This window comes from Rhinolophus ferrumequinum, chromosome 6 (genome assembly GCF_004115265.2).
Source record: "Rhinolophus ferrumequinum isolate MPI-CBG mRhiFer1 chromosome 6, mRhiFer1_v1.p, whole genome shotgun sequence".
Lineage (NCBI taxonomy): Eukaryota > Metazoa > Chordata > Mammalia > Chiroptera > Rhinolophidae > Rhinolophus > Rhinolophus ferrumequinum.
Genome location: NC_046289.1, coordinates 37,060,705 through 37,204,883, shown reverse-complemented (window position 1 = coordinate 37,204,883; position 144,179 = coordinate 37,060,705). Strand labels below are relative to the sequence as shown.

At 39.3% G+C, this 144,179-nt stretch overlaps 1 protein-coding gene across 1 annotated transcript; it reads left to right on the top strand.

Moving 5' to 3' along the window:
• Positions 1-56,757: 56,757 nt before the first annotated feature.
• TMEM260 (transmembrane protein 260) lies at positions 56,758-114,481 on the top strand. Its single transcript, XM_033108667.1, has 16 exons — positions 56,758-57,027; positions 61,827-61,858; positions 62,583-62,734; positions 79,898-80,075; positions 81,252-81,365; positions 87,740-87,919; positions 89,892-89,932; positions 93,218-93,301; positions 94,613-94,727; positions 95,965-96,134; positions 98,051-98,222; positions 101,764-101,912; positions 104,952-105,128; positions 107,101-107,154; positions 108,882-108,972; positions 113,471-114,481. The coding sequence occupies exons 1-16, from the start codon at positions 56,868-56,870 to the stop codon at positions 113,723-113,725; spliced, it is 2,124 nt and encodes a 707-aa protein (XP_032964558.1). The 5' UTR covers positions 56,758-56,867; the 3' UTR covers positions 113,726-114,481.
• The last annotated feature ends 29,698 nt before the right edge of the window (positions 114,482-144,179 follow it).

The window sequence follows — 144,179 nt, the reverse complement described above, 5'->3', positions numbered from 1 at the left end:
AAATTAGGTTTTGGAAACATTTGTCATTTACATTTGAATAATTCATAAAACTTCAAGTCACATTGTGAGCTTCTGTGCAGCAAAAACCCCAGCATCTGGAAGATGCCATTAGAAGTTTGAAATGAAGAAACCCAATAGCATTTGGACTTTGACTTTCTGAAAAAACACCTGTGTAATTAGAATGATCTTGAAAGTTGTGACCAAAATAGTTCAAATAAAGCCATGAGAAATCTCCACAGTTGAATTGGGTATTATTTTATATCCAAAAAAAAAAATGTTGTATGTTCAAAAGAGATAAAAAGCATATGGAAAGAATGCACATTTCTGGTAAGTTCAGTCTTTAGAATTAGGGAGAAAAGAAAGTTACATCCCATAAAGAGCCCAAAATAGGTCAAATATAACCTATTGATTTTCTTGGGCAAGAGTGGGAGTGTTTAGACTCTGATTACAGAAGAATTGATAATATATAACTTGAACTCCCGGCAATGGCCTATCTGGAACCACCCGTTTGGTAGGGGCATAAATATAATAACTATAAAGTAAGAGTGGCATATTCCACCAGGATAGTGAACAAGAATCCAGTCTCCATCGTATCTGGAACCTCTTGTCATTAAGTAGTTTCAGTCCTTGACATGGTTTGAGATAACTCAAGTCTTTCAATTTTGGGAAGGCAGAATGAAATCTGTAAGTGTTAAGAGACTCAGACTTGTAGTTTCAATGTGCTTGCATGGAAATGAATTTGCATATTTGCTATATACTACTACTTGTAATATTTAAGAGAATCTGTCCTGTAAGAGTAATTTATCAGCTTTATAATTCCAGCATTAATATGTGTGATTCAATAATTGATTTAAACTTGTGATTTTAAGTTGAAATCTAAGGCTATAAGTAGCATTGGACTATCCAAGAGAGGTTAAGAATCACGTTTCATTTTTTTCATTTATAAGAATATTTGAGTACTTGGGAAGGTTGGTCAATCAGACAATTAAAGGACTTTAAGAGGAAATCAAGCAGATATGAATGAATAAATGTAATTGAAGGTATTCTAAGATATTTAGCTTTATTAATTAAACAATTGTATTTAAAGGCCAACTTAAAAAGTGATTGTTCAAATTTGCTAGGCTAATACGGAGAATAAAACTTGTAAGCTGAACCTAAAAGCTTATGGAAGAGCTAGGTTTTTGAATTGGTAATGTGAACATGTCCAATATTGTTTTAAAACTAAAGTTATCGTCTGCACATAAAAGTCTTCAAAAACAAGAGTCTCATGCTTAATGCAAATGAAAATATATGAACAATTGTTATCTGAATCATCTCTGCAATTATATAAACTATGTCTCATTTTTCTGAGGTACTTGTCAAATAACGATGTTTGGGGTCTTTATGGAAATGTAAAGACACTTGCCTATAGAGGTAAGGTGAGGGGGGGCCGCCACCATCATACCACGAGTATGGTCTCCCTGGGGTCATCAGGGAAATGTAGTGTTCGTTTTGCCAAATCCTCGACAATCACCTAGAGATGAGAACTCCCTGCGGGATGGGTGCTGCATCAGGGAGAAGGTAATGTGAAGTCTGAAGCCCAGCTCACAGGGATAAGTTCTCACAAGTGATGCACCCCAACTCTCCTTCCTACATTATTCACAATCCCTTCCCAATTCCCCCCTCACCCCAGTTTCATTACAGTCCACATCTCACTTTTAGCAGTAGGCACACCCCTCTCATGGAGCTCCTTCACATACTGAGGACTCCATTTGGGTAGTAACTATTGCTGTACACTGAATTGTGTCACCCCAACATTCTTATATTGAAGCCCTAACCCCCGATGTGAGAATGTTTGGATACGGGACCTTCGGGAGGTGATTAGGGTTTGATGAGGTCATAAGGGTGGGGCCCTCTGGAAGAGACACGAGAGAGCCAGCCTGAGCAGACCAGGCAGTTATAGCCAAGGCATGATGCTTCCGATTAACAAAGACAGCAAAGTAAGATAATCAATTGCATCCAAGATTGGTCTAATTGGCAATTTCAATAATGACTAAAGGACTCAGAGATAATGAAGACACTACATACTTTTTTCTACAATATCCCATTTAATAGCTCATTTCTAAACCTACTTCAGGATTAAGTGTCATCTAATCGACAGTTTAATAATAAAGCAGGGATCTTTTCCAGATGAAGCAAGAGAGAAATCTCATAGTTGCTGATGGAACTATGTTGTAAATAGCAATGATGGCCCCAATGTTTCATCCCTCCCAGTGTCCATGCCCTCTGTCATGTACATTTGCCCTCCACCATGGGCAGGATAGCCTGTGTGTTAATACCTTGTACCTTGACACTGAGCTCAGCCATGTGACTTGCTTTGGTCATTGTAATGTTAGTAGAGGGGATGCCAGCGGAGGCTTGAAACGGGCTCGTGCATTGGTTTGCTCTCCCTTGCACTTCTGCCGTCACCATGAGGGCATGCCGAGGCTAGCCTGCTACAGGACAAGGGCTGACACACCCAAGTCACACCGGCCTAGATCAACCTGCAGCCAGCCGAACCTCAGACATGTGAGCAAGGTCAGCAGAGCTACTTAGCTGACCTCCAGATGGCCAGAGATGCATGACCTATGAACACAAACTGCCCCAGACTGCAAACATGGAAAATTTAGACTCTACCTGATCATTCCCGCCAGTAGAGGCCATGGATGGTGTTTCTTTGTACACCTGACTAAAAACCTTTCTTCAGAGAGTTGAAAAGTGTAGAAGTTTAAACAACTATGAAAACATTTGGGCTCTGACCTGCAAAAGTGGTTTCAAGGTCTGTTTATCAAACCCAACAATGATGGCCTTCAAATCCTACACAGAGTTATTTTTCAAGTTATTTGAAGAACCCTTCACTTGAAGATATTCCTGTTTTAGTTCTACCTAAAATTGTTTTCGATATGAGATAATTATCATTCTGTCAGGAGCACAGCCATGTTACCACCCTGTGCCTTGGCAAACAAGTGTGTCCTCAGATCATTATAGGATCTGTGAGCAACAGCAATGATATGTCTTTCAGGGACTGGTCGAGGGACTCATTCCAACAGTGTATTCCACCCAAAAATGGTTCTTTGTTATCTAAATTGAACCTAACCAACCCCGAGGAACAATGTCTAGTGAACACTCTTCTCCTGCCCCCTGGATGAGAGAGAAGAAAGCCTAATAGATCTACCATTTCCAATTTCTCTAATTTGGATCCTAGCAATGAAATGAGAAAGAAGCTCCCTGAATCATTTTTAATCTGAGCCTTTTCTCCGAGGAGAGGTCCCTGAGGAGTTAATGTCATGTCACTAAATAATTAGATCTCCATTGCTTAGCAAGAATTCTACACCAAAGGCAGGGTAATTCTATTTGAAAATGAAACCACAATATTGTACAGTTCTGAGGCTACTAAATTTGTATTTAATTATCCAGGTAATGTAATTATACAATCAGTTCTAATCTGATATCAAGAGGAAAAGTTCTTGGTGCTTTTTTTTTTTCCCAAGGTTTTGTGAAAGGGCCATGCAATTAATGACACACTTAATTACTGAAATGTAAAGATATCTTTGCAAGACTATATCCCCATCCAAGCATGTACGCTATATTAGCCGCTTAGATCTTTGCCATTACTAATGTATTTGTGGCTTATCTTATAATGACCTATGGTAATAATTAGCCCCCATGATAGAACAAAGACCTTAGCACTGTACTGCAAAGCTCAATTCTGCACACATTGTTCCATAGAATAGAGAAACAATAAGGATTCAGAAAAGAATTTAGATTCCCTTAGATGTTCATAAGAAATGTTTTAAAAATCTATGCAAATCATGAAACTCTAAGCACACATTCTCAAATATGTGTCTTACTAGAAAAAGAAAAAAAACATATGATAAATTAAATGAATTTATATCTGCCACCAAAATAAGATTCTTTTCTTATAGCTTATAACCCCATATAAATACAGACTTTTAAAAAGTTCCTTAAAGAGTAGACTTGATTCGTAAGGCTAATTATCTGCTCTGCTTTACCAAGACAGTTATTTAAAGAACTTTTTGTTTTCAGGCACACTTCTACCACACAAACAAAGTTCCCTGTGCTATATTTGACGTGATTGTTTCTTTTAGATTTTTAAGTGTTCATACTACGGCCCCGAGAAAGAGAGCATAGAAGCTCAAAGAAATAAGTTGCACAGACAAGAACTTATGTGCCAATATGTTCACCTTTTGGGAAGCCTTCCTTGTTCTATCTTGAACTTTGAAACTTTCCAAAGCCTTCCATGATCACTTTTGAAATTAAATGAGCCCACTAAAAATGTCACTTCAAATTAGACATTCTTCTTTCACATTCTTCTCAACGCTGCCTATGCATCAGACTCTGCTATGAAACTTTAAAACATAAACAGAGACTTGGGTTCTGTCCCTGGAGATTCTGGTAGAGTAAGTCTGGAGTTTCTCCATGTGTTTATCCCTTTGGCCAAAACTGTGCAAACGATTTTTTTTCCCAGCACAGGTAGAAGCTTGATGTGTGGTTGTTATTATTTAACATTGTTTGAAATCTTGTTCCTGGAGGATGAGCACTTAAGATAAGTGAGCTGGAAGTGTAGGGACAGCATGTGACATTTGCTGATGGGAAAGTCAAGAAATGGAGCAATTCAGTGACAGGGTTGGAACCAGAATGCATCTTTTTCATAGTCAGGAGAGGAACTTGCTAGTATAGTGGTTGGGAATGAATTCGTTTTCTACTGCTGTGAAACAATTACCACAAACTTGGGTTTAAAGCAACACAAATTTATTGTCTCACAGTTCCTGTAGGTCAGGGTCCACCAGACTGAAATCAAAGTGTCAGCTGAGGTCACAGTTCTCATCTCGGACCCAATGTCCATTTGTGGACAGAATCTATTTCCTTATGGTTGTAGGACTAAGGTTCTCTCTCTCTCTCTCTCTCTCTCTCTCTCTCTCTCTCTCTCTCTCTCTCTCTCTCTCTCTCTCCCTCTTCCTGCTAGCTGGTGGTTAGGGACCACTCTGAGCATCTAGAGGCTACCTGCAGTTCTTTGCCATGTGGCCCTCACAGTGAGTGCATAACCTGGATGCTTTTTTTCTTCCAGGCCAACTGCAGTACATCTTTCTGCCTTCCCATTCTGTAACCAGCTATCTACTTTTAAAGGGCGCATGTGATTAGATGAGGTCCACTTGAATAATCTCTGTCTTCAAGTCAACTGACGTGGAACCTTCATTACATCTGCAAAATCCTTTCAAAATACCTATATTAGTGTTTTATTGAATATAACTTGGAGAAGAGGTGTGTATACCATGGGCTTGGAAATTTGCAATGACTATCTTTGAGCCCAGGGGACTCGTCAGGGCCTCAATCTTCTCTTTGAAATTGCTATGGCACCCAAAAATTTCTCATGAGAAATTCATTCTTTTAGGGTTAAGCTTTGTATTTCCAAGAATATCTTGTAAAATAAAACCAACTACTGCCTCTACTTCTGTATTGTTGAGCACCTGCTATTTGCCAGGCGCTATGTATTATCTTATTTAATCCTCTCAGCATCCCTGTGAGAAAAGTGTTATTATCCCCACTTTATAAAGGGGAAACTGAGGATCAGCAAAATAAAGAAACTTGCAGAGTCACACAACTGTTTATGGATGGTTGATGCCCAAATTCATGGCTGTCTGACACCAAATTGTTTTTTCTCACCATACTACTCTACCTCTCTATCAGAGTTCTGATGGAAAACAAAGAGGTATAATTGAAAAGAGCTTAATTCAGAGATTCTTTATAGAGGTGTGAGTACAGTTAAGGGAATTGACAAGAGAAGGAGCGCCTGGGGACTAGGAGCAGTAGGGAGCCATGACCTCCTCTAGGCCTGAAGGGACAAGGAGAGGGAATGGAGATAACAGAACCTAGAGGAAGCTCGAGCCATGGAGGAACCTGGGCATTGACAAAACCTGGCCCTTCATGGACAGGAGTTGAAATAAATAACACACCTCTCTTTTCCACATCCAATTTCCTGCTGTTAATTTCTACTGGCCAAACCCAACCGGAAGTCAGAGGGTAAGAGCCCAGGTGATAAAATTCACTGGATAATTTCAGCATAAAATCCACCCAGGACACAGAGCAAGGCAGTGTGGGATGGAAGGTGGGTCTATAGTGGGAAATGGATAATAACCAGAATAACCCCTAAAAATGCCGGTACCTCTGCATGGGCAACACACAGCAAACTTCTTAAGGCCAAGTCTCTGACTTATGTTCCATCTTAATATAATTTACAGAGACAAATACTTGAGTAATATTTGTTTTATCAGTAGTTAAACACCTTGACATGTGCATGCACCCCCCCTCATGTCTCTTTGTGTCCAATTTCCTCTTCTTATACAGGACACCAGTCAGATTGGATTAGGGTCTACCCTAAGGGCTTCAATTTAACTTAATCACTCCTTTAAAGGCTTGTCTCTAAATATAATCACATTCTGAATTACTAGGGTTAGGTGTCCAACCTATGAATTTTGGAGGGACACAATTCCTCTCAGAATAGTGTTGGCTTATGACACTAATTTCTAACTAGTTAAAAGGAAATGGAAAAAGTAAGTAGGAATTAGAAGAGAAGGGGAAGGAAATGTTCCAATTTTTGCCGAAGAGGATACTTCTGAAATACACGTTGCTCTAGTGAACTCTCCCCTCCCATTGACAGTCTTTAAGAACTGGTGGGATAGGGGTTGGGAAGAACATTATGGAGAAGGACCCTGGAAGGACGCTGAAAGGAAGGGGATGCTTATTTTATAATTTTGTCCGGTGATGTACTACCTGGACCCCACAGTAATGCAGAGCAAGAATTTAAACTAGGTTTCCTGAAAGAATGCCTTTGGACATAGGACGAGCTCAGAAATCGTTCAAGTCAGATGATGTGAAACCCACTGGTGATCATGCAAAACCAGATCGAGTACCCCAGCACTGGTTCTCAACCCTGGCTGTGCATCAGACTCTGCTATGAAACTTTTAAAAATCAACAGGTAGAGACTTGGGTTCTGTCCCTGGAGATTCTCATAGAGTAAGTCTGGAGTTGGGTCTTGAATATCTTTAAAGGTTTAGAGATGATTCTGTTGTCTAGCCAGCGTTGAGAAACACTGGCAAGTCTTCCTATAGTGGAAATGTCTGTAAGGTGCAATTTAGCACAGGTGAATTCAACTCTAAGAACTCAGAGAGAAATAATTTAAAAAGCACTGGTATTTTCTCTTTCCATGCCACTCAATGTGCATAAGCCCTGGAGCATGTGTGACCAGGAGAGAAGCCACAAATCCATGTGGCTGTGACTGCCATCTGCCCTGCAGTGTGCGTAGCTTCCTACCCCAATGTGAGAGGCTTATGTTTAAAATGTACAAAAATGCAGATCATCGTTCCTATACCAAACCAACACCTTCATCTGGTGCTCAACCAAAGAAAGAGCAATTCCTGTTCCAAACCTAATAGAGAGACCAGTGGGATTGGGATTATTCAGAAATAAGTATGTTGGAATCCAACCTGGCCCCTCTCAAGAGATTTTTAAGGGTAGATTTTTGGCTGTCTGAGATTTTCTCCTCACATGCTGACTTCAGAGCCTAATCCTTATGTAAGATATGATTCTACTGTAGCAATTTCACATACCCTGCAAAAAAGGGCATCCCTAAATTGATTTAATTGGAGTATTCTAAATCGTTTTATTCCTTCAACATTACATCAATATTTAATAAATGCCTACCAGGTATCAAGACTTGAACAAGATGCAAGTTCCTGCCCTCACAGAGATTATAGTCTAGTTGTGGAAAAAGATGAGAAGCAAATAAATAGAATATATTGTATATGAGGTGGTACTAAGTACCATTTAGGATGGGAGACGAACCATGAAAAGTAGACTGAGCGGTGGTCAGGGAATAGAAGGAAAATAAGAAGTGTGGCCTCCTGGTAGCCAAGGACTAAAAGTGTTTCAAGGAAGAAAGAAAGATCAAATGGATTAGATGTTCTTGCTAGTCAAATAACATGAGGACCGGGAGCTGACCACTGGATTTGGCAATGTGAAGGTCATGGTGACCTTGACAAAGGTGGTTCTGATGGAGCAGCAGGGATGAGGGTGACTGAAATGGGTTCAAGGAAAATGAGGAGAGTTGGAGACACTGAGTATAGATAACTGCTTAGGGGAAATTTATGTTTCTTAAATGTCCTGTTTTTAATTTAAGATTGGGGCAATCACCATATGTAAAATGATGCGTGAAGGTAAAGCGCAGGTCAGTCTGCCCCTTATAAATGGCAGGAGCCAATTAAGGCCCAGGAAACCTGACTTTGTATCCCATGTCTCTCTTCTCCCTTTCCAGCACCTTCCCTAGTGACACTTCCCCTTCACGATGTCGTGATCCATGCTTTCAAGTCCTGCTTGATCGCCATCGGTAGTGGAAGTACAAATCAATTTCATTGCCTTTCTTGCAGGTATTTGCCTCCCATCTGCCAGCAGGGAGGATAGGCTTCCCTAGGTCAAGGAACCTTCCCCATGACTCCTCAAACCCAATGGTAGCTGCAGCTGCCCACCCAGCCTATAGATACGACGTGGTCTTCTACAGCAAGTCTTTGAGTGTTTCTAAAAAAGGAAACCCAACATAAACTCAAATAGAGAGAGGAACAACCTCAAAAGTGTCTTGCATGAGCAATAGGGAGGAGGGAGTGGGCCTCAACTCTCCTCCTCCGAGAGGCCATAATGCTTTCGAGCCTCAAAGAATGCCTGAATTTATACAATCCACTACTACAACATTAAGCCTGAATGGCATTTGGTGGCAGATAAAGTCTCTCTATGTCGCACAACGGAGGGCTGTGCAGCCAGATCTTGTTTAGAATTACATTTAAAACCTGGAAATCAAATGATATGTCCAGATAACTTCTGTGGTAAACCCCAAACTAGTTATGCTTCAGGTTAAGCCTCTGCATTTCTAAACAACCTGCCTTTATTCTCTCCAGGCCAATGCTCGGACCTTCCTGCCAGCAATATCAAATAGCAAAAGGCTGAATGTACCCCTCTGTGTGAGTATTAAAGGATAAACGGCCGAAAGGCAGTGCCTCTCTGAGAAAAATCTCCATCTTTGCTAGTCTCCTCAACACACACATCAAATTGGCTCATTCCTCTTAGTTTCTTATTTTCTAGTCTCTAAATTTTCAAAAACAAACAAAAACTAAACAAATCTAAAAACATCCCATCACTCCATAAAAGAACTTAGTTTTCTGAATGTTTTTCTCTACCCCTCTCACTTGAACAAATGTCTGCTGGTCACTGAATGGCGTCCCCTTGCAGTGTCTTGTTTCACAGGATCTCAAAGTTTGAATGCACTAGGAAAACTGACGGGCCCTCTCGGTGGCTCTTTGGGGCAAGAAAAGAATCCAATCCTAACAGAGAGAAAACGGACAAAATTTGTTATTTAATCCTCATTTTATCACTGAGCAAATCAAGGCCTACAAAGAAATGCAATGTCTTGAGCAAACTTGGAGTATATGCCCGTGATGTTGACCGGGCCTGTGCTAATGCATGTCCCTTGTGAATGAATGAACCCCATTTCCTCCAGAAATCATTCTGGCCTTCCCTTCTGCCTCCCATCAAGGAACCTATTCTGTAGGCACACGGGTCCATGGTCACACCAGGCACCAGAGAAGCCTGTACGCATCTCTACTGGTTTCCTCTGGGCTGTGGGATCAGCGTCCACTGAGATCAGAGCTCGTAAGTGAGTGGCTAAGATTTTCTGCTGCATATGCTCCCCAGAAACAATATGTGATGCCGAGCGGGGAGAAGTAGGAGCTCGGACTATTAGTAGGAGCTGCAGTCTGTTAGGGCAAGGACATACATACAACCTGTAGCAGTCCACTAGTCATCATTTTATTACTTTGAAAGATTTTTTTTTTCCTTCAGGCAAAAAATGTTTCAATAGAGTCTCTTGCAGAAAGAGTCATTTAGAGCATTTGAGAAGTTGCTCCCTGGCATATGTTGTCAGTTTGGCTCAAACTCTTACAAAAATTCTCAAAAAAAAAAAAAAGTCATTTAAATATTACTGGTCACGTCACATTGTAGTTGTTTGGAAATAATTATATCCATATCACAGACAGTAAATAATAGATGTGTGTTCACTAACGTTTTATTCATGTTCTGTTTTAATATGGCAAACTTAGAAGTAATTTAATCTCCCAGTAAATTGAAGTGGTGGGGGGTTCTTCACACAGAAGACTGCAAGTTATTAATTCCGGGCAGTCTTCATCTTGTACAATTAGTCACTGTTTGCAGCTGGAAATGTTTTATTAATTTTCCATAGCAGTTGATTTTCCACAGTTTTCTCAGTTTAAATTAAGCAGTAAGCGCTGCTGTTTCTTCTTAAATAAATTTTCTTTCCACAAAAATACATGCCTCTGGCTATGTCAATTTTCCCATTTGATTAAAGTGCCAGCAGGCAATTAATAACTTAATGCATTTTAAAGTACTTTTGGAAAAAGTAATTTGAATAGCCAAACCTGTGTATTTGAATTGATTGTTGCAGAAGATTTGATAGGCAATTGAAAATCCTAGAACTTTGGAAAGGACAAATGCAGCCCAGTAACCGTATCTGGGGGACTATGGGGTGGTCGCCATAAAAGACCCACAGTTGATAGTCACACTTTGTGGGGGGCAGACGATTACCACTTTCCAGGAGGCTGAAGGAAGTAAGGCATCCTCAAGACGCTCTTCATGGGATTGTATGAAAGACTCTGGGCTATGATGTTGTGGGCTGAGTAGGAAAGCCATTTAAAAGGCAATAAAAACATGGGTAAACCTTGAAGATATTATGCTAAGTGAAAGAAGCCACACACAAAAGGAAAATATTGTATGATTCCACTTATATTGGGTACCTAGAGTAGTCCAAGACGTAGAGACAGAGTAGAAGAGTGGTCTAGGTTCAGGGGCTAGGGGGACAGGACTGGGGAGTTAGTGTTCAATGGGCAGAGTTTGTTAGGGGTGATGACAAAGTTCTGAAGCAGATAGTGGTGATGGTTGCACGACATGAGACTGTACTTAATGCCACTGAATTATACACCCAAGACGGGTTTAAAAGGGTATTATTTGACCATTATGTGGGGGCACAGTAAACAACAGAGGCGAGATGAAAGGTTCTGCAATCATAGGACCAGTTGCATTGGTATGTGCAGAATCTTGGTCCAGGATTATGTCCAATGCTGGCAGCATTGCACAATTCTCCAGTGTATTTGTTAAAAAAAAAAAAAAAAAAATACACGAAAAAAACAACAAAACACCCGTTAAGAATTATTTGCTCTCCTACACCCCTGCAAAAAAAATAAATAAATAACTGCACTGTACACCTGAAGCTGAACAATAATGAATGCCAACTATAATATTATATATATATATATATGTATATATATGTATGTATACACTTACAAGAGGCAGAGTACAGCATTGGGAGTGGAGACAGTGGAAATGGGATGGCTCTGTGCGATGTCAGAGAGATAGTGGATGGGGGCGGGGGGTCCACAGTGTGAGGGACATAAAGGATAAACGTCTAAGAAAAAAACCTCATAGACAAGACAGACAATAGTTTAGTGGTTACCAGAGGGTAAGGGGGGTGGGGGGTGGGGGGTGGGAGATGAGGATAAGGGGGATCAAATATATGGTGATGGAAGGAGAACTGACTCTGGGTGGTGAACACACAATGGGATTTATAGATGATGTGATACAGAATTGTACACCTGAAATCTATGTAATTTTACTAACAATTCTCACCCCAATAAATTTAAAACCAAAAACATGTTAAGTAAAAGAAGTCAGACACACACACACAAAACAAAAACAAAAACAAAAAAAATAATAATGAGGATATTCAGAGCTAATTGGTTTCCTTTTTTAAAGAAAACATGTTATCTGTAGTGAGAGTTAGGGGCTTCTATTTGGCAGTGGTGTCTCTAACTGACCTCCATTTAACCGACAGAGGGTTAACCCACACTGTCCACTGCATCTGCAGAACATATGGATGGAAGCTCAGGAAAAGCTGGAAGCTCAGCACCAGTAGCTATGCTTGTGGACTCCACTCCCACCGTGCACCGTATGCCTCCTGAGATTTGGTTAGGATTGTTCCCAAACCTGTTTATACCAGGTTATTTAATTATGCAATTTAATTAAATATTATGTAAGCTGATGAAATGTGAGCTCACAAAGGGTTGTTTCTATGAAAACCAAGTTGAATGCCTTAGTAAAACTCAATAAAGGTGAGCCCTAAAAAATATTGCAGAGGTACTAGATGTGGACAAAGTAAAGTGAAAGCCAGAGGGGGAATTATAAAAATAAAAAAGCATTCTGAACTTAGGTTGCTTTACAGGTGTCTTTCCATTTTTACTTCACCTGAAAGAAGCTGCAACTGGAGACCATGGATGAGGCACGTGGGCATCTTCTAAGCCTAGATGACTAGGAACTGCAGCGGACCCAGACACAACAATAGAGCCTTGACTCCCATCCAACTGCGTCGGATACAACACCGTTCACCAAACTTTCAAGCATCCAGAGCAGGGAACCATTAATTTTTATGGCAAATCCAATGCATTGGTCGTAGCTGCCTAGCTGCTGTGTTGAGAAGTATCCTGAAGTTACATCTGGACTCAGCAAGCAGGAGTGCCAAGAATCAATATTTTCCAGCAGTGCGAAAGGGAAACAGTGAAGAAAGTGGCACACATTCACCACGACTGATTGAGAAAAAGATAAGCAAATTAAAAACCAAATATTCTAACTGCTGGTTATTGTTTTAATCTTTGACAGATCTAAACTCAAGTCTACTTTTATTCTCACAAAATGGCATGAATTATCGAGAGCGCCCTTTTTGTTTCAACCCTACCACCACATACTCATGATCACAATGAGACACCCCTTGCCTTACAGAGGAATCAACGAGGTCCCACGGATCCTGTGATCTACCCCAGGCCTCTCCACTGGAGAATATCCTAGTCATTAATCATTGTTCTAAAGAAACGTAAACAACATTGACAATTGTGTTGGACATCTTTTGAAAAGCCCATTCTTAGGAGCTAGACAACTTATTATAGTTCAATCATCCACGTCCTTGCACAAAGTGTCAAGTCCTTTTTAAAAATGCTTGGAAGAATGACATCTTATGTCTAGGAGATGGTGTTGGATTATTTTCCTGATACTCAACTGGCATGTGCCTGACAGTGCTAATATAGATATTGAATCAGGTAAGTGGTCTCAGGAGAGAAAGGGATGGTGATTTATGTTGTATCAGTTTTTCACACATCTGAAAGTGTGATGTGCACCAGCTGAGAGCTTCAATTCACTTAGTGCAAGAGAAAATGGCAGCTGGGTTACATCGATAAAATAAAAAGAAATACTGAAATAGGATTAATGCTGGCACCAGCTACTGCTAAGAAGCAGAAAGTCAGTTTGATGTTTGCCATGCTTACTATTAAGCATCAAGATATCAGAATGAGTTCGTCTTCTGGAGATCTTCTGATAGGAGGAAGGAGAATTTAAAACTGGCAAATTATTTACCCCTTCAGAAAACATCTTTTATTTTGTTTTGTTTTTTTAATGTTTATGCCTTTTTTATTTTTAGCCAAATTAGTTGCATTTTGTTATTTTAAAGATCCTTGCACAAAAGGGGGACTATTAGATATATCTCAGTGTATCAACAGGTTTCTAAGTTCTAGGTCTCTGAGAAAAATCTACCTCAGCTTTCCCCGTCTAAAAAGAAAAGATTTGTGTAACTTAATAGGTAACAACTGTAAGGAGCTATAAAAAGCAGATGTATCTATTATGATTTGCTTTGGCTGCATATAAATAGGGTGACAAAAAAATAAACAAAAAACAGAGGCTTAAACAAGATAGAGGTGTCTTTCTTTTTCACCTAAAAGAAGGTAACCCAGGATTAGCATGGCAATGCCATGATCATCAAGGACTATGCATTCTCTAGCTTGACACTCTGCCATCATTTGTATTCCATCTCATGCTCCAATATGATTACTTGAGTTTCAGCCATCATGTCCACCTTCCAAACAGAAGGAAGATTCAAAGAGTATACCTCCTCCCATGCAAAAAAAAAAAAAAAATCTATATAGACTTTACACCCTTCAAAAAAATTAACTCAAAATGGATAACAGACCTAAACTAAAACAGAAAACTATAAAACTTCTAGACGATAACATAGGAGAAAACCTGGATAACTTTGGTCATAGTAATGCTTTTCATGATCTATGAAAGAAATAAGCTGGAGTTTATTACAATTAACTCTGCTCTGTGAACGACAATAGGAAGAGAATGAAAAGACAAGCCACAGACTGGGAGAAAACATTTGTAAAAGACAAATCTGATAAAGGACTGTTATCCAAAAATAGACAGAGCACTCTTAAAACTCAACAATAAGAAAACCAACCTGATTTACATATGGGCCAAAGACCTTAACAGACACCTCATCAAACAGGATATACAGATGACAAATAAGCATATAAAAGATGCTCCACATCATACGTCATCACGGAAACACAAATCAACACAATGAGATACCACTACACATATATTAGAATAACTAAAATCCAGAACAATGATGGGAATGCAAAAAGGTACAGTTACTTTGGAAGAGTTCAGTGGTTTTTTACAAAACTAAACCTACTCTTAGCATACGACCCAGCAGATTCTTTGCTAGAATTATTTCTAGAGCACTAAATGCTGCTTTCACCACTATCACCTCCCCAGCAGATATGAAATGTTTTGTCTATTTCAAGGAGGCAAGTTTTATTTCAAGGAGGAAAGTTGTGAACCCTTTCACAAGTTTTGTTTTATTGTGCTTCCTAGGGAAGTCCCAAACCATCCTACATCCTGCTACCTTATCCCCAGAAAATTTCTAGACCAAGAATCAATGACCTCTTATCTTTCAACACTAAAGAAGGAAAGAATGCAAATTTCTAAGTAAATTTCCAAATAAAGTCATGATAGATAATATGCAGAATTTAGGAGGTTTGCCATTTCTTTCTGTCATCTTGGAGTGTTTTTGTTTTCTTTTTCTGTTTTGGATATTCCTTCTCCTTTCTTTCCCTTCCTTCAATCACCACAAGAGAGATTCATCAGTGTTAGTGCATAATTGCTGACAAATGCAAAAGCTCTAACTCTCTGGTTCTTTGGTTGCTGTTGCAGCCGAGTGTCCCCACGCTTTGGGCATCGGGGGACAGCTGCCTGTCACAGGCTCTGGCACCAGGCCTCCCATCCAGGCCTCCTCCAATGCCAGCCGTTGTTCCTATCCCACTGCCAGCCAAGGACGCCTCAGGAGAGCACCTTTCTGCTTTTCTTAAGGGAGTTTTCCCCGTGTTGATCTCCTGCCGGTTCCCCAAGTTCACTAGCATTGATTTCTGACAATCATCGATTTGAACTTTTCTTTATTCCACTGCCTGTGAATGTTAAGTATGGGGTAACTTTTCTGAAAAGTTAGAACAGATGAGTTAAAAGGCTATTATTGGATGAATAATGCCCTTTACTCTTGGTTGAAGAAAAGAGCATTCTAAGCAATGATTTTACGTCCTTTTCAATGAGTGCCTTGAAGCAATGGAAGGAATTTTTAAAAAGCAAGCTAGGTGGAGAGCATTAGGCAATTATCACTGAAAATTATTTAAGCTTAAGTAATGAAAATAATTTATTCTATAAAATCATACAAAGTACTGGAAAGGATTCTGCATGGTTAATTTGTTTTCTCAGGTAGCCCCAGAAGAGGTAAGCAAAAATGTTGAATTTTAAGGCTCAACTTAGTGAATTAATGTAGATTTGGGGACGGCATTAACTATCTGGATTGGCAAATGGGATGAAATGATTTTTAGTGATACGAGATGTAATAAAATGAAAACATTGAGTCCTGCACAAATGATGAGCTTCTCCTCCATTTCTTCTTCCAAAAAAATGAACGCTTTCCAGTGTTTATAGAGATGACTCGAGTTTGGTGGTTAAAACATAGACCATCTGAGTGTCTTCTCTTCTCACTCCCACTGCTCAGGATACGCCCGTCTGTGTGAAGGAATCCAGTGGTCACCTCTTCCTGTCCTCAGAACTTCACTTGACAAAGATGTACTGACACCTGCCATGTGCCAGCCCCTGGTGAGGTGCTGGTAATACTGAGCTTGACAGTACTGCCTGCTCAGGAGGCCACGTGAGACACAGTGAGAGGCAAACAGACAGCAGCGGGCAGACAGACGTGGCAGAAAACTCCATGAGTGCCCACAGAGTGCCAAGCACCAACTGGGCTTTGGAGGGATCAGACAGGACTTTATCTAGAAGGTGACATATTTACTTGAATGTTGAAGACTTGGTGGGATTGTCCTGATAAACAAGAATGGAAAAGGCAAAAGAAACCAAGCAAGTGCCCAGACTGTGACTAGTTTAGTGAATAGCAAGACGTGTTCTGTGGATTTGACCCTGGTGTTGGGTGAACCCTCGGGCAAGACTGTAACTAATCCAGAAGGCCTCTTTCTAACTAAGGACAATTGTCTCAGTGAATAGAGCGCAGGCTGGACCAACCCCTACTGCTCCTGGGCCTGGCGCCCTGCTTTGGTCCTCTGCTCTGGCTCCCACAGCTCTTTGGTACAACACACCGTTGTCTTCTCCTCAAACATCAAGAATTACATGGGACTCCTCTCTATCCTTTAGAAATAGCATCTCAAATTGGGGTTCTCAGACTTCACTAGAATCAGACGGGATCACCTTTAAAAATGCAGATCTCTGCTCACCCCCAGTTCTGCTGAAATCAAATGTACTGGGGTGAGTGCTGGAAATCTTCATTTTTAATACGATAGGGCTGAGGCAGAAATACACTTTAAAAACACTATTCCCTAGCTGTGATGCACGTTATAGTAGAGAAACCACTGCCACGGGGCCTAGTAGAAAGCCTGGCATATTATACTCAAAAGTTTAGTAAGTGAAAGACATTAAACTTTCATCTTTAACGTTTTTATAAGTGGATTTCAGGAGGGGCTGTGGTGTCAACAGAGCAAAGCAGAGGAATGGAAAGAGACTCTGCAGCACGACAGTGGGCAGCTATTTCCATCCAAAGGAGGGCGGAGGTGCTGGGGTCGGGGAGGAGCTGGGTATGGTGATACGGATCTTCTGCTCAGCAACGCGGCCTCCTGGTGAACCCTCGACTCGGAGCCCTCTCCTGCCCCCGTCCCCATCTCTTTTCCCTGTCCTTGCTCTCCTCAGGGCAATTTTTCCCTCATTGCTTCTCCGGGGCAGGGTTAGCCACACATTTACGTTTGCAGCCACAGTGAGCCCAGAGCTGGCCTTGCTACAAGCTCAAAGTTTGTTGTGGTTAGCGACACACACCCTGATTTCTCATGCTCCTCCTTCCCACTCCTCTTTTTAACAGGGAAAATTTTATTTCTTCAGACCTCTGCAGACCAACAGATGAAGCAGCCAAAATTTTCAACAGGTGATAACAGATGACTAGATGGCCAATTCCAGGGAAATATATCCAGACGAATATAGTGAAAATTGCAGGGAAGAGCCTTATAAGTACAGTCCTCCCTAAGCCCTAGTTTTCACCTTGGCTGCACAGTGGAATCAGCTGGGGAGCTTTGAAAAGTACTCCTGCCTCGTCCCGTGCCCAGAGATTCTGAGACATTGGTCTGGGGTGCAGGCCGGGCATTAAAGATTTTTTTCCCCACTTATTGTTGACATTCAATATTACTTTATATTCATTTCAGGAAGGGATTCTGATGTGCCTTTGGGGTTGAGAATGACTGCTCTAGAGACACCATCATCTGAGAAATTCTAATGGTAGAGTCTTCAAGCATCCTGACAAATGAGTCTGTGGAAGGGTAATTGGGGGCAGGAGGACATCAAACTATATCCCTGGGGACCTGAGCTGGATTAAAGGATGTCTCAGCAAAACGGGGGCTCAAAACCCCACTGCAGCACCTCTAGAAATGAAAGGAGATGGAGGAAACTATGCTTACTAGAACTCTTCCGGGAGAGAACTATAATAGGTTCAAGGAATTCGTGATAAATCGCTTGAAGATTAAAATGATCAAAACCCCAAAAGTCATGCTATGGGGGGCAATCGATGACTGCCAAGCTGTCTTCTAAGAAAAATAAGCTCAGTTAATCACTCGAGTTTCGTTTCGCTGGGTGAGAATTAGAAATTTGGGGCCAGAGCAGAATGGTTGACACCAGCAGTTGGTGTTCTCCAACCTTCCCACCTTAAGCTTTCAGCTATTTCTATGTATTGAACATAAATGTAAAGAATTTCAGTCTGAAAGGGATGCAAGTTTTTAAATCCTCTTGTCTCAGTCTAGACCTGCTCATCAGCTCCTCCTCCTCCATGAATAGTTTGATACCTGAGAAGACACCACTCCTCCTCCTCCTACAAGTACAGAGCTGTCCAGCCCAGACTGCCATTGATAATGAAGAGGGAAGTTCAGAAGCATCCTTCCTTCTCAGACAGCATTTTTATTATTACAACTATGTAAAACCTCTAGCCAATTTAGATTAGATGTTTTAATGATGCAGTTATAAAATATTTTTGCCAACATGTTTCATATTTTTAAAAATCCTGACGAATGCTGACACTTAAAAAATATAAATAAAAAAACATTAGTTAATTCTTAACTTTTCTTAACACATACATAAGGATAGGATATCTCATAAAGCGATCTTGAGCAGAAAGGAGCATCTTTCTGGCAATTAGATAACAAGGCAATAAACAACTAGAATCCCCAGTGGAGGGCCATCAGACGTTTCCTACCTGCCATCTGAAGTAGGCCGGGTACCTGGATGCAACCACGGTACCTGGTACCCTAATGCAACCACCTGGATGCAACCACGGTACCTGGTACCCTAACGTCCTGGTACCTGGGTGCATTTTCAGTGTCATGACCCATTTTCTTGGGGTGCTGCCAAAGTGGTGTTTTCTCAGGTATCAAACTACTAAATAACCTAATTTAACAGGCACTTATTTAAAACCAAGGCCTGGAGTAGGTGTTTGACAAATGTGGTCTCTCCCTTCTAGGAGCTTATCATACTAACGGAGAAAGTAGGTACATTTTCCCCAAAGTACTAAGCAATTACATAGCGCATTATATCTCAGCATAGATAGATGATAGAACATGTACCTACGTTTTAACTCAATTATTATCCCATTTTGTAGATTAAACATTTTATTTCACCACCTGAGCATATAACAGCTCGAGAAATGTTATTTTCTTTCCATCTATTAATCAAGAGGAGGGAGAACTGAAAGATCATCAGGTCTAGTATCTTCATTTTAAAGATAAGGAAAGTGAGACCCAGAGAGGTCAAATGAATTGCCCAACGTCACACAGCTAGAAAGAGGCAGAGCTAATAACTAAAGGAAGAACTGTATACTTTGGATTTCTCATAAAGTGATTGCCAGGGCTCTCTAAGATTCCATATCGCCCTCCAAAAAGAGCCCCTGAACAATGACCTGAGGTCATTTAAATGACAAAATGCAAGTCCCTCACCTAGGTTTAAAGCCACATTCATCTGTTTTCAGTTGAGAAAGCTGCTAATGGCTCTTACCAGGTCTTTCCCAGTTGAAGCATAGAACCAAAACATTTGCAGCCTGAGGGTTCCCTCCCACTGGTTGTAGATCAAACACAAACAGAAACAGCGGGAGGCCAGGCCATCTCTAACTGAGAGAATCAATATCAATGAAACAGACAAAATCCCAAAATCTCAAAATAATGAAAACAAAGATATCCAAGTAATAAAATCTGCTAGAATCACAAAGACAACACAACTCCGATCTCAGCTGCTCAAAGAAAGTGTCCATTAACAAGAGATTAACACAAGGGAAGTGTACAACCAGTCAATAGGAAATGAAAACATTTCACACAGTCTAGTTGCATTGCAGCCCACGCTAGGACTATGAATGAGGGTGAGTTGAGATGGTGTGGTTCTGACTAGACAAAGTGAGTCTCCAGAAACCATCAGCCAGATGCCATCTTAAAGAAACACTCCAAACTGCTATTTTTTGGGACTGAAAATTTGGGACTGACAAGCCAGAAGATGAGGCAAAGCGCTGATTAACTGCCCTTTATTAGTCGTGTCTATTGTGATGTTCAAATCAAACTTTGAAGGATAGCCTTGGAAAGAAAGTCTCGACCACTGTAATATCTTTTTAAATATGCACTTTAGTCAAAGTTCCCAAATGTCAGAGCTTTTGGGGAGGGGAGAAAAGCAAAACACCAAAAAAAAAAAAAAAAAAAAAAAATTAAAGCTGTAATAAAATGTTATTAGCTTACCATAGAATAAGTAAAATGGCATTTCCATGCCCTATGTGAAGACAATGTGGGCATATTTCAACATAAAATATCCTAATTTGGATGAAATGAGAAGCAAATATCAAAAATGAATACGGTGGGCATGAATTAGTAAAAGTTGTATTCTTATAATGGTTGTGAGATTCCTAGTTAATAGCCAAGCAGCCCATAAAGTTGAATTAAAAGGATGCTATTTATATGATTAGATCTAAACATTTCTACAAAGATTAACACTTAAAAGGTAAATTTTTTTTTTGCTTATTTTGAGGGAAAAGTTATTAACTACACCTATTTAATTAACATATATGTAACCAGTGCCATGATTTCAGATAAAATGGATCTAGTGTTTGTTTGTGACTCATCAGCAACTCTAAGATTCCCAATTTAAGAAAGAGCCTGGCCCTGGGAGCACGCCAAGCTCCATGGTTTGAACACAAAAGTGCCTTGGTCTGACAATGTGAGTTGCACTCCTAGAAACTTATTAAAAAGAAAAGCAGCAGAAAATAATAGAAGGAATAGCCAAACCTGGAATCCCTCATAGATGCTGAACCTAAAGAGGTTTAGACTGTTCTAATAGAAAATTTTCCCAGTGATCACCAGTAGCTCATAATTCACACATGACAGATCAAGACACATCAAACATTTGATCTGCCGAGGAGCAGACTATTTAAAAGTGGAGCTGCCCCAGAAGGTCTGACTACTCCATAAGGGTTTCCCTATGATGGATTCGTCACTGTCCTTAGAGAGAGTCAGATTTATGATGACTTCTCCCATTCCTGCCAGAGCTCTGCAATCCAGAGTCCATCTCATCAGCTGCTGTCTCTGAAAAATCTTTTCTTCACAGCTTTTACATCTACATGTAGGTATACATAGGCTTACACAAATCACTTGTTTTCCAATTACTAAAATATTCCTCATTTCATCTAGCATCCTATGCCTCCTAAGGAGAAAACATTTTAGCAAAAGGTGAAGCTTTCTTTCAATAATTTGTTACTTAAATGCAAAGGATTTAAGGCAGGTCTTTGGGGGCTAAAAAGATATTAGCAAAGGCTTAGATAGAGAAAGAAACAGTACTTTTGGAATTATTTTCTGTATCTAGCTATTGGGAAAATCTTTTTATGTAGATCGTCTCCAAGCCTTTTTAAAAACATTACTTAGCAAAGTGGCAAGGCTTAGCATCCTGCCTTTATTTTATTTTATTTTATTTTTAATTTCCCTGAGCAGAGACTATTTTAATATTGCTGAGCTGAACAGCAACCAATTGGGCTGCATTCACCACCATCCACAGGGAATTACGTGGAAGGTGCTTAGACGGGGATGCCAGAACTTCTCTGCTTGGGGGGATTTCAACTCCATGCCTAAGTCAACAAACCTCGGTACCTACTACATGCCAGTTGCTGAGAATATGACAAATAAGAGGGTCATCAGGAGGCTGTGAAGTATTTATGATATGAGCATGGATTCTGAAATGAGATCACCCTAGAATCCAATCCCAAAGTGATAAGACACTGTAGTTACTTGCCTAATCGTTTTCCCCTGCTCTTTGCCGAAAGAATCCTGCTTTGGGTTCATTGTTTAGATTAAAAATATATATATACTGTTTCCTGGACTTCCCTGCAGATGGAGGTAGCCATGAGACATGTCCTGAAAAATGAGATTGTGGGTACGATTCTGGAGAAACTTAATTAAGAAGGGCAGCCTCAGCTGGCAGGGTCCTTTGCCTCTCCTCCTCCTTTCTTCCTGTTAGAGATCTAGCAGCCACATGGCAATGAGGAATCCAAGAAAAAGCCAATGCACTCTACGTGGCAGAATGGGAAGATAAGTAGCCTCGGTCTCTGGGATCTTTGAGCCAGTAAAGCAACCCTAGACTCATGATGTCTTATTGCATGCTTTAAATAAACTCCAACTTGCTTAATGTCTTGCTTAGCCACCCGTTGTTAGTTATTCTGTTATTTGCGGCCAGTCACTTCTGAATGATAAACCAATGTCTTTGAGCTTCTTTTCCCTCATCTGCAAAACGGATCTAATCTTGACCAACTTTGAAGATTTGCTGTAATTGGAGGCTATTATTTGTTAATTAGATTGAACTGAGTTTTTCTTCATCTTTGGAAAAACTTAAAGGTGCAGAGCCAAGCTTTCCCCGAGATGGGGACTGTCATACGGGCAAGGTGTTGAGGTCATACTGGGGTGCAACCAGCTTGACTGAACTCAGCTATACAAGGACCCTTAAAACCTGTAAGACCTATAAATAGTCAATATCCAAAAACTGTGTCCTTCTGTTCTTACTTTAAGAAATTTCTCTGGCTTATTGCTAATGCATACTAGCTGTTTCTAACACTGTTTCTAACACTTGGGAGAACAAGCTGATGCTTTGTTTATAGTGAAACTAAATCTGTCGGCTGCATTTCATTCCTGACCAGCAAATTGCAAAATTAGCATCTAATAGAATATTTCCGTGAAAGACCTGAGAAACATTCTTTGGATACCACAGGCTTGTGCCTCCAAAGATAGCATTTTTTTTCTGAATGTGAAATTGCCCTAATTCTGATTTATTTAGTATGATATGTGTCTAGCCTCTTGACTTCAATTTTATGGACAAAATGATCAACTGTTATTTTCACTTGTCAGTTAGTGTAGTTACAGCTTGTTGCTATTTTGGTCCAGCGCACTCAATATTAGAGGCTTAAAAATACATCCTGTGTGATGATTTATAGGATCCTGGCCATGTCCGTTACAACAATAAGACACAGGCATTACTGCCCTCTCCTTTTCATTGCTTTGCTATAATTTAGCTCAAAAACAGTGCAACTTCTTTTTCTGAACTATCTTAGCTATCTGCTAAGCAAGTTTGGAATGCTAGTCAATGAAGGTTGAGATTTGGTCAGGGCCGATAAAAACCACTTGTTTGCTAGGAGAGGCCTGTTTGAGGAGTGATAACTAGAATACATAGCCAAAACTCATCTCTTGGTCAGTGAAGCAAGAGTTTTCCATACTACAAAGATTTTAGGCAAGTACTCCCAGACATTTTCAGTTTCTCGATTTTCTAGAGAAAAGTCTATCACAGCTCTGTCCCACAGAAACATAATGTGAACCACAAATGTGAGCCAGATAGATAATTTTTAAGTTTTTAGTAGTCACATTAAAAGAAAAAGGTAAAAATGCAGATAAAATTAATTTCAAATATATTTTACTTAACCCAAAAATATATCCAAAGTATGATCATTTCCAACACAATCAAAAAATTGACCTTTTTACTTTTTTGTATTAAACCCTTAAAACATGGTATGTATGTTATACTTACAGCACATCTCAGTGCAGATGAGCCACATTTCAGGTGTTCAATAGCCACATACGGCCAGTGGCTAATATATTAGATGGCTGTCTTGAAAGGCCTAAAACTTAATGTGCTACCTTGACATCTTTGAGCCTCATGGTACCCCCAATTTTTAATTCTGAGTTCCCCTGTTCTTGGCAGATATGCCCCCAACTTTTTTCAGTTGGAAAAGCTCCCTACGTACCTAGTTTTCTTAGCAGGCAGACCAGCTGCTCCCTACCTGGTCTACAACCCCATGAGATTCACCTCTCTGTTAGTGGAATTATTCAAACAAACGTGGTCACATCCTCCTCTGGGAAACAGATGTCATCCCTCCCTCTTGTTACTACAAAGCCAGCTTCTCACAGCCCCCGTTGCTTCACTTTGCTCTCACGTGCACCCTCCACGTGGCTCTGCATGGCATGTGGTGACTTCATGGGACTAATAAACGGCAGTTAATCTCCTCTGTTCTGTCCAGTGTCATGTATTCAGCTCTCCCCGGACCCCTAGGGCAAGCCTCTCTCACCCAGGAGGTGAGCAAAACAGCATGGGTCTATACTCGAAGAGTTTTACAGTCAATTTTTCAAAAATATCTAGAAACATTTGGACTGATCTCTAAGCTTTCTTACCTTTACATCGTCTGAAAGTTTAGTTGTACTTTTGTCTGTAACACGTTTTTCTTATTTTGTTATTAACACTTTTGGTACCCCCTGGTGCTGATCTTTCAGCTCAGCTTTGCAGCTGGTTAGGTGTTGGTTCTGTATCATCTTATGGTATCTTTTGATCTTTAGCATTCATGCTGAAGGTGACTAATCGAGTCATTATTAGGGAATAACACCAACTTACTTTCAAGATAAAGGCCTACTACAGGGCAAGCCACGCATTGGGTCTGGAAAGCATGACAAATACCTGCCAAGTATGCTGCCATTGCTCTTCCTGTGTCTGTAGTTAGATCACTAAGCCAGCTGGTCCACCTCAGAACCCTCCCTGCATTCGAGATGAAATGCAGTAGTCATGCTATCCTTGCGCCTACTTCATGATCCCCAGTCTATACACGGTGATCAGTGGGCTGCCTCCCCTTCTCCCAGGGACTACTTCCAAAACATCTTTTGAACATATATCCTTTCTTCTTTATGTGTGTTGTATAAGCTCTCGTCCAGGTCTTCAGGAGGGTCTAAGGGGGTCTATGTTCTAATTCCAGACTCATGTTCTAGTGGGGCTCCCTGTCTCGGGGCACCCTAGCCTCCCCCATCCTCCACTCGCTGCCAAGATGGTCCAAAACTCAGCTCATTCATGACTGTCTTAAACACCTCCAACCGCTCCCCACTGCTACTAGGTAACGTCCAAATCCCTTAGCCTGAGAGTCAAGATCCTCAATGAGGCCTCAATCTGTCTTTTCATTTTAACCTTCAGCCACTTTTTCTCCTTTATCCCCATTCCAAACTATTTCCCATAATAGCACTCTACATTATCCTAGCAACTTCATGCCATGGTACCTTTATGGAAGCTGCTCTCAACTTGGCGTGCTTCTAATTCCCACCTAAAAGAAAAGACTGAGATTGAATTGAACCTATTAATGGAACACCACACACCACAATGCAGGACACTGTCCACGAGAAACGCCCGAGTTCTCCCTCGCAGGCCATACACAGTCAGTCTCTTTGTCAGCTATGCTAGACGTGCTGGCTTTCACGCTCCATAAAAGGTGGCTCCGAGTCATCAGCTGCTCCCAACAGATTTATTTGTGTGATTTGCTTTATTGGTAAAAGTAGCTGTAAAGAAAAAGTTCATTGATAAACACATGATGAAATAATTGTGTTTCACTTCATCTAGCTTGAGGCTCAATTTTGTGAGAACGGCTCCTAGAGCAACATAAAGAACACCATATCTGTTCATTCAGAAGAAGCTGGGAATCTTGGCTTTATCAGTTAGTTGAGGTGTTTAGTTTCCCAGGCCTAGGTTTTCTCATCTGTAAAATGCAGGTAAGTTGCCTGTCTCCTAGAATTTTTACAGGATGTAATGAGGAAATTCATGTTAGGTACTTACACAGCACATTTAAATGATGCTCTTAGAAATATCACATGCTTATTTTTAATTCTAACAGCTATCACAGGAATTTGTCTTCGAGAGAAAACTGATTAGAAAAATACTTTAATAAATGCTCACCATAGGAAACCCCAAAAGTCTCTTGCTTTTTCACTTGTTTGGCAATATCACAAGAATATACTATTTATGACAACCCCGCCAGTTGTAAGAATCAGAGGGTAGAGGTACCTTGCTATCTGCAATGCCTGGCATCTAATAAAAGCAGAAGCCTCCTCTATCTACAGGCTGGTGACTAAACTTCTACTGTTAGTTTAATTCCCTTATCAGTTATTTACCCACATTTTTCAGCCTGGAGAAATTTCAGATTTTCTTCCCCGAAAACAGGTGCTTTAACCAGAAGACACAGGAACGTAGGGAGAGGAGCCTCACACAAAGGAAGGGCGGGGCACAGAGGAGGGAATGTGCCCAAAACAAATTTCTCCCACTTCACTACTCCCTAAGGCCAGTGGTAGAAAAATCCTCAATTTAACAAGGAAGAAGGGAGTGAATATTTGAGTGTCTACCTTACACAGGTGCGTTGCTGAGTACCTTACATAAACACAATATTAGCTGTCATCTTTAAAGCAACCATTTGCTAGGCATTGTACTAGTTGTCTGACACTTTTTTTTTCAGTTCATTCTCACGACAATGTTATAAGCATTTAGGTAGTCATCTCCATTTTACAGAGGAGGAAATAGAAGCTCAGAGAGGCTGAGTAATTTGTCCAAAGTCACACAGCTTGTTAATTCTAATGCCAGCTGGAAGTAGACGCTGGAACTGGCTGACTCCAGAATGTCTGTGTGCTTTTTCCATGTACACATGGCTGAGTAGGCAAAGATCTCCATGGGAAAGATTGCCCTTTCCAGTTAGTCTTCATACGCCCAGCTCTAGCAGAGTCCTTCCCTCATAGAAGGCACTCAGTAAGTGAATAAAAGTAGAGAAGCGACTGGCGAAAAGTATGGGGTGTTAATACAGTGCAAAGGAGCAAGAGAGGGGAATGAGGAGGGACAGTGGGTGTCCTTCACAATTCAGACTGACGCCATGTAACATGTTGCACCATTCCTGGTTGGCTACATCTAATGATGCCCATACCTGATTTACATGGTCAGAAATAAAGTCAACTGCAGCGACCATCATTTTGTGAGCCTGGTTGGATTCTTCATACCTGCTGATTTCCATTAAATGCTGTTTAGAAAAATAATTATATGGCTCTGCCCTGTTGGCATTAAATATAAGTCATTGGCTTGGCTGCTAAACAGAATATTCAAGGAGTGTGGAGAGACAAGCAATCTATTTTTTTTTTTAAAGATGCTTTAACTGAAGCCAGGAGACACTAAATGGTTTCCCGTTGCAACCTGCCACATATGCACTGCTCACTCTGCTGAAGGCGCTGTGCTGCCCATGTCACAGAGCCAGCAGTCATGGATTACGACTGCAAGGGGTGCCCGGTTTAATCTCATTTTTGAATGAATTAATATTATTAGTTTTGACAAATTAATGGTATTAAATGTGCAAGGTTAGTATGAATAATGTCCACATCCACCTAATACTAAATGTGCCTCATTCTTGTGAAAGAAAAGTTATTGAATTAATTCGGCGAAATCCTCTGTTTTCTATAGTCTAAAATACCTTTTTAGAAACCTTACAAAGATGGGTTGCTACACCTATGAACAAGTGTTTAATGGCGTAAATCTGTACTTCAGTCCATGCTGAAAGGGGCTACAAAACTGAGTCAGTCACCAGAAAAAGATAGGACTGTGGTGGTGTATTATCTGTCCTTACACAGAAGTAACCATAAGTATGCTGCATCCAAGAAAGTCTATTTTCTAGAAAGCTTTGAGCATGCTTTTTCCCCCTTCTAATTAAAAGAGTCAGTGCTAAGGTGTACTCATTTCCTTGGCATTAAAAATAAAGAAAAAGGGGGCCATATGCTTCTGTGTATCTTTTTCAATTTGAAACCAATATTTTCCTAACCTAACTCTAAATGAAATACATGTTGTTAGAGTCCTATGTCAGCAGAACTAAAATTCATGTCTGTGATTGAAGTTTTAGGGGAGATGATCAAATGTGAATGAGCCTGAATTTTTTTTTTCCCCTTCAATGATATTTTTAGTAACTAATTTAAGGGATCTGTCAGGTCAAATGCTGTGAACCTGCTCATTTTTTAACCTGGACATTCTGGCACTCATTGTTTGTGGCATGCAGCCATTATTACCTGGATTCCCTGATTTATAAAAAATCCAGATATTTAAAGAATAATAAAACTACTTTCTAAAAAACAACAACAACAAAAGCACAAGATATTGTTCAGGTAGTAGGCAGAGATTTCTTGATTTCAAGAAAGGTTGACTCTTTCCCCCAGATCCATGGCGATCTCATTATCCTCTGGGGGGATTAGTGACCCAGCTCTGGCCAATGAGATGTAAGGAGAAGGATACATTTTCTGAGCCCCAGTGTCAAATACGATGCTTAGTGCATGATAACTACTTATTGCATTAATGAGATATATTCAATGTATATGTTCTTAATGGGTATTTAACACCTATACTTTTAAATAACAGACTCTTCCCCAAAATGTACATATACATACTCAGGTGACCACATCATTCCCCTCCTGGAGTCTTCCTTATATTCTTGTTTAAAATTTCTACCATTTTCCACTTCTGAAAAGCCTTTTGCCAGCATCCTATAGAAGTGCTATTCAATAGAAATATAATGCAAGCCACATACATCCTTTTAACTTTACTGGTAGTCACATTTAAAAAGTAAAAAGGAACAAATGAAATTAATGCTAATGTTATGTTTCATCCAATATGTCCATAGATCCTTATACGCTTTTCCACTATATTCAGGAAACATGACTAATTTTTGAGTAAAGAATCTTCTGAGGGGGTAGGTCTTATCCATTGAACGATATTTTAACATCATGCTCCTAATATTTTCAAATGGGATCAGTAAAGAAAAAGAATTACAGAAAGAATTTTTCTGAGACAAGGCTGAGCAATGCATTCAACTAAATTTTTTATACATATGTGGAAATGTCACGAATGGGGCAATACATCATGTTTTGATTAACAGAGTTGCTTGTTGTAGTAATTTGCATTAGTCCTTGTCCAGTGAAAATGGCAGGATCTAGGCAAATGTGAGACAGGAATGCTAGCTCCTGCTCTGGCACCAACTAGACCTGTCATCTTGGGCAAGTCCCCTCGCCTTCTAGTTCTCAGCATTTGAAAGGACCTGTTCCATCCAACTAATTTCCTTACCAGTTTACTGGTGAAGGCATGGGTAGGGCCTCCCAAAAGGGCTTGGTTCTGGGGCCACTCTTCCAGTGTGGACCACCCAAGGCACATGAAAGGAGGCCTCACTCTTAGCATCTTGCACAGGCTTTGTGTGATATATTGTTAAAGGTGGAAATTTCAAAGTTGTATGGATATAACGTTGAGAAAATGGCAGGAGGATATATATGGTGCCCCCTACCCTCTCTCCAATTCCAAGCACAGGACCCAGGAGAAGCTGTCCCAAGTGTCATACCCAGTAGATATGCTGAAGGATCATGCTTCAGAAGCTGTTTCCCTTAGAAGCAGGGCTTTCAGAAATGTCCCAACATCCCCAAGTCCTCACAGAGCCACCGTTACCTGACTATTTTGATTCATTTGGCCCTTTAGTGGGAAGGCCACCTTAAATTCCATCCAGACCTTTCCCAGAAATACTAGTTAATTCAGTTCTGTTCAGTTCAATATAATTTGCCTCTGAGTGAACCTTCTGAGGAGATGAGAGTCCCAGCCCCAGCTCTCCCATTCTCTAGACTCGTGATCTTGAGCAAATTTCATACCCCCTGATGTGTTCTAGCACTTCCTAATAATGATCTCAGAATTTCTGAGTTAATCTCTTCATTTTCTCTGGTTAGAGAACTAATCAATTAACTACTCTATAAAACGGTGATTCCACAAGTAAATCAAGACAACTGTTCTTCTCCATGGCTGTGTGTGTGTGTGTGTATGTGTGTGTCCCAAAGCTTCTTTTAAACTTCAGTTTTACAATTCTTAAACACCTTTTTGGTTTCTCTGAAGATCTGAGTGTTCTTTTTGTACCAGAATATTTTGTACCACACCTCTCAACCCCCAGATAGGCAATAATCCCCCTAACCCACCTGTGTTTAGCCCTAACCAGTATTTAAGGGCTTAATTTTTTCAAGTTATTTGTTTTGCTAATGACACTAATTTATGGTTAGGTTATAATGATGGGTACCACAATCATTTAAGTTGCTGGAAACTTTATTTTGAGGGGAAAAACCCCAAAATGTTGTTTATTTTTATGATTATTTTGTTTAAAAGTTCTCCCAGGATTTCCTCTCCACACCTTACCTCATTCTACGTATTTCAGGAATAACAGTGAACTTGTCTGTAAAACTGCCCTGAGCTATTCTTTGAGTTAATTATCACTTCTTTTGGTTCTGTGAATGGCTGTTCAATGACACTGTCAGCAAGTGGAATGAACCAAATTACTTTAATTATGGAGTAATTGCACAGAGTGACGGTAATTAAATCTTGATCAGTTTAAGTGAGTGAATTAATTGCTCCAACTTGGAATGCACACCACAGTAAGAGTTGTTTTGTAGTTTAATTACACCATCCACTAAAGTCTTATCATATCTAAAATGTAAACAATTAATGAGTTTGATATTATTCTCACCTTCACGAAAACTAGGACAGAAAACATGCTGAGATAGGTAGTGTACCAGGGCAATGACAGAAAACTTAATATTCTTGTCACTTGTATAGATATACTGGTTGCAATTCTTACTTTGCCTTCTGGAGAAATGTGCAAATAGAAGTATTTCCATGTAATTAGCTTCTGGCCCCATTTCCTTTCCAAATTCCCTGATCTGTGCAACAGTATACATCTGCAAATTTGTTAATGTTTTGATTTCTACGGCATGAATTTTATTGTGAATCTATCCATCATTTACTTCCTTTTAGTTTGGAGGAGTGCTGCCCTGGTGAAGAGATGCTTGGTGTCTTCATAAAATTTGATCATTTATCAATCACTTATTAGATATAAATGTCCATACTTGCTCTATAATCCATTCCCCAGTACTGGGAAATACTTTGTGTTTAGAGGAACTTTCCTGCCAAGATCTAGATCAGTGATGCTCTCCCTTAATTATGAATTAGAATCACCCACAAAACTTTACAAAGTTACCGATGCCCAGGCCCCACTCCAGAATCTAGATGGGGTGGGACCCAGGCATATGTTTTAGAAGCTCTTTAGCTGATTCTAATATGCATCCCAGGCTGAGAACCACTGACTTAGCCAGTCTATACATCCCATTCCATTAACTCTCAGAGGAAGAAGATAGTATTACCACAAATTTCCAGATAGAGACCTTCTAGATGGTTTAAATGGTCAGGATAGAGTGAGGATTAAGACCTGCACCTAATCCTCAGACCCTCTGCTGCTTCTGTCCTTTAAGAGCCAATGCTTCATAAATGTTTCACAACCGTGCTCTAGAATAAAGCAAGTTGATAAGTCCCAGTTTACCAACTAGAGAAGCAAAAAAAGCAAAGGAAACAAACATGATTTATTTAGCCATCTTGGGCATTGTCTTATTAAGCTCCAAATAAGAAAAAGATGTATTGTTCTAAGCCCCAGAACTGTTAATGTGTGCAGTTGATATCAGGGTCGTTTGTTAAGTGTCAATCGGTAGTAACGATTAAATAAAACAGTTGGAGGAATGACATTTGCTAGTTCAGCCCTGATGTGTGTAATAAGATTCTCAAGGTCATGCATTGCCAAAGCCAGAACTTGAATCTGGTCTCCTTGGATTTCAATGTCCACAGATGTTGAGCCTCTACACCCTGGGCTCAGAGTTACCACACGACAATAGGTACTTGACCCAAAAACGTATGTAGGTTCTTGGAAGTGTGCACACGTGAGTTGACATGTGAGTTGAATTTTGAAAAATAAGATTGAGTTTTTCTATGTGAAGAAAGGAAGGGGAAAGATCCTGCAAGCCAAGGGAACCGCGTATGACAAGACACACAGGAAACTGCACGTGGTCTTGCTACCACTAGAGCATACATTGTGGAGGGGAGAGATGTTACAGCCAATGGAACAAAATTATCGATAACCTTCTCCTAGGCAAGAGACGTAAACCTATTTAGCAAGAGAATGAACAGCAGAAGTTTCATGCAGCGGTGCAGTAAGAGGCAGTTGGAAGGAGCTCCTTAGGATTGGGGTTTAGCTGGATGGTTCTAAGAAGGGTTTAAAATAGTGCAGACCCATTCTGGACTGAGTGCCATCAAAAAAAGGGCGATTTAATAATTGGATATTTAATTTTATCTAGAAGATGGAAGGATTCAAGTGGGGCTAGCCTTGTCAATGGTAAAGTCTTCCATGTCAGCTGAGAAAGGAGTATTTAGTCATTTTTGTGATTGCAGAATATCCTTGTCTGTTTGTTCCGGACGTGATCATGGAGGGAAGCTGTCTGATCTATTCTGCGAGCACAGTTTATGTTCAGTTGGGATCACCATAGGCTAGCTGCCAGGGATGCTTTTTACTTCCTCAATGGATAAGGCCCTTGATTGTCATTTTAAAGAGCTAGGCCTTAAATGTTGACGAGTTTTAAAGAGAGAAATAACATAATACAATTTCTGTTTTGGAAAGACCCCCTTATGTCGCTATGTGGAGGATGGTTTTGAATGTGACAAGACTGGATACAGATGAACCAGTAGCTGCCAAGAAAATGCCCCAGGAATGGGGATGGAGAGAAAAAGAACTGCCAAGAGATGCCTTATGGGCAAAAAGAAAAAACTTGTGCTACATAACAATTCAAAAAGAAATAATACAAAGTTACTTGGACAGATCAAGGGTATCTCTTAATCGCCATTGTTTCATTGGGAAAAAATACTTTGAAACTTTTGAAATTTTAAAGTTTCCCTTTTCCTTGAAAACTAAACCCCAGTATTTAGTAAGTTTCTGTTGGGCAAATATGATTTCTTAGGCACCTGAACTTGTTTTAGCTCTAGTAATGTCCCTACAAGTAGGCTTTTCTTACTTAGGATACCAGAAGTTTGCAATATATTCATCCTGATATGACTCAGAGCAAATATACCAAGCAAAGAAACAGGTGGTCCCAGGTTTCCTTGGGAGATGAACTCCATCTGTTGGCCCAAGGCCTTGAGTCCTAAATCAGCTGCTAGGAGCCTGAGCAGCAGGCAGAAGGAGAGGTAGGTGAAATAGGGTCAGGTCACCTGACTCAGGCCTAATCTCCAGCACTCTTCTTCCCGTTCTGCCCCAGTGTAGAGAGTACATGGACCATTCTGGAGAAACAAGAAATTAGTAGAATACAAATTTACTGGAAATTAGGAGGAAAAGGAGGAGAGAGATAACTTTCATTAGTGTGAGGCAGGAGATTGTCAGTAATTGAGCATAAAGGAGAGGGGACCATTTTTTTTTTAATTTATTGGGGTGACAATTGTTAGTAAAATTACATAGATTTCAGGTGTGCAATTCTGTATCACATCATCCATAAATCACACTGTGTGTTCACCACCCAGAGTCAGCTCCCCTTCCATCACCATACATTTGATCCCCCTCACCCTCATCCCCCACCCCCCAACCCCCTTACCCTCTGGTAACCACCAAATTACGTTCCCCAGATTAATTTTCAAACCCGTGGCCATCCTGTGGTCACCAACTGCCCTCCAATCCCCTCATCCTCCCCCCCACCCCCCACCCCTCCCGCCCATCTAGCAACCCTCAGTTTTTCCTCTTTGTCTCCAAAACTGTTTCTGATTGGGACCATTTTTTTTAATTTTTTTTATTTATTTATTTATTTATTTTTTAGAAACAGTGCTAGGTATATTGTCCTTTTTTTTTAATCCACCAAGGTGTCATTTACTGATGTAAAAACAGATGCATCGGAAGATTCTTGTGACTAGAGGAGAAAATTAACCAAGCAATGGATCCACAACAATAAATCATATATTATTATAACTATTAAAGGCCATAAGACAGGAATTTTAGCCATTTAGCCAAACTGGGGGAAAATGGATATGAAGAAATACAAGTCTTTCCTTTTAGTCTTTTGTTTGTTCTTTGGGAGATTGCCTCAAGTCACTTAATTTTAATCTGTGACAGCACATTTATATAAGTAGCTTTGAACAGAGAGCTTCTTAACATTTACTTCTACTCCATTTAACAAATGTTTTGAGGAGCAGACATTGGTTTGAGAGCAACATTTCATAAACTCAGATATCTTATTTACCCAGTACTTTTTACAAACCTATCCTGCAGATTAATCTTTTCTAAAATTTTTTTTTTAAGTCAAATGAAGCCCTCAGAAAGTGAGGATTTTATTAGTTCATGACCCTATGTTTTAGTGGAGAAAAATCCATAAAAAGTTTTAATGTAGGGATATAGCTTTATCCTTCTACTTATACTAGGTCCAATGAACAGAATGGATTAGGCCCTAAATAATCTGACATTAGTATTAAAACAAATGTTTCTAAACATGTGTATCCATTACTGGTACATTATGTATGGAGCTTTATTGCTCGGTATTAAGACATATTCTGACCCCAAACACATTTAGCAAAAATCGTGACTCCACGTGAAGTTGGGTAGGGAACACAGACAACGACTTACATCCCTTTTTCAGTTAGCAGCAGAGGAAAGATTGATGGCCACTTAAGAACTGATTAGTGAGACGGATTGGAAAGAAGGTACCTGGTGACCTAGTTTGCTTCCCTGCCTTTGAATGTCTGACTGCAGGGCTGAAGGACATCTGCCATGAGCAGACAGGGCCATCAATGTTCAGATTTCACCACTAAACGAGCACAAAAGTCATGTCCAAGTCTCCAAAACCCATAAACCGTTCAATTATCAACAAATTGGAAGTCGCATGATGTTACAGCTCTATATGGTTAAATTATTTTCTGAATATACCATTTTACATGTTTCATTATGTATTTCACTTTCCTTCCAGTTGCCTAGGTTTTTCCAGCATCTAAATATTATTCAGTGATTCATTTCTTTTAACATTTTATTTTGAGCTGCTGTCACGTTTTCATTCTGACAAACCCCATGGGGTATATCATTCCTGCGCTCGTGAAACTGACAATCTACCTGGAGGATCATTAAAGGTTAAATGGTAGCATGTTAAAATAATGCAAAGTCAACAATCTGAGCCTCAACATATTGCTTAAGTGTCAGATAAGTGGAGTAGATCGTGCATGCACCCTCAGCTGTGGCCAGCAGGAAGTCATGGTTGGGTTGTAGTAGTCAGCTGAAGCTTTATGAAGAAGTGAGTATTAAGCAGGTTCATGAAAGACGGATGGGGCAGTGTGTGCTGGCAAAACTAGCTCTTGGGCTGGGGTGTCCTGATTTGTGGCTTTTGCAAGTTTCATAAATACTCCCACCCTTGGCTGATTTCAAGCTGCCACGCTAACATCATTGACTGGAGTGGGAAACAGATGTTCAGAACTGGCTCTTGTGAACAAGCCCGTGCAAGCTGAGTCCCACCTCATTGACTACAAGACTTACAGGTGATGAAGACTCATCCGTTCCAACAAGTGTTTTGAAACAAGAAAGCATAGTGTAGTTTTGGGTCCTCCTAAGAAATGAAATAGCCTTTTGCCTTTTCTCTTTCCCCTCCTGAACCCCAAATTCAAGCACAGACCTAATTAGAAATTGAAGACCTTTGAAACTACATTAAGGACCCTTCCTACTAGAGGTGACAATGCCAACCTAACACCAGCAATGACTTTAAGGCTCTTTTCCCAGGGGTGGTGATAGTTTCACCTGAATTCCCTTTTATCGGGGTCTCTTATGAGCAGGGTGCCCATTTCCAAGATAATGGGACCACATTGGAAGGGCAGGCTATGTCCCCAGAACAAAGTGACATATAAGCACACAATTAGGCTGGATTTCAAACTTGGTAGAACTGGGCTGACTTGCTCTCTTAGCCATACTGTCATGCAGGGTGTCATGTGGGGTCTCTGGTCCCGCTCCCCACATAAGAAAGCAGGACATGGTGAGGCCAAAAAGGAACACCCACGGAGCCATAGATAGGGGAGTCATACCACTATATTCTTGCTGGCTGCTGGGTTGGAGACACAGGAAGCAGGACCCAACTATCTGCAACCTGCCACCCAATTCTCTGCCAACCAACCTCATTTGCTAACTGCAATCCACCTCTTGCTAGCTCAGTCACCATCTTCTTGCTAGCCCCCATTTGCTGCTAGCATAGCCACGGCCATTATATTAGTAGCCAATGGCTCACTGGTTACAGCTGATGGCCACCCAATCAGTTGTTGGCCATTTACAACTGAGCCAGCACCTTTCCATGTGAGGCTAAGAGCCTAGAAACTGCTCTCCTGGCTCTGTCCACCCCTATAGGGTCTCACCTCACAATCTATGCGACAAGCGTCTTCTGCGAGGGGCCCTGTGCAAAGAGCCTGGAGGTGAATGCAACATCCTGGACACAGCCAGTTTCTCTGGGCACAGCCAGGGTTTCTCAGGGCACCACCAGTCCTTCTGGGCACAGCCAGACTTCCTGGGCTCAGCCAGCGTTCTCAGGGCACTGCCACCCTCTCTGCTCACAGCCAGACTTCCTGGACACAGCCAGGGCCTCTCAGGGCACTGCCACTCTCTCTGGGCCTTTCAGGGCACCATGCTAGACCAACAGTGGCTCACAGTCAAGGTGCTTACATCTTCTCGATGGCAGCCGGTTGGGACACAAAAGCAAACATCCACCAGTTCCACTCCGTGGTGGTACATTCCCAAGCAAACAGTCAAGCGGTCCATTAAGTTAGGGATGGAAGGCAATTCCCCATAATCCAGTCATTCGCCAGGGCTGTGTGTTAGCCTCACAATGTGTGAGGCCAAGGGCTCCCAAGTCCTCCCCAACCTGGGGGTGAGGGCCTCAGCAAGAACTTCCCAGACCACAGGGCCGCAATGACCTTCGCTTTCTCTGGCCTATGCTGGTTGGGGAACCGCCCATGTCTTCCCACCCCTCCACAGGTGTCCAGCTCTCCAGCATCGGCTGCTCCTGGTCTTCCTGAGACTCAGTGTTTATACGCACAAACTATTTTACCGCCCTTCGGGGAGCTTTGACCAGCACCGTACCCTGCTCGCTGCGCCATGTGTCATGCAGGGTGTCATTCAGGGTCTCTGGTCCCACTCCCCACATAGGAATGCAGGACATGGTGAGGCCAAAAAGGAACACCCAAGGAGCCATAGATAGGGGAGTTATACCACTATATTCTTGCTGGTGGCTGGGTTGGAGACACAGAAAGCAGGAGCCCCACTATCCGAAACCTGCCATCCACTTCTCTGTCAACCAACCTCATTTGCTAACTGCAATCCGCACTTGCTAGCTCAGCCACCATCTTCTTGCTAGCTCCCATTTGCTGCTAGCATAGCCACAGCAGTTATATTAGTGGCCAATGGCTCACTGGTTACAGCTGACGGCCAACTAGCCACAGCTGATAGCCATCCAATCAGTTGATGGCCATTTACTACCTGAGCCAGTACCTTTCCACGTGAAGCCAAGAGCCTGGAAACTGCTCTGCTGGCTCTATCCCCACACATACGTTTGAAGTGTTCAGCTAGGGACCCCAGGTCCAGATCTCATTGCTTAATAAATAGTAAAATGCCTCTGATGCATCTGACTTTAATTCACCATGACTGCTAAAACAAAGGCTTTGGAAACTAAGCACTAACAAATCTGTGCGAGATCAGAACTTATGGGGACATTCTGCTTTGGATATATTTGTGTATCAAAAAAAATGTAACATGACAAATATTTCTAGCAATTTTAGAAGTGCAGATGCATAACTGAGGGGGAAGAAAAGGCAATTTGCCCATTTCATTCAATTTTAAAAAGGTTAAAATACACCTCGTTTTCCTTGCTTCAATCCTTACTCCTTTTAGTTTCTTTTTCCCCTTTATTTTCTTTTTTTTTCTGCTACCTCCCCTCTCCCATGAAACTTGATTAACAGACAATCCTCAAGTTTGCAAAAACAACTCTTGAAAGAACTATCCTGAGTTTCTGGGATGCGATTACTCCAATGATCTCCAGCAAAAGTCATGATAAACCCAGAGCAACCTCCAACTGTTCACTGCAAGGCATATTTTGCAGCAGGTAGAAAGGAAACTGCAACCTGGGCCAGACCACAAGGTCCCATACCCTTGCCTTCTCAATCTGGAAGATCCCAATTCTGTGTCAGCTTGGAGAGTTTCTGAGTCTTCAGATCCAGATTTGCATCAGCTGAATAAAGCCTTTCACCTCACCTCTATTAAAAACCCCTGAACTATTTTTTCCCCCTGATAACAATTTATCTGCTCTGGCTCAGCACTAACCTCGGCGCTTTGGGTTCCACAGTGAACAGTACAAAGAAAAAACCCTGCCCTCATAAGGTTTATATTCCAGTGATTCATGAAACCATAGGCTGACTGATTTGGGGTAGGACAGGTTTATATAGGGGAGTCAAATGTAAAGACTGAAGATAGAATTCTGGGATTCTGGACCCAATGCCCATTCCCCAGTATTATTTATGTCCATAATCTCCTCTCTGATGTTCCATTTTCATTCTAAACTGGAATAACCTGACTTTTACCAAACACTATACTTTCCAGAAAGGAGCCCAGAAGTACCAGACCATTTGAAATGATATGAAGTTGGAGATTAAAGATACAAATCTTAACTTGTTTGACAGAAAAGAGCACGTCACACACACAAGACAAAAGACTACTGATTTCTGAGAGTAAACATGAAGCATCCAGCTGATCATGCTTTGTAAGAATTACTAAGGCTACGAAGGACTCCTATGAGGATACCCTTTTCTCGTCTAGAATTGCTGGTGCATGGTGATAATAAAAAGTGGACTTTCAGTTGACCTTGGACTTTCAGATTCTCTCCAAGCAATCCACCTCCAGTCTGTCTACACTCCAGGCTGACCACGCCCATGAAACCCCTCCCTTGTACAGCACTGCCCTTCTTTCAAATATTTTCTTAGATTCATCTCATCTGGAATCTTTTTGACCAGCCCACATCAAGCTGACTGCTAGTATCTGTTTCTTCCAAGATTTTTTTAGAGCCATTAAACGTAGTTCCCACTAATTAGCCCTTATTTAAATTAAACTTTGAATGTGCCAAAAAGCACTGGAGAGAAAAGGAGAAAGAGAGAGACAGAGAGAGAGACTTTCTTCAGGTGAACAGACTGGAGAGAAAGATTTGTCTTCAGGAAAACACAGCCTCAACCTCCAACGGGAACTGAAAGTGTGTTCTCCCAAGACAGCGGTGAAGCTGCCTTTTATAGGGAAAATTCCCACCCAGGTTCCCAATTGGTCCAATTTTCTACGAATGAGGTTTCCGAATTCATACAGTTTTGATTGGTCAGAATCATGCAGTTCTGATTGGTCATTATATAGCGGTTCTGATTGGTTGGTACAGATGCAAATGAGGCTATGTAATTGTGCAGTTCTGATTGGATGGGGCAGGTCTCAGTCCATTGGTTGAAAGACAAAACCACCCTTTCCCTGCAGTGATTGACTCAGCTGGTGTAAACAAGTGGGGCATAGAGAATACTGTCTTAGGTTTTTCCCAACATGCGGAGTATGTGAGTAGCCCCTGTAAGCAAATAGCTGCTAGACTCTTATTCATAACATTTTGGCCCTTGGTTAACCATGGGGAGTCCATCTCAGGAGAAAAACTCCTTTTCAGGGTTCACATCCTATATCTCCTCACAAAGAACATAATGATGGCAGGACTGGGTCTGGCCTCCATCACCTACCAAAAGACCTAATAGGTTCACAGGAATTGTTCATCTGTTGGTACCGGAAGAGGGTGTGGATGGCTACGTGCTAGCCAGGACTTGCAAAGGCCCTGCTCCTTTCATGGTAGGTAAACGCATCAATGTCCCCGCTTGGGCCCAAGTTATGTTCCCTTCAGAGTCTCAGCTCTGTCTAATAACCCAATGCAACTGACCCAGCAGGAGGGGAGAGGGGGAATCAGCCCCAGAAGCCTGACCTGGTAGCAACATTTCAGGAATAAAGGGCGAATGCTGCTGAAGTACAAGGTGGGGACTTATACCTGGGTCAGAGGGAGAAAAGAAAGGAAGTAAAAGCTTATTGAGACTTTGGGGCCCAAGCAGTACTGCCCAGGTCCTGCATAAAAGAATGTGTCTCCCCAAGGGGTGCAACTCTGCCAAACTTTGCCATAAATCCCTATGCAGTCTCCAGACCATGGTATAAGCACCATGAGAGAGAGAGAGAGGGGGGAAAAAAATCAGTGTTGGAAAGGGGCAACGGTGCCTAGCAGCGGTGGCCAAGCCCAGCATGTGCCATCTATTAATTGTAAAAACCCTAATGTTATTGAAAACACCTTGTTCCAAGCACTAGGCTAATGGACTTTATGTATGTTATTTATTTATCAAGCTGTGAGGTAGCTTGATCTCACAGACACAATGTGACAGAACCAGGACGGCAGCTGACTAGATTTGTTCAAGCACAACTGTGAGGCATGGCCCGCCCCCCTTCCCCAGAAAACTTCAGACACTCTGTGGGGTGAATTCTCCAGGGGCTGAATATCAAGGCGAGTTTTTCTTCATGTGACCCCATTTGATTTCACTGTTGGTGAAATCACAGCAAATGCAGGTGACAATAATAAAATACTTCTATCAATTAAGGAGAAGGTAAATAACCATGAACCACAAATAAAGTAGTCCAAGCTCAAATAGCTGAAGGGATGGCACTTGTTCTGATGTCCCCGGGGCAGATCGGTACCTAGGAAGAAACTGATTAGCAGAGAGCTGGCAGATTGCTGTCCCTGCAGGGGTGAAAAAAGGGAAGACTAGCCTTGGGGTGTGCATGGGGGGTGGGAAGCCTGCAACCCTCCTCCTTGCCTCCCCATCACCCCTAGGGGAGGCTAATTAGCTGGTACCTATTAGGCCCCGAAGAAGTAACTGCTCCTTAGCTACACTGAAATCAGTGGTTCTCAGCCTAGGCTGAACTTGGAACCACCTGGGGGCTTTAAAAATGGCCCCTTCACCTCCTCAGAGATTATCATTTAATTGATCTGGGTTGTGACCTGGGAGAGGTCGAATCAGGATTTTTAAAAGCTCCCCCAGGTAATTCTAATGCGCAGCTGCCAAGGTGAAAAACCCCTGCGTTAGAGCAAGCCCTGAAAGAGAGTTGATTGCACCTAATATTTATTGAGCAACTGCTATCCCCAGGCACTGTGTTGGGTACTTTATATGAGTCCTTTCAGCTCCTTAAAATCAACTCGCAGATAGTTATGCTCATCCCATTTTGAGAAGTGAGTAAACTAAGCCTTGACACTAAATCCAGGTCACAGTCTACCCGGTCTGCCTGCCCCCAAACCCAGTCCTTTCCTGCCGTAACTCCTGCCTCTCTGGAGGATGGCACCATCGTTTCACACACTGAACAGAGATAGAAGGAGACCACAGATCATCTTCTCAAATATTCTTAATGAAAGCCTATAAAGGCGCTCTGACAGCTTTTCCGCCAGTACTGTATAACTGTCCTTGAACCTAAGTCTTCTTCCTCACAGGTGTGCTGCCATTACCTCTGAAAAGGGTTTGCCTCTGTTGCTGTTAGTATAATACGTCGTCTTTCTCGTTCTTACAATCGTGCCGTGCTAGGTACTAAGGGATAAATCAGAGAAATAGAACAAGGAAATCTCTTGTTGAGTAGCAAATATTAAATGAAACCACTTTGGAATAGTAATATAAGGTGGGGGGCCAATTATTTGAAAGGCAGTGAATTGTCCTTGCCCCTAATTGTTTAAAATGTGGTCCTCAGACCAGCTGCTCCAACGTCCTGTGGGAGCTTGTTAGAAATGCAGAATCTTAGGCAACACCCCTGACCGACTGATTCAGAAGGTGCGTCTTAAAAGATCCCAAGGGACACATTTATTTATAAAGTTTGGAAGCAGTGGTCATGGGCATTATTACTGGCATTACTTCAGTCCCATTTTGTGGCTTTAGGGCCACCTGTTTTATCCCCTTTTCCTTAAGAATTTCTCCCCTACACGTCATTTTTCTTTTTCACTGTACATTTTTGTTTTCTTTCTTTTTTCTTTTTTAGAGCATAGTTGCAATTCTCCCTGCCCTTCTTAAAGCACATGAAACCAAGATGAGCAGAGCACCAGGATTTTGTTCATAACTAAGTCTATTGTCAGTTTTCTTATATGGCCCCAGGTGCCCTGGCACAGCTGCTGATATTTAGTTACGTTCTGCACCAGCAAGCCTAGCATTTGGGAAGTGAAATTCATTTTTCTCTCTCTGGCTTATGAAAGCCTGGGGCAGAGGAGGTGAAGAAAGGGGAGCTTGGAGGAAATTGGTATTGGAAGTATCAGGTGTAGCCGCAAGGTCAGACCATTTTCGTTTTAGGTTCTGGCGTTTTATTTAGGCCTTGGCAATCTGTCCCTTTAAATGGAGATGGGAGAATTTCTTTAATAAGGCCACAAACGAAGATTTGTAGTTCTAAAGGGCTCAGCATTTGACTCACAAGTCCTTATATTGAGTTACACACTAAACAGGGGTTGTGTTCTGCTCTGTTTTGAACAATTACTCTCGGAAATGTGAAATGAAGTCCTCTCAAGCATGGTCTTCAGACACTTGTAGTATTAATTGTTCCATTTAATAAGGGAACTGTAGCCCCATTTAACTTTACATGAATGTATGATTTTCATTCAGTCAGGTAATAAAGTGAATCGCTTTCTCAGATCCCAGATCTCCTCTTTAGCAAACCTGTTCTGCTCCTTATTTTAGTATTAGAATAAAGACCTACCTTTGCTATTGAGCAGATTCAAGAACAAAACCTACTCAAAGAGAGGGATAAATTTGCACATATTGGGAAACTCTTTGGAGTTTAAGGATGTGGGTGACTTTGAAACACTATTATTCTTGCAAAGTTGCAGAATTATGCTATATAATGTTTGCATTTGGAGAAATTAATTATGAGCCTAAGTCATGGGTGAGAAATATAATTAAACTGATTAGTGTCATTGGATAAAAATAAAAAGCAAGGCCTGTGACAGCTTCCCGCATCCCCCCCTACTCCCCAGAAAGGCTCTTAAAGGAACATTTAAAACACAAGCCTTTGTTCCTGCAATCTGTGGTGCTCAGGTCAGGTGGACCCTGCGGCGTGGCTGAAATATTTCAAACAGTCACTCACAAATGTGCCATTTGACCTGCTGTTCTTCCAAAGAGGTATGAAAAATGCGTTTCTTGCTGAGATAACTTGAAATCAAATAAACATAATCTCTTTAATTCTTTCTAAATAGTTCTATATTTTAAGTCTAAACACAATAGAACACAAAGCTTCTGGCTTAAAAAAAAAGTTTTTTTTTTATTTTTTTATGTACGTGTTGTTGGATTTTTTTTTCTTCCTGTTTGTGTTAGTTTGATTTTAAGAGTATAATTTCCATTTCAAACCAAGTGAATATATTTCCTTCCGCTTAGGGACACACACACACAAACACACACACACAAAAGATGACAACATATTTATTTGGTTAAATGTATATGTGTACTTTTGTAAGAGTGCTATCTTTAAGCAAAGACAAATTTGTTATTTATATTAACCATCACTTGAGAGACCAGAGAAAAGTCTTTACCAAGGCTTGCAACAAATTGAACAATATTTCCTTATGTAAAATTGGTTCTGGTCCATTGTTTTTATTTATCTGCAATAATGGTACTCACTCAAGTTTGTAATAACACGGTCATGGCTGAAGGGAGTTTGTTTTAGGTATTATATCTATTATCTGCTTTCTCTCCCTTCTTTAAACTGAATCTCCAAGGAGAAAGTCTGAATGCAGCTCGGATTTAAGAAGAAAAGAAACAACAAAAGCTTTCCTAAAACCTCACTGGGTTGGATGTTATTTTAGATTATTTTAAGGTTTTTAATAATTCTTGTTTGTTTGCCTTTGGCATTGGCATTGAATAAAACAGAACTTGCCTTATTCTTAGAGGAGAATTATAAGACTTGGAGTCGTCATATAATATTCTATTAATTTCCTTTGCTGTTTTGAGGCAAGCCTACCTAACCTTTTACCCAAACAAGGAATATTTATTTATCTAGTGTTCCCTGACAGTGGATAAATTTAGCAGTTTGGAAATGCTTGCTTTGCCTCACCACCACTAGAGTGTGCTCTAGTGTCATAAAATTCATAATTTCTTTAGATGGTTGGCAAAGTAGATGGATGAAATACCTAGGAAAACTCTTTTCGTCTGATTACATGTGTCCCTTTAAGTTTCTTGGTAAGACTGGATTATGTTCATAGATTTGATTAGAATGGGACTGAAAACTTTACTGTCAAAATTAACACATGACAATATTTTGGATGAGTTTAGTTTTTGTAGTTGAATTAGCTCCACTCATCTCTAGTAGGGTGCTAAGAAATATTACTTCCCTCTCCATCCACGAACTATATTTTCTGTCAGTAAGTCTTTCACTTTATTTATAAATAGCGTCCCTGTGGTCTCTGTGCACAGATGTATGGTAGGGTGACTTGGGAAGAAGTAACTCCTTGAGTGTCCATTGCCCTTATCTCAAGTCCCTGGCAGAAGACCCCTCCCCCACTCTTGGAGGCCGGGGTAGTGATAAGAGCTCAGTACCTGCACTGAAGGCTGGTCCTGCTGGAGGACAGCACTAAGCTCATCAGTGTGAGTCTAGCACATTTAAGCACCACTTCCTCCTCCCTGTATGGAAACCAAGCACTGTCTTTCATCTTTTCTCCTCTCCGGGAGAAAGCAGGTCACTGACTCTCTCCAGGCACTGTGACCCCTCAGTCCCAGGATGTCTCCAGTGATTCCAGGTCCTTTTGCTCATGAGCCTTTAAACAGCTTTGCACCCAATGTAATTTCCTTCTCCAGGCATGAATTATAGTTGCTCCAGCAAAGTCTGAAACAAGGTCTTTGGAGCTGGAACCACTTGTCTCCCTAGATGACTGAGATTCTCTGCTCAGGGTTCAGTGCCCACCTCTGGGGCTCACATTCTCTTTCTGGCCAGAAGGTAGCCCAACACCAGTTCCACAGATGTATGTAGCTGCCTGAAGGCAGTACAGAGGCCCAGCTCAGGTCCAGCTCTGGGGGCCCAGAGAGCCATCTGCGGTGACCCAGTGTGCCAGGCTTCCATTGCTCCTGTATGGCCCTGGAGAGACCCCCATAGGTGTCTAACCAGCTGTGTGGGCCGAGGTGCTCCCCTGCTCCTAAGAACCGCAGTTACATTCAGAGTAGACAACATTCCAGCCCCCATTTCAGCTGGGCATTGATGGTCAATGCACTTTAGTTGAAGGTTTTTCTTGCACAGTAGAGACACAAAGAGGTAGCTCAAAATTTCAGGACCTTCCCCCCCCCCACACACACACACTAATCTCCACCCAGCCCCTTTGAAAGCCACCCCATATAAAAGCAGAATCTAAATAGAAGCAGTGCATTTGCTAATGTAAGGACAGCTCTAAGCCAAGTCATGTAACGAGGGTCCCCTGCAGCTTCCACGCAGCGCCCCATACGCATGGACATCTGCGAGCCACGGTTCCTCTGCTGTGGCTCCCGAGCAGTCCTGCAGACACTCCTTCCAGAAACTCAGGAGAACCAGCCCCTGCTGGACTCTCACCTCCTGGGGCAAGTGAGCACCATCTGTCCCACTCCTGATTCCAAGACTCTATCAGGACCAGGTTTTGTGGTACCTCAAAGGCTTCTGAGAACACCCATGAAGATGGTTTGTGACAGCAAAGCCTGACTCTCCTCCTGATCTCTCGAAGTTCCTTCAGCCGCTGTGCTTGTGTGACTTGCAGATGCTCTCTGAGCAGAAAAAATAAAAAATAAGAAAAAAAAACACAATGCAAACCCAGCAACCTGCTTCTCACTTGGGCAGCAGCGTGATCCTGTGCATAGAAAGGGCGCAGCTTGTCAGTTGTGGCATCCACGAAGTTTACTCCAACTTTCTGGGCCTTAGTTTCCCTTTTTTGTAAAACAGACAATCTGAGAACCAGGCTTAGTGTGGCATACTGCTACCCCGAGAGGGAAAGTCAGTGCTATTCCCTCGGGCCGAGAATTCATCAAGCGAGGTGCATTAACTTATCAGTTCATCTGCAGATGGTTGACTCCGTAACATTTGTCAAAACTGCCTTAGAAAAAGAAGCCATGTACTATTCTTTCTTGGATTTACATTATTTGCCAAACAAGCTGTGATTTCAAAGTGACAAAAGTTTTGACAGACTTGAAGAGAAAAAAAGAATTCTGAGAGTGACACAAAAATGTTTTCCTACCATAATATTGAGTTTTCACCACTGAACATTTTATATAATATGTTGGCTTTTTCAAATAATTGCAGTTATTTAACTGACATTTACTAAACGTGCTGTGGGAGAAGTTAGAGATACAAAAATGAAAAAAAAAAAACACAAAAAACATGTGGTTCCAACTTCTGAGCCACTAACATTCCACCTGGGAATAGAACCACATAGCTAGGAGATGTAAAGTGAGATTGTTTCACAGAATTTGTTGTGTATAATTACGGTTACTCACAGTTCATAGCGATGAACACTATTTGATAATCTCATACTAACACACAAATGCACTTATGTTTGGGAGTGTTTCCCCCTGAAGCATCTTACCCATTTAATATAGTGACAGGAATATAGAATATTGTGGAAAGAGCACTGGACTGAAGCCCAGTTCCAGTCCTGCCATCAACCAGCTGTGTGAGACATTTAACCTCCCTGATGTCTGCTTCCTTATCTGTAAAATGAAGGGGTGTAACTTTAGATCAGTGGGCCCCGGACCAAGCTAATCAACAGGATCACCTGGGAAGCTTTGAAAATGTGCAGATATCCAGAATCTACCTGAAACTACAAATTAGAATCTCCAAGGGTGGGCCAGGAATCCACAATTTTTTAAAACACTGCCAAATGTTTCTGGTGATCAGCCAGGTTTAGCAACTACCATGTTAGAAAACTGACCACATTTGGTCTCTTTCACACACCTCTTTTCTCACCTTCCTTGAAGAACTATCAAATCCACCCCTGGTCTCCGCCATTACTTTCCTGCTTCTTGCTGAGGTATTTCACAACATGCTCCTTTGCATCTGTGGCCTTAGACACACATCTCCGCTCCTTTTATGTTCCCAGGTCCTCCCCAGGAGCCCCAGACTGTCTGACTGCTTGTCCCACAGCTCACTAATCCCCACAAATGATGCCACTTCTCAGGATGAACCCAGTCCCTCCTACCCCACCCTCACCACTTAGTCATCCATGCACTCAGGCTCTGGGGCAAGCCCTAGTCCAAGACAAAACTAGTGTCAAATCAAGGGGAACAGATGAGATAGTTGCCCAGCATGGTTAATATGTGGGCTCTGAGATGAAATGTGTGGGTCCGAACACCTGCTCCATCACTCGCAGGCTGTATGACTTGCGCAAGTTACCTAACCTCTCCAGAGTTCTCTTTCCTCATCTGTAAAATAGGAATAAAAGTGGTTTCTAGCTCACAGGCTTCTTGGGGATGTGAAATGAGATTATGCATAACATTTTTTGAGTGATTACTATTCAGCCGGCAATGTTATAAGCATTGCACGCCAATTAACACATTTCACTGGTTAAGGCAGGTCTCCAACACGGGCAGATAGGCTCAGAATCCATGGTCTCAGCTACTACTCTCCAACTTACATAACTTCCTTGATGACATGCGTGGCATACAGCAGGAGTTCGATAAATGTTAATATTACTTTAAAGAAAATCTGCCCATTTATCCTAATTCTGACTCCGTTTGCATTTAGAATCCAGAACCTGGGCTCTTGCCTTATACATTGTGACTAATCCTTCGTCCTATAGTCCAGTTGCAGCTGGACTCTGCACTGTTCTCTGAGACTCCATCTTACTAGCTTGTCTCCTTAACCCAGTTCCTCCAGGACTCAGCCACCTCCGAAAAGCTCCTTTTTGTGAGGCCTTCTTCCCGACCCCCGTGTTTTGAATACCACACAGTCTTTTTGCTCTTCTGCCATCATCATGAGAAGGATAGGAAGGAGCTAGCCTGATTGAAGATGGAAGACATATGGAGAATTGCATTACCCGGTCCCCCCAGCCAAGGCCATGCTAGACCGGCTAGCAGCTAGCCAGTCCTCAAATATGTGAGCAAGTTCAGCCAAGATCAGCAGAATCACCAGGCCAATTTTCCCAGATGCATAAGCACTAATAAACCCATACTGTTGCATGCCACGGAGGTTGTGCAGTGTTTTGTTGCATGCCATTATTGAGGCAACAGATGCCTGGTACATAAATGTTAAGTGATATCACATGGACATAATAACAAAAGTTAGAATTCGGACAATCCTACAGAATGCATAATCCAGTTCCTTTTTTTGGCTTTAAATCCCCCACATTCTGGAGGGAGACATGCATGTTATAGATTAAAGGAGACATACGAGCCAAACGCAATGTCTGGATCTTATATGAACCTTAATTCAAACAAATGTGCTATAAAAAAAAATTATGGGACAAACAGGGAAATCTAATACTACCAGGATAGTTGATATTAAGAAATTATTGCTAATTTTTTGGTGTGATAATGGTAATATACTTATGTTTTTAAGAAAAGAGATCATACCTCTGAGACACATACTGAAACATTTATGGATGAAATGATATCTGGGATTTTCTTCAAAATAATCCAGTAAGTCAAAAAACAGGGGAGGTGTCTTGATGAAACAAATTAGCTTTAACAAATGTTAAAGCTGAGTGATGAATTCTAAAGGTTTATTATACTATTCTCTCTAGTTCTGTGTATGCTTGAAAATTTCCACAAAAAAGAAGGAAGGAAAAAAAGGAAGGAAATGAACAAACTTTCAGGGACAAATGATAAGTCACAAAATGAGATCAGAGCAGAAACTTGCTAGTGTTATGGTGAGAATCCCAAACTGGGCTATTAAGACCTGATTTGAAGCTGTGTATCCTTGAGTGTTAGGATGGAAGCAACCATGACATATAATGGGGAAAAGAGTACGGTAGAAAATAAGCATGCAACAATCTCAAGACCAATGAAGGTCTAACAGCATAAAATAAGAGTCAACAGATCTAAAAAACAGGAAAGTCCACAGCTGAAGAAATACATAAATAGAGCAATCCTCAAAATATTAAAAAGAAAATAGCACCATGAAAGAAAAACTGGAAATTAAGAGAGAGAGAGAGAGAAAAAAAAAGAAATGTGTAAATACCTGGTAAGGTGGAAAAAAGAACTAAGTAAATATCTCAAAATTTAGCTCAGAGAGATAGGAAATGGAAAATATGTAATAGATGTAGAAACAAGGAGAAACCCAACTGGAGTTCCAGAATAAAAGGAAAGATAATAGAAAAGCAATCTTGGAAAAGATAATAGTTAATAACTTTCCAAAACTAAAAGAAGACCTGGATCTTTACTTTAAAAAGAACAAATGAGTGCCAAGCAGAATAAAGTTAGAAAGATCTATGCCCAGATACATATGAGCGAATTTAAAAACATTAAAGATGAAGAAAAGAAAAATCCCCAAAGCTGCCGGAGAGAAAAGGCAAAACAGCTAAAGGAATGACAATCTGATAACAGATTTCTCATCAATAGATGTCAGGAAAAAAAAAAAAAGGAAAAACAGAGTAATGAAGTGCTGAGGGGAAATGATGAATCTAAAATTCTACCCAGCTAAATCATAATTCAGAAAAAGGGCAAAAGAAAAGGTAAGTTCAGACATACAAAGATTCAGAAACTACTAAAAGATATATTTCAGGGGGAAATAAAAAAAAAAACAGAGCCCAGAAGGAAATGGAAGGATGAAAAGAAATAATTGCTTTTCAAGCCATACTTAGATTTACCAACATGTTTTTCATTTTCCCCCCAAGTATTGCTTGTGGGGAAAAAGCACCTGTATTTAAATATGAATATTATAATGCATTTAATTTAGTTTTTCTTCTTGTCCACTACCATCACTCTGGCCAGGACCGGGGTCAACTGTCACGGAGAGTACTACTGCTATTACCCCTAACCACTTGTCCTGCCGTATTGTTATTTGCCTATTTTCTCCACTTGGCAGTGGGAGTGAACTCTAAAACATAAACCATACAACCCTTTGAATGAACAAAATTTCATATGGATAAGATTCTATTTGCACATTGAAATAGCATGGCTAAATAAGAGAATTTTTAAAATGTAATTCAAACAGGAAACAACTGATTTAGGGCAAACACTGATATCGCTCCTACTATGCTCTTCATATACATTATAATCTTTAATTCAAAAGTTTTGGTTTTTTTCATTCTTAATTGTTCCTTTACAAATATTTTCCCATTGTTTATCAATGTAATACAATGCCCATGGCAAAATGTATCATAGTATATAACAATTTATGATGAAAGCAGAATTTCCCATCCTGCCTCTCTTTTCACCTAGTATCCCTTCTCAGAGGCACTTTTAACCTTTTCTGGTTTTAGTTCTTCTCATGATTATCTCCCCAGATAATTAGCCTCTAGAATAATTTCTTAATTTATCAATGTTAAGACATTATCTATTGTGTCCCCAGACAGAATGAGGATTTGGTTTATTGCTGCTAACCTCACCTCTGCTTCTAATTTTGATAGTTGTCGTTTTAGCTTTTTAAATTGTTTACCTTTGGTCCTTTAAATAATATTCCTTTTTTAATGTGTTATCTTTGAGTTTTGTTTTTAAAAATTGGGTTCATTACAATTTTGAAGAATACTGACAGACACCAGACTATGAAACCAAGTTCGTTTCTTTTCTTTTTTTCCTGAAGATCGGGAGCATAATTCACAAAATTTACGAGTATGTTCAAAAACTAAATTGGAGAGAGTTTAATAGTCTATTACATTGATCACCAGAAGAGATTTTGAAAGAAAATTTACTTTCATGCTGACATTTATTTTCCTTGAGTATAAAACACCTCCATATAATCACTTATATTACATGGAACTAAAAAGATGCAGGAAAATTCTCAGGCTAGCTCAGGGTAATATTCTGGTTAGCACTCACGTCACAAAACTGTCCATTAGGTAACTGCCCTATAATCTTCCTTCCTGTCTACTTTTTCTTATTGTGAGCTATGTCACATAGATAGAAGAGTGCATAAAACATTTATAAATAGTTTAAAGACCAATTATAAAGAAAATACCCAGGTAGCCAGCGCTCAAGTCAAACACAAACATCGACAGCGCCCTAAAGCCCACATGTACCCCTCCCCCAGCACAGCCCCCACTCACTCCAGAGGTGACCACCATCATCCCATCTGTGATGATTTTCTGGCTTTCTTTACAGTTTTAAGCTCTGTGGATATATCTCTAAACAATATTGTTTAGTTTCACTATCTTTCAACTTTAAATAACTAGAATCATTCTATATGCATTATTTTATTTCTTGCTCCTTCTGCTCAATATTTTGCTTATAATTTTTTTTTGTGTGTGAGAGTCGCCCATGTTTTTTTCATGGTAAGTAGGTATAGTTCGTTGATTTTCATTGTATAAATATACCAGGATTACCCCTCTATTCCCATATTGATGGGTGTTTGGGGTTGTTCCTTTTTTGGCAGTCTTATGAAAAATATTGCTATGAACATTTTGTATCTGTTTCGTGGCTTCTCCAGGTATGAACCTGGAATGGAATTGCTGGGTTATAGGCACTATACATCTTTGTCTTTACTGGACAATTTTCTGTTTCCAAAGTGGTTTTACCAATTTACCTTCCTGTTCACATTTCCACTGTTCCACACCGCTGCCAACATTATATATAATTAGACTTTCATCTTTGCTAACCTGATAGGTGTGTAATATACCATTGTGTTTTTTATTTGCATGTCTCTGATTACTAATAAAGTTAAACACATTTTCATCTGTTTACTGACAATTTAGGTCAAATTATATTAATATGTTATAGATTTTTGATACACATAACTAAATTGCCCTCTAAAATGTTATATCAAATTCCTGTATCACCAATACTCTATAAATATTAAATATCTTTGACAATTGGAAAGGTGAAAAATGGCTTTTCTTTGTTTTTATCTTAAATTCCTCTGGTTACTAGTATATTTGAGTGTTTAAAATTATTTTTCTAAGGCACTTAACAGGGATGTTGTGTCCTCTTATATTGTCCTGTTGCAGATGGTTTATTGCATAGTATTCCAAGTATCCAATTTCTCATCTAAAGCTTCTAATCCAAAGTTTCACAGGTATTAGTAAGATTAAGGCACATTTGACTTTATTTCATGTGGGTTTTGGGGAGATCATGATTTCTAAATGACAACTTTTAAGGCAAATTTCAGTGCATTAATGTCTGTGAAACTGCTCTCAATATTCAGAAAAACACAAAGGGGAGTGATTCCTGCTTCCGGAAAGATGGAGTAGACACACTTCTCCCTATTTCTCCTGCTAAGTACGACTACCTACCTTGGACATTACATAGTATAAGACAAGCATAAGACTGAAAGGTGGAGAGAAGAAGGCAGACCAGATAGGAGCCTCGAAACCTGAAGAACGACATGGTGGTGACTTCCCTGTGTGTTCTTTTTGCCTCATGTATCCCAGATTAGATGCTGGAGAAGCTGGCAGTCCAGAGACTTCAATAGGCACAGGAAAAAAAAAAGAAAAGAAAGGAAAAACCTGCTCTCTCTGGTCAAAGGACAAGGGAAGGGGCAAGAATAGATACATTTAGAAAATAACCTCTGTACTGTAGCCAAAAAACAAAGAAAACCCTGTGCCCCGCCACCACCACCACCAATCCAGCAAAGACTGAGTGGGGAGCTTAGACTTCTACTCTCTCCAGATACCCCAACACACCCACCAAGAGATGTCAAAGATGGATGAAGAAGGAGCCAGAACTTCATCCTGGCTGGGTAATGGGTAATGCCCCTCTTCTCCATGGTGTCAATGAGTCCCCGTGGGGAGTCTAGATTTCCACCAACCAGCAGTCATGAGGTGCCTTCTCTCTCCAGTGAGGGTGGTGTCAGATGAGGCCTAAAGGAGTCAGAACTTTCACCAGTACTCCCCAAAATAAGGCCACTTCCTGGCCCTTCCTTCTCCCCACTGTGGTGTCAGCAGAAGCCACATGAGGAGCAGTCACTGCGACCCCTCCCAGCGAGGGAGGTATCAGTGGAGGCCTGTGGGAGCTGCAATGCCCACTTCTGCCCAGTTCTGATGAGGAGCTGCTCCGTGGGAGTCTGTAGAGGCTAGGCGCTGGCCACAAGTGCCAGGAAGAATCTGTTTCCCCTGGGGAACAGAGAAGCCACACAAATGATCCTGTTTCCCTTTTGTTTTGCTTTCAAGACTCCCAGGGCCACATTTGGGACACCACGGGCCCACACTTCTGTGTATTTACTTCCTCTCAATCTCATGTTCTAATTCACATGTCCCCTGGCCTGGAATTTACATTACGTATACTGTGATGTACTTTGGATGTGTCAACTTGACTTGGCTACACTCCCTCGGTTTTTAATCAAAAAACAATCTCAATGTTGCTGTGAAAGTATTTAGTAGATGTGATTAAAGTCCATAATCAGTTGACTTTAAGAGAGGGAGATTATTCTAAATAATCTGGGTAGCCCTGATTCAATCAGTTGAAAAGCCAGTAAAACTGAGGGTTCCCTGATGAAGAAGAAATTCCGCCTGTGGACCACAGCTTCGGCCCATGCCTGAGAGTTCCAGCCGCCCTTCCTGATGGGCTGCCCTAGGGATTTCTGACTTGCCTAGCCAGCCCCCACAATCATGAGAGAATTCCTTGTAATAAATACCTCCTACTAGTTTTGTCTCTGGTTGAATCCTAAGGGATGTACACATTTTTCCATTTTATATTATAGTAGCTGTTTCAAATTCATTTGATACTTCAGTCTCTGTGAATTCTCATATTACTTCTCTTTCCCCTTCACAGTCAAAACTTCTTGTCAATGTGTTCTATTTTATCTTCTTTTATTTTCTCACTTCTTAACCCACTATTACCTGGTTTCCATATCTACTACTCTACTGAAACTGACCTCTTGAACTTTCAAGGTTAACATACCTCCAGGTCACAACTATAGCAGTTACCTCCCAGTATCCATTCTCTCCTTCTTCCTTTGTAATAGAACCCTGGAAAAGTGCCTAGCTGAAAAGGTATGTTTCTCAGCTGCTTTTTCCCCTAGGAATGGCCCATTTCTCAACCGTGGCCAGTGAGATGTGGCAGAATTGTGGAAGAGCATTTCCAGAGCACTCTTTAAAAGGGTGGGGTATGCCCTTCTCTTCTCATCTTTTCTCTTTCTTCCTCAAATAAAGATGAAGCACTAGCAGCCATCTTGGATCAGGAGATGACCTTGAGGAAGTAAGCTGAGTGGGATGGTACAGAAAGATATAAGGCCTGCAGTCTTGTCCTGAATGACATCAAGCAGTTGTCAAACGAGTGTTGGACTGACTTCCTCCAGGCTCTTTTACATAAGAGAATAAACGCTTGCATGTTGAAATCACTGACTGTATCAGAGGCTCTGTTACTAGCAGCTAAATGCAATCCCTAATGGATAGGCCAATGGCCTATTATTTTTATTCATTTATTCACTCATTACACAAATATTTGTTAAGTACTATTTTATGCCAGGTACCATTTTAGGCACAGGTGTACAGTGGAAATAAGACAGACACAGTCTGCCAGGTTTGAAATGCTGTTGACACATAGAAATGGAGAAATCACAAAGCAGTTGGGTTTAAAAAATTAAAAAGTTGTAGCTTAAAGGAGAGGTTGGTGGTATGTAGTTTTGAGATTTATCAGCCTATAGTTACTATTTACAATTTCAATAAAACCCTCTTGGGAAAGAAGGCAGAAAGAGAGAGAATAATTCTACAACTCAGCCCGGGTGCACCATACAATTGGAGATCTGACAGAAGCAGAACCAGGGTGGAGAGGCCAGAGGTAAAGGAAAGCCAAAGGAGCATGCTGTCATTGAAGTGGCAGAAGGAAGTGCTTCAGGGAGGAGGGAAGAGTCAGCATGCTTCCTGAGAGGTAGAGTCAGACACAGACGAAGGCCACTCTTCATCCTCAAAGGAAATTAACTGTGAAGCTAATAAAGCATAAGCTTCACAGACCATTGTTAGCCCAGACTCCTTTTCATATCTGTACATAATTTTGTATCTGCAGTTTTGTATTCTTTTGCTGAGATGACTCTCCAAATTGTATAAACACAATTCCCATAAAATATAGATGTGTCCCTTTTCATCATCCTTCACATGTGACAACCTTACCACATATATTAATACTTCATTGACGTTATTTGTTTCTTAGCTTCTCGTGACATATTCCTCTCTTCCACTGTTCACTCCTCCCCTCCCGCCATTCCCTACATGAAGATATGGGCTAACATTTGACCTCTACTTTGTTTTCTCTACACTACGTCTTCCATGAACAATTCCCAAATTCATACTTCCAGAACTGACCTCTACCTCCCAAACATGGGCAAAGAATTATGCCCTTTTGAAAGAAAATTGCCACGGTAAAAATTTATCTTTTTATAAAGCGCCTGAGCAAGAAAAAAGATAAGATGGATGAAAAGGGAAAGAAGTATATGCTTGGCTCAATCAGTATTAATTGGAATGCTCTTTCAGAAAAGAAACAGAAGATAGCCTATTTTAGTAATCTATTGCTCAGTAACAAGTTACCCTAAAACTTAGTGGACTAAAACAACCACATGGATTATCTCACAGTTTCTGTAGGACAGCAATCTTCATCAGGGTCTCTCTCAGCTACAATCAAGGTCTTAGCAGGAGTTACCATCACCTCAAGGCTCATATGGGGAAGGATCCATTTCCTACCTCCTTCAAACGTCGTTGGCCAGATTTAGTTCCTTGCAGGCTGGTGGATTGAGGACCACAGTTCCTCACTGGCTGTTGGCTGAAGGTGACCCTCAATTCCTTGCCATGTGGACCTCTCCATAAAACAGCTCACAGCATGATAGATGGTTTCATCAGAGTGAACAAAGTGAGAGGGCAAGAGAGGAAGAGGCCACAAGAGGGAATGCAAGCAAGACGAAAGTCATTCCAAAATGACAGCCATCACTTTTACCTTATTCTATTGATGGAAGAAAGTCACTAGGTCCAGCTCACACACAAGGGGAGAGAATTACACAAAGGAGTGAACACCAGGGATCATTGGAAGCCATTTTAGGAGCAGCTACCACACAGCCCCTGCCCTCCAGGAACTGATAATCCAGAATAATTGCTATAATAATGTAAAATGTAAGCTTAAAAATCTTACTAACAGCACACTATGTGGTCGTCCAATAGTCCTCATTCTTTTTCGCCTTGCTACCAGTTGAAAAGTACAGTGTCTCCGTTTCATTTCCCACTTTGTGGTCAAAGCTCCATCAAAATACCTCTCTTCACGCAAGTAGGAGACAACTTTATCAGGGTATGAGTTATTCGTATTAATAGAAAACCTCAAGTTTCTCAGCTCATCTGCGGTTTTCCTCATGCCATAGCAACAACAAAAAAATAGACCAATCAGCTTCTTTTAATTTCTCTGAAGATTTAATAAGTTGATCATTTACTCTGCGGTTTAGTAATTAGCACACTGGCTTACAATGAATCGTAGGAAACACATGGCGATTAAAGTAGTTATTGACTTTCTTTGCACAAACTGAACGCACATTTCCCCTTTCTTGAACAGTTTAGGCTCTGGGCTCCTCCTCTTGGTCCTTCTGTGTAGTTTCACCCCACACCGTAGGGGGCAGAAGCAGCCCTTCCTCACTCTCAGTTTTCAACCCAGCTTCTGTCTCTGTCAGACCCGGCCAAGTCAGTGAGAAAGGGGGACGACGGCAATGGAGGCGGGAGCCCCGTGCCCACATTTGCTTTCTTAAGAGAACTGTTTTCCCCGTGATGAGCTAGGTTAAAGCCTGTTATAAGTCTGTCAAGCCCAGTGCGTGAGAAAACTCCCGGGGCCGGGCTTGTGCGAGGCCTGGCATTTTCTGCCCCCCACCCCCAGTGGACAAAGGTGCGGTGCAGCCTGCGGCCGCGGGCTGACCCGGAAGTCGCTGCGGCTGCCGCGCGGGCTCGGCTCGCACGGAGAAGCCGCGCTCAGCCCCGCGTTCCTGGGCTCGCCCGGGGCCTGTTTCCTCGGCCCCCACTGGTCCATGGGTCTCCATGGCGACGGCAGGGGCCCGGCCCGGGGGCGGGCAGCCCGAGCGGGGTCCCGGCGCTCCGGGGGCCTGTGCGGCAGCGCTGCTGTGTTCGCCGCTGTGGCGGGCGTGTTCACCCTCACGCTGCCCCCCTCGGTGCCGGGGGGAGACTCGGGTAAAGTATTCTCAGGGTCGTCCCTCTGCCCCTCTCCCGTGCTCCACCTTCTTCTCACCAGTTCTGGGCAGCTCGCGCCCTCCATCCACCCGCCTGTGCCAGGGTTTTACGTTCCAGATCCGACTTACGGTTCTATTCGTATAACTCTGATTTCTTTAGTTCTCAAAAGACCGGGGCTTGTTGGTTTCTCCTGGAGGGACTGGCCGACCTGTCCACTTCCCCCAGGTCATTTTTCTGCAACTGACTTTTTCCTGGCCATTCCTTTTAGTCCACAGGTAGTACTGATCGCGTGCTTGTTGTGTTCCACATCAGAGGAGGAACGGTCGCGGTGAACCAGTAACAGGGTATCCTAGTGCAGGTAGAAACAACACAAACTACGGCATAAACTCCTGCATATTAAGTGGTGAAAAATTAATGGAGACAGTAAGAGGGAAATGTGAGTGATTGAGAAGTGGGGGTGGCTAGTGGCTCCTTCTGAGAGACTAGTCAGGGAAGGCCTCCGAGGAGGTGATGTTTCCGGGAATGTTGAGAAAGAACCAGCCATGCAGAATATTTGGGGGAGAATGCTTACAAGAGGGGAACTCAGATTGTGGCTTAAAACAGGCTACTTCTAGTAAAAAGAAAGGCATGACTCACGGGCTGTTTACATCACACGAGTTCTTGCTATTTATTTGGTATGAGAAACAACATCCAGGTTTTGTTTTGCTGCCCAGTTAAGTGACTAACCAATAATGCCTAATACTGGCCAGTAATTTTGTTAGTGCAGGTAGCTTCAGATAGTGAATCTATATATTGAAAAAGCCGAGTGCACAGTTTTTTTGCTGCATGACAAGAGACTTCCAAATTTAGTGGCTTAAAACAACGGTCATTTATTATGTCATTTTATGTGGATCAGGAATCTTCCGTACAGTTTAGCGGGGTGCTCTTTCTCAGGACAAGGTTGCTTGTCATAGTGTAGCCTGGGGCTGCCGTCCTCTCCAGGCTGAACTTGGGGAGGATTCGCTTTATAAGCTCAGTTCAGTTCTCTGCCAGGTGGGTCTGGGTAACCTGACTTCTGTCAAGAGAAAGAGATGACACCTTTGTCATTTTGTAACCTAATCTTGGAAGTGATATGCCACTGCCCTATTTTATTCGTGGAAGTTAGTCAATAAATGTAGCTCACACTCAAGGGGGACAGGATTACACAGTGAGAGTACCAGGAATTGGGAATCATTAAGGTCCATCTTCACGGCGACCTACCACATGGAGGATTATTGATGTTCCATTTTCACGTCACTATCTTTATTCTTTCTCTTAGGTCCCATTGAGCACAGAGGAGCAATATTTCATTAGTGTGATGGGGAATGAAGTTAACCATGTTTCCAAGGTTTATATTAAATAACAGAAATAACTTTATATTTGTGAGAGTTTTGACATTGGAGAGCATTACTCAGAGGTTGGGTAGTTCTGTACCTTTCAGAAAAGAAAATCTCTGACAGTTACTTCTCATGGTTGTTTGAGTCTGAAGTATGGGGGTGGGATGATGAACACTGAGCGCTTACTATGTGCCAGGCACAGTTCTAAGTGCTTTACATGGGTTGTCATTTTAATATTCCCAGCTGCTACTCTATGAGGTAGGTACTATCAATAGCTACCTTTTATAGATGACAAAAGGTAAGCTGTGTCCAGAATCACACAGCTGGAAAATAGGGATGGTCAAGGAAAGAACCCAAAAAGGTTTACTTTAAAACATGCTTTCTTAATCTCTGCTCTCTGTCAAAGAATTTCACAAAATTCTTAAGTCCGTCATCACACACATAGCGCTATTTAAACTCTTTACAATCTGTGATTGTTGCTTTGTCTTTATTAATAATGTTTTCATTTTCCCCAAAAGAATAAAGTTCGCTTTGAGTTACCAAACTTTTTAGGTGTTCTAATTTGTTTAGTTTGACTCTAAATATTGTTTGCTTCTAATATTTTTGTTCATTTTTGGGAATGATAAACTCTCCCAAGTATTGCCAGTAAAATTTGTATAATATCTTTGATAATTTTGTTTATATGTTGAATGTACTGTTCTCCTTCAATGTTTGTGTTTATGAAATAATTTTCTATCAATAAACAGAACACATCTCAAAACCACTATAAAGCATGATTTCTTCTTCCTGATAAGTCTTAAATTAAACTCCCTAAATCCATCATATTTTGTGGCCTTGCCAACATTTTGCACCGTTTGATATGCATAGTTGATTTATGGGCAGGAGTGCTCAGGGTCCTTTGGAGGAGAGTGGGAATCTAGCCTTCACTTCTATTTGTTATTTTGGGGGGAAATGAATTCACATTAGGATACTGTCTTTAATAGACTTGATACATGACTATAATTATATAATTAATATAAAAAGTAAAAGGAACCTCATTTTTTTAAAAGTTAAGCATGTACTAACTGAGCGTGCCACCCATTTGTGTCCCAGACAGAAATACTCTGGCTCTCAAACTTGAATGTACTTTATAATTGCCCGGGAAACTTGCGCCCCAATGCCAGAGTGTCTTAGAGTAGGTAGGTTTGAGGTATGGTCACAGAATCTTCATTTTTTATAAAGTACCCAGATAATTCTGATCGCATGCGGTGGTAGAACTTACATTGCAGGAAACCCTAGTATAGAGGGTTCAGAGAAATCAGGGACCCAGAAGGCTCTTTGTTGTTTTTTTACTATTTACTTCCTCTCTTTATCATATTTAATTTTAAGAATAATATTTCCTCTTTATCAAAGATACATTTATAGGCTTTGAATAGTAGCATTTCCTCTCTATAGATTTTAGTTTCACATTTGATAAAAGTTGATGAAAGTTTGTTAGATTCCACATTTATCCTTATACTGTCAGAACTCCCAGCAAAGAGTAACACTTTTTAATGGTAAAAAGAAGAGAAAATGGGCTGTTTTTGTTAATGTTAAATATAATTCTAAATACATTTTAAATGGAGGAGAATGAACAGCGACATTGAAATTTTGAACTTCACTGTGCTTCATTGCACCTACAGAAATATAAGAAAGATCTAATTAAAAGTTTTACACTGAAGACATAAGAGCTAACTCTCATTCTAGAGTAAAACTATAAAATAGACTTGACAGTAGTTAGAAAGGGAACAGCTATCTTAAATATTTTTAGACCATAAATAATTTCTTTAAAAAGTATATAAGATACAGAAAGTATCTGGTTTCTAAGGTTTTCTTGAATACCCCCAGAAAACTTCAAAGGTGCTCTTAAGTAGTTGATTTAAGTGAACAATACCTGTCTGGGTGCCCCTGTGGGGCTTCCATCATACAAGCAGTCATTCACCTGGGAGGGGTGTCAGTAGCAAGGATGACTGATACGTCTTAATTTCAATCTCTACGTTCAGAACTTGGATTAGGTTCTTTGTGGCTAGAGGAGCGAGAGGTGGTGATGTCTTGACAGGATCCTGAAATGGATAGAATAATATTTTTGACTTAGTGGACAAGACAAATGAAAGCAACTAACCAGACTATAAAGCAATATAAATCGATTCCATGGAAGAGGAAGAAGTGATCAATTCTGATGGGGGAATTAGCTGGGGCGGGATATGTGTAAGGAAACGTGTCACTGAGAAACTGGCAATTGAACTAGGTAGGCCTTGAAGGGTTTAGGAGAGAATACTGAGTGAGAAAAGGAGTGATAGGAGGTGAAAATGGTGCAAAAGAGCATCATTCCAGGGGACCAGTGGATAATGAGATTTGACCAAGACGAGCATAGGTTTCATGGATATAAGCCTTGTAAAGGGACCTTCAAGCCATAGAGGGTTTGCATGTCATGCTGAGAAATCTGAACTTCATTCAGTAAAAAGCGGCCATTGAGAAATTTTAGATGAGGGATATGATTGATCCAGCCCTTTGAGGTGGCAGTAATAAGTGATTTCAGTATGAAGATGAAGTAGAAGATTGGTCAGTGCTATTGCTACGGTCCAGGACACTGATTGTGGCTACGGCAATCAGTAAAAATTGATATTCATTGAAGGATAAAAAGTGGACAGTACATTTTCTAATAGGTAATAACTTCCCATAAATCATCAATTAATATTGATTGATTTCTTATGTTGTACTGTGTACAAGGATGAGTCAGGAATAGTCCCTGTGCTCTGAATATTAACATAGTAGGCATTCGATTACTGCATAATAATTTTAGAAATAATCACTACTGGCAAGGAACTACAAAGGACTATGTAAATAGTATAATGATTTAATGGCTTGAAAAAATGTATTATGGTAGCTGGAGCTTACCGAAATAACCTGGAGCTAATAGACACTTGGAAATTGTTTAAAGACACCCAAACTAATTAATGTAGAGAAGATATGCAAATGCCAGGGTTAGGACAGTATGGCTCACTATGGAGTATCAAACCTCAGATGTTTGCACATTCTACATAGCGTAAAGTTGCATGTTTATAGATAGTTTTGTACTAAATACTTGAGGGATAAAACAGCATATTACACTAATGCTTTGGAAGAGTTTTGTATATATTTGCAAGTGTATACAACTTTCAGGAGGGAAAATAAGCATTTTTTAAAAAATAGGATTCCTCTGTATTTCCACTGACCAGTTATTAAAAACTACCAAAGATACTTTGTTCAAGAAGACCTAAGGGAGAAAATATTCTTCGACTATTCGTGCTGTTAAATCTCTGCAGATTTACAGTTTTATCCAGTCAAATTAATGCAAAACCCCAATGCAAGCATTTGGATTTTGAAAACTTTGGAGGAGTGTCATTTTCTAATAGTAATTATTGGTTTTACATTATTTTTTCACAGGGGAACTGATCACAGCCGCACATGAGCTTGGAGTAAGTATTAGTTTTATTGTTTAATCAATGCTCTCATTAACAGTTTTAGGAATTAAGAAAGTTTAATTAAGCATGGAATAAAGTAGATTAATTTATTTTTAAACCCCAGTTTTTAGTAACTTATAAGTACAGTACGTGACAATTTACTTTAAGTTTTAAATCCAATTAAACTAAATTATAAAGCAAAGCCTTTACTATATATACAGTAGCTGGCTTATTATCACCCCAAATTTTGTATAAGCTATGGAGAATAAAATAAATCGGGTTAACGGTTTTAATAAGTTTATTATTTAATAAACTTTATTATGGTGCATGATCCCTTTAGGCAAGACCTTAGGACTGTCAGCGTGGTGGTAATCCGATAGCAGTGTGGTCTTTCAACTTTCTAACCAATTCGGTGTTTCAGAACCTGTTTTTTTTCAATAGCCTTTTAAGTGACCCTAATGTACTGTGAACCTAGAGAACAAACTGCTTAAGAATTGACAATGAAATATGTCAGCCTTTCTCTAGGTGACACACCATGTGATAGACGATGCCAAATCCACTAAAGAAAATATTTGTTTGTATTGGCACAAAAGAATTACAATAGAAAACCACTATTCAGTTAGTCGTTGGCTCTTAATCTTTAGGCTTGCCAGAGAAAAGGGCTACTTTTCAATGAAAGCCAGTGTGACTCTTCCTTTCCTAGATGAAGACCTTCTGACCGTTGCTAATTTTTCCTTAGGTTGCCCATCCTCCTGGCTATCCTTTGTTCACTCTGGTGGCTAAACTGGCCATTAAACTATTTCCTTTTGGTTCAGTTGCCTACCGAGTCAATCTTCTGTGTGGCTTATTTGGAGCAGGAGCTGCATCATTCCTTTTCTTCACCGTTTTCAGGTAAAGTAGTTGATTAGTTAAAATTAATTTTGATTACTTGGAGATGTAGTTTTCTTATAGCCCAAGTACATGTATTAAAAAAGAAAATCGTTTGTCATTTGGTTTTCCTAATCACTCATGTGATTTCACTTTCTTAATTTACCGTAATTTCATATACATTTAACCCCTCAAATGATTACACAGTTGGTTCTGCCTTATACAATGGAGTGAAGGTGTCACCGGTTCATTATCACAATTCTCTGGTTAGGCAGAACTAATAAGGTTTGTCATTTTATGAAGATGCAGATGGGCCAGTTTAATTTAACAACATGAAGTTCATCTTTTGGTCAATGGTAAATATCATTTACTTACTCACAGTAGTGCTGATGGGCAGCTGCCTGTCAGGTTCAGAGCTATACCAAGTTATATTGTATTTAAATATGCACAAGTTGTATGCTTTTTGAAATGAGGCTATTAATTAAGGAAGTCAAGTTGGGATGTGGTTTTAGTAAGGTCTCACTTTGTTCCATTCTAGCTTTAGGGAAGATAGGTAAATTAGACTCCACTTACTTCACTGATAGAAGACTTTCTTAGTTTGGAAGGCGACCCCACTTTTAAAAAAAAACCGGGTCATTAGTTTAGGGTATTGGTAAACTCATCTGTCTTTGCTATTTCTGTCTCCTTCATTCTTAATTCAGTCTAGCCTATGCCTAAGAGGATTATAGTGAAAAATACAAATTATGCTTCCTGCAAAGGGAAAACCAAATTAAAACACTTCTTTCAAAAACTACTGTAGGTTTGATGATAAAAACAAATAATTTTTGTATGTAAATATAGTAGAATTTGGGTAGACATAATTTCACATGGCGTTTTGGAGACTAATGTTTTTATTTGCATTCGTCATAATATTGCCCTTAACCTAAATTCTTTTCTAAATTCTCTTTTAACTATTGATACTAAGGTAAAAGTTAACATAATTATGACTCTAAACTTTACTTTTAAATCTATTTGCAGAAAGCTTTCAGATTGATTTGTTATAAATGTTAATCATTTGTTAAACTTTTATCTATATTATTTAATTTGTATCTATTTCAGTCTTAGAAGTTTTCGGTGTTAGCCTTATCTTTAAGTATGAAATTTTTAAAATAACATCTCTCCTTGGACTAATTTGTATGATGAATGTTATGAATATTTTCTTTTTCTAAATGATTAGAATAATCTTTATTAAAATTATTCCTTCTGTGTCTTTTGTAATTAAGAATCTGTCATTATTTCTATTGATAGAAAAACTGATTTTTTTTCATTTTAAATATCTAGGTTGAAATTTGGAACTTGCCTGTTTTATATTGAATATATGAGTTATTAATTTTGACAAGACATTTAAGATAAAGACATTTAAGTAAAATTAATACTTGTATTTATTTTGATAGTTAATCTGTATTTTAAAAGATGATTTCTATAATATACACATATATTTAAATGCTGTGTGGATATATACACATATACACATACATATATACACACATATATAAATAGCTCTTATGCAAATAAAGGGATTTGTTTTTTAAAACTTTTCCATGTTTTTCAGTATATTGTTGATACCATTCCACATGAAAACCACTGTAAAAATCATATATAAAAATCTTTATCTTTTTAGAATTCAAATAGCTTTGTACAATAATTTTCCTTTGAGTTGTCCATATTTTAAAATAGCTTTCATTAATTATTGTCCTTGATATAATAGGTTTTAGATTAGCATGCTAGCCTGTGACCCTTTTCTTTTAATATAGTCTTGATGATAAATCTGTATACTTGCTGTTAATATGCTTTAAATCAAAAAATTCTTAATATGACTAAACTGGATATTTGAATGGTTTTATTATTAATAGTATAGTACTTTGGGAAAGTTGCTTTCTTTCAGAAAAGGGATCTAACAATATTATCTCTTACATACATTTTAATATGAAAATACTTCATTATTTTGAATACAAATAATTGACAAGGTACACGCCCTTTGGGAACAACCTAGTTCAAGTAGCAAATCTGTTTTGTCAAACAATAGACACCCTTCAGGAAAGAGCAAGCCATCTCTATGGTAATAGGACTAACAGTAGCCTATTGATTGAGTGGAAGAAGACATTATACAATGTCAGCTGGCTTGTTACAATTTCATTTGTTGTATGACCTGAACTTAACCTTTAAAACCTTTCTTCTGTGAATATAAACCCAACAGCAGGACACAGTTTTTGTACAGCCATTACAGTGACGGCTTTTTTCCAGTCCCAGCATACAGTAAATGTATTCCTTTACAGGTTGACTCCTTTATCAGAATTTGTTTGGGAGACATTTCACTACTTTATTCATTTACAGACCAAATCATCATTCCATTTTGTTGTTGAAGGGTTTTGATCCAGGAAACCGTTTTATTCTTTCTTTTCCCCATCACTTAAGAGAACATTACTGTACATGTGGGATTAATGCTGACTGGTGTGCAGCAAATTAATTCTTTTAACAGGTTTAGGTTTTTTTTTCAGGTAATTGTTCACATAGCATTCACTATATTTAGCTCTTGGGGTGGACATAAAGACCTTCTGTACCTTTTAAACAAAGATTGTATTTCAAAAGCAAATTTCTGTTTAAATGTGTTGATGTAAAAAGCTCAAGTTTTTCAGTAAACATGACTTAGATTGAAAGAACAATTTATTCGTTGTTTTCAATTACTATGTAATTTTTGCTTTTCTTGCATCTTTGTCTTGCTTTTAAAAGCAGTAAGATGTCATTAACACTGCATTTTGGTCAGTCTTTTCTAAAGGTTGGCAAGAACTTTATATTTGCTTTGCTCTAATGTAGAAAGTATATGAGTAAAACAGCACATGGAAAGCTGTCTGTGTCACTGTAGTTTATTGAATTAAAAATAGTAAGATTGTGCCAGTTGTTTCTATATGTATTTATTTATTTTCCCTGTCAGGGGTATTTCTAAGCTTATATTTTGTTAAGGGAGTTTAATCTAATACATTTCATTTCTATGAAATAGTATCCATTTTATTAATGTGTACATCTGTGCATTTAAGAGTATATAATACAATTAGTGTTTTATAGGAAATGGGGTTTTCTCTTTTAAAGCCATTGAAGTAAATGATTTTTAAGTTTGATAGTATGATATTCAAAGTGTTAGATTTGAAATTCACAAATCCTATTAATACATAATAAAAAAGTTAGATACTGTAAATCACTAACATGAACACCATTGAGCATTGCCTCATACTTGAATTTCAAACTTATTTTCTAATAAACATCAAACAAGGTCCTATAAACTGAATAAGGAAGGAGTACTGAAATCACTATCATTAAACATCAATGGGCTTACATTTCCTATGCTCTGGTATCACTAAAAAAGAATGGCGTATGTTGATAGCATTGTATAAAAATTCTCCTCAGGGAAGATTTAAATTGCTTATGATCTCAGATGAGGGCATAGCTTGTATCACTTATTTTGGTTGTTATAAGGTGGCGAATATATTCTCAACAGGCTTCAGTGTCAGCATACCCTTTTCAAACTATTATCGGCCAAATGGAACTACAGAACGAGTCATTCAGCAATGTTTATTGAACATTCATGTGAATCGAAAGTAAAACTGTTTTAGTTTTAATAATCAAAATTCAGTGCTTATTTTAAAAGTAAGACAAAAATCACTAACCATTAAACAGTTTTTCGAATATTTGTTTTCTAAAAGGCACTGTTTCAGGAAACTTGCATTAAAAAAACTTTCTAACACCATTAATATTGTACAGTAGGAAATCAGATCTCTTAATGTCGAACAGGTTACCTAGAATATATGTATATTAATAATAAATAAATGTATAGTGAAACTATGCCTGTTTATACAAAGAACCTACAACAAATTTCAGTAATATTTAAATGTTTTTTGGCAGATTGTTTTGTACCAGTATTTTATTTATGGGGTATTTTATTTTTTATAAGTTCCATATTTGTAAGCATTATGCTGGTGCTAAAACTTAATTTGACTAAACTTTTGGAGAAGGAACACTTGATTCTGAACACTGTGTCTGCTATTATGTTAATAGCTTCAGCTAAGAATCCATTGAATAAAGAACAGAAAAATTAAAATGCCATACCTTAGAGAATGTAGAATCTCCTGCTTAAGGGACATTTTGCAGCTCAAAGAGTATTTTAGATTATTGCCATAGAGAATAATATGAAGTTCTTTCTAATTTCAGAGGTAACTATGTATTAGTAACAAATAGCTACCAAGTTTTTGTAGTTGAAGAAGAATGGACAGTACTGGAGCATTTATTTCCATTCAGGAGAATATCTGTCTTGATCCCTGGTTAATTATTGATCATATATTTCTCTCATACTTGTATTAAAATTGCATTGACTCAGACTGCTTAAGCATATGAAGGGGTTGGTTCATATGCATTTTCTTATAAGTAAAGAGACACATTAGGCTCAAATAGCAGCACTTCATTTTGAAGGGGAAAAAAGCAGGGCAAAAACTCTTTTTTAAGACTGTAGAGTCTTTTCTGACAGCTAGTCAGAGTTAGAATTAGTTCAAGGAAATGTTAATAATGCACTGCCTGGCCTAATCCCTTTGATATCACCAGGTATCCTCCTGTTCATGGGTTAATTGCTTTAAAAGCGAAGGCAATATTCTGAGCGGTGGGCCGCTTCACCTTTTCACAGCTGTTACCATTGAGTGACAACTAAATCCCATGTGTAAGATGAGGAAGAGCTCAATCTCCAATTGGGAGAAAATTTATGTAAACCACAATCCCTTCAGAATGTGCGGAAGTCATAGACTTTCTTGATTTACTCTGCTTTTCCCAGAAAGCTCTATTGTTCACTTTCCTAAGTCCCATCAACCCTTTGTAGCAGAATATCACAGCGGCAGCAGATAGCTTGAAATATATAAATGCTATCATAGCTCTGATTAATAGCAGTGCTTATGAGTCAAGTCTGATAACAGTGCAGCTCTCCACTCAATTTCAGATACTGCTAATGGAATCTGTCTTCTCCAATTGTAATATGAGAAGGCCTAATTTGCCATGGAGCTTGGAGCTGTCACCAGTAGGGGATTGTGGGGTCAGATGGGAGCTGCCAGGTTTTTGCCCTGCAGCTTGTATCTCTCACTTTGAATAGAGCAGCCCCCTGCCTGCCAGTTAGCTGATAGGCCGCCGTGGGGTTTATGCCACCATATACAATAGGAAAGGACTACATAGGCTGACTTTATAATTGTGAAGCTAGCTCATATTTCCACAGCTACTGTGCTGCATAATTTCTAATAAGTGGTTTTAACAAATGTCAGATTATGAAAAGTTTCCTCAATTACAAAAACTTAGAAAACATTTAAATTGCTAAATCTGTTTCCTGCCGAGATTTTGCCACTGGAACTAGTCATCAGTCATTATGGCTATAATAATAAGTGCATATATTTCTTAAAACTGCAAATAAAATTATAGATCATAACTCCTATAGATTTGCTGCCTTTCAAAGCCATCGAAGTAGAAAACAGTCTTAATGGATTGGACTATTAACATATACTTCATAACTTTGCGTAAGACTACTTAATATTAATTCTACTAAATATTAAAGTTGGTTAGTGTTGCTGATGAAAGTAGTTTAATACCCTCATTCTGTAGATTGCTATTATTTCAATCTCTTAAGTTTACTTCATATACCTTTGGGATCTTAACATTTTAAAAATTATGCCACATCTTCTAAATTTTTGAGTTAAAAAGGACGCAGGGTGATGCCTTGGCACTGCCTTTGAGAATAATAATATGCTGGAATATACTTTTAACCAATTTCAGTTTTGCTACTGCATACAAAATACACCAGCAAGATGGAATAACAAGCTAATATTGAGGTCTGTGTATTTTAAAACATTTCAAACAAGACTGATGAAAATCTGTGATTTGGGAGTTACTTGACACCAGGCTATGCCTGAAGAAGATGATGCCTCCATTGTGCAAGTGATTCCGCATCCCGTGGAAACTTAGGAAATTGTAGAGTAAATGATGGTGATTTCTATAAGTGTTTTTCTTTTATTTAGATGTTCAGGTATAAGTTGATGGGATATAATAAAATGAATTGCTCTAAACTTTGAATAGCTTTCTCATTTATTGGTTAATGCACAAATCTGACTTCTAATGGAAATTGTGTGATTACATTTTATTTATGGAAGCTATTCATAATCTTATTCCCTCCATTTCAGTTGTGATTTTTTCCTTTTTGAAAGCTTTAAAAAAGTTTCCCCCAATTTTATTTAGCGGTTTTAAATCAGGAATAATACTTTGTACTTTTCCTTGTTGTGTACTGGTAGTTGATGTTTATGTAGCTGAAAAATCAGGTAGAACGGTTCTTATCCTTTTGATTGAATCTCATGAAATAGAACAAACCTTGGTAGGATTTTTATCTGGAGTGAAAGTAAATTTTTATGAAATGTGGGGGAAAGGACTTATTTGCAAATTGATTAAAGATGGAAATGTTTTACATTTATTTTGGTTTGGTGGTGGTGGCTTCAGAGGTATAACTTTAATATACCATGCTCTAAATTATTGGTTTATGTTCATTAGATCTAAACTTGAAAATAAAAGAAAAAATTTAGATTCTACTGCTCTGAATGGCCACTGACTATAATTCACTTACAGAGTACCTGGCACATATTAGATGCTCAATACGTATTTGTTGAAAGAGTGTTAATGGCCACCAAAAGAGAAAGAAAGGTTCAGCAGCACACCTTCTTTTCAGCAGCTTAGCTTCCCAGGGTGACCATTCTCCAAGTACATGACGAGATAAATATATGCGTGTTGATTATGTGAATGAGCCAGCAGGTAACATTTATATCATTTTCATGAACAAGACCCAGAAAGATAAGAACGTGGGTGGATGGAGGTGGTAGATGGCTGTTCATTGTATCTTGCTTTACCACACTTCCCTGTAACCCATTGCATTTTTCAGTCATCAATATGAGTTGACACTAAGAGTGATTTATTTAACAATAGTGCTCAGATGCTGCATTGTGGCCTTCCTACTCAATTCTACTTCAAGGAGTTTTCCCTATAGAAAGCAGGTCGTGTGCCCTCCATGTGGGGTTCTGAGCATGCAAGTAACACTGAAGGCGGATACATTCATGAATTTTTTGAGGCACGTCAAATACGTGTGCTGAAAGAATTCCAGGTCTGTTATACGTCTTTTGATTGAGGGTTAGACAAACATGTGACTACACATGAAAATCAAATACCATGTGGTAGAAAGAAAAATATACCTTATCATCAATAGCAAATCTGTGTCAGTGGTATAAATTGTAACCTCCTGATTTATCCATTGTGTCAACAGATGAATAGTATTCCATCAGTGAGAAAACTACTGCACAATCGGTATGTTCTGTAAGAAATCTTACCACAGTCTCGTGGATTTTTTGGACCAAAGAGAAGGCAGTTATGTTTTAACCGTAGAATTCTGAGCTTCACATTTGTTAGGATGCTCTTAATGGCATCACACATCCCTTACCACTCCTCCCCACCTCAGTGGCGAATCTCTGTCATTTGCATTATCTGGGTGAAATTGTAAATACTTGACCACCCTTCCCGTACAATCTGTCATTCTCTTGGTGTGTCTTTCCTCATTGACTAACCACTTGGTCCTAGAATGTGAACGACACGATTTTAGTGTTAACCCAAGTAAAAAGCAATTAGAAAGATGTATGTACTGCAAACATACTGCAAAATATAGCTTATATTTCAAAACATAAATATATAAAATAAAGTATGCAATATATAAAATATATTTATTTATATGAAGCATACTTCATTGACTTTTGGATTAGTTGATATTTTGAATCATGTATAGCACTGCTTTACTCCATTAGTATGAGACCTTGAAATTGGGCGTGCCACTCTTAACAATGTGAAAACTTGATTGTGATTGTTGGTATTGACATGTGATTGTTTTACAATACAATGGTGGTGTTATTAAAATTATCATAGTAATGGTGTTTGAAGTATGATCTTCATATAGCTGAATAAGATGTTATTTCTCTGTAAGCCAGGTTACATTCTAAAAATACATATTTCGTTTGAAGAAATGCCTCCTTTGACCCTCTATGAGGCTCTCTGAGAATTAGATTGAGAATGAAAAACATTTTTGTCTCATCTTATATCTAATTCATCATAAGGTGTTCTTAACGTGGAAAGTAGTTTACACTATTTCACAATTTAGTAGTGAGTTCCGGTGAAAAGACTTGTTATTCACAGTCTCATTTGTATTTCTCTCCTTTTTCTCTAGTTTATTATTAGTTTTGTTGAGGTAGTTTCATCAATTTCAGTAGAAAAATGTGTGTCTTTTAATTTTAAGATGCTACTCTAGCACATTAAGTGTAAATAAATAAATTTATTAATTCCATGGTTAATTTTTAAAAAAATAATAATTACTTAAGCGTATTTATTCAAAAGAATAAAATGAAAATTGGAAGTAGGACTCCTGGATTGCCAAGTGAAAACACAATGGTATTTTTGATTGTCGTTTATATATTTTTTAAAAATCATCAGATTTAGTCTGTGGGTAGATGACAATTGTTTGTCTTATTTGGGGACACATATTTATAGTTCATCTGTACATTTGACTTTATGGATGATACGAAACAGCTCGTTTTGTGGGCTCAGAACAGCAATTTCATTTAAACCTCATTTTTAAATTATAATGTCAGATTGTACATTCCTTCTATGTATTAGGTTGGTGCAAAAGTAATTGCGGTCTTTGCAATTATTTTTAACCTGTTAAACTGCAATTACTTTTGCACCAACTTAATATTTCTAAAAGAAAGATTACATAGCTAGAAATTTGTACTACCAATTCATTTAACAGGATGATATTTAGTCAGATTTATACATAGTGTTTCAGTCTACTTATATAATTTAAGTTTACCAAAAAAATTACAAATATATGTTATAGCCCTTTCCAGAAAATAAAAATCTGTAGAATGTGTGTTCTGGTTAGAATTATTCCCAAAAAGAGATGACAGCCAACTTGCCTAATCACTCTTCATTGAGAGGGGTCATAATTGGCTCATAAGGGAACAAAACCCCAGCAATGAAAACAGACAATGGATTAATTGGAGGCTCTAGGAATTCTGTAGATGCATAGGATTTATACCTTTGTTAAAAAACTCATAAATAAATAGATAATTAAAGTGCTTACTTGGTCACCTGGTTTGCTTAACAAGTTTAAGACTAGTTACACCTTCAGACATTTTCATCAAAGTGATTTTTTTCGGCATCACTTAGATAAATCATTTCATGTGTTTCTATCTCAAATTCACAGTGGCTTACTGATAGGGAAGGTTCATTGATATTTAATTCAATAAGATATAAGATGGAAATTCTGAGCTATTTTGTTCGATATTTCACAAAAATTTTAGAAAATGTAATGACTTCCTTTACACATCAGTATGTGAAAGGCAATATGAGTAACTGAACCTTCTGTATTTTATTATTCCCTTTGAAATATTTATGTTATAGACAAGGAATAAATCACTTGATATGAAAAATGCTTTTTAAGTAAATTATTATTTCTATTCTCTTGCTGAAAGAATATTTAGACTCTTGAATTAAAGTACAGAATGGTGAAATGATTATCCCTTAGTTTCTTTAAGATATATCCATGTGGATATCACTTTATTTTTAAAACAAAATTAATGTAAAAAAATAAAAATGAATCCTTGAATTTTTCTCCTAATTTCATTTGTTACTTTGACACCACTTTTATAAAAGTAAAGGACAGCAATGATAAAGTACATGGTTCTTAAAAGAAACAAAATTTAACAAAATTTACCCCAATACCAAAACATCTTTTCATTTTTTTTACAATTATAAAAGATTAATTTTTAAATAATGGCAGAAGTAATTTTATAAAACATTATTTGGAAATGGTTGGACTTAGGTTGAAGTAATTAGAAACCATTGCTATTTGGAGAGTGTTAAAAACTAAAGATGAAGTATGTCTGAAATAAATATATATAGGGGAGAAAACATTTAGTTTTCAAAAATATCAAATAGCTTTTCTAGGAACACACACAAATATATACATAAAGTGATATATACAGTAATTTTTAAAATGCTGACATGGCTATCCAGTGGTATTAATGGTCCAAAAATAATCCTATTGGCTTTGTAATACATTATTTAGAGAAGTTTAAGTTCTTCAAGTCTGCTTTCCTTACTAAGTTTTGATTACGTTACAGTTAAAAATTTCTATTCCTCAGGATTGTGTTTGTTTAGAAATACAGAAAAATCTGTCTATTCAGTACCCATTTAATACATGTAATGAGAATTTGGAGAAGGGGCAGCTACCCCAGTCTTAGTGAAAGTAGGAAAAACTTCTTGGAAAGGCGATGCCTATGCTGAGTTGTAAACAGTCAGTGGGAGCTGGCCAAGTGACGGCAAAACAGTGTTCCAGATACAGAGAACCTTGGTGTGCAAAGAAACCTGGAGGTGGGGCAAAATGGCTTATAAGTACAGGGACTTACAAGATGTTTAGTGTTGCTGAAACGCAAGGTTTGCGATGAGTTACATCCCAAAATGAAGCTACCGGTGGGCAGAAACCAGATCATCAGAGGTCTTGTCTATCATGATGAGCTTGTAGTGCTTCATAATCAAAAAAGAGTCACTAAAGCGTTGAAGGCAGAAAAGTACAAGATATGTTTTAGATCTCTCACGCTGGTGGCGATGGTGGGCCTAGGATTGGAGGCAGAGAGCATACAAAGCTGCTGCATTGGTGTGAGCCTGAGCTGATGATAATAGCTGAAACACGGCAGTGGGGTGGGTGAAGGGAAGGGGAGGAGCTTTCAAAGTGTTTAGGAAGTAAAATGGGCAGGATGTGATTAGTTGGACAGGGAGAGAGGGAGAGGAGCTTTGATGGTGACTCCTAGGTCTCTTAGATATCTAAACTAGATAGATAATGAAAATCACTAAGATAGGGAACACAGGAGCAGGAGTCATTTTAGGGAAGAAGATGAGGAATTAATTTTGCACATGTTGACATTGAAATTCTCTAGGACATCGAGGGTTGGCATGGCTTTGTGGTAACGTGTACAGTGGTCAGTAGAGATACGTAAGTCTGAAAATAGGGAGAGGCAGAATTGGAGACAGATTTGGTTTCTTCAGTGGGTAGCTGACAATTGACATCAAGACAGTAGATAAAGCCACCCAGGCAGAGTAAGTAGAGAGAGAAGACTAGTTTGCCTGAGAATGAAATCTGGGGAAGTACAGGCTTTAAAGGAGTTCATGCAAGGAAAGGAGCCATTCAGAGAAAACACAGAGGAAGATCCAGACCCATAGAAGGAAAACCAGAGAGTTGTGAGGTCCCGTGGTCAGCTAAGTAGAGTGTGGCTGGGGGAGTGAGCACCACAGCAGAGAGGTCCCAGAAGCCTACTGTATGTGGCAGTTAGATGGTCGTTGGGGACCTCCGTGAGAGCAATATCAGTAGAGTGCTGGAGTGAGAACAGAGAGTAGAGGCTGCAGATGTGGACCACGCGAGGCTAATGCTGAGCCTAGTCGTGACCTGAAACCTCCCTTCCTGAAAGCATTCTTGACACCAGCTTGTTCTTTCGTCCTTTCTCTCTCTCTCAGTAAGGTGACATGAAGCATGCTCAGATAATGTCATCTGCCTTGAACAACATAATAAGACTGCCTACCTACACAGTCAGTGAATGAGTTGAAGACTCATCCAAAGTCTTCAGAAAGTCCTCGTCCTTTCCGTTGTTGACATCGTCGTTTGACTTGTCAGCAAGTCACAGACCCCGCTTGCTGTGTACTGTGGACAGCACGTCTCCTTGTTGGCACGCGTATGTGTCATGGCACTGGGCCACACATGTCTTCCTACACTGCTCTCACCCTGCAGACTTACTAATGTCTGGTAGGTATACTGCCTGTCTTCAGGACAAATACTTAGTTTTAATGAAAATCTTATGATTTTGAGACTGGCTTTATTAAACTCTTCTCCATCACAGGCTACTTTCATCAGGAGAGTCCAGTCTTGCCCAACAGGCCTGTTTCATCCTTCAACAATTTGATGTCCCCTTCCCCCACCCACTATCCACTCTCTGCCAGACTTTAGCTTTTAGTTCACTCATTTCCTTGATGCCCCTACATCAATTAAATGATGCCCCTACTCAATTAAGTGGAAGACAGCTGTCTAGAACGCTTTGCTCATCCTTTTTGTCTTTACTTTCTTCTCTATCCAGTGTAGGCCCCACGGATGATTACTTCCCTTTCTCTCAGCCCTTCTGTCTTACCTACCACCTAATGCCCCTAACCCTGCCTTTCCTGGCCGGGCTCAGGCTGTTGCTGACTTTCCCACAGCCATATGGTCTGATGCTGCCACTCCATAAGCACAGTCTCCGGAATCTCCATCCTCAGCCGAGCATGGAGTGGTACCTACTGGTCCTGGTTATGTGTCCCTCCACAGCTTGCGGAGTTTTCCCACAGCAGATGTCTGACAGTATCTCTACTTTTCATAATCTACTAGTTTGTACATGTTACATAGTCAATAAGTATTGGATTCTGAATCTTAGCATAAAGCAAACTTTTAAAGGCAGTGTGTTTTAAGGGACATTTCACGGTTTGATTTATAAAAGGGCCGTTGAAATAAAAAAAATTCATACAGAAGATTAGGGTGATAGATAAAGGATAGGGTTTCTTTTTTGAGGTGATGAAAATGTTATAAAATGGACTGTGGTTTGGTTGCATATCTATAAATATACTAAAAATGTTTGTACACTTTAAATGGGTGAATTATAAAGTACATGAATTATATCTCAGTAAAGCTGTTTTTTTACAAAAGGAAAATTTTTAATCTAGAATTGGAAAAAAATATAAGGAAGAAAGAAAAGGAAGCTGGAGAGCTCACAGAATTCCTAGGAGGGATGGATTACCAGTCTCTGAGCCTGAAACATCCAGCGCTCTAGGCACGTCTGAGTGGATTCTGTCCCCATCCGTGCTGCTTTGCCTCACCAGTTTCCAATTCAAAGACTGGAGCATGTGCTTCTGACAAACAGAGTCATATACCCATGCTCCCCCTGCAAGGGAGGCTGGAAAAGTATTTTGTATTTTCAACGTGTATAATAGGAAGGGGCTATGCCTCATAAACTGGGTACCCCCCAAGCATATGAAGGGATTTTTAGATGTTGAACAGCACAATTTTTAAAACCAAAAAAAAACAAATCAGTTATCTCTCTTCTATAACAGCAGCCTCACAAATCATTTCTCTGATACCAAGGAAAATTGGGTGTAAGAGTATATGGATTATTCTTTGCAAAACCATCCTGACCTGGAAGCGGGTGGGATGATGGAGATTCAGATTATAGACCTTGCTTGTAGGATTAGTCTTCAATAAAATGTTAATGTATACAACAACTGTAATAGTGTAACATAAAGTTTATCACTGAAGTTTATAATTTTACCTTACTCTCTTCAATTTTTAAAATCTTACGAAATATTTGAAAAGGTAGTAAACATAGTTCGTAATTCCAATAATGAATGTCAACGATTCAAATACTTTAGGATGTCTCCCTAAGCCTAAGAATGTGTTCAAAATCATTGTAGATTAGTGAGTCTTGAGTTTTCTTCCTGAGGATTCATACATATCAGGACTTTCTTCTCAGTTCTCTTTAATTAAGTGGTGGTTTTAAACTTTAATTAATTGCCCTTTTGCGGGGGAGGGGAGAATAAAACAGGCAATTCAAGCTGGTAGTGTGTTATTTTGATAAAATAGAAATAAGTACAATTCTAATACTGGACAAAAGTTTTATTCTATTCTATTCTTCATTCCAGGGTGTACATATTTAACCAAATAAAGTGCAATACATCATTAATATAGAATAAATGATTTGACATTAAAATTAAAAACATCATCTTTTACCCCATAAGGTAATGACACCAAATAACTAGACTAAAAGTTTGAATCCTGGTTCTGCCACTTAATTGCCAAAGGACCTTGGAAAACTTACTTGGCCTCTTCAGATCTTAGTTTCTTCATCTGAAAAAAGGAGATAGTAGCATCTATTTGTGGGATTTTTATGAAAATTAAATGAATTTGTTGTAGAAGGTAAGCACTTAGAACAATACCTGGCACATGGCAGCCAAAAAACTCAATAAATGTTAGCAAATTATCTCAGGAACTTGTTGGGTTTTTTTTTTTAACTTTTTATTTTGACATAATTTCAGATTTATAGAACAGTATCAGGAGTAGCCACCTCCTGGTATACCCTTCATCCAGATTCCCCAAATGTTAATAATTTACCACGTTTGCTTTGTCCTTGATCTGTGTGTATTTATTTTGTTTATAACCTAAGCTGCAGTCATAGTACCCTTTGGCCCTAAATTGCTTCAGGGTATGTTTCTTAGAAACAGGGACATTTTCTTGCATGTCCACAGTACAGTTCTCAAAATCATCAAGAAATTATCATTGATACAACATCGTTATCTAATCAACAGACTTGAATCAGATTTTGCCAATTGTCCCAATAATGCACTTTATAGCAGAAGAAAATCCCAGATCATGCCTTTTATTCTGTTGTCATATCCCTTTAGAGTCCTTAATCTGGAGCAGTTCCTCTGGTTGGTTTTTGTTTTTTTGGCTTTTTTTTTGGGGGGGAGTCTTTTAAGACTTTGATATTTTTTGATACATACAAGCCAATTATTTTGTAGAATGTTCTTCAGTTTGAGTTTGTTCATTCCCTCATGTTTAGACTCAGGTAATACATTTTTCTTAGGATTACCATAGATATGATGCTGTATTCTTTTCTTTGGAAGAGATCAGGAAGCATATGATATTTGTTTGTTCCATTACTGGGCTGTTAGCTTTGATTACGTGGTTAGGATGGTGTCTGCTGAGTTTGCCAGTATAAAGTTACCATTTTTCCTTTTGTAATTAAATCCATTTATAGGGAGATACCTTTAGACTATGTACATATTTCTGTTACTGCAAAACTTTTACCCACTAGTTTGGTATCCATTATTATTATGATGGTTGCCAAATGGCGACTTCGTTTCCTCTACAGTTATTAGTTATCAATTGGCATTCTACAACTTTCCCTTCTCTTCCAATTATTTATATCACTGTAGAGTCATATATTCTTATACATTCTTTGAGTTATTATCATTATTTGATGCTCAGATTATCCCCAGTTTGGCCAGTGAGGATCCCCTTAAGCTGGCTTCTGCGTCCTTTTCGTCATGTCCTGTTGGAGCACTTCTTCCTGGCACAAGACGTTTCAGATGCATTTTGTACTTGAACTACACCAGCCCTGAAATCTGCCATTTCTCCAAGGATGGTAATTTATATTTCAGGTAGAGGGAGGAATCTTGTATCTTATGCTGCTTTCCAAAGTAATATTAACAGGTGAAAACATAGAAATTCCTTTTAAAAATGTCCCTAATGCTTTAAGATTAATTCATTCTCTCATTCACTGTTTCCTTTCTGTGCTTGGGGCCAAATGCTTACAACAGAAGTGAAGTTTAACTCCAGTGCCCATTTCAAAACCAATGTCAAAATAATTGTTATGTACAATTAAATGCTATAATGTTCAGAGATGGGCTAGAAACCTGGGAATTGAAGAGACATTTGAGAAGAGTGTAGTTTAAATAAGTAGAAGGGAGCAGGGAAGACATCCACTTCAGGGGTACAGCATGAGTGAAGGTGTGATGCTAAGAACGGACATGTCCTAGTAGAGGATTTTGAGAAGCCTGACTAGCTGGTAGAGTTAACAAGGTTGGTAGTTAGTGGCTAGAGGGGGTTCAGTGTACTGGGAGCCTGGATTCCAGGCTGATGCATTTAGAATTTACCCTACAAGCAATGAAGAGTCCTCAAGTTTTGGGGCTGGGCAGTCATAAAGTGTATGTTTTAGAAGTTTAATCTGATGTTATGTTGCAGAATAGATTGGAAAACAAGCCAAGTTAGAAAACTATTCAAATAACCGAGGCACAACCAATAGGAATTCACATGAAAGGAATTTGGAAGGAAGAAATGACTTTAGTATGTTGCATCAGGATACCTGGGAGAATGAGGGACTCTGATGAAACTGTAAAGTCATGGGGTTTATAAAGGAAAGAAAACAGAAATAAATTCAGAAGAGAAACTCAAAGAAAAACAGGTTTGGCGATACTGACATTTTTAACTTTTTTTCTATAACGGTTGTTTAGGAACCATCGAATGACTCCATGACTTTTTATACAAAACAATATAGTTAAAAAGTAATGACATAGGGCCACATAGTATCATAATTATTAGACACAGTAATGCTTGCTGAATTTCAGGACACTCATTAGACATATATAGTTGGCTAATAGCTTTAGTTTTCTTAGCTTTAGATTTATAGTGAAATAGGAAATTGTTTTGGTTTGATTTGCCATGGTATGTTTAACCATATTACCAGTCTCAAATCATACCTCTCAATTGAGATCCAGATTCCTAATTGATTTGAAATGTATGGCTCATGTTGGCATTTGGAGGGTGAGAAATTTGTTTTCAAGTGTTGCGTTTGATACTTTCGTGCTATTAAAATCCACATTCCAATTCTTCCCTTTAAAAAATGTTTTTAACTTTAACTTTGTGTAAAGACAAAATCATCAGAAACTAAGAACTTAGCTTACAAGATCTTAAAATCACCAAATATTGTGACCAAGACAGACTTTGCCGTATGTTGAGAGATAGGTGTAGAAAGTAGATCCAAACACGCCATAGAAAGTGAGAATGAGAGTTCCTGAATAGATATTTTGCTATTTCATTGATATTTACAATTAAACATTTCAGTCTTTACCAGACCATTATTCTTCTTCATGGATGTGGCAAGAAAAATGACATAGGTTTGTTATCTCTCTAGCTACTATTTCTTCAGGCTTTCTGAACTGGCTTGAATCCTGAGAACTAAACCTCATTCCATCCACAGGATACCAAGCACGTTTGCTCATTTGATTGTTAATATGTGGACTTCCTAATTAAAATCTGTTGAAAAATATTATTCCATGAAGTAATGTATTAACCATATAATGTGTTGGGATGGCGCTGGTAACTGTCATAATGTCTCCTGCTACAGTTTATAAAAAGGAAAATAAAGTCGGTTCTTTTTGTTGGGAAAGAAGATTTCATGTTATCTGTGTTTGCAGGCTTTCTGGCTCCTATGCTGGAGGAATCCTTGCTGCGGGGGTGTTTTCATTTTCTCGTCTAACATGGCAGTGGTCCATTGCAGCAGAGGTTTTTAGCTTAAACAATCTGTTCGTGGGGCTGCTTATGGCTCTTACTGTACATTTTGAGGAGGCAGCAACTGCAAAAGAAAGATCAAAGGTAACCTATTTTGACCAAAATGAAATCACGTTTTGTTTTAATTTGTAGATAGATGCTGTATTTCTTTTTAACTTTGGTTTAAGTACTGTCTATCTGTTCTGATTACTGTCAAGGTAATCTAGGCAAGTTGAGAGAGAAAATATTCTCAGTTCTTGTGCTGTGAATCATGAGGGACTTTATAATTCCTTAGAATTCCATAGAATTCAAAAGTTTTTTGGAGAATGAAGGGATTCTGAAATCCCCTGGAATCCTATGGGAAAGATAGGCTTGTTGGTTAATTCCACCATCCTGTATGTGTGTGTGTGTGTGTGTGTGTGTGTGTGTGATCATAAAATGCCAAGTCTAGATTAAATTATATACCATTATGGGACATTGACTTACTTCCTAATTGCTAAACAAGATCAAGTTTGTACCTTTTTCTAACTAAAAGGAGAGTATCAAATGTAGAAATGAAGTAGTTCAGAAGAGCTTACAATGAATTCTGAGGCAGGTACCATCATCAAAATAATTTGAAACGTGAAGGAACCCTGTCTTCTAAGAGCTTACAGTCTACACCTTGGAAAGTGCCAAATCATCTTAGTACAGGCAGCGTTGTGTCATTAAACAACATAGAAACAAAAGAACATCATGGTTTATCTGTTGTTTCCATAAACAGATCTGTGATGCTATTACAGTTTATTTTGTGTTTAAAATAAACTTTTTTTCTAATTATGAAAATAACGCATGTTCAAAAAAAAAACCAAAACCACCATCTGTAAATAACCAGGTTCTAAATAGAAAGTGTCGTATGTCATTTATATAATTTAGTAGGAGAAAAAGTAAAACAGAAAGAATTGCCGAACTTCAGTTATAGATTTTACTCGAATAAGAATTACACGATATCCTATTACTGGTAGGACTTATCTAAGTCATTATACAGGACTGTCTAAAACTTAGTTTGAAGACAGTCCTTTAACATCAAACTGCAATGATTTGATGAGAATGGCAAACATTAATAGAAAATAACAGTGATAAATATTAGTGACTGGTAAAGCATGACTGCTTACATTTAAGAGGTTGATTTTAACCTGACCTATGGTACAAATGCTTGGTTTGAATATAAAGAATAGCTTTTTACTATTGTGCTTACTTAGAGTTTTAGGTGAATATTTATCCTTTTCTTTTATTTACTTTCAGATAGCTAAAATTGGTGCTTTCTGCTGTGGCCTTAGCTTATGTAACCAGCACACAATAGTACTCTATGTTTTGTGCATAATACCGTGGATTCTTTTTCGACTTTTAAAAGAAAAGGTAGGTTTTTTAATTTTATAAAAATGAAAATTCATAATATTTTATTTAGGCTCAATATAACATTTATGGCATGAGAAAACATGGGGCTTTAATTTATTTTTATTTTTCATTTTTATTTTTTTTAGTTTTATGTATAGCATCAGTTACCTTTGGACCTAACAACATTGACTGAAAAAAAGTAGGATTTACGAAAATTATGCCGTATTGATTGCAGTCGCATCTGGCGTATTTCATAATTTTCTTACTGATTCCGAACAGCACCTTGATGAAAATAGGCTAAAAGGACTTAAAACAACAATAGCAACATTTCTTATTTTATTATATATTCTAAGTCAAAGGATAGTGTATTAATAATCGTTCATTCATTCATTCAATTGTTTGTTGAGTGCCTGCTCTGTGCCAGATGCTGTTCTAGGTGCTGGAGGACAGCTCTCAACAAAATAGACACCACTGTTGCTATTGTGAAATAATAAAATCTCTGGTAAATAACAGTCCTGTTTTCACAGAACAGATTCCCCTAGAATTAAAAATGATTATGAATTTAAATGGTGGTATAAAGCAACATAGGATTATTACTTTGTTAGGCAGTAGGAGATGTAGGTAAGCCGAAAGTAGGGAGCTGAGTTCAACACAAGTCCTTGGAAAGACAGAAATCTTTATTCTGTCCATCTTCCTCCTAGAGGTTAAAATAGTCTCTATACAAAACCAGTGCTAGAATCATTTTACTCACCTATTTTATTTATTTATTGCTTGCTTGTTTGTTAATTATACCTCAGGCACATTTATTTATCATTTCATTATTTCTCACATATAGCCAGCTATCATCAGAATTATATTGGAAAAAATACATATACTAAAATTATTATATAGAAATAGGGAAATAATTATACAAAGCTTTAGATGATTGTATTTACTGTACTTGAATACATTTTCCTTCTTAGTTTCTTGACAACAAAGCAGAAAAGTCATGTGGAAGTTATAAAATTCTTATTATGTGATAAAAAAAATTTGTTAAAAAAGAAACATAATTGATAGGAAAGATCAACTGTTTCTTGGAACTGAATTCTGTTAAGTCAACCATATAAGACCTTAGGTAATGGCTATTAAACAACCTAACAGGCATAGTGGTTTTATAGAATATATAGAAAGTTCCTTATATGGTCTTTTATTTTATAAGCTCTTGATCAGAACAATGAAGATATAACATTAAAAAAAAAAGTATAACTCAGCAGAGACTTCTCTATGGGATATAAACCTGAGGAGGCCCAAATATTTTTCTTGTGAATTGACGGATGCACAGGCATTTACATCCTGATACCAGTTGTCCTGAAACCAAGCTTCTCTTTCTTCCAGCTTTATTGAGATATAATTGACATAGAAAACGCTGTGTAAGTTTAAGTGCACAGTGTGGATGATTCAATGTATGTATATATTGCAAAATGATTACTACAATAAGGTTAGTCAACAGCTTCATTACCTCATATGGTTACATAGTTGTGTGTATGTTGAGAACTTCTAAGATCTACTCTCAGCACATTTTAAATATATAATAACAGTATCAGTAACTATAGTCCCCATGCTGTATATTACATCCCCAGAACTTACTCATTTTATAACTAGAAATTTCTACCCTTTGACCACCATCCACTTCCCTCACCCCTCAACCCCCACTTCTGGCAACCACCAATCTGTTCTGTTTCTATGAGTTCAGTTTTTTTACATTCCACACATAAGTGAGATCATATAGTATGTCTTTCTCTGTCTAACTTATTCCACTTAGCATAATGCCCTCAAGGTCCATCCATGTTGTCACAAATATCAGGATTTCCTTCTTTTTATGGCTGAAAAATATTTATATATATATAAATATTTATAAATGTGTGTGTGTGTGTGTGTACACATATACATGTATATATGTCACATTTTCTTTAACCATTTATCTGTCTATGGACCCTGAGATTGTTTCCATGTCTTGGCTATTGTAAATAATGCTGCAATGAACATGAGCATGCAGAGAGAGAGAGTGATTTCATGTCCCTTGGATAAATACCCAGAAGTGGAATTGCTAGGTCATATAGTAGTTCTATTTTTAATATTTTGGGGAACCTCCATCTTGTTTTCCACAGTGGCTGCACCAATTTACATTTCCACCAACAGTGCACAAGGGTTCCTTTTCTCCACATCCTCACCAACACTTGTTACTTCTTGTATTTTTTATATTAGCCATTCTCATAGGTGTAAGGAGATCTCATTGTGGTTTTGATTTGCATTTCCCAGATGATAAGTGATGTTGGGCACCTTTTCACATATCTGTCGGCAGTTTGAATATCTTCTTTGGAAAAATGTGTATTCAGGTCCCTTACCCATTTCAAAGTCAGATTACTTGGTCTTTTTATTTTTGTTTTGTGTTGTTTTGCTATTGAGTTCAATGAGTTCCTTATATATTTTGGATATTAACCCTTATCTGATATTTGGTTTGCAAATATTTTCTTCCATTGCACAGGTTGCCTTTTCATTTTGTTGATCCTTTTTCTGTGCACAAGCTTGTAATGTGATGTATTCCCCCTTATTTCTTTTTGCTTTTATAGCTTGTGCTTTTGGTGTCATATCCAACAAATCATTACCAAGACCAAAGTCAAAGAGCTTTTTCCCCCGTGTTTTCTTCTAGGAGTTTTATGGTTCAGGTCTTAAATTTAAGTCTTGAATCCATTTCGAGTTAATTTTTGTGAGTGGTGTAAAGTAGGGGTCCAATTTCATTCTTTTGCATGTATTCCCCCTTATTTATTACCCAACAACATTTATTGAAGACACTATCCTTTCCTCACAGAGTATTCTTGACACCCTTGTCAAATATTAGTTGGCCATATATGCATGGGTTTATTTCTGGGCTCTCAGTTCTGTTCCATTGGTCTATGTGTCTGTTTTTATGCCAATACCATCCTGTTTTGATTACTATAACTTCGTAATATAGTTTGAAATTATGAAGTGTGATGCTTCCAACTTTGTTCTTTCTCAGGATTGCTTTGGCTATTCAGGGTCTTTTGTGGTTTCACACAAATCTTAGGATTCTCTTGTATATTTCTGTAAATAATGCCATCTGTAAATAATGCATAGGAATTGCACTGAATCTGTAGATGGCTTTGCACATTTTAACAATATTCTTTTTAAAAAGTTTTTAAAAAACACTAATTCTTCCAATCCATGAACATGGGATATCTTTCCAGGTATTTGAATCTTCTTCAATTTCTTTCATCAGTGACTTATATTTTTCAGTGTACAGGTCTTTCACCTCCTTTGTTAAATTTATTCCTAAGTATTTTATTGTTTTGAATGGTATTGTAAACGGAATCATTTTCTTTATTTTTTCAGGTAGTTCAGTATGTAGAAATGCAACTAATTTTTATGTGTTGATTTTGTATCCTGCAACTTTACTGAATTAGTTTATTAGTTCTTTAGTGGAGTCTTTAAGGTTTTCTATGTATAAGATCATGTCATCTGCAAACAGAGAATTTTACATCTTCCTTTCTGATTTGGATGCCTTTTATTTCTTTTCCTTGCCTAACTGATCTGGCTAGGACTTCCAGTACTAGGTTGAACAGGAATAGTGAGAGTAGGCACCCTTATGTTGTTCCTGATCTGAGAGGAAATGCTTTCAACCTTTCATCATTGAGTATGATGTTAGCTTTGGGCTTGTCACATATGGCCTTTATTATGTTAAGGTATGCCTTAGATCAATTAACTCAGAATTATTTTAGGGTAGCCCTACAGATGGGCAGAACTGTTGGCTGAGATCTCTACTTGGGCAAGCAGGGATGCAATTTACTAAAATCTGAGCACTGGTTGCTTTGTAAGCCCAGCTTCCCTTCTCTGTCCCTTCCTGACCCCCAGTGGCGCAGCGCTGCACATACCTTCCCCCCCAGGGGTCCCTGTGAGGTAAGACCAGAGTGAGCCACCTGGGAAGTGTCCTGCAATGTTGAAGGAGCTGGATGTCCACCTTGGACTTTCTTTTCCCACTGGAAAAACTGTAGGCTCAAAAACTCTCGGTGCAGTACTGTGCTGGCCTGGGGAGGGGGTGATATGGTCAGATTGCTTCTCTTACACTTTTAATGCTGTCCTCCTCAGTCTCTGTGGTCCAGGCACATGTTTAGCCTCGACCTGGATTGTGATATTTTCACAGTGGAGTCTTGTCTATGGATAGTTACTAGTTTGTCTTTTTGAGAGGAGAACTGAAATTGGGAATGACCTATGTTGCTGTCTTAATAGTGTCACTCTTAGCCAGCTTTCTGACTCAAGAGAAGGTGCCTTCAGATATCAGACAGGTACATTCTCTGGCAAGAACCTAGCAACCAAGTATTTTGTGTTGGCTGATTGAAAGGATAGCCATGTGCTTTGTATAAAACACACAGGACCCAGAGTTGACAAGTTAGGAGCCTAGTTTGAGAGCCTGTTGGCCCTGTACTGAGGTCAGCTACTGATAAAGGATGAAATTTGGGAAAGTATGATTCTTCCAAGGACCTTTCACTTCCATTATTTAAATAACAGAGGCCAGAAAATAAGGTCTACCAATGAAGTGACAGGGTAGTTGGCTTTGAGGCAGAACGAGAAGTCCTGCGCCAGTTGGTTGCAATTCTAGTTTCTCACTTAAATTATCTGGGAAGTTTTAAAAAAAGTAAGTGTATGTGTACATATATTACTGTATGTATATTTATTTGTGTGTTTATGTATGTGTGAATATATATTTCTGCTGATCCCACCCTAAAATAATTCTGATTTTATTGATCTGGGGTGAGTCCCATACATTGATATCTTTAAAAAACTCCCCTGGTGATTCTAGTGTACATGCAGATGGGACCTGGAACCACTCTCTTGGACTCTGTGACATAGCTCCCGTAACTATCTCCCCATTTCCCCACACAGAAGGAAAATCCTGCAGCAAGTGCATCCTGCCATTCTCAATTGAAATTATAATATGTAGAAACTGCCAAAATATAAACATTCACCTTGTTTAAAACTACTTTTAAGAATAGCAAAGGCACGTCAGTCAATTAGTTATTTCTTACACTCTTTTCATGCCATCATTTTTTATGCATTCAGTCACCACTTTAGAAATATAAATGAAATCAGTACTATAATAAAAATACTCCATTTTCAATTGAAAATGTTTATTTGAAAATGCTAATATAAATCAGTTGTTTGCGCTACTTCTGTTGAATACAAATTTTGGTTCTTGTATACCTTGTCATATGAATTTTCCTTTTTCGTAGAGGAAAAATTGGCTATTTCCAGTGATGATATTTGTAAGAGATCCCCTTTCCCAATTACTAAAGCAACCACTATACCACTATTTGAATCTTTCTAGTAAACTAGAATTCTTTTGGACTTAATCTTTGTAAGACTTTATCGATATTGTCCTTTGTTTTAGAACTGTGTAAATAAGAAATATATTTTCCGGATAAATACCCAGAAGTAGAATTGCTGGGTTCTGCTTTATAGCCTTTGTTTTAAAGTCTATTTTGTCTGGTATATGTATTACTGCCCCAGCTTTTTTTGTTTGTTTCCATTTTCATGACTATGTGTGGTGTCAGATGGGTACTAGATTTATTGGAGTGATCACTTCATAAGTTATATAAATATCTAATTACTATGTTGTACACCTGAAACTAATACAATACTGTATGCCAACTGTAATTGAAAAATAAAAAAAATAAGATGTGGAAGTATAGAAAAAAATATATTCTTGTATGAGGCAACATTGTTATATAGAACAACACATTTCTTTCAGTACTCCTTTCCATATGTAAATTGAGAAAAAAAGACATTTGGATGAGCTGGGTGGTTATTTAAAAGCTAGCCTCATTTGTACCCAGTATTTCCATGAAATGTGTAAAGCTCTTGTAGAAGCATATTGTCCATGTATGATGGGAATAGAGTACGTAGATGAAGTCTGCTGCTGATGAGGGCTGATGAAATGAATTGGTATTATTTGGTATTATAGGACATATTTGGGGCATATTTAAAATCAGCCAAACAACTTAATAACTTCCAAGTGTGTTAAGTCAGCTGTGCAATTCTACTTGTCGTGACATGGTTTTAAATGTAAAAGATGCAATACACGTGATACTCACGAGTCTTTGCTAATATTATTTGCTTCACTCAGATTTCACGTGCCATGGAAAGGAGTTCAGGCTGATGCAATTCTCTAGTAATCCACGGTAATCAAAAGATTTAACATAGTATTCTGTAGTGACTTGATATAAATTGAGAGATCAGCTCTGAGTAAACATATTTGATGTTTTCCTTGATGTGTTCTTTAAGTTCCAGGATGAATCAACTAAAATAAACATTGTTAAACAACACAGTATGCTCTGATGCAGGAAATCTCCCTGGGTTCTTTGTTGAAGTTGAGCTTGTACTTCTCAGCTGGTCTGCTGCCCTATGTCTATCTTCCTATCTCATCCTACGTCAATCAAGCCCGCTGGACCTGGGGAGACCAGACAACATTGCTAGGATTTTTGACTCATTTTCTCAGAGAAGAATATGGAACATTCAGTCTGGTAAATTTATATTTAAAGCCCTTATAAGGAATAGGTGGCAAAACTTCAGTGTTGTGCCTGGACCTCGATTGAAAAAAAAAAGGGAAAAAAAAGCAGTGTTTATCAATGCCAGTGTGTAGAATTTTCATTTATTTATGTAACAAATGGCCCCTTTAAATGTGGCCTTTAACATACATTAGAAAAAAATTGGAATCACTTAGCTTGACATCATACTGTTGTATATCCTGAATATATTTTTAGGATAGCAAGCATTAAAAAGAGCCTGCTGCGGCCGGCCTGGTGGCTCAGGCGGTTAGAGCTCCATGCTCCGAACTCCTAAGGTTGCCGGTTCGATTCCCACATGGGCCAGTGGGCTCTCAACCACAAGGTTGCCGGTTCAATTCCTCGAGTCCCGCAAGGGATGGTGGGCTCTGCACCCTGCAACTAAGATTGAACACAGCTCCTTGAGCTGAGCTGCTTCCTGAATGGCCCAGTTGTTGGTTGGAGCGCAGGCTCTCAACCACAAGGTTGCCAGTTCAATTCCTGGAGTCCCGCAAGGGATGGTGGGCTGTGCCCCCTGCAACTAGCAATGGCAACTGGACCTGGAGCTGAGCTGCACCCACCACAAGTAGGACTGAAAGGACAACAACTTGAAGCTGAATGGCACCCTCCACAACTAAGATTGAAAGGAAAACGACTTGGAAAAAAGTCCTGGAAGTACACACTGTTCCCCAATAAAGTCCTGTTCCCTTTCCCCAATAAAATCTTTAAAAAAAAAAAAAAATGCAGATTTCTTGAAAAAAAAAAGAAAAAGAGCCTGCTGCGAGCAGTTCAAGCATTTCAGTCTTCTTAGCATTGGGTATCACTTTGGGCTCTTGGTCTGTGACTAAAAATATTTGGAAAAGATTAAAGAAAAAAACTCAAAATTTTTAATTTACTTTGACCAAAACACTTTCTTTTTCCATATTTAATGAATCGTATTCATGTCAGTATTCAGTGTAATATTTATGTGTAAATGCTTTATAAAATATAATTTCACTAAATGTGTGAAATTTAATGTGTTCTAAAGAAGTTCAAAAGGCTTGTTTTCCCTAACATATAAATTAGGGGAAAACACTAAAGTGGTTACAGTAAAGGTTATTTGAACAAAGGATAAACAGATTTTTTTTTTTTAATATGGACAGTTGTATCAGATTTTTCTTTCATGGTTTGTGCTTTTGGTGTCTTAGCCATGCAAAAACTAAACAATCTGTTGCTCAAGGATACATACAAAAGTAGTAAAATTGTGTATTTTTAGAAAGTAGTTGAATAATTAACACAAAATTCATGGTAATAGTTACCACTGGGGGGATGAGAAAGGCAAGGCCTATTGATACCTGTTTCTTAAATGAATGGTGGGTCCACAGATTTTTTTAAAAACTATCATGTAAATATACATTATATATGTTGTTTGTATGTCAGAGCTATTTCATAATAAAATAGAGTAATAAGAGGATAATTATTATTTTTTTGCTTAATTTGATACTTTAAATTTATATTCTGGTTTACTTACATTGGTTATTCCATTAAAATAATACTTGAGGACCATTCCAGATATGAAATTTGTATACTTCACACAGCTGTGATATTATAGTCTAACAGGTGATATTGAGCGCTAATCAAAGTACTCAAAAAAGAATTTAAAGAGACTCTGTAACAAAAGTATAAAGTCTATTAATTCATTAATGTGTTCAACATTCATGCTGGAATCGTTTAATTGATTTTTAGCCAAGTATTATTTCTGAAATTCTTCCTAAAGAATGTCTATGTTTAGTTTTCACTGACTTCTCTTTAAAAATTCAATAAGGCTCTGAAGTAAAGACTTTGAATTAAGAAAAGAATTGCACTGTACATTTAAAACGTGAATCTTCTAAATCAAGATAGTTAAATCTAATAGCCTAACAAAGCTTCAGTTTAATGCTTGTGCAAATAAACTTTTCTCTTTTATGTTTAGGCCAAATCTGAAATAGGATCCAGTATGTCTAAAATTTTACTGTGAGTATGAAATATTTGAAACTATTTCTAAATGATTTCTCTATTCCTTTAAATTATTTTTTGGGATTTCTGAGTTTCTCCCTTTGTGAAACAGTGTGTCTGAGAAGTAGTTTTCACTCATATAGTTAATAGTTGTTTGTACATACTGTCAAATATTTTACCATTTCCTTCAATAAGGTAAAACTTACAGTGAGTAATAAATGCAACAGTGAATGAGACTATTAGGTGGCTACATAGAACCTATAAAACTAAAATGTGTCAACTTTTAGTTGGATACAGAATTACCCAATATAGTATTGCTTTATGAAAAATTTATGTTTTGTTCTGATTTTATATATCCTCTTTCTTACAGCCACATTTTGTAACATTGTATCAATTTGAACAATTATTTTCTTGTTATCTTGGATTGAGCTATGCTTTTTTAATTTTTTAGAGATTAATTTATTTAATGTCTCTCAAGACTTTTCCTTTAGGCTGTCATTAAGCTCTATTTTTTACTTGCATATTTTTAACATTCAACCTTATTAAAGCCAGCTTAAGCAAATATAGTTCATCTATATTGTCTATTAGTGTTCATTGAAAAATGGGTTAATATTTGCTGTAAAACTTACAAAGATTAAGACAACTTGAAAGATATCCAGACCAATCCTGTAATATTTTTATAATTTCAATATAAAATTAGGGAAGAATAGTTTTCTACAACACTGAAGTGATTTAACTAATTATTAATTTGGGATTCTCAGGACTATTTGAAAAACATTTTTAAAATACGGGGAGAATATTTCAACTCATATATATATATGAGTTAATTCATAGGTTCTCACAATTTCTCTTATGTAGTTGTTAGCTTTCTTTCTTTCTTCCATCCTTCATTTCTTTTTAAATGACTTTTTTCTCAATTTTCCAAAAGAAAGGATACATAATCATTATGAAGTTTAGAAAACACAGGTAAACAAAAATAAGAAAATGAAAATTACTATAATTCCAACATGTTAGAGATGACCACTGTTACTAATCCATTTAACATTTTTGTCTATATTCTTGCAATATTTTTGTATGTTTTTCTGTTTTAAAAAAATGGAATCATAATATACATATTGATTTATTAGCCTCCTGTTTTTTCATTGTATACTGCATCTTAAAAATATTTTCCTGCCACCAATCATTCCTGTATAACCTTTAGGTAGTTTTTACAATAAATTTTAAATTTATTTTTTTAATGTCTGACTGAGACTTTTGTGTCCCTTTTCTATCTTGTTGGAGAGAAGGTAGCAAGAAACTCAGTTTCCGTTTTAAGCGTAAAGAGCTTTGCCAGCATCTCTGGGCTTTTACGTTATCCTCCTTTGCTCTGTGCTGAAAGACTCACTCCTGCGCTTGTCTATCTACCTTTCAGGGTTATTATCACACTCAGGATTACTGGTATATTTTGCTTTAACAAATCCCACATGAACTCCAAAGAATTCTCAAGAGCAATCCTAGACCAGACATCTAACTTTTATTAGTTTCACATAAATGTTATCTATTGCAGAAATTAAAGGCCTCCTTTACATTGAAATAATAGCAGTTAGGGGCGTCCAGATGGCTCAGTTGGTTAGAGCGCGAGCTCTCAACAACAAGGTTGCCAGTTCAATTCCCGCATGGGATGGTGGGCTGTGCCCCCTGCAACTAAAGATTGAACACGGCGGCTGGACTTGGAGCTGAGCTGCACCCTCCAACAACTAGATTGAAGGATAACAACTTGGAGCTGATGGGCCCTGGAGAAATACACTGTTTCCTAACATTGCCCAATAAAAATTTTTTTAAAAATTAAAAAAAAAAAAAGAAAGAATAGCAGTTAGGTCATATACCCAGAAAGAAAAAAAAAAGAAAGACTTGACAAAAGTGATGACTGTTCACACTACTTGTTAAAACCAAATCATAAGGTAAAATGGAGGTATAATCTTAGCACTCTGATTGAGTGAGAGAATTTCTAGTCTTTAATTGTTTCAGGTGGACAAGAGTGTTGAGAAAGGCAACTCATAATTAACTTACTAGAAAATCCTTCAAAATGATGGAACCTAATCATCTACCGTTTTCCAGTCAAGCAAATTAAATTCTTTCCTCATGCATATCTCCAAATTGCAACCCTGTACAAGGAAATTACTGAATCTAACCCTAGGCAGTGACCATGTTTTAGAGCTTACATTTAAGCAACAGATCTCCAAGAATTAATTTTGAGACTGACTTCAGTCCGTTTGAAGAATAGCTTGAAATGGGCCTCATGTGGGAATCAATTTTTCAAGTGTATTTGAAAATGAGTAAGGATATCTTCTCATAGTAGATGAGTCTCCATTAGTAAAATATACATTGTGTGGTTTCCATAATTATGGCATCACATTTTCTCCAGTAAAATTGCCAGTAGGGAGAAGAAAGTTCTTTGAGATGGTGTATAGAATCATTTGTTTTTTTAAAAAAACTGGAGACTGCTGGAGCTACCGTGTTTCCCCGAAAATAAGACTTGGTCTTATATTAATTTTTGCTCCAAAAGACTCATTAGGGCTTATGTTCAGGGGATGTCATCCTGACAAATCATACTAGGGCTTCTTTTCTGCTTAGGTCTTATTTTCGGTGAAACACAATATTTTAAAACTCAGATAACACTTGTAAAATGCTTAATTACTTAATGGAGCTAATGGAAGAATTTAGTTTAATTGTAAGGGAAAAAAGGATACATTTCTTGGAGCTTCCTTAAACATTTTTTGAACCAAATAATATAGAAAATAAGGAAACCTTTTAAGGAAGATGATAACCTGGAAAAGAATGGGTGGAGATCACTTCTTTTGTCCTGTCTTTTTTTTCTTCATGATTGGATCTCCAGAAAATAATTTGAATTAATTTTGTTTTCCATTCCTAATCACTGGAGGCCATGTTTACACTACTGACAGAAGAAGTTAAAAAACCCATTTCAGATGACTTCTTTATGAAACCAATCGGGGATACAAATTGGTTTATAATTTCAATACAGTATACTAATATCACAAATTCTGAAGAATTATTTGTTCTGATGCTACCCTAAATTATATAAGTTGGTAACCAAATGTTACAATTGGAAAACATTTTAGAACTGTTTAAAACTCTTTCTTGTGGTACTTTTCCTCCCTAATTTGAAAGAAGTCAAAATAATTGTAAAAGCTGACCGCCAACCCTTAAAATTATTCAGTGCATAATCAGATGTATTTTACAAAGAATGTTTTATTTGGATCACATTTGTTTTCTGCCAACGATAAGTTAGATTGTCTTTTACAGTTCTCAAGTAACAAATATGAGGACCGAACTCTCATTGAACATTCAAGCCCTTGCAGTTTGGGCAAATATATGTTTAGCAAGAAAGTGAGTAATATAATTCCTTTTCCTGTTATTTTTTCCATGTTCATTAATTAATATTTTAATATGTCATTGTAGAACATTGCCACTAGTATTTTATATTCCAAATAAATGACTTTAACTACTTCTATGAAGGCAAATGTGTGTTGCTTTCTTGCTAGTTTTTCTGATTATAAATTAATCATTTTGAAAAATTGAGAAATATATTACAATCTAACTAGGTAAGTCATTTGATGTCTTAATCTTTGGTTTGATCCCTCACTCTGACCATAGCCAGTTATTATTGTTGCTTTGCAAAAGAAGCAAACAATTATTTGAATTCCTCTGAAGATAAAAGTAACCTCCAATGATAAAAGAAAACTGAAAAAAATATAGCACTATTAACATCTATTAATTTCTTGTTCATTTATTTTCTAGTGTGTTGAATGTATTTTTATGTAAATGTATATATTTATAGTTTTATTTTCTTAATACTTAACATTATATTGTGAGCATTTCCCCATACCATAAAAAATATTTAAAATCACTTAAATGTCTGTATAATATTCCATTCTATAACCTAGGAGAATTGATTTAAATGTTCTCCTATTTTAGGATCTTTAGATGGCCTCCACTTTTTCCACTATTACCGTGTTTCCCCAAAAATAAGACTGGGTCTTATATTAAGGTTTGCTCCAAAAGACTCATTAGGGCTTATGTTCAGGGGATGTCATCCTGAAAAATCTGCTATGGCTTATTTTCTGGTTAGGTTTTATTTTCGGGGAAACACAGTATAAGTAATACCCAAGCATTTTTATGGATTAATCTTTATCCACATTTCTGGTAATTACTTAAGAGATTTATGTATACATGTCAAATTACTAGGTCAATGAATGTGAATGTTTTTAAGGCTCTTAATATATATCATCAAAGTACCTTTTCTTGAAGATCATACTAACATACATTCTCATACAACCACATTCTCACAAATGTTGAGATTTGCATTTTAAAATATTATTTTGATTCATGAAATTATTTTGTTTGCATATGTTAATTACATCTTAAATTTAACAAGATTAATCATTTGTATTTCTTCTGCAAATTTTAACTATATCTTTTGCTGCATCGTTCCTAGTTGTCTACAATATATAGTACAGTGTAATTTATTACTATGTTTTGGTTATCTAGTCCAACTCAAATTTTAAAAACTCAGGTCCTTCTTTATTCCTACTTAAAAATGGAAAGTTTTGTAGTTCCAAATATTTTTCTATAGTTTAAAACTGTATTATTGATATTCATGTTCATAAATAATTTTTGATATATTTTAATTTTTTATAGGGACAGACAGAACCCATCATTAGTATGGCTTTTTACTGGAATGTTTTGCATTTATTCATTGTTCTTTGCTTGGAGGGCAAATTTAGATATTTCAAAACCACTTTTCATGGGTGTGGTAAGTTTCATTTAGATATATCCTTTGACCAGAAAGTTTGTGAAGAATGTAAAAATTTGTTTCTCATGAATCTTAGAGAAGAATAAATTAGCTCAGAAATAGTTAAAATTGCATATACATTATTATATTTTCAAAAGTTAACTTATTGAACCAGTAAGGCTAAGACCTCTTTTTAGAAAACTGCAATGTTTAGTTAGCACAATAGTTAAATAGAAAAATAAATGTAAGGTATGTTTAAGTTAGTCATTTTATGTGTGTGCTTACACATATAGGTACTACTGCATTTCTCCTGGAATTTCTGGTTTGTAATTAGGGGCTCTTACCAACAAATTTCCTTATTTTTTAACTCACCATTCCAGGCCTGTGCAAAACAGCAACTATATTTCTGTTTTTCCCTGGGTGCCATTTCTCAGATTCTCCTTATAATAAAAGCTCTGTAAATATAGGTAGCTTTTTTTTAACAGCTGAAATCAGTATGTTGTTTTGTGCTCAAGAGGCCTAATAAATAATATCCTACTTAATCACCTGAGTTCTGAATAATTGAGAACTAAGATAAACCAGTACAACAGGTGGGAGAATCACCTTTATTGCTGATAATGCTGAGATTGATGAATGTTGTTTATATCTGGGCAAGGGGGCTTCCTCACCCTGCATCCCATAATAGGAAGACCTACCCACTAGTCACAGGCAGTGCTCACCCCACTGGTGCCACAGGGACAGAGTCTGCCACTGGACAAATGCTTCCTGTGGGCAGCTCACTTCCGAGGAAAAGAAAGGAAAGGGGAGGGCTATGCAGGCCCAGGCCCGGCTCCCAAACTCTCCAGTCAGCTCAATCCCTACAATCCTAAGGAAGAAATAAGTGAGAGGCCAGGAGCGTTATACTGATGGAACTTCTCCACATGGAAGGAATCATCAGGAAGAAAGTGAAAGCATTTCTCCACCTCTTTCATCTTACATATTGCAGGAGTTCAACATGAAGTCCGTAGTATTGAAAAGAATGTGTGGATCCAAAAAGGGAGATTCGCATGTCAAACTGGGAAGGAGGAATGTTTGAAAATTGGAAAATAAAGTAACGTGGAATTGGATTGGGGAAGTCAGTTAACAAGACCTGAATGACAGCAGGCATAAGCAACTAGATGTATGCAATACGAGTATTTTTAAAATACATAAGTACCAGATGGATTGCATGAGCCAGCCAACCAGTCCTACTGTTTGCCTGCCTCTGCCTCTTCCACAGGTGGAAAGGTTCTGGATGCAGAGCAATGCGGTGGTGGCTGTCCTCGCCGGCATCGGGCTGGCTGCTTTGGTTTCTGAGAGTAACCGAGTGCTGAACACCAACGGGCTTCAGTGTCTGGAATGGCTTTCAGCAACTCTTTTTGTGATTTACCAAATATATTCCAATTACAGGTAACGTGGTTATTTTTATGAAAAGTTTCACTCACACTAGAGACATTTGATATTTTATTCTAGGACTTTATTTCATCTTTAACTTCTAGTTTTCACAGTAAGACTGCGTGGTTGGTCTAAATGCCATGGTTCTTAAATTTTTGAACTAGAATCTCAGTGTGAGTGATGTGGACTTTTAGGGCATTGCAAACAAGGGTTCTAGTGGTACATGTAAACTGTTTGTATATTTTCCTCTAAGGAACCCTAGAGATATTTTGTAGAATCTGGAGTATATGTAAAATTCCATGATGTAAAATACCACTTAGATGAAGAGTAAAGACATTTTGGCCTTTTTGTATGCCCTAAAGTAATTCACTCTATGCTTCAAAGATTTCTTCGCTTGAGTAGTGTCTAGCCCTTATCTAGTTCATTCTGTAGTAGTGAATACTAATGATTTGAAATAATGGAAGTTCTAAAAGTTTCTTAACCCTTAAGCGTTATTAGTATTTTATGTATTTTTCAATAACCTTTTATATATTTTTAATAACCTTTCTAATGAAAATCTCATTCTAATCTGAAAGATGTCCAAGTTTTAGATGATAGTTCATTTATTTCCAGCATCATTGAGTAAACATTACAGAAGTGGAAGAGTCCACTGGAGTTTTATTATAGTGAGATTTGATCGATATTTTAAAAGGTTAAATTTCCTCTTTCCACTTAACTTTGAAAACCAATCCCAGGAGGCCTGTTGGGATCCCCAGACCCAAATCCACAGCTAGCTAAAGAAGGGTTTGCCACACCCACAGTGTGTGTTCCCCAACCTTTTTTTTAATACCAGTCTTCTCCTGGCTCAGGTCTTTAGGGCAATCCAGGCTTAACAACAGGGATACCAGCACAGCCTGGGTGGTTTTATTTTGTTTTGATTCTTTTATTTGCCCCCAGGTGAATGGAATAGATAGCAGTATTGCTGGGTGATGAAATGTGAGGCTTCACCCTGCAAAGTAGGGAATCATGGGAGGAAACAATTTCATCAGTTACAAAGGCAAGGATAATATTTTGTTCCTGGAAGTGTTTATTTGCTTTGTGATACTAACCCAACGATTCAACTTTAGGCTGTGTTTCTCAGAACCATTAAATGTAATGGTCCTGATAAGAACAGGAAGGACAGTGCTTGTTCTGTTTTTTGATGCTTTTACTCTTGTAGTCTTTTTCTTTTTTCATGGGAAGCGCTCAGAATTCATGCCAGTTTTTCTTTGAAGTTAGAACGTCCACTTCATCATTGAAAGGAATTTTACTGCTGTTGTTGGCAGTGACAGATAGTGGCTGGAGAGAAGTAAACAACTCGGCCACCTATTCCTTCTCTCCCTTCTCATTGGTCTCGTTCCCTAATGATTTCTCCGCATAGATGGAAGCACAGGGAGCCTGTGGTTCAGGGAAGTGGTAGAAAAGATCAGCCTTGGATACAAGAAAGTCAAACAGGTATCATCCCAGTTTATGCTGGAATGGGCAGATTTCTTTTTGCATTTCTAAGTATTCCTTTGGACTAAATGGAATTAACATGAAATTACCTTAAATTCCAAGTGGAATCAGAAACCTTATTTCTTTTTGGGAAATTGGACATGCTTTGAGGAAAACAAGGACTTATTTTTGAACACTAACTGATTCTCTTTTTATGGAAATGATTATAAATTCCGGAAGTGAAGCAATAAGCTGATTTTTTTTTCAATTGAACAATTAGTCCCTTCTTTTTTTTTAGATGATAGTGTTCTCTTTTCAAATATAAACATGTTTTTAGAAAATATAAGGTAGAATACTTTGAAACACTAAATGTAGATAGAGTGAGTGATGGAAAAGGAATGGGCAGAAAAGAAACCCAATCTTATTAAAACTGAAGCAATGTGTTACTATTTTAATGTGTTTTTGATCCTTTTATTTAGCATTTGTGACCAAAGGACCAATTATGTGATCGATAAATTTGCAAAGAACCTTCTAGCCTCTATGCCTCATGATGCAATTATCTTACTCAGAGGAGATCTGCCAGGAAATTCTCTCCGCTACATGCATTATTGTGAGGGACTGAGGCCAGATATTTCATTAGTGGATCAGGAAGTAAGTATGTGAAAAATGTACTTAGAATATTGTAATTATAATCATTTAAAAACATATGTCTTTAAAAAACTATTTTTTTAACAATGGATGGGTACCGTTATCATCACTCTTAGGGAGAATATATATCACATTTTTGTTTATTTCAACTAATAATGTAAGTCATATGAGTTGCCTCTTTATTATTGAAACTGAATGTTTTAAGAATTAATTTTTAATGTGTTTCATGTTCGATTCAAATAATACCCTGGGTCTTTAGTTCACATAACAAACCATGAAAATTGTGTATTGTAAATTTATTTTTAAATTATTTTCCATTCAAATTAATACTGCCCACTGGTCCAGGGATTAAAATAAATTAGGTTGAATATAAAATAAGTCATACTGCAGGTAAGTAAATATTTCACTGAAAATAGAAATTACTAACCACAATTTTGCTATGGAGTATTTATGTAAACTTTGTTGATCCTATGAAAAAAATACCGGGGGTGCCAAAAAGTGTACACATTTTAAAAGATGTTATCTGTGTATTACTTTTCGAAGTTGAATTACGGTAACAATGTGTAGTATGACATTCGCTCAAAAGATGGCGTTAATCAAATGAATGCTAGCATCATTCACTGTATTGTATTATAATTTTAATACAGTTTTTTCCTTTTTTAAAATGTGTATACCTTTTTTGGCACTCTCTTTATGTTTGGAGAGGACTGTGAAAATTTTGAGGTCTAGTAAAACAATCTTCTGGAACTGAAGAAATGTATTTAAACTATAAGATTTATTATTTAAACCATAAATACTTAAAAGGGAACATGTTTTTAGAGCAGTTATCGGGAAACAAGAAATACTTAATCTTAAAAAATACTATGATTAGTTTGGTTAAGTAAATTGTTAGGTACAAATTAATTTAATAAATTTTGTTGAATTAGTGAATATTTAGAACTAGCAAATAAAAAAACAAAAACTCATAGACACAGACAACAGTGTAGTGGTCACCAGAGAGTAAGGGGGGAGTGGGATGGTAGAAGAGGGTAAAAGGGATCAAATAGCAGGGGTGCCAAAAAATGTATACAAGTGGACACCTTGGTCAACATTGCTCAAGCAGTAGTTAGCCGTAATCAGAAGTGTCTGGACGCTGATGGTAATCACTTTGAGCACTTCTTGTAATTGCAGAAGTCAGATGTGACTTGTATTCATCTTTTGTTATAGGTATATATTAAGCATTACAATTTTAATACAGTTTTCCTTTCTTAAAATGTGTATACATTGTTTTGGCACCCTCTGTATATGGTGATGGAAGGAGAACCGACTCTGGGTGGTAAACACACAATATGATATATAGATGATGCATTACAGAATTGTATTCTTGAAACCTATGTAGTTTTGTTGAACATTGTCACCCCAATAAATTTTAATTAAAAAAACTATATAAACAGATTTGCAAATATAGGGAAATTTGCAAATTACACATTTTTGTAAGCAGTTTGCATTTATATCAAGTACATTAATGATTAATTTGATCTTCAGTCTAGCTTCTGACAAAAGCTAGGTTATTTGTTGTCAATATGGTATCGCAATATGATTTTAAATCCTGTTTGGGATGGCAGCTAATATAGTTGAGAAGCTTGGATTTCAAAGTTAGACCCAAATTCAAGTCCTCATCCTATCATTTCCTGGATATGTTGCATGGGGCTAATGATTTTTCCTCTCAGAACCTCTGTTTCCTTCTTTATAAAACAGGAATGATCATCATATAAGTTACATTGCTTTTGAATGCAAGAAACAAAATTCCTAAGAGTAGCTTAAACTGTGGAGTTTTTAATGTCACATAACAAGTAGTCTGGAGATAGTTGGTTTTAGGATTGATAATACGAGCAGTTCAATAAGGTCAGCTTTCTGGGGCAGCTTCTCTTCAGGTGTCTTGAACTGATGGATGCCCCGTTCCAAACATCACATCACGAAACCAAGCCAAGTACTCATACTCATCCCCCTGGCTCTCTGCTGGGAGTAACATGTGCCCCAGTACCCCCTAGCAGACCTCTACTTGGACCCCACTAACCAGTACTGGGTCATATGCCAACTCCTAAACTACTCCCTAGCAAAGAGGAATGACTAGATCCAAGTGTACTGCGGCCCTGGTTACTTGATCAAAATTAGAACTGTGTTAGAAAAAAGAAGGTATTGGCTGTTGAGTGGGCGATCAACAGTATCAGATGTAACTATTCTCACATAATAAGGTTATTATGAAAATTAAATGGAAAACATTAACATCATAGCACACAGTGGGTATTTAATTAATGTTAATGTCCCCGAGAACTGAAACTATTGGGTAATAAAATCAAATTCAATAAGTATTTTGTATTTACAATATACACTTACAGTAAAATTAGTCATTCAAGTTAAATGACTTGTATAAAGCAAATAAAACATATGCATAATTGCTCAATGATATCCAAACTTTAACAAAGTTTTGAAAGTGTGAATAGGAGTCTTTTCTTTAAAAAAAGAAAATCTGTACATATAAAAGTATAGACAAATAGATATTAACTACAGAATTAAGAAAAATTATTTTTCCTGATATTAGTGATTTGTGTTAATCAAAAGAACATATCAGGATATGTAATTAATTTGGAGATACTAATAGATTCAGTAAAATGTGTAAAAAACTATATAAATTAATTTAGCCAAATTAATTGGTAATTTAGCCAAAAGGGTTTTTATTTTTGAGGCGTAGATTATCATTATGATTGAGCTTTTCAAGAGCAGGGATTATATCTTATTTATTATAGGTGAACAATGCTTGTGTTTTGAATGAATGGAGTAAAGACACATCTCTATTTTGCCTAGGTGGTCCAGTGTGGCCACCAAAGACATTTCAACTTCAGCAAATATAATTTGAGAACTAGTCTATGGCAGCCAATGTGCTAGGTGCCCAGCCACAAAGAAGAAAAGATACAGTCCCTTCCCTCTAGGAGCTCGCAGTCTAGTGAGGCATAGGTTAAGAGCTGCCAGTGCTACAGGAGCATATCATTCTGCTGTGGAAACTGGGGAGGGCATCATAGAGGAAGTGATATTTAAGCTGTTTCTGAAAGTTGAGCACACATTCCCTATCGTGTTTCCCCGAAAACAAGACCGGGTTTTATATTAAGTTTTGCTCCAAGAGACGCATTAGGGCTTATGTTCAGGGGATGTCATCCTGAAAAATCATGCTAGGGCTTATTTTCCGGTTAGGTCTTATTTTCGGGGAAACAGTATAAGAATGGGGGAAGGTCATTCTGGGAAATCATCAAATGCATGGAGCAGAAGGAAACTAGATACTGATCTTGCCAATGGCAGTCATAGCTGAAGACATGAAATCCAAGGTTTAGGTCACTAGAAGAGTAGTCAGTGCGACATACCTCAGTTGTGCTTATATGCATTTTTCAATTATGTTTTCATTTAATGAGTATATCCACATTTTAAAACGTTTTTGTTGTACTTGCTAAACTGGAGTCTTGTTTTAAGAAGTATATTAAAAGTACGACATCATATGTTATTTTTCTGGCAGATGATGACATATGAGTGGTATTTACCCAAGATGGCAAAACATTTACCAGGTGTCAACTTTCCTGGGAACCGGTGGAATCCTGTGGAAGGAATATTACCTAGTGGAATGGTCACATTTAATCTTTATCATTTTCTTGAAATAAATAAACAGTAAGCATTCTTTTCATATAATAGCTTTTCTAAAATCTTAAGCTGTTCTAAAATTGTTTATGTAGCAGCTGTGCTTCATCCAAAAGACCAATTTTCTACACCTATTTTCCCGTCACTGGTGAGATTATCTTTGTAATTAAATTGAATATCTGTGCATAAATGAGGCCAGGCAGAAATAAATGTTATTGTTCTGGGTAAAGGAAAAATAAAAACAGATTAGCAAGAATAGCAAATAAGATCTTAGTACAATTCAGAGAAATTAGAGATGTGCCTGCCTACTTAAAATCATTGCAGGTAGATCGCAAGCAATTATAGTTTCCCCCTGATCAACACCATGGCCCCCTTTTAAGTGTAAAGAAAATGTTTTCCAGGAATAATCACTATATAAAAATAGCTTAAGGATTTTTTATAAAGGATAAGACATTTTTACAAATAAGAAAAGCACCTACAGTTATACTGACTGAGATAACATATGAGAATTGTGAATTCTATACCTGAGAACATAAGATTATTTATTCCTGACCTTAACTGTGAATAACTCCTTCAGGAGTATAGTGTTTTGAATATTTCTCCTGTCTGTGAAGTGCTTGGGATCGTCCAGAGTGTGAAGAAGACAAACTAATTTTATAATTTCTATTCTCTTAATAAAGGGGACTTCCGAAATTCTTTGTAAATTGCAAAGTTAAATTATCCCTTACTAAGAACATAATAATATGATACTTTTGGTGTTCAGAGCCAGAAGCTTACTGTGGCTCATGAAGAAATACAAAGGTAATGGGTATAAGTTTGCTGAAGAATAACATGTAATTGTTTTGGAATAAAAGATTAAGAATATTAAGAATCATTAACATCCCCAAATAGTCATATCTTTGTGAATTGTATTTAATTTAATCTCACAAACATTTATTGAATCTTCCATGTTCCAGCTTATATTAGGCCCTGGCAATATAATGAGACTTAGTTCCAAACTTAAGTAGACCCAGTCTAGTTGTATATATACATATACACGAATACAGCTGGCCGTGATATGATGGGATCAGCTCTATACTCGCAAAGCTTTGTCAAGTGTGAGACTCAGTAAATGTTCAGTATGAGTCTACTGAATGGATGATTTAACTGACAGTGGAAGCCAAGCGTTCTGGGAGCATGGATGAGGAAGCAATTAATTCTGCCTGGGGGCATTCATTCAACACACATTTAATAAATATTTGGTGTCCACAATGGCCAGACTCTACTATCCACAGCTGCATGGACCCGACCCCTCCTGTTACAGTCTGAGGGTTTCGGGTGATGTCTTAACTATGAAACAGATAAGTTATAGTATCACCTGGTCAGTGTGATAATGTTAGTATGGACAAAATGTTGGGGACTTGAGGGCTAAGGAGGCATTTGTCAAGTGGGTGGGAGAAGGCCAGTTCAAGGGAAGTACATGTGCAAAGTCACGGAAGGGGCCTGCTGAGCTCTGGGCAAGTGGGGGTGGCCCAGTCTGCATGGAGCCCAGGGCTTCGAGGGCTAGGTGAGAAGCTGAGAGGAGGGATGGTGGGGCCCAGACTGTGAAGGGATTTAACCTATAAGTGTGGAGGAGGCATTTCCTCATGATGGAAATATTGCATGCTCCTTGTGAAAACTCTAAAGAGAAGTGTCCCCTTCCTCAGAGTTCTGGAAAAATGCCTAGCTGCCATTGTCATCACTATACTGCTCTCTGTGCTGCTGGTACAGTAGTGCCTGGTGCCTGGAAAAGAGAGAAGGAAAAACATCCGGGGTATTTTCTCTGCTCTCTCCAATCCTTACAAGTTCCCTTTGCTGCTTCTTGGGCTAGAAAAAAAAAAGTTCTTGGAGCTCTTTTATCCTCACTTGCTGTGTACTTCTTGAGTCCAGGCCAGGCAATACTGGAAGGGGAAAAATGGTAAACCCACCACAGATTTGGAGGAACATAGTATTCTGGTCTCTTCCCCAACTCTTCTTTCTACCATTTACTTTTCAGAGTGATAAGCTGTTTCGTGTATTCTGTCCGGGATTTATAGATGTGTATAGTGGGAGAAACAGGGCCATCGTCCCCAGAACCAGAATTCTACTATGTTTTAAGACTGTACTTTATATCAGATATCTCATTTAATCTTAAACAGCCCTGAAAGAGTTATACCCATTTCACAGATAAGGAGAATAGACACAGGTAGTTTATAGTAATTTCCCCCAAATCATAGAGGTCATAAATGGTGGGGAAAAAATCTAAAATCTAAGCCAGAAGTATCTTGTTTCAAAGTTCATGAAGTTTTTTACATTCAAGTAATTTCTTCCAATATGCTTTTTTTTTCTACTTAGTAATAGCATTAAGGCATGTATCACTAATTAGAATAGAACTATTCTATTACAATGTTTTTTGATCCAAGTTTATTGAAACAATTTCTATTACTAATTTTTGTATGATTTGAAGCTCCTATTAGTTATTCAGTTCTAACTACTTTTATTCAGTGAATACTATGTGTTAGCTATGCATCATGCTATGTGGGATTCAGAGTAAATTCAGAGATAGAGAGCCTGTCCTCACGGCGCTTCTGGTCTACTCAGAGAGATTTATCAATGCAAACAGTAAGTATAACACAAGAATAATAAAAGAGATAAAAATAAATAAAATGTAATGGGCATTTGAGGAAGGAAAGATACTTCTAAGTAGGGACACAAAGGAAGACTTTTATTTCCACTTAAAATAAAAGAAGGTATCAAATAATACGTGTGTTTATACATGACACAGGACCACAGACGTTCATTACAGTAATGCTTGTCCCCAAGTGATGTCTTATAATGTCATGAACAGGTAGGTTTTATCATTTATGTCTATTTACTTCTCCATAGCCTCTCAAAACAGCTTTTTCACACTAAAATAAATTTCAACCAGTCTAGTTGGGAAAGATTTAAATAAACCAAAATGTTCACAAATGGTTTATTGGTAACTAAGGTTTAACCCTTCATAAGTTATATTTATTTAACATTTAGAACTTTAAGTTAAAAATATATGATATATTTTTCTGTTTTCAATAGAAAACAAACATTTGTTTGCATAGGAATTCATGAAGGTGACCCAACCTGGAAAAAGAACTATTCACTTTGGCCATGGGGTTCTTGTGACAAATTAGTTCCTTCAGAGATTGTATTCAACCCTGAGGAATGGATTAAACTTACAAGAAACATCTATAACTGGACTGAAGAATATGGACGGTATGAACAGCAGTTCTATTTTTCATCGGAGTATAGCAATTTTGTATGCCTGAAAAACTTACTGAATTTTGAGATGCCTCTTAATTCTTTGGTCCTTTTTTTTATTAATTATTAATACTGTCATTTGCTGCCCCCAGAGTATCATACTGGAGAAAGAACATGTATTTGAAGAACAATGGGGCAATGGAAGGCTTGTGGTTGAGTGGACACCGAACTAGTTAGATGCAGGGCACCTTTCACTTCCAACTCTTATAATGCTGTGCAGTCCACAAGTCCATATCTCATGCCCTAAAAGTGAAAGAGATTCATGAACTGTGGTAGACCTTTAAAAGACATTCTGTTGCCCATGATAGTTTCTACCTGCATATACTTGTCATATTTTTCTTTCTTCAAGAATGGAGGCACCTAGAGAATATTACGCTCGGTGAAATAAATCAGACTGAGAAAGACAAATACCATATTATCTCACTCATATGTGAAATCTAAAGAACAGAATAAACGAGCAATCAAAACAAATAGATTCAGAGGTTATAGAGAAAAAACTGATGGCTGCTAGATGGGAGGGATGTGGGGATGTGGGAAGAAGTGAGGGGATTAGAAAGTACAAATTGGTAGTCACAATATAGTTACGGGGATATGAAATACAGCATGGGGCACGTAATTAATAATGTTGTAAAGACTATGTAGGGTGTCAGATGGGTACTGGACTTATCAGGGGGATCACTTCATAGACTGGAGATGCCTGACCACTGCACTGTACACCAGAAGCTCAAGTAGAATAATACTGAATGTCAACTATCATTAAATATACCTATATATATGTGTGTGTATTTATTTATTTATTCACGGGATGTAAAGTACAGCATAGGGAATATAGTCAATGGTACTGTAACAGCTATGTACGATGTCAGAGGGGTAGTAGACTTGGGGAGGTTATCACTTTGTGAGGGTATTACATTGTTTTGCACACTTGAAACTAATAAAAAATTAAATAGATAAATAAAATAATATAAAATAAACGAATGGCAGATAAGTTCTCTATAGGGAACATTGGGACTTAAGTAACTTTTTCTTTACAATGGTTTGCCATCAGCCTGGTTATGTTGTTTTGGGCATGATCAGTCTTCCTTGAAGCATTTCTATATGGAGTTGACTCTCTCCCATGTGGAAAATGAGTCACCATCTAAAGAAATGTGCCTCCATTGCCGATGATTAAAAATGTGAGTTCTTTAAAGATTAGATCATTTTGCATATAACTTAAAAACAACAAGCAAGATCTCATGAAAAATGTTACAATGTTTTTTCTGAACCAATCTGAACAGATCGCATTGCTGTGCACCAGAGATGGATAAGTAGGTCTACATCAGAGCACTCTGACCCTTGTCAGGAAAAGTTAGAAAATAACCTATTCTGTAAACAGCTGCTGACAGTGTAAGCACACAACGATATCACTCATTCTCTTTGTTCCGTCAAAATAGATACACGAGAGAAATTTTAATTAAAAGAAAAAAGTCAGCAAATAGTTTAGCCAGTGTTCTTTGAGCAGCATCTAGCTCCAGCAATGATTTAGCAGAGCCATGTGTCCCCTGTCTCCAGGCCTGTCCCTCTTGCTTTACAGCTCGTTTGGCTCTTAACTGTGTCCAGGGTGATCGAGGCTCAGCCCTGCCCCTTTGCCAGTCTAATAGTTCTTAGGAACAGCTGGTTCCCCAAACGCCTCCAGCCTATGTCCAGCAATCCTTTGTTCCCATGAGGCACTGGGGTTCATTATGCAGATAAAGAACACATTGACCAACACCTCAAATTCCTAATGATAGAACTTTTCTTAGAGAATAAGTTTATTATTTCGGTCCTTATCAGTACTTCAAGATCCAGCCTATGTTATTTGCCTTGTAAGATTATAACATAAGGATTACCCATCCATAGCCATAAATGTAACTGGCAGAAAAATGTTACTGTTGTCTTGTACCTACAGGTTTGAGCCATCTTCTTGGGAATCTGTGGCCAATGAGGAGATGTGGCAAGCAAGGTGACTAATCTGCACTTTTGTGTTTGCAGTCTGTTTTTAATATGGAAGAGAAGTAGCCTGTAGCACTTTTCATTGGGGGAGTAGGGATGGTTGGTGATAATAAAAATAACATTTACAAGCAATTATTTTGTTTGAGGCATTGTGCTAATAATTACACACGAATAATCTCATTTCATCCTCACAAGAGCCTATGAAGAAATTACTATTATCTCCATTTCACAAAAGAACAAACTGGAGGCAGAGAGGTTCTTTGTCCAAGGCCACATAGCTACTAGTGATGGAGTCTGACTCTGGAACACTCATAATTCCTATGCTCTCCTGCCTCAACTAAACCAAAGTGTGTGTGATTAAGAAGTTGATACTTATTACCGTGTTTCCCCGAAAATAAGACCTAGCCAGACCATCAGCTCTAATGTGTCTTTTGGAGCAAAAATTAATATAAGACCCGGTATTATATTATATTATATTATACCGGGTCTTATATTATAGTAAAATAAGACCGGGTCTTATATTAATTTTTGCTCCAAAACAAGCATTAGAGCTGATTGTCTGGCTAGGTCTTATTTTCGGGGAAACACGGTATCTCCACATGTAATATGCTCGTTAATTATCCAAGCACTTATTGAAGCACTTCCTAGATGCCAGGCATTGTGCCAGACATGGAAACTACATGTGTGAATACAACACAGTTCCTACCCTTGCGTTGCTCATAGACTAATGGAGCAATCACACATGTTAAAAGAGATTTGAATATTCATATGCTAGATGTTTTACGTTCCTGTTGTTCTGTATGGAACACCTCACAGCGATGCTATTGACTCTCTTGGTTCCTGTCATTATTTTTAAATAATTGAAATATCTAATGCTAACAGACTTTGGCTTTGGCTTAAATATTAATGGAAGAGTTCTAAATGATACAGACGGGGGTACCAAGTACATAGGAGGTACTTTCTGCAGCAAAGGAAGGATGACCACTCTGGGCCAGAGACTGTGCTTTGCACCGGGAATTGACTTATGGGGTGTAAAGGGTTTACTTGTGAGTTTAAAGAAGTTTTAAAAAAATTGTCAAGAAATACAGTTTAAATAGACATACTATAATTTATGCAGTAGTGTTTTTGAAAAAGTCAGAAAACAGCATATTTCAAGTTATCAGCCTAGTTGGGGGGACAAATACTTGCTTGGAAGAACTGATCAAAGATATACCATACGTTGGCACAATTCTTCACTGTGATTGCTGGAAAGCTGGGGGAGCAATCACATAAAAGAAGAAAGCAGATTATTCGGGTGGGTATTGATTTAATTGGGGTGCTGACTACAATTTGGATGAGTTCATGTGGCCAGAGTGCAGCCACCTTTGAAGAGCTGGTCACACACGCACGAGCCATTGTGGTGGGCACGTGCAGGGATGTGCCGACAAACTCAGCAGGTCTCCCCCTGCCCGGCTGCTCTTGCATAACAATAATGTACATCTGGAGGAAAAGTGATGTATGATAGTGATGATGAACGTAAACTTTTTTCTAAAAGAATTGGCAATCGGTATGAATTCAGTGTCTTGGCATTGGGGGGTGGTTATTATTGGTTCAGAGTAAATGTCTATGAATAGGAGAGAAGTAAAAAGAACACAATAAAGGATTTTGCTTGTTCCTTATCGATGGAAAAGTCCAGCAGATTTAGCTTCGAATGTGGAATTGATGAGGTGATTTTAATGAAGTCTCTCCCCGCCACAGGATGAAAACACCATTCTTCATTTTTAACCTGGCAGAAACTGTGAAAATGCCTTCAAATGTGAAAGCTCAACTCTACACTCATGCATATGACGTACGTTACACTTTTATATATAAATGTATTTGGTGGGAGGGTGGTGGTGATTGTTTGGGATACAGGGAGGGTGTATCACAGTAGAGTTTTGACTTTTTTGCTTCCAGCTTTATTTGGCATTATAAAGCAGTGGGAGAAAATGGAAAAATACTCATGCGTTTCACAAATAATATCTAAATTGTATGGCTATGGTCGGCAAAGTAATACCTCGCACCCCAATAATGTCCATGTCCTAATGTCCAGAGCCTGTGAATATATGGTCTCACATGGCAGAAGGGACTTGGCAAAGGTGATGAAGGATTTTGAGGTGGGGAGATTGTCCTGGATCATATCCAAGTGCGCCCAGTGTAATCACAAGAGTCCTCACAAGGAGGAGGCAGAAGGGTCAGAGTTGGAGAAGGAAATGTGACAATGCTTAGAGGTCAGAGAGGAAGGTTTGAAGATGCTGTGCCACTGGCCTGGGCGATGGAGGAAGGGACCCCAGTGAGGGAGTCCAGGCAGCCTCTGGATGCTGGAAAGGGCAAATAAACAGATTCCAGAGCCTCCAGAAGGAATATAGCCCTGCTGATTTTACAAAAACCTTGATTTTATCACTTTTGACCTCCAGAAGTGTAACATAATAAATTTATATTTTTTAAGCTAGTACATTTGGGGTGATTTGTTACAACAGCAATAGGAAACAAATTTAATGACTTTATTTTTTTAAAAAGTACTGACAAGTCGCCCCCTATTGCAAAAGGCATGACTTGAAACGACAGGGCCATGGCTGGTTGAGAGGTCATGAGAAAGATAAAGGGTCTTGGAGAGAGACTTTGGTTTGTTTGGCTTCCTGGGGCCACAGTTAGAAGACAGACAACCCAGCCACACTGAGGGTCTGGCACAATCGGTTCCCTCTGATGGGAAATGGGAGTACAGTATGTCCTTACTTAATGTCGTTGATAGGTTCTGCACCTTTAAACGAGATGATGCAGTTTTACCATAGGCTAGTTGATATCAACAAGAGTTAAGTTTCTACAAAATCTCATCAACGTTACGAAATAATGTTGAATGAAACGACATTATTTGAGGAGCTGCTGTACAGAGCAAATACTTGCTGTAACACCATTTTTAACAAGTCCCTGCTTTTCTGTGATTTGTAGTACTGGGCTCTTTAGACACCTTCGGAGATAGTCCTAGAGCCTGCTATATAAGAAACAGACATTCTGGCACAGGCTAGTAAAAACAGAGCCGGGGAGCTATACGTATGAGCAATGGAGGTATTCCTGCCATCTCTAGGCTGCTATGCGTCTGCTCAGCCAGGGCATTTATTTGGTGCTAAGTCAAAATAGTATGGTGTCCAATCAGGATGACTAATTTTACTCCAAAATTTTGTGGTCATTGTTTATCCATTTATTCATTCACTCACAGGCAATTTATTGAGCACCCAGTCTGTTCCAAATATTGTGGTGGAGACGATCAACCACTGTCCCTGCTATCAAGGAGGTAGCAGACTAGAGAGAAAAGATAAAGTCCTAAGTTCAGTCTTGTAAGTGACACGAGAGGTTTGCAGAGGTACTGTAAGGACAGAGAGCCGTACGTGAGTACACCATCCTGAAGGGAAGCGTGGTAAGGAAGGGAAAGAAGACTTCCAGAGGAGATGTCACTGGAGTTTCATCTTGAAAAATCAGAAGGAACTAGCCAGACAGATGGTGGGGCAGGGTAGTGAGACAGTGGGGAAGGGAGGACATTCCATAAGGAGGGCACGACAGGGACAAAGGCACGACTCTTGAGGTACCCACTGAAGTACAGCAAGTGATGGATTACAGGAGGCAACATGTTGGCATTCTGTCTGGCAGTCGGGAGGTCCATGCTCACAACCCATTTCCCCATTAATTGTCACTGAGTCGGTTAACCTTTCCAGGCCTTGATTTTTTTATTTGGGGGAAAAAAAAGAAAAGGTGGGCTTTAAACTTTATACGTTCTCTCTCATATCCTGGTCATATCATATCCTGTTCATCTCTAATTCCGTGTGATTCTGTGAAAAACAAGTAGTACTGAATTGGGGGAAATCTGAGACTTACTAATATTTCATATTCTCATCAGCGGTCTATTCCATGGTCAGTTGTTAGGCCACTATTGAAGTTAATTCACAGATATATTGTCCCTTTGGGCCTGTAAGCTTTACTCTTCTCAGTGAGCACAAGTCTAGAGCCCAGTCCATAGTTGTCGCCTTCACATGTATCTCCAGCCGTGTGACATTGTTTCCAAGACAAATGAGACCAAATACTAGATGGCTCAACACAAATGCACCCCACCCCACCCTACCCCCAGTACTGGTTGTTCAAGAATATTGTTAGATGCAAAAGATGTTTTTGTCATTATTTACATTATCCTGTTCCATAATTTATACAGAACATTAAGTTCAGGTGCAGTGGGGGAGCAGGGAGTATCCCTGTTATCTTTAGGAATACATTTGAGAAGTTGAAGATGGCCCCAGCAAATAGGATACAGTCCGCCAAGACTAATGTCACCGTTTACACACACAGAGGAGGAAGTAGAATTCCACATGATGAGAAATGACGGGCTTCTTAGGATGCAGCACACAGGGCTTAATGGGCCATCCAGAAAAAGATGATGATGTTTCAGTAACCAAGTGTTCTAGAAAAGGGTAGTATGGTTGTTCTGATGTCTGGAGACTAGAGCAGGGAGGTCGCGAGTGAGCCTCTCATTCTCTTGAGCCACTGGGGAAATGCTCACTGAGGTACTGACCTCTGTTTTGAACTCCAAAACCTCAGTAGGATTTTGAAAACTTGGGGGAGTGAAGAACGTGAAGATTTCCTGAGCACCTGCTCTGTGCCAGGCACTTTCCACACGTCCCTCATACGAGGGAGGCTAGGGGAGAGAAGCAACAGATAGAGGGAAGATATGAGGAAAGGTAGAGAAACACTGACTATTTTACCAAGAGAATGAAAAGGTGGGAGGCTAATTCATAGCTTTGATATATATATGAAAGTGTGAGGTGACTCTTCCCTATTTTGTGGAGTAAAGGAAACATAGGGGGAAATTGCTTTAAAAGGCAGCTTGAAGACTGAAGATTATTAAATATCAAAATGACATATCAAACACGGATTGTGGAATTTTTTAAAAAATAGGTTAGGTATGGGTGGCCGGATGGCTCAGTTGGTTAGAGCGCGAGCTCTGAACAACAGGGTTACCGGTTCGATTCCCACATGGGCCAGTGAGCTGTGCCCTCCACAACTAGATTGAAGATAATGAGCTGCCACTGAGCTTCTGGAGGGGCGGCCGGATGGCTCAGTTGGTTAGAGCGCGAGCTCTTAACAATAATTCCCACAGGGGATGGTGGGCTGCGCCCCCTGCAACTAAGATGAAAAATGGCGACTGGACTTGGACCTGTTCCCTCCACAACTAGATTGAAAGACAACAACTTGGAGAAACACACTGTTCCCCAATATTCCCCAATAAAATCTTAAAAAAAAAAAAATAGCGTAGGCATGCCTTTATCTGCTCTGGAGTAGGAATTGGGGAAACAGATAATACACCGGGTCCCTTTCACATGAATGATGTGACGAATACGGTTCTAATTTCAACAGCACTTGTCCCCAGAACAAGCATCGTTGCTTATTGTGTGCTGTCATGGAGTCTGCTGGTAAACCCAAGTTCCTGTGGATCTAACTCCAATTTGACAATCTCCCAGAAAGCTGTGAAATTCCCAGATAAACAAGTGTAATCTTCCGTTTTGCAGATTTGTATCTACTTTTTCGTTAAACCTTGATGTTTTTCCACCAGAAAACTATCTATCAAAAATTCTGTCTTATTAATACTACCTCTGATGCTGAAAAACGAAGTTCCTAATTCCTGTGGGCAGAGTTTGCACGATCCAAATTGTAATTATAGGATCCTAGTATGAAGCTTTTCAGTATCTCGCTTTAAGGCTGTTAAATTCTATTATGTCCAGTCTGTTCGATGTGGGATATGTTTGAGTCATTTGATCATTGCTCTTATTACTGTTGTTTTTAATGTAGAGGAACATTTATGTGAAAATGAGGGACAAAATTTAAATTGCTTCAAGTTTTTTTCCATGCAGTTTTCTAAAGAAAGCAATTTTTTTTCTCCAACAGCTAAATTTAGAGTTTCAACCTTTCTGCCTATTGAGTAAATGGCTTTCCATGAATTAGAAGTAAATCCCTTTCCAGAACATCTTTCTGGAGGAAGAGCATTTTGTCCTGACACAGTGTGTCATAGGTTCCCTCTGCAACATCTGAAAAACCCCAGAAGCACTTTTTGATGAAGCACATTTGCCTCCTGCTACTGTAATAATTACAGTAACATCCTTGCATTTTCTGCATGGCCTAGCAACGATTAGATTTTTACTGTAGGCTGCTTGGATTTTTTTTCCCCCTGTGTTATTAATTTCTCTGTGTTTTCTGTTTTTTGGGGGAAGGGGAGCGTGCGAATCAAGGGATAACAATGAAACACCAGCATGTTTGCTGTCTTCCAGCTTTATAAGGAGCTTGTCTCTTCGCGGAAGGAGCACCCAGTGAACTGGCACAAGAACTACGCCATCGCCTGCGAGCGGATGCTGCGCCTCCGGCCGAGAGGCGCGGACCCCGAAGTCTTGTTGTCTGAAACCATCCGACATTTCCGTCTCTACACCCAGAAAGCACGGAATGATCCACAACTGGCTGATATTTCCGTTGCTCTGAAACACCTAAGAAATGAACTGCAAAGTCTGAGAAATAGGAAAAATGTCTGAGACAGCAAAATGGGAAAAAACGTGCTCCTTATTCTGCTTCTGAAATTCTGAGGTCCAAAAGTTTTCCTCCAAGAAAAGAAACTGTATCAAAAATTGAAGACTAGGTCACCTCCCAGGCAGCAGTACTGGCACAGCAGTACTGTTTCATTGGGGGGGTATTAGTGACGGAGGTGTGCTATTTATGCAAATTCTGTTTATCCCATGTTACCAAATGAGCAGTTCAGTAAGAATCTTTCCAAAATTCTTCCTACTTCCACAGTCTTTCATCTAATGACGTTGCTTGATTGGATTCTAAAAGAGAATGGACTCTTTTCATATACTTAAAATGTTGATCATCAATCTTTTAAGGGTCCTGCTTATTGGGATCAATCTTGAAGGTGAAATTCTTAAAACATTAATACTAGACCAAAGACATTTTCTGTTTTCCAAAAGTGAATTTTTTTTTAAAGAATGAATCTTGTTATGTTACAAGTTAGAATTCCTTTTTTTTCCCTTTGCGTAGCTGTGGTTGTTACACAATCTCATGCTGCAAGCTAAATACCAACTGGATGATAGTTTGAACAAAGTTGGGATTTTACTGTCTTAGATAATTCTCAGAAAGCACTGAAAAACAAAGCTAATTCGTTGTCTGCTTTTTTTTCAGTTGCATAAACTGATTGGCAAGTAAAAAGGATTTTGCATTTCTTCAATTAATTTTATATTTATGTTTTACTTCTATTTGGACTCACAAATCTGTGCCCAATAATAAGTAGGCTCCTGCTGCCAAAATGCAAAAAAAAAAAAAAAAAAAAAAAAAAAGGTGGGGATTGGATGGGGGAAATGGGAAAGTGGTTCAATAAATTAATTTCTGTTACAAGCATCTTTTATACATATTACTAAAGAGAACATAGTAAGAAATGCAAATAATAGTTCTTTATTTTATTATGACAGTTAATTAATAGCAACCTGTTTTAATGAATAAAGTCACTCAGAGTCCTTCAGCACTTCCTAAGCAGAGGCCCGAATCTGTAGGGATTCTTTTCCCCCCAATTGTATAGCTCCTAGACTCCAAGCACTATATAGGCCCCTGTATAGAAATGCTCACTAATGAAGAGGGAGGGCTAGAAGCTTGTCTGCATTCAAAGATCACTGGTGAGTCATTCAGCAAGAAAAGGCCCCTTACCAGGAATAGTCACAGTTCCGTGGCATTGTACTAGCAAAAGGGTCTGATCAAAGGTCTCCTGTGGAGCTTGCATGGTTCCCTTTCATACTACGACCATAATTAAAACCACTAATTCTCTTTTAAAATGCTGCAGGATGCCATGTAGGCATCTGTCTGGAGTGTCCTTTGTGATGTCATAAGCTGTTAAGGACCAGTGCCGAGGGCTTTTGAGTGAAATGCCAGTCATGAAGGTGCTTCAAGACAAGGGTGCCTCTAAAAGCTTGACAGGGCCTTGACTGCACAATTCGAGCTGAATTTGCCCCTTGTCAGCTGCCAGTAAATAAATCTCAAAGGGGGAAAAGCTGAAGTTTCATTACCTGATCCATGGGGCTTTGTTGGTTTTGGCATCACACAGGGGAAGCTCTTGCCCCTCCATTCTCTGGATTTGAAGATGTCCATTGGAGCCTGCAGTGCCTGGACAGGGTTCAGAGCGGAACCTTTTGAAGAGTGTCAATAGTTGTAACAGTTCAGCTGTTAGGAAGACAAATAAATGGAGGAGCTCATTAATCCGCTTTTGGCTCTCAGTGCCTTTTGCCCTTTTATCACAGCCTTATTAGGCTCCTACTCATCTTGAACCAGAAAAAAATGAATTGAAGTTGTTGAGTACTAATTGGCAAAGACTTTTAATCATGGGCCAAGAACTTTCACTGACTTGAAAGTAACTTCTCCACAGGGAAGAACCAAAAACCTGGTTTACCTTAAAACAAAAACCTGTTGGAGTTCAGTGTGGTGTAAAAATTTAGGGAAGCATTGATAAATTGTCTAAGTTTCTCTATTTGAAAGAAATTAGGTTAAGATTATGATTTCTACTTTTCTAGGGGGGAAAAAAACCAGTACAATAAAATTCAAATACACGTTCCCTAGAAAATGTATTGTCTCTATTGGTTCAGAAGAGGTTGCATGTGGGTGTGAGATGAGTGTGTCAGTTTCTCCACACCTATATGTGGATGTAAGTCTTCATCTGAGCATCTACATATCCATGCGATGTTGGGGAAACGATAAAAGGAGTATGTCCTACATATAGCCTGAAGAATGGCCAAGGAAGAGTTCTTTTACAGAATATCTGCTTTTAACATTTATGTCTGTACTGTGGAGCTATCTGTGTATGTCTGACTGTGCTTTGTGGGTTGACTATTGTCAGATGGTGCACAGATTATTCTGTATTTGTTCAACAATGGCTTTGGACCACTCTCTTTGAGAATGCAATCATATGATGGTCCAGAGTCGATGGATCATAATTATTTAAATTTCCAAAAACCATCAGTAGATGGAAAAATAGCAAACTGAGCTGAGATTCTGGGATGTTAGACTTCATTCCCAGATCCACTACTTTGAAGAATTCTTTCTATTGTGTGAGGTTAAACAAGTTGCTTTCTTTTTCTTCCTCATACTTTTCCTTGGCTAGTGCACAAACGCCATAAAATCTGACAGAAGGGGTTTCCTTTAGTCTAACCCCCTGACATGGGAGAGAATGTGAAGGAGGTGACTTCTCATGCTGGATTTGGCCGGCATTCTCTTAGCAGTGTCCCTGAGTGGGTTGGCAGGACGACAGGAACCCCACAAGGCCAACTTCTGCCTGGACTTTGGCCTGAGAAGCAAGTGGGAGCCAGCAAAACTATCTGCCTGTCCACATGCTGCAGTGCCCTGCTGCCCGGCACCCAGGCTGGCGCTCATGGAGGGCAAGCGGAGAACGGATTGTGTGTCTCCATGTTCTCTAACAAATCCCCTCCCTAGCCCTGTGCCCACTGCTGGGAGGTATGCTTGACTCTTGATGTTGACTTTCCTCATCTTTGTTTTTTTAAAGGAGTTTTTTTTTTTGTTTTTTTTTTTTTTTAGTGCTTTTGTTCCATTACTCAAAATGCAGCCAAAATCAGAGGGAATCAATTACAAGTGTACTATTTTGAAATCTTCAAATAGAAATTATGAAATATTATTTCTGTACATATTCTTAGTATTTTTTGGTGATAGAACCGTGATGTTTAGCCTTTGTAATATTTAAATAAAGCCCATTTTGAGTGTTAGGGTTATCTTATGATACCCTGCTGATTTCTTTAAGTAATCAGGTGAAGATATGAAGAGTTGTTTTTTTAAATTTATATTTTAAAAGTTAAGTAATATGAACCCGTAATCATAGTTCCCACCAATATCCCTCAGAATTTAAAAATGTTAGTACTTTTAATATTAAGGAAAAAAATTAACGCCAAATGTTGAAGAAACAGATCCTGTTACAGCAGATGCTTTTACTCTGTTTTAATTCCAGTGTATTTTATAAATGTATCATGGTAGAGTACTACTTAAAATTCTATTCTTCTAACTGGTTCCAAGTCCTATGGTAGATAAAGAAAATAATTCCAACACAATAAGAGATTCACACTGCTTTGTCCATCCTCATATTTTGTTGTGGATGCAAAATCATTCTAAGGCTTATACTCACAAACAAATAAGTAATGTTCCCAGGGATTCTGGGAACATCTAAAGGCCAAGATCTTGGCACAGCATTACTGAGTAAACAGGGAGTTAAAGCTTTAGCAACGATCATATTGGATGAAGATGTCATTGTCAGTACCCTCTAAAGGTCTGTTTGATTTGGATCAGGATGGATGGTATTTTAAAAGCCTCAGGAATAGCACAATGTGCCTACCTGGATATAGGAAATTACAGTAATAGGAATATATCTTGAGAAAGGGATTTTTCTGGGAAAAAAAATCATATTGCTTTTCAACGATATAACATATATCTGGTGGAAATTATACATACTGGAAAGATTAACTCATGTCATACTAAAAAAAAAAAGGTGAGGGTGGGAGAGATGGGTAGATGTTTCAAAACGGTAAACATGACGCCCACAACTATTGACCTTTAAATGGAGTTCTACGGATCTTACCCACAAATCCAAAGTGTTACTGGTGAAGCTTAATTTTCAGTAATATAAATATTGTGGTGATTTTGGAAAAGTTGAGTTGGTGAGGTTGAGAAAGTTTGAAGATACAGATCAAAAACACAAAGGCAGATAACTAGGCCATGTTCCCATCGCAGTGATCCAACTTCTCAGAGCACCCAAGAGGTCCCAAGCCTTTTTGTACATAGTTGCCATTTAGACAAAGATAATGTTAAATGTAGTTCCAATAAAAGATAAATAGAAATACGCCAAATCTAAGCTTTAACCCTTTCATAATTTTAATTGTTTAGAATATTTAATAAATCTGTGTAAGTTGTATTGAGGGGGAAGTATGATAGATGGAATACAATCTTTCTATTGTTAAGTTCATTATATATTATAAATTAATAAATGGAGATTATGTCCCATTTTTTAAAGTATACAAACAAACCATAATTATCTTCTATTTAGAAGTGTTACCTGAAAGGGGGTTATTTTGTAATGTAACCTTTTAAAGAAGATATTTTGAGATTTCTCTCATCTAAATGAAATATTGCCTAGATGGTTGAACCATTGAAATATCCTAATACCTGTGGTGGTCACTTATATGCACAAGTGTAAAGTAAAAAAGGGGACATTGCTTGTGAAATCAGACCCAGTTTTCTCATTCTTAGATTATGGTGCGAGGGAACCTAAATGAAACACCCTTGAGTATCACCTAAGACACAAGAAATCCCCGTAACACCCTGGCATGCCAAGACTGGAACTCAAAAAGTGCAACAGAGGGCCCATTGAGGATTTGAGGACATGGTAAAAGATGCAAGCCTGGAATCGTCTTACAGTATCCTCCCTAGGGGCTCTGTTAAAGTACTCGAGCAAAATCTACAGAAACTTTAAAAGGAGTTATTTGTAAACAGAAGATGATCTATTTATTAAAACATGAGGGTTGCTTTGATTGAAGAGTTAAAAGCCAGTCTAACAGGTGAGAGGAAACTTGGGTAAAAAAAGTTATAGGAAGAATGAAAAAACAAAGTTCAATTATGCAGAACTTAAAACAGGTAAGTTCACCAATGGAGATTACTTGCACTCAATGGGTGTTTTTATTTAGTGTATCCTAATTTTTCACTAAACTTATAGCATATTCCTTCAATATGTTGACTGGTATCTACCCAGTTTTTATATATTTTTTTCAATGATCAGAATTTTAACTATTAACCTGTGCAGTCACATGAGGGCAGGTCCTCAAAATGCAGGATTGTGCCTTGTTATGGTGATGGTCAAACTGGGTCCTGAAGTCAATTTAGTAAAAAGTGAATAGCTTTCTCTTAATGAAATAAAAAATATAATGAATCTGAGGTAATAAGGATAAGTATTATTTCATGAAACTCATATATATGTATGTGTGTGGTTGTATGTGTAACATACCACATTATGTATATGTATATGAAAACATTTACATATAAGTCTATAAATATATTGAACTAGGTCAGAATATAAAACGTACTTCTTACCATGGGTGACAGTAAAAAATAAATTTGAAAGCCACTGGCCTAGGAGAACTTACTAACTTTATTGACTGTTAATGCCAAAAAGGTTAGTAAGGGATCATCTAGTATAAGTAGTATGAGTAACCTAGTTGAATGAATGAAAAAACTGGCCTACACTAAGTAAGGTACTCGATTAATGTCACACTGCTAGGCAGTGGCAGAGCTGGTACTAGAACACAAGATTCTTAGGTCAATCTGGTATCCTGTCCCTTCTTCCATCACAGTTAAATGAAACTAGCTATGTTCTACTGTCAACTTTATGTCACATTAAAGTCCTCAAATAATGCGGCCATATTAAAAGTATGATAGGGCCGGCCCGGTGGCTCAGGCGGTTAGAGCTCCGTGCTCCTAACTCCGAAGGCTGCCAGTTCGATTCCCACCTGGGCCAGTGGGCTCTCAACCACAAGGTTGCCGGTTCAACTCCTCAAGTCCCTCAAGGGATGGTGGGCTGTGCCCCCTGCAACTAAGATTGAACATGGCACCTAGAGCTGAGCTGCTGTTGAGTTCCCAGATGGCTCAGTTGGTTGGAGCGTGACCTCTGTTGGACTCCTGCAAGGGATGGTGGGCTGCACCCCCTGCAACTAGCAACGGCAACTGGACCTGGAGCTGAGCTGTGCCCTCCACAACTAAGATTGAAAGGACAACAACTTGACTTGGAAAACAGTCCTGGAAGTACACACTGTTCCCCTTCCCCAATAAAATCTAATATATATATATATATATATAAATATATATATTATATATATTAATATATATATATTTATATATATATATATTTTAAATAAATAAATATATTTATTTTATATATATATATATATGATAAATTTTTCTAGAGGTAAATGGTGTGTGAAATCAGGAACCATGTCATAGGAAATTACTTAAAAGCCATGTACTGAACTTTCTATCCCTCCTCCAAACTTCTGGAGTATAATTCTTATTTTCCCTTCGTTTTAGGGCCAGTTCTATCTCTAGCTTTTGACAGAATTGTCCTACACATTTTGGACTTAGGAATATATATCCAAATTAGAAGGTGATAAGAAAAAGTCACTTTGCAATCTAGGGACTTAACAGGATAAATTACATTCCAGCTGAATCAGCTACTGAAAGCTCCATTTGAAAAATGTTGCACTCATTTATGTATTCCTTTCCCAGGGTTCAAAACACATTTCTGTTTTGCAGAAGGAAATATGTCCCAACTCCACTGGAATGTTCACTGAGTTGGGAATTCGACTTTTCCTCCCAGAAACCAAGACCATCTAGAGCCAATGTTCATGATGATTCTGTCACTCTATTAAAAGTTTTTTGGTTCAGCCACTCTATTAAAAAAAAAACTGTAATAGTGTCCAGAAGAGCGGAGGCCTCTGAAGACCTAAATATCTGGTTTCCTAATTAAGAACCTTATCAATTCAGCATTTAGGTGATAATGATTTCTTCCAAATTTGGCTCTTGAGTCATATGTATGATTTGTAAAAATATATAACAACAATTATCGTTAAAACAACTAATCTCATTCAATATCCATTAAATGGCTTCAATGATTTGAAATCACCTAAATTACAGTTGAAAGTAATTTGGCCCTTCATCTTTGGGAGGCAAATAAATTTAGTGTCGCTCATGAGACAAAGACTCCTTCTGATGTGACCACACAAACCATGCTGCGTGCCCTCTGTGCATTGGATAAAGATGACCTATTTCACAGGGTTAGCATTAATGTGACAATACTCTTCTCCTTTTACATGTCCCCTTGTGAACAATTAAGTAGTTGATCTACAGAGCTTAAACCTGTTGAATACTATGAGCTAATTTGTACAAAGTACATGTGTGAACCTATACAAGAATCAAACAAAACTAGAACTTTGTTTTCAAGCAATTCCATGAGATCCCATAGTAATTGTGCTTTAACCTGTCATATGAAACATGTGACAGCTTGAAATTTTGATGAGATAGAGATTCTATGTTCTTTCTTTATTATAGTGCTGGTAGAGTAAATAAAGACCTTAACAAACACCTTCATCTCACCCTGAAAGCGTCTGTAACAGTGTGCAGCCCCCTGCAGGAACTCACTATGGCCTGCCAGTGAGGGAGGGACAGCTGTACTTATTGCCTGCATGGAGAAGCATGCACAAGGCTGTGTGCCTGGTGGATTCATTTTGTCCCTAAAAGAGCCAAGAGCAGAAACCGAGGCCTTCCCAACTCTCCCATTTATATTCCCGGGTTACAGGCTACTCCAGAAAGCACAGGCCTTCCTTTTCTAGATCACACTAGAAGCACTGTGTAATATAGTGGTTAGAGCTAGAGCCCCCCCCCGCCCCCGCCCAGCTCTGCCACTTACTAGCTGGATGACTTGGAGAAAGTGTGTATGCCTTAATTTCCTTTTCTGTAGACTGGAAATACAGCAGACTTACCTCATGGTGTGTCTGTAAGGATGAAAGGGGCACATATATATAAAGTACGTTGAACAGTGCTTGGTACATACCAACGGCTAATACTGCTGACTGTTTCCATTAATATTCCAGTAAAACCTGTTCCAATTTGCCTCATACACCTGAGTAAAATAAGCCTCAGAGCCTCCTGTTGCTTTGCTTCTATGTTTAAAAATATCCTCACTAAATATGCATCTCGAAAACTTACATAATTCCATTTAAATTACAATGGTAATTACAAATTAAGTTATTTAAATTATATGGAAAAGTGGCAATTAAAAGAAAGGAAGCAAGACACACTGAGCAGATGAAGAAATGAAATCAGTCCCATCAATCCGGCAAACACATCTCAACCTGCAGGCGCATGTGCACGCACGTTAAATCCTTTCCATGCGACCCCATTACATGACGGTCCTTCCCTCTTTCTGCTGGCTTCCCCACACCACAGCCCACCCTGAAGGAGGCTTTAACATTACTATTTGCCTCTTCTCCTCTACTTAGATTTTGCCATCTGTACAACTGAGCTTATGCTACCTTTTCTTAAACAGTGTACATTCTGTTGTTCCCAGAGACCTCTTAAAAAATAGTCTCCTCCCGACACAGCTTCTCTAAGCACTTGGAGGACTGCCGTCGGACAGCAGGCTTAGAGTCGGTAACTCAGGGTTACGGTTGGGCTTTCCAAACCATGCTGGGGGACAGGGTCACAGACTTCAGCGTGGATACGGGTAAAGCACCCGTCAGTGTGTTTTGTAATTGAGTACCACACTCACTTTTTTAAAAATTCATTTAATCCATAAGCAGTTTTGGAGCTCCTACAATGTGCCAGGCCCAAGTACTAGGTTTTCAGAGGGGGAGAGGAACTGGACAGAAAAGGGCCTGTCCCCTAAGGAACTTCTAGATTCTAGAGGGGGAAAAAGCCAAAATGCAAGTCTTAAAAATCTGCCCACAGATTCTTTTTCACCATCGCTAAGGTTTACCCCATGGAAGAAATCAAACCTGTTCTTCTACCTGTTACCTGTTACCTGATTGAGAAATGTTTACCACCACCTCCTTAACACAAATTAACAAGTTTCTCAACCAGGGGGATGTCTGCATCTCATTCCTTGGGTTATCTAGAGCTCCTTGAATCCACAAAAACGCTGCACTGGGCCACAGAAGGGTCAGTTACCCACACTTCCATTTTGGTCCTCCTCTCCCCACACCTTGTCTCCTAACCAGCATCCGTAATACTCTGCCTCCCTAGCCTACACCTTGTCCTTCTGTTGATCTCAGCAGCACCGGATTAAGCAAACACTATTCGCTGTCTGCCTATAGCAAAGAAATGTTCTTACTTCTTCCATCGTCACCCCTAGTAAGAGAGAAAGCAGGATATGGGTAAGAGAAGCATGTCAATTGCTCTTAGGCTCGGTGCCTAACTCTCTCAGACCCACCACCGAGGGTCCTAGACGTGTACTGATTCACTCAAGCCCTCTGTACACGCCCTTGCTAAAATCCATAGCTGGAGAAAAAGGTCCCACTTACACAAAGCAATGACAAGGAATCCACATTGTTTGTTGTAGTATTCTTGCCATAAATGGATAACCTCAGTTTAGCCATGAGAAAACACCTCACAAACCCAGATGGAGGGACACTCTACAAAACACTTGACCAGTACTCTTCAAAAGTGTCAAAGCCATGAAAAAGAAGGAAAAACAGACAGCATCCCAGATTGAAGAGAATAAGAACGCAAGACAACTAAATGCAACGTGGGGTCCTGGGTTGGATCTTAGAACAGAAGAAAGATATTAGTGTAAACACTGGTGAATTCCAAATTAAAGTCTATAGTGTAGCTAATAATATTGTACCAATGTTACTTTCTTGATCTAGATCATTATATTATAGTCATGTAAGAGATTAAATTCGGTGAAGTTGGGGGAAGGGTATATAGAACTCTGAACTAGTATTTTTGCAACTTTTCTGTAATTCTAAAATTGTTTCCAAATGAAAGGGTTTTTAATAAAACAAAAAATGTAAAGGCAAAGTACTCCTTTTACCTCTTAACTCCTTAGCATTCTTTGTTGACTGCTTTAAGCCTCCAAATGAGCGATAGATAGAACAGTGGTCTTTATTACTTGGGTGCACCAATGATCAAAGCAACAAGTTCCTTAAGGCCAAAGGCCACCGGCCTGCCACCAGCACTGCTGTTAGTTAGGGTAGGTGGTCTTCATGGGCCGTGGGCCAGAGTCCCCTGCTAGTGACTGTCCAGTGGGGTCTGGGTGAGGATGGCTATTTGCAAGGAGCCTGAGGCTCTATTTCCAGCATCTTGGGAGGCTTAGGAAAGGTCTGTGGGATTAAATTCCCCACAAAGCCACTGGACTCACACCCAGTTGGAAGACAGCAGGATCTAGCCTGGGATTATTCCTGTGGTCCGGGTTTCTCTCTTCATGCAGTCGTTACAGGAGGAGAGGGCATGAAGGCAAAGCACCCATCAAACCCTAATTTTTTCCAAAGATGACTCATGTTTTAGTAGCTTCATTAGCATTTGCTGATAGAAATACAGTTTAAGTGACATTATGCCAAGAAATTATTCTTACAGGATATGAAATTAAACACCTTTTACTCGGCATGAACTTATTGCCACGTACTAAGTTTGGTGATAGCTTTGAGAGTTTGGACACTGGGTTGCAAGCAGGGGAGAAACAATCCATATATTAAAAAAAAACAAAAACACCGACCCGAAATATTCCACTATTCCACCAAAGGTAAGTCCTTGTAGCAAAATAATTTTGGCTGGATGGAATATTAAACCTGCTACTATAAATTGCACGCCTTGCATTCCTAAAGCAGATGCAGAGTGATGATGCCAAAAATTAATTGGAAATAATGCGGCTTGCCTTGTGTACTCTATCCAGTAGAGGGCACAGCAGATAAGCATTGTGTGCGTTGGTGACTTAGCGACTGATAAGGCTTGTTTGTAATTGCTTTTGTAAAGATATGTAGCAACATGCTTGGCTGCTTATTTACATTTAGGGATGTGGTTCAGAATAGGAGGTTTAGATTTATAACTTTGGTGTTGTCCGTCAATACATGGCAGACTTTTGGTGGTTGCAAGCATTATATTTACCACTGTGTAATGTTAAATTGCTGGATTTAATTGTTACAGTACAGTGAATTATTCTATTTCTTACTTTTTTATCCTAAGGAAAATTCAAACTTTCCAGGCTTCAGGGCAGGATAAAATGACTGAGCATATCAGCGTCTCAAGAGCACATTATTTTCTTATTGGATTGTATTAACTTTACACATGGAAATTTGAAGGAGAATTAGAAGGCTTAGAGAAGGGAAATTTGGAGAAGAAAAGAATAATGACTTAAGATTTCGGGGGGGGGGGTGAACTGGGAAGGCATTTTGAAAGCTGCTGATGCTAATTTTCATAGCAAGAGACACAGCAGACCCTAAAAATTTCAGGAACGAGGCACAGAATTGCTAAGAAAGAAGAGAATCTTGCGTCACACCCAGAATTGCCAAACAATTGTTCAGGTTTTCTCTCCCTCTCTCTGTCTCTCTCTATTATAACTGGCAAGGATTTCTCTTGTGCAAACTCCTAAGAGGGCAACTTTCTCTCGGTAGAGGGTATTTGGCAGCTCCACTTAGTTTAAAAAACAAACACAGTCTCCTGCCTCAGATGCACGTATTTCTATCCGAACGGACAGAAACATGACAGGTATAAACAAACACTGGTCCATAAGCACTAACTTGCAACTGAAGGGAAAGCTGTGGGCGTCGACTACAACATCATAAAAACTAACAGACAAGAACGCTAAAGAAAAAGGCATAGGCCTACCTCCTGCCACGGAATCGGCTGTTTCCTGAACATTGAGTGGCTGGGAGGGGGCCACCACAGGCTGTCCTGTCCACCCTGCACGATCAGACCCTCCCCCAGGCACCAGCCAGGTGGGTCTGGAATCCTAGTTGTCACCGCCCCCTGCCAGTCTCCTCCCCCTGGAGCTCCTCCCCACCAGTTTGCAGCCTTCCGCACCATCTGCAGATCAGAGACGCCCCCGTTGGGAAAATGAGCTGGGGAGAAACTCACCACTGCGTGGGGAACCAGGACCGTGAGCTCAAAGGATAGCGGGAGACTTGCTATGTGCCCTTTTTAGCTTTGAATTTTGTGCCCTGAGCAAATATTGCCTAATCTTAAAATCGTGGAAACGTGGGACCTGAACCTGTGAAGAGTGGCCGGCCCATTCCTTCCTAGACCTGTTCTTGTTGTCAGTCTCTCTCCCTACCCTGTGAGCTACTTTTTTCCTCTGGTGCTTTTCCTTTAGGAATAATGATCCTTTCTCCCAGGGTTGTACTCTACTGAAGATCTTCTTCTCATTTCTCCTTTGAAATTGTAGTTTATTGTTTATATCGCACTGTTTCTTTACAAATGCACTCCTTCCTGGTGTGTGTTGGGGGTGGGGGTGGTGAAGGGCTGCAGGAGGGGAGGAAAGAGAAAACGCGGGGACAATGGAGAGAGACCATTCATCATTAGAAATGTGGCAAGAGTCTTTGACCTGCAGGCTTATAATTTAGGGGTGACTTTTAGGATAAATTCAAGTTTAATGTGAAAGTTAGGGTCTCCAGAGCTCTGCTTCCTATCCATCCCTCAAAATCCTATTGATGGTTCTGTCATAGAAGTTTATATATGCACCCAAAATGGCAAGAGCCCTGATTTGACTCCTACACAGTTGCAGCTGCCAATAAGAAGTACAAATCTTGCTTCTCTTATTTGCTGCTTCTCTTGCCTTAAAATCTTTCTAGTCAGAAGCTGTGTTTAACATTGCAAATAACTACTCCCATAGTATATCAGTCAGGGTCCCATTGCAAAGAAGACAATTTAGAATTTATTCCAGCTAGTTTCAGCAGAAAGGGACTTGTTACAAGGCATTAAGTGGCTCACAGAATGACTGGGGGCGGGGGGAGCTGAAGAAACAGGCTTAAGTTTAACCTTTTCAGGATGACCTCAATCACTCTGCAGAACCCAGTCACCAACCGAGCGGCAGCCTTCTGCAACCAGGAAGCTCTGCCAAAATGGGAAGCTACTGCTCCTGAGCTCAACCTCCAGAACCATGGCACCACAACTGTTCTCAGGAAGCCCCCATGGTCAGGAAGTCCCTGCGTGTGCTACCACCAGAACCACCCAGGTGCCTACTAGAATCCATACCAGCAAATGTCTGACCCACCACTGCTTTCAGCACAAAGACAGTGACCAGACACAGCAAAACTATGTGTGTGTAACTTCCAAATCCTGAGTGCATCTGCACAGCTGAACCATGCTCACATCCAGAGCCCCAGGTGCAAGGGTGTCTGGGAAACTCAGTTTTATTTCCCAGCCTCTGAGTACAGAACGCATTCTAAAAGGCAGAGTCAATGTTGAACATTAATACACTGTCACTGATACACTTCAAACAATTGCAGAGATAAAAACATGCTTTTTTTAAAAAGAAGCTTATTTGCAAACTGTACACAAGAGCAAATATAGTTTCTTCTGAACCAAAAATAAATGTGCATTCAGAAATACACAAGTTAGTAATGCAGAATTGTCCTAACAAGAATTTATAGACATTGAGGTTGACACCAAAAAAAGGGGGGATGGGAGTTATTTTAGTTCCTCTGTCCTAGCAATAGAGGAATTACCAAAGGTCAATGCCTGTGATATCTATAGCATATTAATCAGCACATGATAAGAACACAGCGCAGAAGGGCAAAAGGGAGCTGATTTTACCTGCTAATGACACGGAAGCCGGTGGGGACTCCCCTGCCGTAAAGACTAGAACTGAGAAAGGAAACTATCATCAATGGAGTGGGTTAAAGGTGTACAGTGGTTAAGGCTGGTCTGCAGGAACTGGATCTGCATACATGAGAAATGGAATCAGTGTGCTTCCCAAAAGATCGGAGGGCCTGCGGATAGGAAAGAAACACAAAACACAAACCAGAGCATCTTCCACTTTTCCATTGTCATTGGAGAAGCCGTCTTAGGACAGCTTGGGTGTGAGTGAAATACGTCTTTGGGACACTGCTGGAAGGCAGAGGAGGAAGTGCCGGACCTGGGACAAAGTTTTTCTGCTAAAGAGCAGCTTAAGAATTTCTGGAAACTCAAAATCAAATGACCCAAGAGACTACAATACATGCACCGCCCCAACGCTTTCAGAAACTAGAAGACCACTTAAAGCAAAACCTCACCTCTAACAAAATAACAGACACGACTGATTGCAGTCATTCTGCTCTGGACAGGAGCAGAATGACACCGTAGAGATTATCCAGTAGGGAACCCTCACCAAGCCTCATGCAGTTTATAGTGAAAAGTAAGTAGTCCACCTGAGACCCCGAGCGAGAAGTCGTAGCCGAGTCCCGATGGCCACGCAGCGTGCAGCTCCCTGACGGCACAGTGCGAAGGACAATCACATTGTGCCTTCCGGGGAAGCAGTGGACTGCTCTAAGGCTTTGAGTTACTAATGACCTTCAGCATAGACATGAACTGTTGTCATCTTTTCATTTGTTAAAAAGGGAATCTAACAGATTTTTTTTTTAAGTACTGTGCTAGATGTCCGGAAATAAGAAGAAACACAGGTATAGTACTTTATGTCGTCTGAGGGCCAAATCAAAATAAAGAAGCAATTCCATTATGATGTGGTACCTGCAACAGTAGGAAAGCATAGAGGAAACCTAAACCTACCCAGATTCAAAGTGGGGGATGTCAAAGAAAGCTGCCTGGGGGAGGAGACCACGCTGAGAGGGGAGGAGGAGGAGAGTTAGCAAGGCAGACAGGGAAGGAAGCTAACGCAGGAGGAGACGGTATTTCAGGAAGGCAGAATAGCAAGTGCAAAGCCTTGGAGTAGAGAGAGAATAGCACATTCAAAGAATTTATAGTAATTCTGGATGGCTGAAAGGAGAAATTTGAAGTGAAAGTAGCAAGAAATGAAACCGTGAAGCAAGTATGGACCAGCTCATAAAGGATCTTCAGAGCGCCATTAAAGAGTTTGGGTTGTTATACCTGAAACTAATGTAATGTTCTATGCCAACTGAAAGATAAATTTTAAGAATTTTAAAAAATGAGTTTGGGTTGCATCTTGAAGGCAATGGGAAACTACTGGGAGTGTTTTACACTGGGGTGTGATGCCATGTGAGTTTAGAACGATTAGGATGGCCTCAGTGTAGAGAATAGATGGGAGTAGAAGCAAGACAAGGAGAGAAGCCAATCAGAAATGGTTGCAGTCACATAGAGGCGGTCATGTGGCCTGAGCTAGGTAAATGACAGTGGAAAGGAAGAAGAACAGTCATATTATAGCAAACTTCAAACCTCGAAAGGGCTCTTGACACTGCATAGAAATCCTGGGGGACAGCCAGTTAGCTCAGTTGGTTACAGCGTGGTGCTCTTAACAACAGGATTGCCAGTTCAATCCCCACATGGGCCACTGTGAGCCGCACTCTCCACAATGAGATTGAAACAACTACTTGAGTTGGAGCTGATGGGTCCTGGAAAAACACACTTAAAAAATAAATAAATAAAAGTTAAAAAAAAAAAAAGAAAGAAAGAAAGAAAGAAAGAAAGAAAGAAATCCTGGTTCTCTCTCTCTCTCTCTCTCTCTCTCTCTCTCTCTCAACCATCCCAGGCTTTCTTCTCTCATCCAAACTCCAGCTCCGTTTCCTCCACCTACTAGCTATTTAGTTGAGAAAAATAGAAGCCATTTGAAAGGATTTCTATCTTTCTTGCCATCAGACCCACACGCTTCTATGCCCATGTTCCCCCTTCTCCATTCCTGAATCCTCCTCCTGTCACAAGCCAACCCTGAAATCCACCTCCTCAAGGACTCTGCTCCTTCAGGTCTTTTCTTGTCTGCACCATTGGTGTCTCATTCTCCTCCCTCTCTCCTGCATGGTCTGGCTTTGCACCTCTCTCCAAGAACCCCTGGGTCTGTTCTACTCCCTGCACCTACACTTCGGGCACACTGGCCCCAAACACTCCAAGCTCTTTCCTACCTGGAGGGCCTGTGTAAAAATTGCTCCATCTGTCTGAAAAAGATTCTACCATTTGTACTGGGTTCAAGAGTGTCTCCCAAAAATTCCCGTCCACCCAGATCCTCAGAATGTGACCTTATTTGGAAATAGGGTCTTTGTAGATGCAATTAAGATGAGGTCGTACTGGATTAGGGTGGCCCCTAAAGCCAATGACTGGTGTCTTTCCAAGAGGAAGGGACACACAGAGATATAAGCACAGAGGGAAGAAGGTGGTATTTGCCCTCCAAATGGCAGCCGAGGGTAAATGTACGGTGGGAGCCCCCGGCCATTCTATAGCCTGCTCTCCCGATTAGGATGCCTCAGCCCAGACTGAAAGTGCGACCTTTGAGATGAGTGAGCAGTTTCCCACTCCCAGCCCATTCCTCGGTTCTCTGTGCGACCACCTCCCAGGACATTGAATAGGGACCCTGTCTGGGGTAGGGCTGCATCAACTCCTTCAAGGCCCTCTCCACTCCTGCCGTGGCAGCTGCAGAGTGGACTGTACTTTTAGACCCTGTTCATTTAGGCTTGATCTTCAATTTATCCCTAATTTGGAGGCAGGAAAAATACTTCATCTTCCTCTAATTTTCCAAAGTGTTTTCAGACACCATCAGTAGGAGCCTCCATGGGCTTGGCAGACAGATCCCTGTGATCCCTTTGGAAACTTTGGTGGCCTCAGAGGCTGGCGGTAATTAGCAGTCCCCATCACAAGGTCACCTCTCAACATCACTCTGTGTCCTGGATGGAATTTCATAAACTCAAGAGGAGCCCTCAGTCAGCATCGCGATACTGTTTCCTTTGATAAATCGTTCATATGCTGTTGCCCTTCCTCTCTTAGCAGAATGCAGGGGTGTCAGAGGTTCACAACATTGCCCCCTGCTCCCAGACCCTTCCAGCCCTGGCCCTGTGCTTGTTAGACTGGACACAGCCTGCCTCCCTGTCATCTGCCAGCTGGGACGTTACCAGCCTCCCAGTTCCCTGGGTCCCCACTTAGGAATACTCCCTTCAGTACTGCCTTCTGGCTACTGCCCTCTTTCTGTGCCTTCAGAGATTGGCAGAAAGCTTCCCATGTAGCTTTCTATCTACACATTTAGAATGAAATGTGTAATTTTATTGCAAACTGAGATGGGTCTAGGGGAGGTCAGTAAACCACACTGAGCCGCCTTCAAATGTTGCTCACTAAGTCTGTGACCTAACATGTCTTTACATAGCACCGCCAAACCTGTCTGCTTTCTGGAGATGGCAGCACATTCTCCTGATTCTTATTATGGAGCTCCGCCTGCCCCCTCCAGCCTTAGGGATCCGTGTCTCGGGGCACCCTCTTCCAGGCGCAGGAGTCCTGGGGGAGGAGCTGGCCTGTGTCACGTGGTCAGGAGCTGGAGCTCTGAGCTCAGGGCCTTGGGTTTCCATCCCCCTTCTCATCTGCCTACTTGGGGGGTAGGGTCGGGTGGGGGGTGGACCAGTTACTTAACCTTTCTGAGGTGCATGTTCTTCATCTGTAAAAGGTGAGCAATAATATTTATTCCATAGAGGTCTGAGATAATTACGTAAAGTAATAAATGCAAACTGGCCCACCATAAGTGCTCATTCACAATCCATTGCTGCTATTCACACACATCCCAGAATTTGGCAGTGATTCTCCTCCAACTCTTTTTCCCTTCCTTCCCTTATTCTTAGCTGGTCTAGTTCCCCTTCTGGCTCAAACTCTGATTCAGCAGACTCAGTCCGTGTGCCACCCGTGTGCTTGCCTCACTTTCAGGCCAGAGCAGCCCTAGCGACAGCTTGACTGTTCCTAGGGTCATGGAGCCATGTCTCCCTGTCCTTCCAAAGCCCTGAGTTTGAATACTATCTTCTAGTTAAGCAACCTTATCCAAATTCCTGAACTTCCCTGAGCCTCGCTTACTGCCCTGTAGGGTGGGCATCCTATTTACATGGGAGTATACATGGGAATACACATGGTAGCTGATACTCCAACATTCATTTTATCCCTCCACCATTGGTCAGTGGCGTTACCATCTAAAGAAACAGGGACACTTCCAGAAGCCATCCTATAACTCTGAGGGTCATTCGGACACCGTAGATGAAAATCAAAAGCAAGACCAAAAAAGCCTGAAGACTTTAGTAAAATATTTATAACGGTTGTCTAAGTTATTGTCTCTCCAATAGAGGGTGGGCTTCTCTACCACAGGGCCTTTGATGGCTCTGGCATGCAGTGGGCATGCAAGCAATATTTACTGTAATGAATAGGAGATTGCCAGTCAATGACTAAGTGACGCAGTACTCTAAGGAAAGTACAATGGGATGCGTAGATTTTAAAAATGGCATAGCATTGTTCAAGAACAGTGAGAAGTTCCAAAATGCAAAGGATGTATGGAGAGAATTTGTGGAGCAAAGGCTGAGAAGGACGGCACTGCCCTGAGGGTACAGGGTCTTTCATGCCATGCTGAAGATTTATTACACGAATGGACACTATTTTTTAGAGCAATTTAGGTTTACAGAAGATTTGGGCAGAAAGCACAGTGTTCCTCATGCTGCCTCTTTTCCTCACTCCCTGCAACGCACACTGCTGCCCTGTTATTAACATCTTGCAATAGTAAGGTACGTTTGTTACAAATGGTGAACCAATACATTAACTAAAGTCCATAGTTTATATTAGGTTCCCTCTTGGCGTTGTACATTCTGTAGGTTTTGACAAATGCTTGATGCCATGTATCCACCATTACAAGTATCATGCAAAATAGTTTCACTGCCCTAAAAGCTGTTATTCATCCTTCCCCACCTCCGTTGGGGCCTCTGGCAACCACTCACATTTTTACTGTCTCTATAGTTTTGCCTGCTCCAGAAGGTCATATATTTGAAATCATATAGTATGTAGCCTTTTCAGACTGGCTTCTTCCAGCATTATGCATTTAAGAAGCCTCCATATTTTTTTGTGGCTTGATAGCTCATGTCTCTTCTTTGCAGAATAATATTCCATTGTATAGATGTACTTCTGTTTATCTATTCACCCACTGAAGGATATTTTGGTTGTTTCCACATTTTTAGCAATGATGAATAAGGCAGGTTTTTGCATAGACATAAATTTAACTCGTAAGTAAAATACTAAGGAGTTCGATTGTTGGATCATATGGTAAGACCATGTTTAGTACTGTAAGAAACTGCCAAGCTGCCTTCCAAAGCAGCTGTACCATTTTGCATCCTTGCCAGTGATGAATGAAGAGTTCCTGTTGCTCCACATTCTTGTCAGCATTTAGTGTTACCAGTGTTCTGGATTTGGGCCATTCTAATAGGTGTGCAGAGGTATCTCATTTTAATTTGCAATTCCTTAATAATGTTGATCATCTTTTCATATGTTTATTTGCCACTGTTTATCTTCTTTGGTGGGATCTTCCACCCATTTTTTAATCAGGTTGTTTGTTTTCTTATCATTGAGTTTTAAGAGGTCTTTGTGTATTTTGGATACAAGTCCTTTATTAGATCATGTGTTCTGCATTAGATGTGTTTGCAATGATCCATTTTACATATGGGTCAATGATCCACTGTGAGTTAATTTTTGTGGATAATGTAAGGCTGTGTCTATGTTCCTTTTCTGCATGTAGATGTCCAGTTGTTCCAGCACGTTTGTTGAAAGACTGTCCTTTCCCCATCAAATTACTTTCACTCCTTTGTCAAAAGACCTGTTGACTATGTTTGTACGAGTCAATTTCTTTGGGTCTATTCTGTTTCATTGATCTATTTGTCTCTTCTTCCACCCATTCCACACAATCTCAATTTACTGTAGCTTTTGCGGTAAGTCTTGAGTTATTATCAGTCCTCCAACTTCATTCTTTAATATTGTGTTGGCTCTTCTGGGTCTTTTGCCTTTCCATATAAAGTTTCTAATCAATTTGTTTATATTCACAAAATAATTTGCCCGGGATTTTGATTGCATTAAATCTAAAGATCAAGTTGGGAAGAACTAACATCTTAACAATATTGAGTCTTCCTATCCATGAGCATAAATCTGTCCATTTTGTTTAGATCTTTGATTTCTTTCATCAGAATATTTTCAGTTTTCCTCATATGGATCTTGTACATATTTGTTAAATGTATACCTAAATATTCCACTTTTGAATGCTAACGCAAAGATTGTTAATATTATATTGTCAAAGAGTTGCTAAGCAGAGGAGTAATATTGTCCATTTGTTTTTAATAGTGTTATGCTAAGTGTGGAAGATGATTATATTTGAGTAAAATTGGAGGAAGGAAGATCAGTTAGAATTTTCTTTTACAAGTGGAACTTCATTTTACAAGTGTACAAGTGGAAATAAAGACCTAAACGGAGGAAGTGTCAGAAGGTATGGGAAATGGCAAGTCTGGCTCAAGAAATAAGATGAATAGTAAGGATGTTCTTTTTCTGAGAAAGCCAAGTAGACAGACATGCCAACAAGCCTTGATGACTGGTCACCCACAGTACCCTTGATATCCTAGGGAGGTGGCATTTAAAGACCAAAATGGCAGTGTTAGCTACCTATTCCAGCATTCCTTTATCCCCTACCCCTTTCTTCCTGCCTAATACAACCCTAATTTTGCTCAAGTATCTTCCTTTCCCACCTGGCCAACTGCTGCAGGGGGAGCTGGCTCCAGCCCCAAGTCCAGGGCTGTCCTGATTGCTCTAAGAGTCGCCCCATCTCCCTTGCCAGAATTGGATCCGGAATGGGCATGTGGGCCAGTTCTGGCCAATGAGACAAAAGGGGACATCAGCTGCAAGGGGTGGGGACCAGAGCTGGAAAAAACTTCCTCCACCTTAAGTGAAAGCCACAGGAAGAAATGGCAGGTCTCCTGCTTTGCCATAAAGGTTGTCCTGTCTTTGTGGCTCCCAGAACTGTTACAGCCGTATCGCTATAACCCTGAGGATGGAGCCAACAGTGAAGGTGGTAGAGCATAGAGAAAGCAATGTTGAGCTGCCGAATCAAAGAAACCACATGTCTCCCCTACCCCCAGAGGTAAAGGAGATTTTATTTACTTATTTTATTAGTTTCAGGTGTACAAAACAATGTACTAGTTAGACATTTACACCCCTCACAAAGTGATAGCCCCCTCCCCCAATCTACTACCCCTCTGACATCATATATATCTATTGCAATGCCATTGACTATTCCCTATGCTGACCTCCATATCCCGTGACTATATATATATATTAAATTATAGTTGACATACAATATTATGTCAGCTTGTTTCAGGTATACAGCGCAGTGGTCAGGCATCTACACCATCCATGAAGTGGTCTCCCTAATAAGACAAGTGCCCATCTGACACCCTACAAAATCTTTACATTATTGATTGTAGTCCCCAAACTGTCTTTCATATCCCCAAGAAACCACATATCTTTATTGTTTAAGGTAACATGATGTGGAATTTGAGACTGACGTCTGAAAGCATCCTATCTGTTACACCGACCCTTATTTAGCAACTAAGCTAATGGAAGATTGCCTGCTATCCACTCACCATCTGAGGATGTTAAGTTCTTTCTTAGTATCAGGTTAGATCATACCTTGAGAGTAGGACTTTGCCTGCCTTTTCACTGCTCTAACCCCCCACATCTAGAATCTGACATTAGTAGACAATTAATAACTATCTAATGTACCAATAAATGAATGAAACAATGAAGAGCTAAAATCTACACGTTTGACTAGCTACTCCCCACCCCCACTATTTTCTCCCATTAAAATTTACCACTGAGTTGTGAATGATGTGCTCATAGGTTTTTGACAAGTACCAAAGATTATCACAAGAAATAGCTGTATCAGAAGAGCCTCCACATTTGTTATATAAAATGATTGTCAAACACACAGTATGATGTTTTCAGAGTTCCTATACAGAATCTCTTAAAAGAAACTTAGTGCCAGAAAAAAAGCATATGTCTTTTGGACAATTGTTTGGCTGCCTTGTAGTAGGTAGTATGGACTATCTAATTGGGTGTCCTTTTTTCCCTGGCTGCTAGGAAGCTCAGAACCCAACCTGATGCTAAATCACAGTAACTCTATTACACTTCACAGTCAGTGGTTACTTCTTTCCTCTTTCCATGGCTTTGCTCTTCTAATTTTAGTTGAATGAACTTATTGTGTTTGCCTTTATAGTAAGTTGCTTCAAATCCTTTTCAGAAAGAGGTGCACATATAAAAAAAATTAACAGCTCAATTCTAAAAAGCCATGCAGAGCCTGAGTTGGCACCAATTGCTCTTTGTAATAGCCTGGGAGGGCCCCCAAAGTATCCTGGTGCTTTATCTTTATAAACACATGTCAGCCAGAGTAGCGGTGTTCACCGGAGATCTCCAGAGACAAGGGCAAAAATCACCCGTCATTTTCTACTGAATGGGTGTCTGGAGGACCATTCAGGCTCCTAGTGGCTGGATTTGGTGGGGCGGATTAACGTGGAGAGCCCTTGGAAAATCAGCATCGCCCCTGCCTGCACTGGCTATTGTTCCAGAGGTGAGAGTTCTGTCTAGTTTTGAAGATAGAATCTCCCTCCTGCCTGGCCCTTAGACCCTCCAGTTTTGTATACAGGCTCCCATGTCCTTTCTCTGACTCTGGGCCATAGGCCTCTCCAGCCAGCCCTCCGTGCCAACTGGCAGAGGGTGCTCTTGTATAGCAGATCTGACTCCCTCCCCACGAATGAGCTCCTGATGCTTTCCCACTCTAGCCAGCTGCCTCCACAGGCTGGGGGCTCTGAAACCCTCACATGGGGCAAATTGCTGTTTTTTATCTAAGGCTGACCCAGGACATGCAGAAAAACAACTGCTAAGCTGGCCTCATTCCCCTTCAAGTTTTGTGTGGCCCTCTCTCCGCCTCACTTTCCCCACAGGTGGACCAGAATGAGGCTAAATATGGGGAGTGGGCATAGTTTGGTTTGCTCATATCATATGTGTGTGTTGGCGGGGAGCGGGGAGACAGAGAGAGAAGAGACACTGTCCTCTCAGAACTCTGCAATAGATTTCATGATTTAATTGGAAATTTAGTAAATCTGCTAAAACATTTAGTGGTTTAAATTTTTCCTGTTCTGCAAAGAAACAAAGGCTTTTGGTTCACTCTGTGTCTTTCAACAACTTTAATTTCATTTGTAGATTACGGATGGAAGTAGCATTTCCACTCGATTGCATACTGGGCATTAAGAAGACAAAAACCTTCATTGTTTGCAGCCCTCAGAATTTTTTTTTCAGACATTAAGCTGTAGGTGGCATTCTTTATACCTGACATCAGAGCACTTTTGTCAGGCGTTTAGTTGACAGGATTTACTGCAAGCCCATCCTAGGTGTGTGAAGCAGGGAAAACAAGAAAATATTTCGTTCAGGTGGGCAGACAGAGGAGCACACAGGCTGATCGGCCCGATCGGGTAACCGCTGCTTTTCAAACTGTGTAATTAAAGATCTTTAGAGTTCTTCGAAGGGAATTAATTAGTAGAGAAAGGCTGTTTTGTTTACAGTCTTAATCATCAACATAATCAAAAGCCAGCCTTGATATTGGTGGCAAATTGGACTGAGTTCTCCGGAAGCCAAGAATGCTTCATGCAGAGCTTTTCTTGTTTTCAGAGGTTTGTTCCATCTGTGCATTAACTTGCCATTGGGTGGGGGGAGAGGACAGAGGGGGAGAGGTGCATTGTGGGTAGGGTAGGGGGAGGCACTCTCAGTATTGTCAAAACACCCACCGCCCCATGTGGAGTTCCCATCACTAATACCCACCTATGTGCAGTGGACTGGCAGGTTGGGATTAGTGTTTAGGTTCACCTGTCTGGATGGTTTGTCCATGGCTGACTGTTTTCAGGCCTAGACCACTGCACCTGGGAAGCCCTAAAGAAATCATCTGGTAAGGTGTCACAGTAGATATCACTGCATCGGCCTGGTGGCATCAGAAATACCTGGAGTGCTCCATAATAAATGAAGATGTCTGGGTCTCATCCAAACCTATTGAATCAGAACCTCCTGGGCTGGGACCCAGGAATATGCATTATTAACTCACTACCCAGGTGCTTCTGATATGCAGCTGGGTTTGCTATGCAGAACTATTTACTGATCTAAGCTGTTTGGTGACATTTTGGTGAAAGGACATGGGCATGAAGTAGGGAGAAGGACAGTGGTACCCAGGAAATTACCTTGGGCCAGAAAAGGCTGGTCATAAGATAGCAGACCCATGGCCTCTAAGTATAGACTAAAGCTTCCAGGAGGTAGGGTCCCTCTTTTTAAAGTGAACAAACCCTCACCTTGAAGGATCATCTATAAACCTTGCCTGAGCAATAGGGGCCGTTCTCCAAGCTGAGAGACACTGCAGGGCGACTGTAGCCTTCCCACTGCTTCCCTTCCTGTGAATCCCATTTTATGGTGCCAGGAAATGTTCCAAAGCACCAGCAGACTTAGGGAGGGAGCCAAGCTGGTCATATGATTATCCAACTTGTGAGAAGGAGGTCTCAGTAGAATCTGGGTTTTATAGGCTCAGTTTCATCTGATGATCTAGGTGATAATATTCCAGGTCCTATTTTGTCTTGGTCACGACAGGAGCTCAGAGATTTCCTCAGCTGTCCCAAGTCGTGTCTTTTTCTGGCCACCTCTGCAATCCAGATCTCCCACTTTCTCTGCATCTTAGAGAATATCTGGTCCGAGCCCTTTAGTTTCATTTTCAGTGAAAAATTTATACTGTGAAGGTAACACAAATATGGTGTTGAAAAGAATTTTTAAACCAGTGGAGGTGTTAAAAGTGGTAGAGAAAGCTCTCCCTATAACCTCACTCTTCAGAGTTAATCCCCGTTAATGCTGCCAACCACCTCCTTTTCAGGATGTGGACACCAGGGTGCAGGAAGGTCAAGTCAGCAGTTCTGTGGCAGAGCAAGGACAGGGGCCCCACCTCTCTGCCCCGTGCTCTTTCCACCTGTTCCTCTTTGAAGGAGGCCTCTCCCAGTACCCTAGGTTGTCAGAAACTTTCTGATGCCACCACCAAGGAGGTGGCTAACATATTTCTCAGGCATCAGTAAAGGCGATCAGCACGCTTCTCTGGTAGCCTGAAACCACACCTCAAAACTGGGTTCTTCCAGATTATAGGAAATATACCGTAGGGCTAATTCCTCGTCTGCCCCTCTGGCCTTTAACCCAATTTCTCTCATCACAGCCTTCACTTTTGTGAACCATGTTTCCAGAGGTTATACCGTCTCAACAAGGAAAGCAGAACTGAGCATGCTCCACCGTTGTTGGGTGGCTGGGGTGAGTAACAGAGCACCTGCAACCACGTTGGAAAATGCCATGCGGAGAGCCGCGAGGGTAAGGCAGGTGGAGTGGCAGGTCCCTAACAGAGCCCGCTGTGCTATTCTAAGCGTTCTCCTGAAGACCTTTTCACTTTTCCCCAACATTCCTGAGAACTCAAGCCTTGTGGTTGTCATTATCTTTCTGCAGCATACAATCTGGTGAGGGGGTAGTGAGTGGAGAGAGTGTAGAATATCCTTGATCCCCAAGTAATGGGGGCATCCAGGTGCAGTTCAGTTACAGTGAAAGGCTTTCAACAACACTCGCAAAGTGGAGGTTTATGCTTCAGGATGCATTTTGTTTTGTTCAATAGACTCCGTGAACAGTCATGCTCAGCCCAGTTCTCCATACCTGCAGAGTCAGAATACAATAACTTTCATTATATTAACTGTCATGTATTAAGCATCAAGCATGTGTCAGGCACCAGGCTATCTGCTTCACATAAATTATCTCATCTAATCTACTCTGGCAGAGGGTGTTATTATCATCTCCATTTATAAATGAAGAAATTGAGACTCGGAGAAGGTATCCAAGGTCACACAGCCAGTTGTCAAAGGAGTCAGGTTTCCAATCCAGGTTGATTTGATTGCAAAGCCTGACAGTTTATAAATGTCCACGCAGGCCTGGTGTCAGATAGTAGCCTGAAACAAAGCTTATGGAGGAAGGGAAGGTCAGCTAAAGTGAGGACTGGTTTCCCGCCCTACACCCCAGTACGGTGATGCTGAACAAGGCTGTCTACCTGACATGTTGGGTAGAACTTTTGGGGACACCATGTTACCTGAACGCACGACAACTTCAGACTCAGCTGGGGCTAGAAATTGGTTATTCTGCCTTGCTGATTTATTTTATGTTTAATCCCCTTTTCCCCTAGAAAAATGATCTCCAGCTCTTTTGAAACCCTTTGCCAGTAGTTCTGTTGACTACAGTAATGTATACTGACCACAGCAATTGATAAAGAAATAAAGGCTTCTGTTAGATCTCAGGGTGGAGGAAAGCACGGGGGGGTTGGGGGGGCACTCTCAGTGAGGGAGACCCAGCCAGCTCGGAAGTAATATTCAGGGTAGCCAAGAGCCCAGAAATTTTTTTATTTTATTTTATTTTTTCCTTTTACCATTTTAAAATTTATGTCCATAAAGCCAGGTTCTTGGTGTGCCCCTCTGAGAAACCTCTTGCTTTTTTACCTTAGTCTGCATCTCCTCTGTATTTTCCATGCCATTGTTGGAAGAGACCTTAATTTTAATTTTTTTCTCTTCTCTGGGCCCCTCCTTCTCTTCCTCCTCCCCAAATGTTTTAGCATCTGTTAATCCCAGTTGGAAACCTTAGCAGATAAAATTCGTGTTCTGTGTAGATTGCTTCCAGAACAAATACGGGGTGGTAGATAATTTAGCATTCAGTTTCAGGAGGGCTTAGGATGGGGGCTGCAGAGGACAGCACCTCTTCCTCATAAGACATCCAGTAAAAGCAAAGGCTAAGTAATTCCAAGCTCAGATGGAATGCATGTAGATCAGGTTCGTTTCCAGAACGGCCGCTGCCTGCGTTTACGTGATATTAGAAGCCACCATGACAGCAAAGTCGTTTTATGCATAGCGGCTTAGCGAACACTCTGAGAACTAGTTTTGTAAAGCTATCAGGTTGAAAAATACCAAGTCACAAAGTTTTAATGAAACTAAGTGTGGATCAACGTATCATAAAGAGCATCCAGGACGACTTAAAAGATCCATGGGTGGAAATTAGAATGGATCTTCAGGATTTATTTGGCAAAGCCCATCTATTTTGACCTTTTTTTCCATTTCATATTAAGGCTACTGAAAGTGTGTTTTGTTTGGCTAAGGTGGGAGGACGACAGCAGCTATTGGGCCTTTTACACTGATGCTGCCACTGAAGTTTAGCGGCATTAATTGACTGATAAGGGCCCAGGCATCAAATAGCAGAGAGAAAGGCCATCGGAGATTTTCTTGCTTTATTTCTCTCTGCACTTCATTTACATCTTAAGCCATATTGGTGATCCAGATTTGAATAAAGCCACAGCTTAAAGCAGTGATTAGATCTCAATAGCTTGGATTTTCTATGAAATTGCTGCATTTTTACTAGATGTATTTAGAAATACTGGTGAAAACTGACACCTTGGGTAACTTTATCATTTAAAATGGAGCTTTGGGCGAATAAAAGAACCTCAGCTAAAATGGGAGTATTAGTCATTGGGCCTTTGACTCAAGCAGTGTCAGGGGTTAGAATTAGACAAAGCCAAGCTCAGCATGACTTGGGCAAGAAAGAATGCAGATAAGTCAACCCACCACCTTCCCCTCAGCCCACTCTCCCCCAAAATGTCAATCGAAACAGTGATCCCATAACCTGAAGAAAAATAAGGAAGCCAAAAGGAATATATAATGCAAAAAGGAGTGTTTTTGATTCTGAGATTTGTGTGTTTTGTATTTAATCATGAAGCAATATTTTTAACTCTAAGGTTAACCTGCTAATCCTTAAGCTGGTGATATGACAGTGTCAAATGTGATGGGATTTTGTGATTCTCATTATTGTTATGTATTGTTCTTTCCCTGGTATTCCATATTAATATTTATAAATGCCCTTTTTATAGAACCAAAAGAACCAAAACCCATTATTAAATTTTTAAAATGGACAAACCTCGCATCCAATATAGTTGATTACAATTTAGAACAAAAAGGATTTCAGTAGTAATCCACTTCTTGTTTCCTGTTGTTGATTTATGTAGACAGCAGAGCTCCTCACGTAATTATTTTTCTTAAACTGCTGTTTGCACAAAGTAACATCCAAATTCCAGAGAATAGCAGAATATTGATTCTGCTCCACAAGGAGGTGAAAAGCACCATGAGCAGGTAAGAAGGCATAATGGAGAAAAGGTGTACGTTTAAAATGCTAAGTCACCCACCAAGAGCAAGGGCAAAATGAAAGAATCGATTAAAATTTTAAGAAGAAGAGACTGTTCATTCAATTGTTTTCAAGTGCCTCATTTTACTTGACAAGTGGCCGCTGAAGGGTTCGGTAGACATCCGTGTGTGTGAAAGAGGAAGTCTCTGTAATACAGAAAGGCAAATCAATCATTCCACAGCCTAACCATAGACAAGAGTCAAAATTGACAACGAGTCTGCCCAGTCCATTCTCCTTTCAGCTCCACAGGATGCAATCAGACATCCTTTCGAGTCAAAACGGAAGAAAAATTCTCTCTATCCAGCTCTGGACAGCCAACAACAGTCTTCAGCCCCAGAGAGGAGTATGCATGGAAGGAAGGTATTTTACGGCCAACTGGACCCACGACTTCCTCTGCCTCCAAAAGGGCCTGAAGAACTGGTGTCATTAGCTGAGTGTGTAGGATTGATTGTTCTGATTGGAGGAAGATAGGGGGTCGCAGGGTGGTCTGATTTTGCAGATAAACAATGGAGGAGGAAGGGTAACATCTTTGCTCCTAAAGCTAGCACCTTGGAGAAGTTATGACAGATTATTAGAAATGTCTCAACTCATATCCTTTTGGAGAGGTGTTTTCATGGGGGGATGTTTATATTCTTGTTTATAAATATCATTTTTTCCCAACTCAATGTGCAAAGCCTCAGCTTCAGAATCAGATAGATCTAAGCATGATCCTGGCTGTTTCCCCTTCAAGCTGTGTGCTCTTGAGCAAGTTACTTAACCAGTTTCCTCAATTATAAAATGGGGAAACTGACACCTACTTTACGCTGCTGTTGTAAGGATTAAATGAGATGACTGCATCATGTACAGGGTGTCTGGCACATAATAAGCCTGCACGGAATAGTCGCTATAGTTAATAAATCTGACTTTGGAGATTTGAAACTCTGAATACTTGTCTCTTTTTTCCTCTCCTGGCTTGGGAATTGCAGCCCATGTGTGTGGATCTTTGTAACCATAGGACTGCACACGTCAAAAACTAAACCAAGAAGGGTATGTGGGGACCCAGGTTGCGTGAGGAATTCCAGGCTGTTTGGCCTCCTGGGATAAAACACTAGGGCATTTATTTTTAAACACGTCTAAGGTATTTTCCAACACCAATAAGGAAAGAGGAGTCGGAACTGACGCCTAGTGGTTCTGACAGTTATTCTATTATAGTGCAGAGTTACGGCCACAGAGACGGCGTGTTATCTCCCAGCTGAGGAGTATTGGATGTTCAAAGTAGCAAGGGTGTAACTCAATTCCAGTGAAACCCAAGTTTGGTAAAGCAATGAGAAGGCTATTCATTGTGACCAATCTTTATAGAATCTGGCCTTGCCTCTGGGGAAACATGTCTTATGTTTCAAGCATATGTAATGGCCCAGGTTTGCAATGTGGAGGCAGTTCAGAAAATATGCTGAGGATGCAGACTTCTCAGACCTCTCAGACTTGTCAGCCTACCTCTCCTTGAGGTCCTAATGTTCTCCTGTCTTTAAGTACCTTCATTTGATCTTTCAGCAGGAGTCCTCTTGAGTAAAGTTAGAGAGATTTGCCTGGGTACTTTTTTCTCTTTTCCACAGGGGACCTCAGGCTTCTTTCCACACTCTGCTCAGGGAGCTGGTGACCTGAGTTGGCCTCATTGGTCATCCCTCTCCTCCCACTGCCCCCAAATTGTTCTCCCTATATTGACTTTTCAAAATTTGCCTGTCCTCTACTCCATTTCTTTAAGAGGACCGTGAGTGAGCAACCTGGCATTCAAATAGAAAGCTCAATAAAAGCTTGATCAGAATTGAATATATCAGGTGTGATCAAAAAATGCGGTGAATGTCGAAAGTTTTAAAAATTTATTACAGGAAAAGACACCTTGTCATGAATCCCTCTCAAAATACTCCCCCTCACTTCGAATACACTTATCCCGTCTTTCTTGCCACTTTCTAAAGCAGTTCTGGAAGTCCTCTTTCGTGTCTTTAATTGCACTGTCATGTCTGCCTCGATGTCCTAAATTGATTCAAAACCTTTTCCTTTCATGATCATTTTGACTTTGGGGAAGAGCCGGAAGTCACACGGTGCCAGGTCCGGTGAATAAGGTGCATGAGGACACACCGTAATGTTTGTAGTTGACAGAAATTGTTATACCAGAAGCGATGTGGGACACGGTCATGATGGAGGATGAAGTCAAGACACAAAAGAGGACTTCCA

Excerpts from the sequence above, each read along its gene's own strand:
- TMEM260 (XM_033108667.1), top strand. The coding sequence starts at position 56,868 with ATGGGTCTCCATGGCGACGGCAGGGGCCCGGCCCGGGGGCGGGCAGCC. Across the intron at positions 98,223-101,763 it reads TTTCATTAGTGGATCAGGAA|ATGATGACATATGAGTGGTA; the intron begins GTAAGTATGTGA and ends TTTTTCTGGCAG. Across the intron at positions 108,973-113,470 it reads TCTACACTCATGCATATGAC|CTTTATAAGGAGCTTGTCTC; the intron begins GTACGTTACACT and ends GCTGTCTTCCAG.